This window comes from Centropristis striata, chromosome 24, assembly GCF_030273125.1.
Source record: "Centropristis striata isolate RG_2023a ecotype Rhode Island chromosome 24, C.striata_1.0, whole genome shotgun sequence".
Classification (NCBI taxonomy): Eukaryota; Metazoa; Chordata; class Actinopteri; order Perciformes; family Serranidae; genus Centropristis; species Centropristis striata.
In genome coordinates this window covers 5,171,378-5,315,044 of record NC_081540.1, presented here as the reverse complement: position 1 = coordinate 5,315,044, position 143,667 = coordinate 5,171,378, and the positions used below count along the sequence as shown (strand labels likewise).

Below are 143,667 nucleotides of genomic sequence, written 5' to 3'. Positions count from 1 at the left end.
TTCTAATGTTTTATAAATTTATAATATTTTCAAAAAATGTATAAAATCAATAATATTACTATCAGATGTGTCCCAACCATAACTCTGTAGCTAAAAAACAACAAATTTATCAAATGATCATTTGGAGAGCTAAAGAAGAAAAAAAGCCACTTGATTTGGTTTTTATAATCAAAAAAACACAACATCTTGTTCACCAGTTTAGTAGCCAAAGACTTTGATTTTTAAAAATATATTTTTTCTAGCATAATTGAAGATAAGATACAATTATCCCTTGAAAGATAATAATATACTATATGTAGCACTCTGAAATAAAGGGCTACAAGTTTAAAGCAGCATGCACCTGTACCTGCTTACAGTGAATATAAATGTGTTAGTGTGTCTGTCTGTGTCCTTCAGCATCCTTTAAAACACACGATGCTGCAGCCCAGCCGAGAGGCCGAGAGGCTGAGAGGCTTTGTAATGTGCTGTCAAAACCTATTTACCTCCTTCATGTGGCTCGGTGGGGGTGGTGCTATCTGTCGCTGCCTCTCACTGCACCCTAATACACAACACCATCCTTTTTTTTTACTACATTGTTGTGATTTAAGATATCTGTTTTGGTGTGGTCTGTGTCAATGAGAAAGCAAATCAGACTAAATACAAAACCAACCAAAAGTATCAATTTCTCTCTGATTCGGACGAACCAAAAAGTGTAAAAGTGTGCAAACATTGAACGCACCATATGCCATTTTCATCAGTATTTAGTCAGTTATTTTGTGCACCATGAATCCAGCAATTAGTTGGCAGTTGTTGCAGTCAAAATGAAGTAATTATTTTAATATGTAAGATGTTATTTCACCACTCATTTAAACAAACTCAACCTTATCTCACACATTTATTCACAGCTGAGACTTTAACCTTTTCGTTGCTTTTCCTTCGATTATTTTTACATAAATTATATTCAGAAATATGGCAGAGGGTGCAAAGTGTACCAACCAACCCCGGACACAGCTCACAGGGAGGGCAAAGTTTTCCACACCGCTGACTTCAGTGGAGATTTTCCAGGTCTGTTGTTTCTGCATTATGTCTGGCAGTGGCCGTGACATGTGTTTTAGAAAAGTGCAGCTGCAGGCTTCGCTAGTTTTTGTCTTTGAAGTGCTGTTTTTTTTTTTCTTTGGACATGCAGTCAGGACTTGGGACACCGGGCTTAAAAGCAGAACAATCCCAGACACACATAGACGTCTGGTCTCCATATATGACGTGTTAACAGCCATATTAACTTATGTCAGTGTTGCATTATTACGGATCCCACTGCAGGTATGACCAAGACCCGAACAAGACCCAAAAAAGACCCAAACAAAACCCGAAAAAGACCCAAGCGATACCAGAAAAAGACCTGAAAAGACCCAAACAAGACTCGAACAAGACTCGAAATAGACCCAAACAAGATCTGAAAAAGACCCAAACAAGAACCGAACAAAACCCAAACGAGACCCAAATCAGACCAGAAAGAGACCCAGCCAAGACCCGAAAAAGACCCAAACAAGACCCGAAAAAGACCCAAACAAGATCTGAAAAAGACCCGAACAAGAGCCGAAAAAGACCTGAACAAGACCCAAACGAGACCTAAATAAGACCAGAAAGAGACCCGAACAAGACCTGAAAAAGACTCAAACAAGACCCGAAAAAGACCCAAACAAGACCCGAATAAGACCCGAACAAGATGTGAAAAAGACCCAAACAAGACCTGAAAAAGACCCTAACAAGACCTGAAAGAGACCCGAACAAGACCCAAACAAGACCCAAACAAGACCAGAAAGAGACCCAAATAAGACCCGAAAAAGACCCAAACAAGACCTGAAAAAGACCCGAACAAGACCCAAACAAGACCTGAAAAAGACCCCAACAAGACCCCAACAAGATCCGAAATAGACCTGAACAATACCCGCCCTGTGATGCTGTGACTGGTGGTGGTCGTGTCTTACGTCCTTCTGGATAAATAACATCCTTGTGGCTTGATATTGAGATTAAAAAGTGTATTGATGGATGTTTTTCCATCTAGCTGCTTAGCTCAGGGTTGGATATCATTGGGAAATCAAGCCGTGGACTGCGGGTTTTCTTTAATTCAATTTAGTATGGATTGGTGAGAAATTGGTAAAGGTTGTTGATTGGTTGGGGGTGACAATAACTTTAAGGTTAAGGTTAAAGGTTACCCGAGCTATCGTGTAGGTTTAATCGTGGTAAATATACAAAGTAATGTAATCACACAATCTAGTCTCAACAACCATAAATCCAACATTTATTGTCTTTTGTGTCCTTTTCCTCATAATTCAGTCAGGTCATTTAAACACAATATAGCCACTTCTATCCACCCCCAAACATCAACACCTCATTTCCATCTGGAGGACATTATCCTCAATAAACTGTTCAATAATCAACTTCTTACGAACGCTACAGTTTGGATTTTGCAATAGCACCCAATGCTGCGTCATTACAAGACATTACGTCAGTGTTTGTAGCTGCTTGTGCTGCCCCCTAGTGGCCAAAAAATGAACGCATTAAAGATTAATGCAGGTTAAACCTTTGCACTGTTGGCCACTGAAGGCTTTGTACCTCATCAGTATTAATTTATAAATGGGAAAGGATGCTTCACTCCCTTACTGTCCAGGGAATTAAAGGATGCTGCTATTGTCTTCATTCACTTCTCAGATTTTAATATTTGAGTGCCCCTTCTGCACTTTCTGTCCATCAGACTTCTCTAAAATAATGAATTCGATCTCTACCGTCAGTTTTCCACATCACCTCTGTGAGATTATGATCGTCCCACAGGAAGAGACTCTTCACACTGAATCCATCACGTCTTCTCTCTCTCACCGTATTGATTTGTAACCTCTTCCTGGACCAAATTGGGCTCCGTTATGAGTTTTTGCTGCTGGTGAGGATGAAGAGCCATATTGAGGGTAGACGCTGGGTTACTCAGAGAGAGAGAGAGAGGTTGGGGGGCTGTGGGAAGATTAAAGCAGGTAGCGCTATTGATTGGCCGATAGGCGCTGGTAAGGTAGCCATTGATTGGGCAAACAGCCAATTTTTGACCTGGAGGTGCACTGAGTGAATCAATGTCCTTAATCCAGTGGGAGAGGGAGAGAATAAGGTCCCAAAATGACTCCTAGTTCAGTCTTATATAGCAGATATTTTCATATTTTTGATGGGAAATGTGTAAGTAATAATGGATATGCCTTATATTTAGAATAAACATTTCTGTCTTTAGTTAATTTAATCTGCTGCTGTTATTTCTAAGATGATTTTCATTGGCTAAGATAATCATATTTTTCTCTGTGCCGTCTTTTGGTCACACAAATAACCCTGAATGCATACATTTTCCTATTTAATCAACTTCATTCAGTGTTCTCCTGCGCCAGATGGATTATTTTGACCTTTTTAAATGACTGCTCAGTCAATACAGTAATAGAATCAGTTCATCCCTTTTTATATTCATGAGGGGCCCAAAGAGCCCGCATGATATTACTGTATATTAGCCTAATGTAGTCATACCACCGTATATGTTAAACTCCATGAAATGGCTTTAGGGTGTTCAGCTGAAATCAGAGGTGTGAAGGATTCTGTGACAAGAAATCTAATAAGTCGTCATGTAAAAACAGGGATGGCGCCAGGATTTTTTACTTTAAGTTCAGTTTTTGGAGAACTTAATGTCGATAACTAATTATTACTATTTCAGCACCATGGATAGTGCCATTGATTAATCATTAAACATTAAACCTGCTGGTACGTCTGTGTGCATATTTTCCCAATAATTTGCAATTAAAAAAGTAAACTATCACGTCGGGAAATCAAAGTTAGAAGGATATTAAAACCCCAGTTTGACTTTCAGTGATGTTGGATCAAACGACAACAAACTACAATATGTGGCCTGCAGGTCACGATAACAAGCAGACACGAACAAAAGGTCCGTATGTATGACCAGCGTCTTCACAAATAATGATGAAACATTACCTATGATGTTTATTTTGTTTTTACATTTTTTTGGTTACAAAAACAGCGAGGGGAAACAGAACTAAAGCAGATAGATGGCTCGGCTTTTAAAAGCTCCCGGCAGTGGTGGGGGCCCAGTAAAGGGGGTGCTAAGGGGTGGAATCAACGACAATACAAACAGGTTTTCCTGCATGAGACGAGAACCCCCTCGGCAGTGATGGAGGCCCCTCTCTGCTCTGGTCTGAGCCATTCTGTTGTTGTGATGGCTGTATTTGTATTTAATTGTTTATGATAACTGTCTTTTAATGCTGTAACTTGTCTCTTTTTATGCTGCTTTCTTGGCCAGGTCTCTATATATATTCTGTTTTGCCACAATCAAGACACACAAACAAACTGTATTAGAAATATTTAACTAAAAACCTAAAACCCACCCACTCTGCTGCAGGTTACCAGTTAACACTAGTGCTAGATCGCAAGCCTGGTTTGCAACGTGCATCCATAATTAATGTCAATTGTGATTTAAATTGTGATGCTTTTTTTGCACGAGAACAAACTGCATTAAAATTAAGAAAAAGTTGGTTCTTTGGGTCTCTTATTGGTTAACTTATTTTAAAAAAGTAGAGCATCTTAACACCCTCTTTTTATTAAACCCTCCCGCCTGGAAATAATGTCAACAAAGTCAAACTCAAAATTGTTTACACACTTTCACACACACACACAGTTAATTTGTTCCTTCTTCACTTGACTTTTTACAACAAACAAAAAGTCTGTTGATTGAGATTTAATCCCCTAAAATGCCTCTCGAAGCAGCTGTTTGGTTTGGTTACTTATGCATATTTTAAAGGGGCTTTGTTTGCATTAAAGTCAGATAAATGCTCCTACACAGACCCGGCTCACCTCTCACACCACGCCGACCTCTCTCCACCTGTCACCACTAACAGCTGCAGGGAATTTAAGCGGCGCGCAGGTCTCTGAAGGTAACGTGACCGGATCAGAGATACCCTCACCAAATTAGGTCAGCGCTTGTCGGATCATTGCCCCTGTCTGATTGAGAGAGGTCAGCACTCTCACCTTGTCTACACACTCTGTAGTGCTCTGTACTGTACGGCGGCACCGAGCCAGGAGACAAATCCGGCAATATCCGAGCATTACGGTCACGCTTCAACGCTCAGCACCGTAACCCCGCCTGCAGACTGGAAAACACAAAACCTAGTGAAGTGTGGCGGAGTTCTGGTTTATAGTGTGTGAGTCATTAAAAGAGGAAAGGACATGTGCACACTCTGATATGTCACAAGGCTTTTATTTAATGATGCTGCAGAGCAAAAAGGTTAGCAGCACTACAGGGCAGCAAACAGGGACCATGTTTTTCTGCAGAGTTATAATGAGTTGAGGGGCTTAAAGCTGCTATTCTCAATATTCTTAAGGTGATAATGAAACATTAGATTCATATCACGCTTTGCAAAAAGAGGACCACAAAACTCTGCAGTACCCTTAAGTTTTATGGAGCCTTTGAGCATCTTTAACGATTTGATTGAACTATTATAAATAGGTTTGGTTTGATGAACATGCTGTGTGTTTGCAGATGTGTACAATGTGCATTATATATTCAGGGTTCGTACGGGTGTTTGAAATCCTTGAAAATGCTTGAATTTAAATGTTGTATTTTCAAGGTTTAAAAAGTGCTTGGATTTTGGATAAAGTGCTCGTAAATGCTTTAAATTCTTACTGTATTTCTCTTGCAATCTGACCATATCCATCTATAGACTATAGATAATCACATGTTCAATGTAAAAAATAATGAGTAGCCTATCTGAAATGAAGACCGTTCCTCCTAAAAGTGTAATACCATCGCTGTTGGTATGATTCAGTGAAATCTCCCCCTTTTAGTATGTAAGTACTCATCTAAAACATGCAATACAACTGGTACTGGTAAGATACTGGAAAAGCTTGAAAATTGACCTGGAAAGTCCTTGAAAAATGCTTGAATTTGACCACTGCTAAAGTGTACGAGTGTATGTATTTTCGTTTTGATTGTAGTTTATAAAAATGAGTGTATCTCAAAAAGTAAATTATTAACACACTCAAAATAAATTTCCTATGGTTTGAAAGGATTTTATGCAACTTTTTTCCATTTACATTTTTGAGGGTTACAGCTTTGATATTTCTGTATCTAGAAAAATATGTGTTAAAAAAAAACGATTTTACATTTTTTGGTGATTTTTTTTGCACTTTTAATCTATATATATTCTATAAAGTCTATATATATTATTAAAATATAGGATGTAAGGGTTGTATTGATGTATAGCACATGAAAATGCTCCAAAAATGGCACTACAGCATGTAAACATGTAAATATCTGCTCTGGCGGACTTGTTCTATGCTAGGTCTAAAAGAGTTAAACTCATTATTTGTGATTTTCCAGCTTGCAGCTTTACTGTTTTTGTTTAACAATTCTACATTAAGTCTTGCAGGCAGCTGTTTTCTAGAAAAAAAGAGCATTAACCCGCAGACAGATACTATAATGAGCATTTTATATTTAAAGAGCCAGATATTTCCCTCCAGGAGGTGGTGGAGACCAAAACAGAGCCAAAAACATTCTCCCACAAGTTGATTCCTAATGAATGATAATGTTGTTGCTTCTGGATGTGGAAAGTGTTTGGGACATCAATTACAGCTTATTGTGCTGCCCCCAAATGGCCAAATAAATAAATTATTGCAGGTTTAAAGAATCCAACATGCCGACATATTTATATAATCCAGGCAATTCTCAATTGATAATATATAGGTATTTATTGTCTCTGGAAGCTGTTCTGAGTGAATATTTAAGGCCTAATTTCTTTGCTTTTCTTCTTTCAAAATCTCATCTGTCTTTGTGATTGTTTCTGTCTCTGGTTTATCTTCACTCGCTCTGATTTATTTGTGTTCTGCTGATTAATACGAGCCGTGCTGGAAGAAACAAATAAATACAATGGTGCTTTTCCCACTGCAGCTAGCCAAACTTGCACTTCACATGATGCATCCATCTGTGAAAAAGCAGCTTTTTTTCTGTGTTATTAATCATAACTTTGAGTTCAGTCTATTAATTGATTGATCTTGTTATAGAGAATATGTAAAACCAGCTTGTAAGGACGTATAGACCATCTGCTCAATTAGTGAAAACTGCTCTGCTTCAGGAGTGACTTACTGGTTACTAAGTTGTTATTTTGCATGAGGTCTGTGTACTGGTGTGTGGGCCCATCAGTAACTGTGATGCCAGCTGTGACTGAGAGACCTTAGATGAATAATGTGTTGTGTAAATGCTTCATATATGTGTAGAGATCTCCCTATGTTTGCCTGAGCAGATGGTAGTGAGGCTGAGAATGTATAGTTAGAAGGTATAAGTTGTTTTTCTACTAATGTTCTGTAAAAAAAAGTGGGAATTGTCCACTAAATATATTACATTTGGGGATTCCTGTAGTAGCACCATGAGGTTTTTTTCTTGTGTGTAACACCTAGAATGGATCTATACTGAGGCCAATGGTTCATTTGTTTGGTTCATAATGTGGAAACAACACGGAAAAAATAAAGTTGTATTAATTTCAGAATAAACTCACAATATTTTTAGGATAAAGTCAGAATATCTTTAGAAAATGATGCATAAAATTGGTTGTTAAAAAGACTTTTTTAAAAAGCCATAATATTTTTAATTGCAATATTTTCAGAATAAGGTCAAAATATTTTCACAATAAAATCATTATATTTAAGAAATAAAATTGCAATATTTTCAAAATAAAGTTAAAGTATTTTCACAATAACATCATAATATTTTGCAAAAAAGTCGTTATATTTTAGATTTTTTTTTTTTAATGTGTGAATACCTTCTGAATATAGTCATGATATTTTTAGAAAAGCATTCATAATATTTAAGATTTTTTTTAAAAGTCTGAATATTTTTATAATCCATGCAATTCTCAATCAATAGGTGGCTGAGAATGTATACTTAGAAAGTATAAGTTGTTTTTCTACTAATGTTCTGTCAGAAAATTGGGAATTGTCCACTAAATATATTACATTTGGGGATTCCTGTAGTAGCACCATGAGGTTTTTTTCTTGTGTGTAACACCTAGAATGGATCTATACTGAGGCCAATGGTTCATTTGTTTGGTTCATAATGTGGAAACAACACGGAAAAAATAAAGTTGTATTAATTTCAGAATAAACTCACAATATTTTTAGGATAAAGTCAGAATATCTTTAGAAAATGATGCATAAAATTGGTTGTTAAAAAGACTTTTTTAAAAAGCCATAATATTTTTAATTGCAATATTTTCAGAATAAGGTCAAAATATTTTCACAATAAAATCATTATATTTAAGAAATAAAATTGCAATATTTTCAAAATAAAGTTAAAGTATTTTCACAATAACATCATAATATTTTGCAAAAAAGTCGTTATATTTTAGATTTTTTTTTTTAAATGTGTGAATACCTTCTGAATATAGTCATGATATTTTTAGAAAAGCATTCATAATATTTAAGATTTTTTTTAAAAGTCTGAATATTTTTATAATCCATGCAATTCTCAATCAATAGGTGGCTGAGAATGTATACTTAGAAAGTATAAGTTGTTTTTCTACTAATGTTCTGTCAGAAAATTGGGAATTGTCCACTAAATATATTACATTTGGGGATTCCTGTAGTAGCACCATGAGGTTTTTTTCTTGTGTGTAACACCTAGAATGGATCTATACTGAGGCCAAAGGTTCATTTGTTTGGTTCATAATGTGGAAACAACAAGGAAAAAATAAAGTTGTATTATTTTCAGAATAAACTCACAATATTTTTAGGATAAAGTCAGAATATCTTTAGAAAATGATGCATAAAATTGGTTGTTAAAAATACTTTTTTAAAAAGCCATAATATTTTTAATTGCAATATTTTCAGAATAAGGTCAAAATATTTTCACAATAACATCATAATATTTTGCAAAAAAAAGTTGTTATATTTTTGATTTTTTTTTTTAAATGTGTGAATACCTTCAGAATAAAATCATGATAATTTTAAAAAAGCATTCATAATATTTAAGATTTTTTTTAAAAGTCTGAATATTTTTATAATCCATGCAATTCTCAATCAATAGGTGGCTGAGAATGTATACTTAGAAAGTATAAGTTGTTTTTCTACTAATGTTCTCTCTACAAATGTTTGACAAATACACAAATCACGCTAAAAAAATAGCTAGAAAATAGATGAACACATAAATTAAATAAATAAACTGAAAATGGTTGAAAAGGGCAAGAAAATGAATGAATTTGTCCATGGAAACACAAGAAAGACTCTTTGTGTACAGGAGCTTGTATCCTCTTATACCTTTTTTTTGACCTGAAACATAAACACATGTAGAAAACGATTAGGTTCTTCCCGACCCTTGACCTTTGACAGATTCCTCTTACACTCATATGGTCACCAGTGTGTCTTAAAGGTGCCGTGCCCCGCGGCCCAGTATCATGCTGGTGTGTGTAATCCGACCATGAAGAGTTAAATCAGCCCTGAGGTGCCTGATGTGTGATGAACTGGTTGCTTCTCCTGCAGCCGTCCGCTAACATTATCCTCCTCCTGTTTTAATGATGCCGGGCAGCTTTCTGGAGGCCAATTCGCACTTTTAATTGTTTTAGCGCTACCTGGCTGGTGTGAGTGCAAATGTGTGTCACAGATACATTTAAAGGGAGAGTTTGGATTTTAACCAGTTAAACAAAGGCCCTAAAAAATAAGGTACTAATTCTATGATTTTTAAAAGTTGATATATTACAGAATAAAGTCACAATATTTTTAGGATAAAGTCACAATATTTAAAAAAAATTACACATAACCTTTTTGGTTGTTAAAAAAGACAATTAATTAAGTTGTAGTATTTACAGAATAGAGTTAAGATATTTTCACAATAACATTATAATATTTTGAAAAATAGACTCATATTTTTATTTTGAATATTTTCAGAATTAATTCATAATATTTTTCGCAAAATATATTTAATTTTTTTTATTAATTTTTAAAATATATTTTTCGTTGTGATGTTTTCAGAATAAGGTCAAAATATTTTCATAATAAAGTCATAATATTTAAGAAATAAAATTTGAATATTTTCAGAATAAAGTCTAAATATTTTCACAATAACATCATGATATTTTGAGAAAAAAGTCATTATATATTTAGTTTAAAAGTATTTTGTTTTAAGTCTGAATATTTTTAGAATAAAGTCGTAAAATTTTCAGAATATAGTCATAATATTTTCCGAATAAGGTCAAAAATATTTTCACAATCGAGTCATAATGTTTAAGAAATAAAATTGCAATATTTTCAGAATAAAGTCTTAATATTTTCATAATAATATAATATTTAGAGTTTAGAATTAAGTTGTAATATTTTTAGAATAAAGTAAAAAATATTTCCATAGTCATACTATTTTGGCAATAATGTCCTAATATTTTAAGAATATAGCTATGATATATTGAGAATAAAGGCCTAATGTTTTGGGAATAATGCCATTTTGACAATAATGCATGACCGTATTCTCCGTCTAGAATCTTTTTATAGCCTTTAATAGAGTGTTGCCTCTCCAGCTGCAGAAAACCCTCCTGAACTTCTATAGACTGATCTAATCAAACAAGGAGAAACCCGTAGACGAAGCTCCTCGTCCTCACACATCCTCCTATAGATCCTATAGACTCACTATTGTCTCCGAGCCCCATGTGGTGTGTAGGTGGCTCTCAGCGACCATCAGAGCGTGTGACGGAGCCGGAGAGACAGCTGACATGAACACATCAATACACATTAGGCTTCACTGGGAATTTGTTTAGCCTCCTGCTCTGATGTGTGTGCGTTCATAGTATGGCCTTTCTCCTGATATAATTATCTCAGGAAAACATGCTTCTGAGGCAAAAATCCATGTTTGTGTGAGGGATTGTTTCATCCTCCAGTGGGCTGACAAACAGCAGCATTGTACGCTGAGATTAGCTAATATATATTACTGCTGGGCACCAAGTGTGAAACCCGTCCCCTCTATCAAACTCTATCAGAGTCACAGGACCGTCGCCTCCCGCGCCTCCCACATCTGACAGGGACCATGATCCTCTGCTGTTTTGAATGGGAGCTGATAGCGCAGGTTAGCAGGGCATTATGAGCCCCGTCCGTCCACGCAGTCAGCTCCACGCCGCCTCATGTCCTTCAGCCTGGAGCTGTGGACCAGTTTCTCACATGGCACGGGGTGGAAGACAAGAATCACACTGAAACAAGTAGTGGTCGACAGATACTGGGTTTTTTAACATTCTTTTTATTGAACTTTTTCAGAAATATAACAGTCCAGCACAGTACACATACAGATAGTAAAAAATTTGTAGCAGATCTAAAACACGTCCACAGCAATGATCTCAAAAGTCCTTATTAGGTCTTTAATTTCAGGCAGTTGCACTCAGAGTTCCAAGATAGACCAACACTTTACTGTAAAGATATCCTTCTTATCATTAATACAAAATCTTAGTCTTTTCAAAGAAATATAGTCTGATAACAAAGACTATATTTAGACTATATCCAGAGATGTATTGAAGGAGGTTCATCTCCTACCCATTTGGTCATAACAGCCCAACATAAGCTAAAAAAAACTGAGCAATGTTCTTATGTGACCTTAATGATTCAGACATACATCCCAATAGACATGATAATGCATTGGGCTCCACTCTGCTTGACTATCACACTAACCTCCACACATATGAATTGCTAAAACTGTTGAATCTTATCGTATTCCCAGAGTAATCGTGCATTTTGGGCAGTTTGGAGAAGCCCCTGCAGTATATTTACTATAGATATATATATATTTTTGATTGATTGTCTTTATTTCGAACATGCAAGCAATAAAATAAAAAAACAAGTTTAAATATTAATAGATGAATAAATAAAAAACAAAACAAAAAAGCAAAAAAATTGAAAAAAAACAGACACTTTCTGCAAGCTTGAAAGGGGGTAGGAAGAAGTAAAAAAATGTATCTAGTCCTACCCCTTAATGGGTCAGTATATACATACATATATGCCGATACAGGTTTTTTAATGCCGATACCGATTATTTTGACATCAGTCTTAACCGATCCCCGATATGTGCTGCCCATTTTTTTGGCCGATTCTTGAAGCAGATATTGCCTTTTCTCCCTCCATTTACATGATAAAAACGACACAATGATAACAAATGTTACACAAGTCTCAATTTAAACAAAAAAAGAAACATTTATTAACAAAACAAAACAAACAAAACAAATTAACAGTTTTATAGTAAACAATGTGTATGTTGTTCTAGGCCTGGAGGTGGTGGCGCCTCAGATGATCCACATATTTGATGTGTTTTTATTTTTTTATCAGCAGCAGCTCACCAGAGAACAGCAGATGTTCAGATGCTCAGTGAAATGGGCTAATTGATCGGTGAACGCACGCGCGTATCGGCCGATGCCGATACAAGTAGAAAACGCAAATATTGGCCTGATATATCGGTCTACCTCTAGAAACAATGCTCTACTCTCCTTTAGAGCTGCAACAATTATTCGATTAATCGAACAATAATCGATTATTAAATCAATCGACAACTATTTTGACAATCGAATAATTGGTTTGAGCAGTTTTTAAAGACAATAAGTCCAAATTCTCCATCCATATCCGATTTTCCTTTCATACTTTATAAAGAAAAATAGTTTTTGTATTATTACATTAAGTTTACACACATGGGTCAATAATGACCTTGTGCATTAGAAGCGTAGTGATTCAAAAAAAAAGAAATTAAAAAAAAAATTAAGACGTATGATTATCAAAAACAAGTTAATTGAGGAAAACCTGGAATACTGAATGATGAAATGAATTTATTGCAAAGATATAAAATATAAAAACTTTAGACCATGTTGTGCATCAAAGGGTTAAACATGCATTTGAGCGTGAAATATGTTAAGTTACTGCACTGTAAACATAAAATTGCAATTTCATCATATCTGGTGAAGTGCATGGTCCTATATGTGGCCCTGTGGTCGTGTCCATGAAAAATTGTGGCCCCCTGCAGCATTTAAGTTGCCCATCCCTGTTCTAAAGGATCGCCTCAGATCCTGAAATCACAGCTGAGTGAGGAGAAAATAAGCCATAACTGTCAAATTGTATATAATCGCTGTATTAGTATTCAGGCTGTTTTCCTGCTTTTAGAGAGCAGATAATACATCCACAATTTACCATAAGCTGCTCCTCACCAGCCCTGTTTTAATGCGCTCTGAAGTCCTGTTGTCTGTTTTCATTCTGTGTTGCAGCAGACATGACACAAGTTGGATATTTTTACACACTTTCGGAGCGTTTTCCCCGTCGACACGGCACACACTGCTGCTGTAATCCGAACAGACAGTGCTGTGAGACAGTGGCAAGGTTTAACGTGCCTTCAGAAATGTCACCCTACCTCTGCTCTCTGGAAAGTGATGAGCGGCGACACACACACACACACACACACATATGCACAGATGCCATGGGAATCCAAGTTTTAGATATACAAACATTTCTTGCGGGCTTGGCTGGTAATCTGGTTGGTTAAATGTCAGGGCTGGAGTACAGTGGAGAATGTGAGACCGGGGCTGGTTAAAAGGCAGCAGATAAGAGACGAGGTAATGGAGGTCCACCACTGTTGCTTCAAACTGCAACTGTAATAATTTATCCTGCTTCTTTGCTTGGCTGACCTTCAAAGTTTCATATTATTGGAGCAGCTTTTTGTGACCAAAGGCTCCTGCTGACCTTCTGAGAGCCGGGATGCTACTCTCATTACCCAACGAGAAATCACGTCATAGTCTTTATGCTATACACTATTTATATTCACCACTTACATACGACATCTCTGACTTTTATTATGGAGTCTATCTTTAATATTTAGGTGTGGTTTTATGTTCAGTTCAGGTTTTAAGTGATATCATATGAGGTACCGATACCCAATATGTAAGGGAATAATATATTTCAAATTTACTTAAATTTATTTCAAAACAAAAGAGCTAAAGTATAGGCTAAAAGAAAGACAAAGGGGTAGTTTTGGTTGGAAGGGGGTAATATTTTTCAGACTGACGTTACATTGTTTTGATTTAAAAAGTCACAGAATTTTCAGAATAAAGTTGTTTTCCTTTTAGGATAATGTCACAGTATTTTCAGAATAAAGTTGTTTTCTTTTTAGAATAATGTCACAATATTTTCAGAATAATGTAATATTTTGAAAGTAAACTTTTGAGACTAAATTTGTAAAATGTATTAGAATTTGGTTGGTAATTTATAAGAATAAAGTCACAGTATTTTCAGAATAAAGTTTTTTTATTTTTAGGATATCTCACAATATTTTCAGAATAAAGTTGTTTTGCTTTTAGAATAAAGTCACAATATTTTCAGAATAAAGTCTTAATATTTTTTTTATTAAAAAGTCATCATATTTTTGAAAAAAGTCATAATTTCAGAATAAAATATAACATTTTCAGAATAAATTCAAAATATTTTCAGAATGAGGTCATATTTTGAAAATGAAAAATATCATGACTTTTAAGATTTAAGTTGTAAAATGCATCATACATGGTTGCAAATTTACAAGAAAAAGTAATAATATTTCCAGAAAATCTTATTTTCATTCCCTATCTATGGCCCTAATAGGTTGCTAGAAGAACAGATTAAAACGTATTTGAGTGCAGATATTTCTCCTAATTTCTCCTCCTCCTTCCCCAGATACCAACTAAGTGCCAACATCAGTGACCATAATGTGGCAAGCTGTCAAGTTCTTTTGCTTATGAAAATACTTTTCATTTTCAGTAATAAATATGCCACTGTTATGTGTCAAACCCAACTTTTCTCCGTCTGGATTTTTCTCCAACTGTATGTTTTTGTCGGCTTTACAGACTTCTTCATGTGGTCCGAGTCTCCAGATGCTGCCAGCCGTGACTCCGCCACGCTGAGCCGATCTGAGCCGCGGTGCACCGAGTCACAATCCTCAAACATGACGACAACCAGAGTGAGTCACTTCATGACAAAGTCCTGAAATGTGTTTTTAAGTGCAGACATCCCAGATTTATATACAGTCTATGTGACAGATACAGATACATGGTGCAGGTATCGGTTCTGCTTGTGGTTGCTGGTGGAAATCACACACACACACACACACACACACACACACACACACACACACCCACACACACGCACGCACACACAGAAGAACCTGGTGGAAAAGCAATTGAGGTTTTGCTTCAGAGTAAAAGCATGCAGCCGCCCTGAAAGTTTTTTAATCTCTTACCAGGATGGTCAGAAATATAACCATATTTCAATCATTTCAGAATAAAATGTAAATTTCAGAATAAATTCAAAATATTTTCAGAATAAAGCCATGATATTGTGACAATAACTATATAGTTTTGATATTTTGAGAATAAAGGCCTAATGTTTTTAGGAATAATGTCATGGCAAAATATTTTCAGAATAAAGTCTTAATAATTTTACATTTTTAATAAATTAAATTGCAATATTTCCAGGATACAGCTGTAATATTTTGAGAATAAAGTTTTCTTTTTCTTCTTAAGAATAAAGTCATAATATTTTTATTAAATTCTTAATATTTTTTTAAATTTAAATTTAAAAAGTCATAATATTTTGAGAAACAAAGTCAGAATAAAAATGTAATATTTTCAGAATAAATTCAAAAATATTTTCAGTATAAAGCCATAATGTTTTGACAAAAATAACATAATAATATTTTAAACTAGACTAGAGTTGTAAAATGCATCATAAATTGGTTGCAAATGTAAAAGAAGAAGTCATAACAGAGCACACACACACACACACACACACACACACACACACACACACAGAAGAACCTGGTGGAAAAGCAATTGAGGCAGCAGAGGTTTTGCTTCAGAGTAAAAGCATGCAGCCGCCCTGAAAGTTTTTTAATCTCTTACCAGGATGGTCAGAAATATAACCATATTTCAATCATTTCAGAATAAAATGTAAATTTCAGAATTAATTCAAAATATTTTCAGAATAAAGCCATAATGTTTTGACAAAAATAACATAATAATATTTTAAACTAGACTAGAGTTGTAAAATGCATCATAAATTGGTTGCAAATGTACAAGAAGAAGTCATAACAGAGCACGCACACACACACACACACACACACACACACACACACACACACACACACACACACACACACAAAAACAGAAGAACCTGGTGGAAAAGCAATTGAGGCAGCAGAGGTTTTGCTTCAGAGTAAAAGCATGCTGCCGCCCTGAAAGTTTTTTAATCTCTTACCAGGATGGTCAGAAATATAACTATGTAACCATATTCCTATTTATAGCAGCAGCTTCCATCTCTTTCAGGCAGACGAGAGAGAAGAAACAGTCTTTAAAATACTGTTTGAACCCGAATGCCATTAGAGCACTTTGCTCTGCAGGCTTACATTCATGATATGTAAAGATATGTAAAACGGCGTAAATGATTAGGGTGCCACATGCTTGAGTGGTCTCGTACGCAAACTGTGTAATTATCTTCCTCGTAATTACAACTTGGCTGCTTTTTAATGAACCCGCTGCTGCGTAAAGGTTTTCAGGTGTGACGTGCGTGTTACTGAACAAAGTAAGAGCGAGCAGACATGATGGTGGATCTCAGGGATTTAGCAGCCTATCACAATCTGCTTTAAACCACCAGCAGCCACTAGTGGAGCATCAGTCTGTGCTCGTGCTGCAGCTACGCCCCGAGGCCATCTATACATATACATAATTTTATGCGCACAGTGCAGCAGCAGACACACACCCACCACTACCTCATTAGTGCCTGCAGCCCCCAGGCTTACAACTGGGAAAAAGTCTAATTGCACAGTTCAGCAGCACTGACAGCGCTCAGAGCGTTTTGGAGCAGACTTTGACAAATGAGCATCAGGTGCGAGCACCTACAGTAATATTCTGTTATTCCTGACCCTTCCTGTCACAGCCAGAACTGCAGAGTTAAGCTCATAGTAATTCACCAGGACTTTTCTAGAGGGGCGACAGTTTATTCAGAGTGAACAAGTGCAGAAGTTGCACTGATTAGGTGTCAGTCAGGACCAGTTATATGTTTTTAAATTTGCTTTAAATAGGTCATTGTGACTACAGCCTGCAAGTTTGATTTAATGCACTTAATTGTTTGCATGTATAGGATCAGTGCAGCGCTTTGGTGTAAGCATGAATGTGATATTATATACAGTGATCTGACTGTGTGGCTGACCCACAGACTCTGGTTGTCATGGTACTAGAATTTCAAACCTGATACTGATACTGTTTTCAATGCCACAGGAGGAAAATTACATACAATTAAAGAAGCATCATTTTTTTTTTCTCCAAGTGCAAGATAAATGTAATGATAACTGTCTAACACTTGACACTTGACTAAAATTGACCTCTCGAAACCCATAAACAGCAGCTAGATGTCTGTCTGTCAGATGTTCAGCAGGTTGTTGTGCTACTTGACTTGGTTGCTGCTTTGTAGCATTTTTTAAAAACCGGTTTAACGACATCTTTCACCTTTCCTCTGCCTCATAACTGCACTTCTACTTTCTTCATTTTAGACCAAAAGTGATCAGGAAGGCTCTCCTTCACCGTGTTCAGTTTGTATTTTGAACCTCAGCAGTTCTGTTGGTAACTAATCTGATACTTATTTTTAGTATTGATGATTATCTGAGTATAAAATAATTGGACGTAGCCTCTGGGTCGCGACCACAGCAACTTTTCCATGTTTTTTTTTTACTTTCACAGTGTATTTTCAGTTCATGAAGGTAAATTATAACATTTTTTTTCCCTTTTTCAGCAGTTGGTTATTTTTAAAGACACTCTAAGGAGTCGAGTGTTCATATTTTTCAATGAATAAACTCTTTTTTTTTTTAAACTGTTTTAAACTTGTTTATCACAAGCCAAAGTTAGCATCTCAGTTAATATCACAGTTAACATGAATTATGGCTAACTAAGACCACAAATTATGGTCACTTATGGCTTTGTGGGGTCACTAAAGTTATAAGATTTATACATAAATAATAGCCTTACTGGTGCACTTTTTGTATGCATGAGAGAGAGAGGGAGAAGGTGGCATAATATTCTATAATGCAAGTTGCTATTCAGAGTATTAAGCTAGTGTTTGCTGATACACATGTAGAGGCTTCTTCTTGCAAATGGGTTTAAACATTCTGCAGCTGTGCTTTCAAAATGGCATGCAACATCCCACTGTGCACCATGAGAGAATATAGTGTGTAGATCTCTTTGAAAATTTGTTTCTTTTAGCCTGTTTGTGCCGTTAACTTAAGTAATATACATTGCATTTAAATAATGCATTAATTATTGTTTTATTGTGTGATTTTATTGCTTGAATCCCATGTAACCTGAGCTCTATTTGTGCTCCAAAAAGAGAAGAAAGCAAGAGCCAAAATGTCAAACTCAAGGCTTCAAAGTGGTCGACAACCAGTGATGATGCCTCGGCCCACTAGTCCATGCATTCTGTTCCCATCAAGACAATAAAAGCTGTCATATTAGCCTTGTACATGCTCAACTAGTGATCAACATTCAGAGCTGCTGGAGTGTTTTGACATTATTAATCAGCGTGCATGCTTATTAAAGCAGAAATCATCTCTGAGTGGTTTATTGTGGCCTGAGCCTCTGAGCTTCTTTCCTTCAGATAATATCACACCTGCACCTGGTGCTTATTTGTTAAAATGGATTCCAAAATGCTCCGAGCGTTGTCAGTAGTGCTGAACTCTTCAATTATTTTCCTGGTGCAGGCCTGTGGGTTTATAGTCACTAATGAGGTAGCTCTGAGTATGAGCTGGTTTTTATATTATAATGCTTATTCAGGAGGAGGCAGCTCAGGCCCACTGTGACTGTTCACAAAGTTAAAGTCAATCAAGGAAGACTGAAGAGAAATGGATGCTAATATTTAGAAGTTTAACCTCATCATTGACACCAGTTAATAGGGGAAGAACCTATAAATGGTCACTTTAAACATCCCACCCTGCAGAGCTGCAGCCGAACCAGCAAATATGTAACAAACACAGTTTTTTAAACGTCCTTGACGGAGAAAACGTAACGCGGTGAGGTCAGCGGATGATAATTGAGAGCTGGAGACCTGCAGAGATGAGAAATTAAAATGGTAATTGTGCTCCAGCTTAAAGCTTGTGAAGGTTACATCTACTTTATCACAACTGGAAAGTGTCGTACATAAATACTGTCACATTATTCTGTCAGTTTTGCAGCATTTTCATCGTGTTTCTGAAGCTGAAAATACATCAACTACATGACTTTATATACATGAAACATTGACATTAAGTGTTGTTTGATTTCTTGGGAGTTAAAAATTAAACTACAGCTTTTAGTTCAGCTTAAGTAAAGACACTACAGGTGGTTATGGTAATATTTTAACTCATAGATATCACTATGAAACTTCCCCATTTTTTTTTTTGCATGACAAGTTTCCTTAAATGTTATGTTTAGACATGCAAATGAGGGGTGGTCTCATTAAATATGCACCAATTTGCATATATTTCCAGGACATAAATCTGAACATTGGATAAAGAACATTTCAAAGTTTGTATTTTATTTAGTTGATATATTAGATTCAAAGTTTTTTTACAGAAGGAAATCTCTTTTTATCATTTCATAAATCAGAAAATACTGTCAGAAGCCATAAAAAAGAAATCATGTTTTTATGCAGAAAATGTTGCATAAATCAGGGTATGAATGATTGGATATATTTATGAATAAAACTGGTCAGTTTGGTGTCTGTAAGTGGAGCTTAAGTTGAGCTTTATGAGAAAAAACTAATTTTGATAAAACGGCCTTTAAAGGTTTTTATACTTTCTAAATGGAAATTACTATTTAATTCATATAAAACATGTAAAACCCTTCATATTGTGCAGGAGAATGGGATAAATTAAAAAGAAATCTTCTAAATATATTCAAATATACACCCAAATTTGTTTGAAAAACATGTTTTTGCCTGTAGAGTCTCACCTTAAAGTACAATCTGTAAATGATGCATGAACTCATTAAATATGCACAAATTTGCATATATTTCCAGGACATAATTCTGAGAAAAAAACTAATTTTGAGAAATCAGCCTTTAAAGATTTCATACATTCTTAATGGAAATGGACAAAATATTGAAAGTAATTCATATAGAACATGTAAAACACATAATATTGTGCAACAGAATGGGAAAAAATAGGAGAAATCTACTAAATATAGTCAAATATACACAGAAATATTTGTTTTGGATGCTTTCTTTACACTAAAGAGGACATGTTATGGGAGAAGAATAGCCCAAAACCTCAAAATAAGCAGGTAAATAACAAGTTTTTGGACTGTAAACGTCAGAGTTGTGGCGAAGAACAAAAGCTGGCACAGAGAACTCGACCTCAGCCTGGAGATAGGAGGGATTTAAAGCTTTACACATGAGTACAGGGTTTTAAATCTATCAGGAGTGAGTGGAGGGGGGGGGAGAGGGGAACCCCGACCCAAACCTGTAACTCTACATTCCTAATAGGTTTGTCATCCTCACACGGAGAGGAGATGTGAAATAGAGCTTTTAATGGCTCTCAGTATATCATTACTTAAAAAGTGTGCTGACACAGGCAGGTGGCACCCAACATGAGAGATGGAAAATGTGGGTTTTTTTTTTTTCGACAATAGATGAAATGGCAACAGAAAAAAGTGCTGATTCCAGACTAGATCGGAGCGGCCTGACAGCACAGCAATAAAACACAGACCTCCACTGACTCATGGCTTTTTGTCTGGAGGTCTCAAGGCTGCACTCAGGAAAAGTCACTGCTGTCCAGGGAAAACAGTTACAGGCTCAGACCGGACTGTCATTTCATACTAAATTCATGCTGCTATGCTGTAAGTTCCTCTCTGAAACACACAGTGAAATGTATCTATTAGAACCCGATCGATATGGGATTTTTGATGCTGATTCCAATACTGATTTTAGAGAGAAAATTCATTTTTTTTTACTTTATATAGGAGTTAATAGACATTTACATTTGTTTACATATCATATTCTTTATACTTGTAGCACTCCTGCAAAACATACCTGTTTTATAGTTAATAACTTATTGTAAAATTGAGTAAACAATAAGGCAAACAAGTTAAAATAATAATAATAACATTTGAAAGAGACGAATGAGAGGAGAGTGAAGAAGAAAATAAATAATAAAAATAAAATAAAATTTGTAATTTTTTTTTTACTTTTTTGAATGAAAATAGACATTTTGAGAAAATAAAGAATAAATAAAAAATAAGATAAATAGCTAAATAAACATTCAGTTTCATTCAATTGCTGACTATTTAAAAAAATAAAATAATTAAAAATTAATAACTAACATAATTTCCAAATCATGCCAAGCAGCATTTTCTGCATTATATATTACTTAATATACATATTTAAATATACATACATATATAGTTTGGTTATTATCAAGAAAACCATGGAAAATGGCTAGATATCAGCTCTTAAATTAAACTCTTATCAGCTATTTTTGTTGTTATGATTATATTTGTCCAAACAAATGTACCTTTAGTTGTACCAGGCATTAAATATTTAGAAATTAGAAAAAACAAGGGTAGTCTACTCATTTTTTTTCATGACTGCATAATATATGTTATATAATATATACAATTATTATACAATATTAACATTTTTCTAAATTAAATGTGGTTGGTTGGACAAAAAAAAGCAATTTATTTTTTGTTTATATATTTTTTTTATTGGAAATTAGCATTCATAAGCATCAGTACAAGACATAACTTATTCCACAGCTGTTTCCACATTTTTGTTTTTTAAAGGGTACATTAGAACAAAGAACCACAAAAGAAAAATAAATACCAAACAAAACAAAAAACATAGTATTATAATAATATATAATAATATATAGGGAGGCAAAAAAGCAGAGAAACAGAAACATTAACAATTATGCTAATAATACCAATACATAAATAAACACAGGATGCCAAGTATGCTCATTAAAAAAATAAAAAAAACATTTTAAATGCATCACATTGGGCTGTGGGAACATTTTAAGTTTAAGTTTTGCTATTTTCTGATATTTTACTGACAAACCCCATTATTTTAAACCCAGCAGACAGATTAATCAATACTAAGGTGCAGCTTTAATGTCAGTGGAGAATGTATTATATTATCGCACAACAAAACAGAGTATTGAATTTCCACCAAACTCATCTCGTCTTGATTCATTCAGTTCTTTTTTACCTCCAAACAACAATAACAACACTGTGGAGAGCGCCTGAGGAGAGGAATTCATTTGGTAGCAGTGTGTGTGTGTGGATAAGTGTGTGTGTGTGTGTGTGTGTGTGTGTGTGTGTGTGTGTGTGTGTGTGTGTGTGCATCCCACGGGGGCTCCATCTAGGGTGGATGCTGTGTTGCTGTTACAAATGATCCTGTGGGAGACTCGCTGACAGCCAAACTCTGTGCAGCTCCACATGCCTCATCACCACACACACACACACACACACACACACACACACACACGCACACACACACACTGCTGCAGCCCCCAGTGAGTGAAGCATGTTGTTCCCAGGGTAAAGTCCCTCCTGTATATCCCGTCGGTTCAGAGAAAGTGTCAATCAGCGTGTCCAAGTCAGCTAAAGCGATGTGTCCGCGTCAGCACAACGCACTTCACTAACTGTCCTCGTCCTTCACCACTTCTGACAGCACATAACCCCGTTCCCACTCAGGACAATTCCTCTATTCTCCTTTTTAAACTTTGTTGATCAAGGGAGGGGATTTTGCTGAGCATGTGTACTGTTTCTGCACAGGTCCCCACCTGGGAGCTGCCCACTACAAACACACACAGGCTTTGATTCTGGACTTTATTTAGAGGTTAGAGCTAAGGAGAATTTAAGGAAAGTGCTATGAATGCACTTTCCCTGCCCATTTATGTTGATATTTTAGCTGCTTTCCAACTTTTTCTTCTGAAGTAGAGTACATATTTTGTCTTAAAATAGTAATTTCCATTAAGAATGGATGAGACCTTTAAAGGCTGTTTTCTCAACATGAGTTTTTTCTCTTTCTTCAGCTCATTCATACCCTTATTTATACATTTTGTTTCTAAAAAACATGTTTTTATGGCTTCTGACAGTATTTTCTGATTTATGAAATGATAAAAGGACATATCCCAGTTTCCTTCTGTAAAAAAAACTTTGAATGTAATATATCAAAAAGATAAAATAATAACTTTGAAATTTGCTTTATGCAGTGTTCAGATTTATGTTCGTTCTGCAAACTAATGCATATTTAATGCCTCATTTGCATTTCTAAACATAACATTTCAGAAAAACTTGTTATGCAAAAACATATTGGGGAAGTTCCATGGTCATAAAACCTTCAGATGATGACCACAAGTCAGAAATAGCAGCTAATCCAAACAAGCCCTTGTTGTGTTAACTGTTAATATTTGCTGCCATCATGTGGTGTAAACACGGTATAGACTATATATTGCAGCTCTGGTTAGAGGAACAACAAATCTGTAGTATTGTTGAAGTTCTAATAATAATAATTAAACTTTCACAAAGACAGTGCCAAAAAAAATAAATAAAATTTGTTACACTGTTATTCATATTTGTACCTATATTTCCATATTCTATTTTATTCTATTGTGCATATCTTCATTTTATTTTACTCCAAATTATTCTACAATTTATATTTATTTGTGTACATACCTTTATTCACTTAAGACTGCTACTTATATTGTTGTAAATTTAAATTATTTAATTTATTTAAATTGTGTGTTTTTACTTTTTTTTTTTACCTGTATTTGTTTACATACTACCTCTTTGTTTATTCTTATACAGCAGTAACTGCAACAAACTTCTTTACAGTAGTAAAGTAAACTACTACTACTACTATAGTAACAATAATAATAATAATAATAGTAATAATAATATAATTATTATTATTAAAAAATAAAGTGATTCTGATTTCTACTATTATTATTACTACAACTACTACTATAACTACGACTACTACTATTATTATTATTACTACTACTATTATTACAACGACCCCTACTATTATTTTTATGAATAAAGTATTTCTGATTTCATAACAGTGACGTAACAGATTCGCGAATTGCGTACGACTATTTGACCCTCGTCGCTTGCCGTAGTTGTTTTGCGATAATCGAGGACGTGCGAGTAGTCAGGTAAGAACAACATGTACTTTTCATAAAGTAATCCACTTAACACAAGTATGATTGCCCGTTTTTTCATATAGACTGTGAACACGTTTATTGTCCACGTTGTCGGGTGTATAGTGTTGGCGGATTTTACGTTCAGAAGCTCAGAAAAAGTGTCTAAACAGGGAAGTATCAGCTGACCTTTTGAGCTAACGAGCTAACGTTAGCAGCTAGGTTTGTTTGTTTTGATCCTTGTGACTATTTATATATCTTTTTAAGTTGACTACTGTGGTGAATTTATTAAGATAGACTCCACTTTTGGTCATTTTCTTGCTCCGGGAAAGGTTCATGTAACTATTACATCATGTCAGCTAGCCTAGCATCTGCTATAGCTTGTTGTTTTTTAATTTAAAATACAATTTCCTGTTGTTTCAATTGATCTTATTGTTTTTTATCCACCAGGTTGACACTAAAAGCATCAGGAGACGAAGCCACAATGTCAAGTAGTGTAAGTTACTTTATAATTACTCCGTAGTTTACTTATTTTAGCTCACAGTAGGTGTGTCTGCCAGACTTCATTTAAATATCAGGCACTTTTCCATGTTTTTGCATACAAACAGAATACAAAATGTCTTGAAATATTTTTTTTTTAACTCTAATGTTAGCCCTTGACATGGTCTTTAACTCTGCATTCGTTTAGTGCACCGAGCATCATTTCGTCACCCTGTTAAAATAATCGCCTAACTAATTTTTGCAGGAAAAAATTAAGTTTTGCAGGAAACACAAAAAACTCATATGTTACCAAAAGTGTAACATATGAAATTTATTGATCATTTCACTCAAAAAGGATGTAACACAGGATGGCTATTGGCATAGTAATAACACTGTGTGTAAATTATGTAACTTAAGAGAAATAAATGACCTTTGTGACTTAAGCAAGATATGGTAACACTTTATTTTGAAGGGGTCTACATAAGAGTCACACAAGTCTGTCATAAACATGACATGACAAGTATCATGAGCATGATCATGATACTTGTCATGTCATGTTTCTGCCTAAAAATTTGTATTTGCCTAAGTCATTTATTTCTCTAAAGTTACATCATTTACACACAGTGCTATTACTATGCCAATAGCCATCCTTTGTTACATTCTTTTTGAGTGAAATGATCAATAAATGTTACACTTTTGGTGAAGTTTTTTGTGTTTCCTGCAAAACTTTAAAAAAATGAGTTAGGCGATTATTTTAACAGGGTGACGATGTGCTTTCTCTCTTTTTACTTATTGTTTTAAACATTTCTCGGATCTATTCTACGTGTAGTGAGCTGTGTGAATCAACCCTTGAATATTTTTGAATGCCTAAAATGCCAAATTAACCATAACATAGCAAGCAAGTCTTTAAAATTTGATTTTTGTGTGCATGTTAACTAAAAACATACTTAAGAGCGTGGTTTGTTTGTTTTTTAAGCTCTTGAAAATTTGCCTGTCTGTTAACTTGTGTTTTTCCTCCTCTGTAGGTGTTGTGTGGTCGAAGCAGGTTGATCCTATCTAAAACTGCCAGCCGTCAGGCTTTAGCTGCTCTCCGTGTGGGCAGAACCAGAACTTTCTCTGCTGCGAGCTCAGATGAGCCGTACATAGCTGCATCACCTGCAGACTCAGGTGAGTCGAGTAGTAAATTAATGTTTCTCACTTTTACTTTGTGGTTTCTTTGAACTAGCTCCAGTATGTTGAACTGTGTTTCCAAAACATGTAGCAGGAGATAAGATGGTGGTTCAGACTTTGTGTAGTGACACATTTCTGCTACTCAAAATCGACACCACCAGTACAATGAGAACCCGGTAAAATAATTTACATGCACATATGAAATGTCTTCAAGGTAATGCCATTAATATAGCTTCTCAAACAAAAGTGTACTTTCCTCATAAGATAAAATAACCCATTGAGACCTCAGTCCGCCTAAAAAAACTGTTCCAAAATGCGAAAAACTGCACAAAAAGTCATAAAAATGTATTTCTCAGCCTCTGTAGCAGATGGAGAAACGAAATTAAAATGTTTTAAAAGCTTAAACCCTTGGCTTTAAATAGATAATTGCCTTTGTCCTTAAATTAATTAAAAATCAATGATCAACATCATAAAAAAGTAGGAAAAATTATTGCATTTCTCAGCCTCTGTAGCACAGAAATATGGGGAAAAACAAACGGTTACGTGTCTTAAAAACAACCAGATCATCCAAAACATGCAGATGTTGCATCCAGGTTAAATGCGTTAAAGGTCTGATTTAAAATCTTGTGCACAAAAGAGACTTTACCGGGTTCTCAATGTACTACAAGAAGTTTAAAAAAAACTTTAACACTTGGCCACAGACAGTTTTACAGATTTGCTTTTCAGCTGCAAACTGAGGAATTTCTCAGTGAAGTATCTCTGTCCGGTCTCCTCCAGGTCCCAGGACCGTGTGGCCTGATGAGAGCATGGGACCATTCGGACCTCAGGACCAGCGCTTTCAGTTACCAGGCAACACAGGGTTTGACTCCCACCTGGAGGGCATGGGGAACCAGAAGAAGGCTCCGATCCACAAGACGATGCCCGATGTACTGATAGCACCGAGCTGCATAGAGAGACACCAGTTCATACTGGCCCAGTTTGTTAATGAGTTCCAGGTAAGTTTGTCTCTTTACTTTACTGTTTTTTTATTTATATCTGTTGCTTGATTGCCACACCACTTTGTAAACAGGATGTTCCAAAACATAATTGATCGCTTTATTAAAAAACACTTTGTATTCGGCATGTATCCAAATTCCCATCTTAGATATTATTTCCCAAAAAATTCATGCAAGCAGTCAGAATCAATACCTTTTTTTGCATAAATATATCAGCAGACATGCAGCTGTAGGTAACTTTACATTACCTAAAGCAAGATCTAATGCCATCAAGCGCACGTTTCTGTATAGAGGTATAAAAGAATGGAATTCACTGCCTAAAAATATCAAACTCACCACTAACATAAAGCAATTCAAAATATTAATAAAATAGTATTCATCAAAATAAGAAAACATGGTATATTTATATGTATGTAGTATATTTCTATAGATATATGATATGTGTTATTATAATGTATATGCTGTAGAAAGAAGGTGTATATACAACATATGTATTAGTATGTGTTAGTAGATTTTGTAATGATGTATACATATATGTAGAAATGTGTGTAATATGGATTAATATGTGAATAATTGTAATAATCTGTTTTAGTTTATTTATTTTTTTTATTATGTTTTGTGTTTTTAACTGTATATTTGATACTGTTGGACCCCAGGAAGAATAGCTGTGGCTTTGCTGCAGCTAATGGGGATCTTATTAATAAACTAATAATTTTGCAGGCCTTTAAAGCTGCTTTGTTCATATGCATTTGTGTGTTTTTGTCCTCCCAGGGCACGCTGGGTACTATAGAGTCCAGAGTCCACAAAGCTGAGCAGTATTTTAACCAGACAGACACAGACACAGACTGCGCCATTAACTCCTGCCCCGAGCTGCTACGGAAAGGTAAGAGACCGTTATCTGTACGGACCCTGTGTATGACATGAGTTTATGCCAAAGTCTTGAAAGTTTGGAAAATGCTCAATTTTATCTGTGGAAGGTTAAGGTTAGGTTTTTAAGGTTGGGATTATGCTTAAATTTGAATATAAGAGATAAGATATGACTTTATCCCCCAGTGGGGACATTTAGTAGCTCAAGATACAGACACATAGATATATAAGACAGAATATAAAAAATAAGATATATACATACATTCTATACACATTATATACATACATTTCTGCTATTTGGCATTTATTATTAATATATATTTTTTTTGTTTTTGTTTGTTTTCCTGAAAGTTCTTTGCATTTTTACAGATATTGCACATTGGAGAAAATATACAGCCATGGAAAAAATGATTAGACCACTCTTGTTTTCTCTACTATCCTGTTCATTTTAATGCCTGGTACATACAACATACAACTAAAGGTACATTTGTTTGGACAAATATAATGATAACAACAAAAATAGCTGATAAGAGTTTAATTTAAGAGCTGATATCTAGCCGTTTTCCATGTTTTTCTTGATAATAACCAAAATCCTTATCAAGAAAACCATGGAAAATGTCTAGATATCAGCTCTTAAATTAGTTGTATTTATTTTATTTAGTTGTATGTATAAGGTGTACCAGGCATTAAAATGAACAAGAAATTGAAGAAAACAAGGGTCTAGTCATTTTTTCCATGACTGCATGTTTAAATATATGCAGAGACATACACAGCAGAGTACAAGTGGTATATATAATATAGAAATGTGGTCGAATATAAACAGACATATAAAGTGCATATAAACCAGTAAAGTGACCTGGTGGAACATAGTGTTGAGAGTCTGCACGTTTTGGGTTTAGAAAATGCTTGTATTTTACTTTAAAAAAGAACCTGGTCTCACAGGAATCCGTGAAATAGCCACGGATTCGCTTAACTCAAAATCCGTGGAATAGCCACGGAATCACTCAAATTTCCGTGAAACTGACACGGATTTCGCTACAATGCAAGTTAATGTCAGTCATATCCCGTGGCTATTGGTGTTCCAAGTCACGTGACTTTCAAGGTCCCGGCGGTCAGAACAAAAAACATGGCGGACAGTTTTTTAGTGAAAAAAATCAATATTTTGACTTAGTTTCTGCATAAAAATGGATTTTGATCACATTTCTAGCGAGAAATGTATGTTTTATTTTCTAAATATTCATTCAGTGAATGTACATAATCACTTTGTATGTTGGAATAGCCACGGGATATGACTGTCATTAACTTGCATTGTAGCGAAATCCGTGTCAGTTTCACGGAAATTTGAGTGATTCTGTGGCTATTCCACGGATTTTGAGTTTAGCAAATCCGTGGACTTGGATATTTCACGGATTCCTGTGACACCATGTTGTTAAAAAAGGTGCACAAACCCTGTATATCTGACGACTCTTCATCAGCGTGTGTGTCTGTGTGTTTGTGTCAGATCTGGAGCTCATGTTCCCGTCAGCGCCCACAGCGTCCATCACAGTCGTGACGGTCACACAGAGCAACGGTCAGTGTGAGGACGCAGTGGAGCAGGACAAAGACCAGCTGCTGCTCAAAGTGAGTCCCGTGCTATTCAACAGTTGGTTCACTGTAAGTTTGAAGACAAACAGCTGCTGACTGACTTTTACCTCTAACTGCAGTTTGTCAGCGGAGCAAAAGAAATGTGCTTCGCTCTGTGGACCGCCGGTTACTGGGCAGACTTCATCGACCCGACAACAGGAGAAGCTGTGAGTTCACTACAATTCTGACTTACTTGTACTTTACTTTCTGTAACTTTAAAATTCTACTCCATTACATTTTAGAGGCCAATATTGTATTTTTTACTCCACTACATTTAGCTGACAGCTTTAGTTACTTCTCAGGTCGAGATTTAACATAAAACACATGATCAATTTAAAGTGATTTTTAAATTAAACCTCATAACAGCATATTAAGCGGTTAAAAGTAGCGGTACCTTGACAGGAATAAAATGCTGCTTACATGAATGCATCAGTCATAAAAATAATATTACAATAATATATTTAGAAAATATAAAACAGTCTGAGTGGGGCCAATCTAGGGACCACAATGGAAATGTAGGGACCACAATGGAAATATAGGGACCACAATGGAAATAAGCTTTAGGGCTTTTTTGTGTCATCCCTGACTATTTTTTATCTATTTATATTACGTATGACACAGGTTGCTGTTTCATATTTTTTATATCAAGAATGGTCAAATAAAATCAATCAATCAATCTGCATAACGAGTACTTTTTCTTTTGATGCAGATGCTTTTGTACTTTTTCTTAATTAAGTTTTGAATGCAAGACTTTTACTTTTAGTGGAGTAATTTTAGTAGTTTAACTTTACAGTGAACAGTGAATACCAGGGGATTTTACGCTTTTCTTATTATAGGATAGTGGGTGTAGATGAGGAGGAAATAAAAATAAACAATTTTGGCACAAGGCTGCAACATAAGTGATATAGGGCTGTCAAAGTTAAACGCAAAATCCAGAGTAACTGGGGATTTCCACTGGGCGCGTTACAGCAGCAGCACGGCTCCACCGCGGTTTTGATGCGTCTTCTGCCCGGCGACAATTCACACCGGGCGCGTTACAGCAGCGGCACGTCAGCTTAGCGAGCCAGTCGTATACACGCGAGATCACGAGATCACGCGATAATCCTGACCATACGGGAGACCGCGAGATCCCGTGATAAACTCTATTTATACAGTCTATGGATAAACTGTGTGTATAAAGTAAACAACAACAACAACCAACAGCTTACTTTGCTTCTCTGACGTGAAAGATCTGTTGATCTGACCATCTATCCTTATAAAAACAATATGTTATGTCATAAATGATTGTATGATGTTCCACTTCAACAATCAGTCTCTTGTCGTCCGTGTCGCCGATCCTAAGACCCTTTGATTGATTGATTGATTGATTGATTGATTGATTGATTGCTGATCTGGTGCCCCGGTCATAACATAATGTTGATGTGAAGTAGTTTTAGGCTGCATGAACTGCGTATTGTGTTTTATTTTGAAAGGGGGCGGAAGTGTTTTACGTTGATTCTGAGTCGGACTTCCTGTCTGGTGCGATCTGCTCTGTTGAGATTTACGCGGTTTGGCAGCGTCTCGCGGAGAAATAGAAGTCCTACCTATTGCTCGCGTAGAGACGCTGCTGAGACGCTGCTGTAACGTTACGCTACGCGCCCGGTGGAAATGCTCTCATTGATTAGAGTGTTACCTATTTGCAACGGCGAACGCGGCGCTGACGTGACGCTACTGTAACGCGCCCGGTGGAAATCAGGCGTAAGAGTATTAAAAACTTGGAAAATATCTATTTAAGGTACATTTAGAACAGATAAAATTGTGTTATTCATTTGCCCTGAAAAAATTTGACAAGAGTTGTAGAAATACTTTGAATGCTCTGTGTGTGTGTATATATATATATATGTGTATATGTGTGTGTGTGTGTGTGTGTGTGTGTGTGTGTATATATATTCACACATAGCCATGGAAAAAAAATATTAGACCCATTATTTTCTTCAAGTTCTTGTTCATTTAAAACTAAAGGTATATTTGTTTGGACAAATATGATAACAATAAAAATAGCTCATAAGAGATTAATTGAAGAGCTGATATCTAGACATTTTCCATGGTTTTCTTAATAAGAACAAAAATCCTTATCAAGAAAACCATGGTAAAAAAACGTCTAGATATCAGCTCTTCAATTAAACTCTTATGAGCTATTTTTATTGTTATCATTATATTTGTATTAGTGTCTGTTTTTGTCCACCCTATTTGCATGAATGAGGGGGTGAGAATAATATGAACACCTGTGAATATAATGTCATGTATGTCCCCCCAACAGTACTTTGCTTCCCCATCAAGCGACACCAAACTGCGGACAGAAGAGGAACTCAGAGACCTGGGCTTCCACATTGAGGTGTCGGGCTCCTGCACAGTTATTCGCCACATCCTGAGAGGGACACCTTTGTTTGTGGGGACTGTTTTCACCAATGCACCTGCTCACAGTGCTGCTATTGCAAGACTACAAGGACTTTCAAATGTACTTGCTGATGAGGAGTAGGGTTTTTAAAAATATATATATTGCACAGAACTAAAATCCAAACATGGCCTCTATTTATGGTTTGAAGAAGCTTGGAACTTGATGTAAGATTGTGTTGGTACATGATTTGTATCAGTGAAAGGTTGTGAAAAGTTTTTTTTCCCGTTGAAACGACTTGACTGAGACTCTAATGTAAACCTCACCTCAATGCTGTGCCTGCCTGGCGTGAGGTGGTCCCTGCTCAGCCTGCACCACATCCAGGGAGAAACACACTCAGTGCAGCAGGAGGGGCCCCGGCTGCAGATTAAAGGCATTTTAACATGTAACACATGCTGTTTCAACTTTGTAGAGGATGTGAACACGTTAGAGGGTGCCATCATGTGTGTTTTATGCTGTAAGAAATGTGAATATCAAAAGGAAATTCATATTTCCGCTAAATAACTTTTCATACCAACATGTACTGTGTTGTTTTATGTGTTGCACATAATAATATGGATACTGTTTCAGCTGTGACCATCAAAACTGCTCTGCTCTTTAGAAATTAACTTTAAAATTTTTAATTAAAAATGTCAAAATGACCCATTCTATGCAGCACAAACAGACTTTATCACTGTTAAATGAATGCTAAAAGTGTGGGTGACTACTAGATGCTGCAAGGCACATTTCATTTCTCTGGATTTTAAACCTGACACAAATGTGATGACTATATCCACAGAGCCTTTTGCCTTGCATTTGCAAAGCATGGCATTAAAACAATCAGCAAGCTAAAAGAACAAGCAGAAAACACTAAAAACCTTTTACGTGTGTATGGTTGTTTAAAAAAAATAAAATACAGACAGAATTGTGTTAAACAAATAAAAACTAAGTAGAATATTAGCATCTTTGATGCAACATTCACAAGAACTAATTTACTCAAAATAAAAAACCCAAATTTTAACCAAATTTCCCACATAATGATAATGACACAAGATGCTTAAATTACTAGCTAATTAAGTTTATTTTTATTTATAAATACACTAGCGCTCAAAAGTTTGGGGTCACCCAGAAAATGTCTGTGTTGTTTTCTATGAAAACAAACTGTTTTATTCATGAAATGAGTTACAAAATGAATCGAGAATATAGTGAAGACATTGACAAGGGTAGAAATAATTCTAACCTGTACAAATCTCCAAATTTATCTCGAGATCATTTTATTGCTTCTCAAATCAGCACAAAACAATAAAGACATTTCTAAGTGACCTCAAACTTTTGAGCAGTAGTGTAAGAAATATCAAATATTTATATATATTTCTAATAACATGCATAACTTGGTAAGTCGGGAGGAAACCGGAGCACCCGGAGAAAACCCGAAGTCTGTGGAAAGAACATGGAAACTCGACGTCCGTCACCTGGTCCTCTGCGTCCGTCTCCTGGTCCTCTGCGTCCGTCTCCTGGTCCTCTGCGTCCGTGTCCTGGTCCACTATGTCCGTCTCCTGGTCCTCTGCCTCCGTCTCCTGGTCCACTATGTCCGTCTCCTGGTCCTCTATGTCCGTCTCCTGGTCCTCTGCGTCCGTCTCCTGGTCCACTATGTCCGTCTCCTTGTCCTCTATGTCCGTCTCCTGGTCCTCTGCGTCCGTCTCCTGGTCCTCTATGTCCGTCTCCTGGTCCTCTGCGTGCGTCTCCTGGTCCTCTATGTCCGTCTCCTGGTCCTCTGCGTCCATCTCCTGGTCCTCTGCGTCCGTCTCCTGGTCCTCTATGTCCGTCTCCTGGTCGAAATTTTTTTTCTAATTACATGCATATCATGGGAAGTCGGGAGGAAACCGGAGCACCCGGAGAAAACCCGAAGTCAGTGTGGGAAGAACATGGAAACTTGACGTCCGTCTCCTGGTCCTCTATGTCTGTCTCCTGGTCGAAATTTTTTTTCTAATTACATACCTTGCGAAGTCGGGAGGAAACCGGAGTACCCGGAGAAAACCCGAAGTTCTGTGGGACTTGACAGACTATATAAACGTGGGTAAAATTGCAGACCACACATTTCTGTCTGTCTGTCTGAACTAATCCTCTGAACGTGAGCAACAGGGCAGACAGTTCTTCAGGCACTTGGCCATGGAAGACAACATCCTGGAGATAGCGGGCCCCTTCTGCAGACATGTATTCTCCTGGCTGACTTTGGCACAGGCTGGAGAGACTCTCTTGGACTTCCCACAAAAAAACCTCTTAATTTTGGCTCCAAATGAGAGGTTCTGCTTCTGCAACAGCAGTTGTGCTGTTAACGCCTCGCCAAGGGCTTCCTCAAAAACCTCACGATCATCCTCATTGGACATCATGGCGTCCCGCAGCCGAGTTCTTGACCCAAACTCCTGGTCAAGCTTTTCTATGATGGGGATGTGGATTTTTCCAGACGCCTTGGGGAGAGTGACCTTACCTACAATCTTCTTTCTCAGACGTTCAACCAGCTCACTAATGCCCTCATCAAACATACAATACCTGAAGGGGCAGGCGATGTGATTCATTAGCTTGAGTAGAAATTTGCAGAGAAAGGCCCTGTCACGCTGAATCAGTGCCTCTGCAGAACTGGCAGGATGATGGATATCCTGGTCTGGACTGGAGCCATTAGGACTCTCAGCGCGAATCTCCTCAATCTCCAACTCCAGGTGAGTACAACCCTCTGGATCCTCCAGGTATAACACCTCCAGCTCTTGGTCCAGGTCGTCCATCTTCTGGTCCTTGGTGCTGTTCTCCTGGGCCTTGGTGTCTGTCTCCTGGTCCTCGGCGTCCGTGTCCTCGGCGTCCGTGTCCTCGGCGTCCGTGTCCTGGTCCTCGGCGTCCGTGTCCTGGTCCTCGGGGTCCTGGTCCTCAGGGTCCGGGTCCTCGGCGTCCGTCTCCTGGTCCTCGGCGTCCATCTCCGGGTCCTCGGCGTCCATCTCCTGGTCCTCAGCGTCCATCTCCGGGTCCTCGGCGTCCATCTCCGGGTCCTCGGCGTCCATCTCCAGGCCCCCGTAGTCCATTTCCTGGTCCTCGTAGTCCGTGTCCTGTACCTTAATGCAATTCTCCTGATCTGGAGAAGACAGCTCGGAGAGTTCACTTACCTGGCTTTCTTGATCATCAGGAGTCTCAGGTGATGGCTCTTTTATGCCCATTATTTCTCTCAAGATACGGCTGACGCAATAAGCCATTTCTTCAATGGGAGATTCATAGGAAGATGGGGAGTCAACAGAAATCTGTGATTGCTGGGAAGGTTGGGGAGGGGATGATGGCCAGATTAAATATATTGCCTGGTTCACCCTCTTCGCCACCTGTGTCGCTAACAACTCCTGCAGTTTTTCAACGTGTTTGGACGGCGTTGGGGATTCTGCACCAAAACTCCTGTGAAATGAAGATCCAAGGCTGGCTAGGATGTCTTCTTCTGACACACTGAAATAGTTGCGCTCGCTTTGCAGTGTGTCGTTTATATCATCCTCCTCTTCCATCTTTGCGTCCATCCTGCTACGAATCTGAGGCACCACCTCGACAAAGACTTCATCAGTGATGAGCTCTAACAGCACTTGACACAGTTTGAACAACACACTGTTTTTGGTTGTTTCTGAGTCAAGTTTGCCTTCACTTATCAACTTCCAGCCGCTGCACAAACAAAAAAAAAGAAGAAGAAATGGTTAAGCAAAAAATGTAACCAGTGTTTACATATAGCCTGTGTTTACATATACCCTGCATACACTTGGTTTTAAAATGCATCTTAGATGATCGGATCACAAGCGGACAGATGACACATCATTGTTTGTATCATGCGTCTCCAAGGGTGTCCAGCTGACTATTGTGTTACTACCTACCATTTTTACACTTGTATATAGTGCTGACCACTTGGGCTCAGATTGCCCAAGATGCATTTTTAAAACCTGTGTAAACGGGGTAATGCATATATTACAAATATGTTCTAATGTCTGAGATTAATTTTAACTTGTGACTTACTGTTGTTGGATGGTCCGCACATAGCCACTGACCGTTCCTATAAACGTTTGGAACATAGGCACGTCTAAATCACTGCATCTCAGGTCTCCCAGTTCATCTTCAGGAATCTAGAGAGAAAAACACAGAAGAAAAGAAAAAATATGGTCAGGCATCAGTTTTACAAACACAAAAAAACAACAACTACATTTGCAAAATTGTTAATAGCACCAGGTGACACCAGGATTCCCAATAATGTAATAAGGTATTACATTATCTGTAAAAACGTTATTACAGCATCAGTCAAATAAAATCAATGACTTTATTTATCCCCGAAGGGAAATTCAAGTCAGGATACTTTATTACATTGTTGGTGAAGTTATTTCATTATTGGGTTTTATTACATTTTCGATCGAGTTAAGTGCACATTTTATTACATTTTCAGGCGTTATTACATTATCAGGAAATTATTACATTATAGGGTGCTCCAATTGTGCTGAAAGGATTAATACATTAATAAATATGATGAATAGAATATGATGGAAAAGTCCATTTTCAGTAGTTCAATTCAAATAGCCCAAACCAAGTATTGAGTCGAGAGCTGCAACAATTACTCAACTATTTGAACAATAATCAATTGTTAAATTAATCGTCAACTATTTTGATAATCGAATAATTGGTTTGAGTTGTTTTTTAAAAGACAATAAGTCCAAATTCTCTGATTTCAGCTTCTTCAATGTGAATATTTCTGATTTCTTTTATTTTTCAACATTTTATTGACCAAGCAACTAATTGATTGATTGTTCAAATAATCGACAGATTAATCGATAATAAAATAATAGCTGCCCTAATTGAGTCATATAGCATTTCCGTATTAAACATACTTTTTGAAATTGGTCTTCTGTAATATGACATTTTTTTGAGACCCTAAATTTGACGTCTTCATTAAATGTAAGCCATAATCATTATAATTAGAAGACATTAAATAAATGAAGACATGAAATGTTTCATTCTGTGTGCAATGGATCTATATAATGTGTTATTTCCAGTTTTTGAATTGAATTACTGACATAAATCAACTTTTCTATGATATTCTAATTTATTGAGATGCACCTATATATATCTGAGTGGATTTTCTTACCTTGTAGTCCATGTTGAGTGGTAGTTTGTCCATTTAAGCACTAAAAAATACTCTCACTGTGGAGCTGTGAGTGGATGTGACTGTCTGTTCTTCTGTCTTTCACTTTATTATAAACTCATAAACACTGTGTACAATAGAATGTATGATAATGAACAACTTACGTCACAGCGCAACGTCAGAGAGTCGCTTTGATCTTCGATGTTGACCTTTCCTCAAGATTCTATGCGCGCTCACGCACACACGTGTATGCTTGCGCGCACACGAGATTTCGAATCTCTCCGATTTCACAAATATGACTGTCAAGAAAATAAAAAATGAAATAATGCTTGCAAAATGCAGGACATTTAGGGAAAAATAAAATAACTATTTGTATGAATTTTGAGCAAATTATTTATTGTGAATGTTGCATTAGATATGTGGTTTTCTGTTACTTTCAGGGCTAATTTTATGTCTCTATTGTTTTATTTTTAACACAATTCTGTCGTTTTGTTAACACAATTCTCTGTATTTTTTTTAACAATCATAAATACAACAAAAGCATTTTAGACTTTTTATTTTTTTTTATTTTTACAATGTAAGTGTTTAATGCTTGCTTGCTGATAGTTTTAATGGTGATGTAGTTTCCTGTTACTTTTGGGGTTGGGATTCATACGAAAAGGCTCAGTAATATTAAAGTTTTTGTTTTCAGTGATATTAAAATGCATTTTTTTCTTTGCATTTTTTAAAGCTTCTTAAAGGAGCACTTGCTTCTTTTTTTGCCAAATCATTGTATGGATATAATATTTTGCTAGTTTATTAAGAGGAGAAACTAGTTTTTTTTAACTTATAGATATCAGCATGAAACTACCCCAGTTTTTTATTTACATTAAGACAAAAAATGTTTGCGTTGCAATTTTCTGAAGTTGGATGTTTAGATATGCAAATGAGACATGCGCTCATTAAATATGAACTTGCATATATTTCCGGAACATAAATCTCAAAATTGGATAAAGCAAATTTGAAAGTTATTATTTTATTTTGTTGATATATGTATGATAGTGTTTTACAAGAGGAAACTGTGATATCTCCTTTTATAATTTCATAAATCAGTGAGTGACTGTACACACAGACAGCAGTACATTAATGTAATCTTCAATTAAATATTTGAAGCTCAACCATAAATAGCATGATGTCATTGATTGAACATAATTCCTATAAAATTGAAGATTAGTATTTATATTTCAGAGTGAATGGAAGGAGTGTAATTTGCTGAAGGTCCAAATAGATCAAAATGTTAAATCTACTGTATTTTAACCTTGATTACATATTACAGGATTGGATTGTAAGCCATTCATGTTTCTGTCTTAAATCCATCAGTTTTTCTTCCATGTTGGATATTTATATAAGATAAGACATTGAGATAATTGTATTTACAAGCAATTTTAATATTGACAAAACCTTAGAAAATTACACACTGACATGGTTAAAAAAAACACGGTCACAATAATACTGATACAACTTCTACACTTAGCATAAATTAACAAAAAGAAACCTAATGTGAGGGAATATAGTGCAGCAGTGACGGGTCTTTTATTTGTTCAAACCTCAATTAAAAACACTGAAACAACCTCAGGATCACATAAAAATGAATCCCTGATGCTGCATTTACCAGGTTTGTTAAAAAAGGAAATACATTTTCACAAAAAGCATCCTTTATCAAGTCTGTTCTTATTTACACTAAGCCTCTCAAATATATCCACATGTAAATATGGCGATGATGATGATGTAGCTCAGCGTGGCGGGAGGAGAGCCTCTGCTGGAGCTGGTCAGCGGAGACGTGGAGGAGAAAACGGCGCTGCTTGCATTCCTCGGCACCAACACGTTGCAGATGTTGCCCTCGCAGCAGGACGAGCACATCTGGACAACGAGATTTAAACGTTTCAAGATAAGCAGAAAACAGGCGGTGGTTAGATGTGAAATAAGGTCTGTGGCTAACACGAGTTGAAGAGATGTTTGTGTTTTGTTTCACGACATAAAACACCTTTAACAAGTGGCTAACTTGTTCCCAGAACGAAATAAAATTATGGAAATAATTTCCACCTAAATAAATGCTTTAATTTAGCGAGAAAAAGTTTTGTTGAGTGGACAAAATGTAAATATGTTGGGTCAACATGATGTATTTGCGTTACTGTTACTTAATTACCAGGGGTCAGTCCAACTATATTTGTAAGGGTAATTGTAACATACTAATGTAATTTTCTTGGGCCATTTAAACGTGTATGACATTATTAAGAGTTACTTTATTTTATAGGTTAGTTACAACTACTTTTTAAAATAGTGAAGTACATGAATTAATTGTGCTGAGCCAACAAAAAACATATGAAAATGAACATAATAGTAATTATTCAGGAATTAAATATATTCAGCAATTGAATTAGGTTGTTTTAACAGAAAGTATTCTAGTAAATTTTAAATTGTTGCATTTTATGCTAAAACTACATGTTTTAAAACTGTTCAACTACAAAACATCATTTTATTTAGTAGAAGCTACATGTTAGACTAAGGATAAGGTAACAGACACCCAGTTTGCTTTTTTTGAGTGTGTTTCTCAGAGATCAGGTGTAGAAAATAAGTCCAGATAAGTAAAACCAGAGTAGACTGATCAAATCTGGACTAGATTATCTCAGAGAGGCTAGACACTCTTTGAAACACAGTTTCTGATTTGTGACTTTCACTCTTCATAAATAATTTTAAGCCAGATTGTATAGAGATTTGTGCTCTTCGCAGACATCCTACTCTGGAATCAGTCCGACGTACAGATTTTTCTCCGAGAGCCTGAATGTGACAGCAACTCAAACCAACTGTCCCATAGAGACCAATGAGAACCAGGAATTTATAGAAGAAAAATCAGTATTTTAACCTGCAATATTGCTCACAATTTTAAAAATACAGACATGAACATTACATTTACGTGTTCAGCAGAGCCTTTTCTTTCTGATGATCCTAATATTTTGTTGTTAGGACTCTGTTAGGCGCAGTTTGAGAGGTTCGATCTCCATCAAATGACCCCATGACAATGATAATTTTCAGGTTTGCCGACAAAAATACAGTCATGGAAAAAATGATTTGACCACCCTTATTTTCTTCAATTTCTGGTTCTTTTTTTTTTTACTAAAAGTACATTTGTTTGAACAAATATAATGATAACAACTAAAATAGCTGATAAGAGTTTAATTTAAGAGCTGATATCTAGACATTTTCCATGGTTTTCTTGATGATGATTTTGATTATTATCGAGAAAACCATATTGCCTTAGTTTTACCAGGCACTAAAATGAACAAGAAATTTAAGAAAACAAGGGTGATCTAATAATTTTTTCCACGACTGTATGTAGTTTAACTTCCTCTCTCTAGTACTCTGCAGCTTCTCTGTTTTTGACAGAACTTTAACGTACCTGATAGCCATTATCGGTGACATCAGCACAGCCGGTGTACAGACAGTCGTCCAGCGCCGCACAACGCTTTGTCACGGACACGCTTTCCCCGTGGTTGTCCATCATGTGTAGTGTGAGACAGTATTTGGCATCTGGAAGACATGGCACACTTTAATTTGTGCACCTTAGAAAGATAGTGGAGTTTAATGGCAGAAGTAAATGAACATGCTGACCTCTGGGACAGTAAACGTCCGGCGCCCAGCGGTTACACTCATAGTTATCTGCAGCGTCTTCACATGTGAAGCACTTGAAGCCACCGGGGTGAGGTGTCGCTGTGGAGGACACACACACACACAACATCCTGGAACCTGGCCTCACAGAAATCCGTGAAATAGCCACGGATTTCGCTTAACTCAAAATCCGTGGAATAGCCATGGAATCGCTCAAATTTCCGTGAAACTGACACGGATTTCGCTACAATGCAAGTTAATGACAGTCATATCCCGTGGCTATTCCAACATACAAAGTGATTATGTACATTCACTGAGTGAAGATTTAGAAAATAAAACATATATTTCTCGCTACAAATGTGATCAAAATCCATTTTTATGCAGAAACTAAGTCAAAATATTGATTTTTTCACTCAAAATGAGAGAACTGTCCGCCATGTTTTTTGTTCTGACCGCTGGCACCTTGAAAGTCACGTGACTTGGAACAAACCAATAGCCACGGGATATGACTGTCATTAACTTGCATTGTAGCGAAATCCGTGTCAGTTTCACGGAAATTTGAGCGATAACGTGGCTATTCCAAGGATTTTGAGTTAAGCGAAATCTGTGGCTATTTCACGGATTTCTGTGAGACCATGTTGCATCCTATCATACCTGGGGTTTGGCAAATTAATGTGGCGAGCAGCTTTCAGGGGCCCCTCGACAGGTGCACACAGGACCTGAGGCATGTTTATTAGTCTGCTTCCTCAATGGCACGATTATTGTTTCGGCTCTTTATTGATGTGATTGTTAATTAAGTCAGAAAAGCAATAACTCTGAGGCATGTGGTTTCTGTAGCTGTGTCTGTGCTCTGGGACAATAACACAACACTGTTTACTAGATCAGAAACGACCCCAGAGGTCTTTTGTACTGGCAGTAAAAAACAACCCGTATTTATCACAGTTTCCCTTTTGTTTCCACATGGGACACAAACCCTGTTCTGCTAGATGAAAATCTGTCCGACACATCCAGAACCCTTTTATACTAACCGTCACTGCCATTCATAATTGTACAGCCACTAGAGGGCGGTGTGGGACAGTCTAAAGCGTAAACATTGGTCGTTTTTTGCTGCCTGGTCAAACAAACTATAGGGTTGTTTTTGACGGGAGAACAGTCTAACTTTTTGCCTTAATTTATCTTGAAAAATGTTCTATCTATGTTGAAAAATGTTCTATCTATGTTGGAGATCTTGTTGGAAATTTTCCATTTTTTGCTTTAAAAATTGGATTAATTGCTTGTGTCATTATTAGTACTGCCGCTAGAGATCGATATGGTCATAAATATGGTTCATAATAACATATTCTCATGCTTTGGTTTCTGACTGGTAACAATCTATTCTGTCAATTATTATGTCAGTATCTCCGAATAATCGTCTCTTAACTAAACCTCTCAGATGAAGTGATACAATAATGACTTGTTTGTCGTTCCCATTGGTGAGAATCCCATCTGTTCTGGGTCTATCGGTCTCTGATCATGTTTCAGGCCAATTCTAATGGAATTCTTGCTATTTCATTCACATTTTTGTGATTTTAAAACACTTTAATGCCTCAAAACAATTCCTAGAAGGCCATAGTTTACCCATAAATGTAATTACACAGTATAATTTCTCTCTTACTTGAGGGATGCAGCAGGATAATGTCCGTCATGGAGAAGTCCCGTGACTGGACAGTTTTCTGCCAGTCAGCGATGCTGGTCATGAGCAGGACCCAGGCCACCGTTGGCCATGCCTCCATCGCTGGCCAAAAGGTTTCGTCATGCACTTTTCTGCTTGGACACGCGAACGCTGTGGGAGAGAAGGGAGAATTAGCTGCTTAAAATGTTGCTGCAAATAAATCCCAAGAAAGAGTTCTCTGAAAACTAGATTTTAAATGAATATCACGCATTCAAATGGAAAAGACGTGATTATTTTGTGGTTGTAGAGAAGCAGAGCCCACATCTAATAATAGAGTAAGAAGGTGATCAGCTGCTCACGCTGTGATCTTGCTTCATTATTTACACGTCAAAAGGAAACCCTGCCAGTCTGCAGACAAAGGACAGGAAGACATATTAGAACTATTACGTCTGACAAACATGAGTTATGTTTCAATTACAAGACCCCTTTCCCCCTCTGGGAGTTCAGCCATTAGTCCTCGCTCACCAGATGGGTTTCCTTTCTGTCATGCATTGGGTCATTTATTGGTAAAGCCAAGTCAGCATGTTATTGTCTTTGACTGCTTTAAACAGCAGCTCTGCTCACAGAGGAAACCCTCCTAACTGAATCAGCTTCTTGCCTAAATGACCAAAATGTCTTTGCCCATTGTTAGAGTGGGAATTTAAAGGGACAGTGCACCCCAAATTAAGTCCAAAAGTATCAAAATTCACTTAATAGTATCAAAAGTAAAAGTACTCGTTATGCAGAATTGACCCATTCATTGTTTCATATATATAAAAATATGTTATTTGACTATTTTTATTATTATTATTATTATTATTGATGCATTTATGTAGGCAGCACTTTTATTTCTCAGTCTAGGTGATGCGAGTTGCAGAGTGTTGGAGATATCAACAACAATTCTAAAAAATAATGATTTGCTAACCCTTTCTGACATGCATTAAATTGAAAACTACAGTTAATTTTTTGTTTTATTTTATAAATATGCACTGTCGCAATGTTTTTGGAATCGAAGGAACCACAGAAAGAAAATATTCCTACAGTTCCTCAACATATATTGATATGATAGCACTACAGATTGAAAGAAATGGGTAAAAATGTATTTTTGTTCTGAGGTGAACTGTCCCTTTAAGATCAGAAGCTTCTTGAATGAGCCACTTATACAAGTGCTCATGCATGTCTGACAGCTTTGGAAAAGAGTATTAATGTTGGCATGTAAAGTCTGTATTTATCTAAATAACTAAAGCCTGAGGTAACGGATACAGAGGGGTTACAGTGAGGAGTTTGTTGAGAGATTGAGGGACAAATCTGTTCATCATTTAGTGGCAGGAAATCATTTGTTTTCATTCCAAACTCCAAAGGAAGATCTGACAAGTCAGTGACAAACAGAAACTGTAACTCCCCAACACGAGCGTCGCCCTATAGCCTGAAGGACCAAAACCACGTTCAAAACATCCGACAGCTTATCGCTTCAAACGGAGCGTGATGACACAGTGACTCCACAGCGGCACATGAAACACACTTCAAAATAAGAGCATTCCTGTTAGTTGGACACCAAAGCTGAGTGGCCGTGGTTCATAAAGATTTAAAGATGAAATATTTCTTGTTCTGATGACAATTTAGAGAAGTTATTGGCAAAGTAGAGATGACAAAACAAGAATGTATACTGTTTGTAAAGAAGCCTTGCCAGTTCAGATAATGATCCATAATTATAACACTGCAAGAGTATATGAAAATAGATTTTTCAGAAACTCAGTTGGAAACCTCATGTAAAATGCATAAGTAGCAATCCTGCAAAGTACAAGACACACTTTGAATCCAAAAGCTTTTTATACATTAGATTGCTCACTTTTCTTATCGTACCTGACCTACTGTGCAGAGGTGAGAGGTCTAACATATAATACTACAATATATCCACTATACATATTATCAAAAAAGCCATATAATGAGCACACAAACATACTGTTTCTAGTAGAATTTCCGACCGTGCAAATAATCTTCAAAGCAAAAAAAACAACCATTTGTTCGTACCTCTCTGAAGGGTAGATGTGCATCAGTTTGTGGGGTAAAATTTATGGAATAATTTGGATTAATAAGTTGTTTTCCTTGGTGACATCTAACAGTATTCAGTTACAGTGGAGGCAGAACGCTCTCTATGAAATTCACTGAGACGTCCATCAATGAATTAAACACCACATGACCTGGTTTTGCTCCAGAATCGAGATCAGTGGTGAAAGATCAGAGATGGCTTCAGATGTTTTATCCCGGGGCACTGGGGCGGCTGTGTGGTTGTAAATGGTTGTTTTTTTAGCATTATGCATGCCCCAGTAACATCGATCCATGAGACAGAATAACCATACTGCACTATGGACGTCACTATCAGAGACTATTCAGTTAAAATATGGGTCTCAAACTGAAGATGTAGGCAATATACTATGAATAATTTTACTTAACATTTATGAGTAAAATCACTTTAAATGCTATGCAAGTATTTTAGATGACTAAAATTAACACAATAAATCACTGTATATTTATATTTGCATTGACTTTTTTTTGTTAGGTGGCTACCTCGAAAAGCAGAAAATGATGAATAAGTAAATGTTGTATAAAGAGCGATAAAGTCCGTATATAACCTGTATACTAACTTCCATACAGAAAATACTTAATATTGTGCCGTTTTCTACTGAAGTAGTTATTCTTTTTTTTTTGCTAAACTTAACCTCTGATTCACAATATTAACAGCGTGTTTAAAATACAGACTGTGCAACCATTTCATATCATAAGAACTGTACATTTTCATAAAATAGAAACTGGAGCATAAGAATAAGTTGACCTATTACGATGCATATTTGTGTCTATTTGTTAGACAGCTATCTCTAGTCTCTGTAATAATTGTTACACAAGAAATTAAACCAATTTATTGAGCAAAAATGGCAAATATTCCAACAATATCTCCAACCTGAACGACAGAATTTGTACACGTCATTATACATACACGTACAGTGCGCTGTCATTTTGTTCTTTCACAGGCTGCAGTTTGGTTGAATTTAGGCTAATTTATGCTACTGATCTAGGTATAGGGCAAATAGTTCCTGGTTCCATCCTGGTAAGACATTCTAAAAAACTGTTTAAACAGTACATAAATGCACGTAAATGCTGTGAAGTGCAGTAGTTACTAAAGGCCACTAGAGTGCAGTGTAGGACAGTGTAAATCGTAATCATTGGTCGTATTTTGCCTGCCTTTGTCTGCCTGTATCAACGACTTATAGGGCCGTTTTTGAAAGGAGAACAGTCTCAAATTTTCCTCAGTTCTCGCTTCTAAAATGTTAAAATCTGCTGCTTCCCTGGTGGTTTATTACATTAAACATATATCGTTGGGTTTTATGTGAATTTAGGGTTCAAAAACTTCCGATATCCATTTCATAGACCAAAAAAATAATCAATTGATGGAGAAAATAACCTGGGGCACGATAAAAAATGACTTAATTTGCTTATTGGAAGCTAAAGTACAGAGGCTGAGTTGTGGAAGCGCAGCCTGTATGATACGGTTTATTTGATGGGATTAGAAGTCTTTCAGTCCATGTCCTTGCATTCATTAAGCTTGTCGCTACTGTATAGCGCGTAATGATATTCTGTACGCTGAAAAGAAAACTTGAGATTAGCTCTCGGGCTCTGAGCTGTCTGAGAGATGCCGGGCCTGGCCGGGAATGAAACTTGGAGTGCGGGGGATTAGTACAATGGCTGGCTGTTACAGCTGGAGAGGATGGAGAGGGTTTATATCACTCAGGGTTCAATCAGCAGCGGCCCACTCCTTCAGGTCGCAGGCCCAAAGAATCTGGAGGAGAGCAGGTTTTAAATCTTCCTCTCACCCCAAACAACAGGGCATAAAGTCTGCAGATTGTGAGGGGAAAGTTTGCAGACTTTACTGTCATAGTGGCCAAAAATGATGTTTGTTATAGTCAGTTTGGCTCGGTGGGGATCAAGGTTATTATAGTTAACGAAAAATAACGAAATAATGAAAACTAGAATTGAAAAAACATTTTCGTTAACTGAAATAAAAAGAAAACGTTTTTAAAAAAACGATAACTAACTGAAGCTCTATTGTGTGGTTACAAAACTAACTAAAATTATAGTGAAAATGTCCTTCGTTTTCGTCTTTGTCAACTTTTTTCATACGTAAACCTTTTTGGTTGATATGAAATCTATTTCATCTATCTGGTTTTATGACTTAATAAACTTATTGGGGCTGAGATGGATCAGACAAAGGAAATAAAGGCAAAATTTATTGTGACCTTATTGAATCAGGCACCCAAGAAATACTTCATTACAAAAAACTAAAACTAATAAAAAACTAAACTAAAACTAAGCGTTTACAAAATTAAAAACTAATTAAAACTAGCAAACTCACTCTCAAAACTAATTAAAACTAACTGAATTTGAAAACAAAAATTGACAATGAAATTAAAACTAAAACTAATGAAAAATCCAAAACTATTATAACGTTGGACTAAAATAGGATTAAAATAGTGCCTGACTCGTGACCCTGCATGTGACCTCCTCATACCAGAGATAAGTCGGGTTTATCTGCAGAAATTCACAGGTTAAGCTGCCTTTATATTTCTTAAAATATACATAATTATATGTGTAAACAAGTAGCATGACAAGTTAATAAGAAAAAGATGAAGTTATTTCTGATTAAAGCCTGTTCAGGTAACATTCAGACAAACTGTGAGCTAATTACTTCACATCTTGTGTCTGCAGGCAGAGTTATGCTGCCTTCAAGTGCTGCCAGAGATTTCAGATTTACGACGGAAATTTACGACTAATGACCCAAAACATCGTAAATAACAAACTGGGAAAGTTATGAAACTTTCCCAGTTTGTCCCTGTTTCGTTTGCATTAGAAAGTTTTCTGAAATGTTATGTTTGTATATGCAAATGAGGCATTAAATATGCACTAATTTGCATCTGAACACTTGATAAAGTTATTATTTTATTTTGTTGATGTGTTAGATTTTAGAAATTTGGATATCTGCTTTTATCATTTCATAAATCAGAAAATACCATCAAAAGCCATTGTTAGGAACCAAAAAAAAAAAAGTCAAATATACATAGAAATGTTTGTTCTGGATGTTTTCTTTCCACTATTCTGAAAGAAGACATCTCAAAACTGACCAGTGCATGAAAATACATGTATTTGCCTGCAGAGTCTGACCTTAAATACAACTTTTTTTATTTAATTCATCATTTATGCATCACAGCAAGCTGCATTTTTGTTCCTTTTTAGCACTTTTATCAAGCTGCACGCCCCATCAGTTAAAAAAAATCCACTTTCACGCCATTAGCCATCGAGCAATGAGGCTAAATCTACTAAATATAGTGAAATATACAGCCAGATGTTTGTTTTGGGTGTTTTCTTACCACTGTTCTGAAAGAATGGTAGAAAAATAGTAAATAAAAGTTTTTGCCAAGTTTTTGACCTTAAACGTGCAGAAAAGCAGCTGTAGCAGCTATAAAGTTGATTATTTTATGAGTTTTATTGGAACACATGAAGGCCGGTCCACTGATGGACATCACAGAGAAACGGAGCGATGGCTCAAACACCCTGAGGGCCTCTGCACTTGTTCAAACCCATTCTGTCAACCCTGAATGCATCATATACTGAATGGTGAAGGAAAAAACACCTTCAGGAGAAACTCCAACAGATCTCCACCAACAGATCTAAAACAAAAAGATAAATATAAACTGTTTAACTCCTAGAATGGAGGATAATTGCTCCACGTTTGGTCATGCGCGTCAAAAGAATACAGCTTTCAGGCCACCAGGGTCGCCTTTGAAGTTCAGCCGATATCCAGCAGACACATATGGCAGCAGCTTAACTTGTGTTATACAACGGCTCATGTTTTTCACTTCTGCACCGAGGTCGGAGATGCATGACTGCACCGCAGAAATTATTACAGTAAGTGTTGCTGAATTCTCCCGTCTTAAGCTGCTTAACACTTCACTGTTGACTCAGAAACACCTCAGTGCTCCAGCTTTATCAGCACATGTAATGTACATGTGCTTATAAAGGGTCAATTAGTGAAGAAAACTCTTTCTTCCTCACTGGAAGTACATTTACTCAAGTATTACACAATTTAAAACTACTTTATACTTATATTTCACTACATCTTGGAGATAAATATTGTACTTTTACTCCAGTTGGCTACATGTCTTTGATAGCTTCAGTCAATAGTTACTTTTAAACATGATCAGATTATTAGAAAGTATAATTCATGATGTATTATTAGTAATATACTAATTAAAATTAGCTCCACCTTGACCAGATCCTATGTTAAGGAAATAAATGCATCGAAAAATATAATCAAATAATATATATTTTGTTCTGTAAAAGTCCACTAAGCATAGTAGATTTTAAATGCAGGACTTTTACTTGTAACAAAGTATTTTCTGTGATGTAGTATTAATAATTTTACTTCATAAAAGACCTGGATACTTTTTCCGCCTTTGGGAAAAATTAAATTCTGTTACAAGTTACAGTCCTGTATTTAAATAATTGTTACTAAGTAAAATAATCACAATTATTTTTTTAATTTTAATTTGATTTATTTAAAATGTTGTATTATTATTATTATTCATTTTTATTTTTTCATTTAGTATTTTTTTCATTTTTATTCTACTTTTTTCTATTATTATTTCTTATTTTACTTAATTATTTATTTTATTATTATAGGGTCGTTTTGCTTTGTCTCCTTTTCACTGGAATGGACAACCATTGTTCTTGTTTGTTGAAGAAAAACAATAAAAAATGTTGAATTAAATAAAAACAACGATGCATCAGTAGACTTAAAGTATCAATATTATGCAGCAAAATGTCCTTTAAGTGTTTTATTATTATAATATAAATAATCGGTGGAGATAATTAACTACATACTGTTTATTAGTTTAATTAATAACATTTTATAATATTCCATAAATCTTTTGCCGTTTGTTTTAAAGTAAATAGATATTTTTTTCCACTAAATTGAAGTCAACTACAGTACTTAGTTACATTTTATTTATAATAAATAAAGTCCTATACGACATAAATCACAGCAAATGCACTGTGTACATGTGTAATTCTATACATACAGTGAATATAAATGTGTGAACTACATTTAAATGGCATTAATTATAGAAAAAAAACACTCTTCTGTCAGCATACACGTGATTAAAGATCAAAGTGCGCTCCAAATCTGCACATAAATTACAACAGCGTGAATAATTAAAAAGAAGACTGCAGCGTTATGAATACTGGATCTGATATGTTGCTTTCATAACCATTATTAAACCTAATATTAATCCTTGGATATATGACCACAAACGGAATCCAACCATCAGTTCACAAGTGCGTTTCAAATATCATTTTATCTTTAATTAGCGCACTTAATTACTTCGCGTGCATGACGCTCACACACACATTAACGCTGATATTCACGCGCCCACTCAGACACTCTGATACTTTATATTAAAACTTACTCACCGGATTTATGTCCTCGGTAAACCGTCAGGAGACCCGCAGCAAAAAGAGGAAAATCACAAACTAACTGAGCTGCTCAGAGGAGCTGCGGGAGGAGGCGCTGCTACGTCACTGTGACGTCACTGCCACTCTGCAGCTGGATCACAGGGGGAATTAATCCATTCATCCATTATCGTTAACCGCTTATCCGCAATGATCATTTAAAACTCTAAAACTTGTAAATACTACAAAATAAAGTGATAAAATTGTGAAAATGTCAAGCGATCTTTTTGTACAGAGAAACAGTGATTTTTTTTCTTGTTATGTATTTATTATAATTTAATCATGTAATTTCTATTGTTATAAAATACATTTGCATTGATTTGTTTTCAATATCATTTTTTTATTTTCTAATACAACTATAATTCTGTCACAATTTTAACAATACAGTTGGAGAAAATAACTCCACTTTTCTAATATTTATTGGGAAAACAAAATGGCTTTTATGTAAAAAAATAAAATAAAATAATTAAGAAGTAAACATATATTTTATGAATGTCAGAAATATTCCTTAAAAAATGAAGAGTATTCACACTTTAATCAATCATTCAGTTAAGATGGAAAAATGTTATATTATGCTACATAAATAAAAGTTCAGCAGATTGTCAATTTATTAATTTTACTGGGAAAATGTTACATTTATTTATTTATCTATGTTTATACATGTTTAATTTACAAAATTCACAATTCTTCTTTTAAAAAAATCACACATCCCGATAAATGGTTAATTAGATTAATCGTGTACACAATTTTTAATGAAATAATTTCAATTTTGGAGATAACAAATTCATTAAAGCCTTGTTTTTTTCCACTAAATATTTGAAAAGTGGGATTTATTTTCATTTTTTGTTACTGTATTGTAACAATCATCACTACAGTCAATTAAGTACAATTAAGGCAAAAATATTTTGACATCAGATATACATTAGAAACAGTCAAATGTTGGAAAATAACTAAATACATTCATCCAAGAACTGTACTTAGATATGTATCTTTACTCTTCTACATTAATTTGAATGAAATTTTACACAAAAAAGCATATGATTAGTGTTTAAATTCTGATTTATTTTTAGATTAAAGTGTGTGAGAATTCAACCAACACATGTTTAACGAAGATCATTAAGATTAATGTCTTTCAGATATGTAAATGAAAGCTTGAGGGTTTTGCTCAGGATCAAAAAGTGAGTCTTCTCTGCAGTATAATGAGCATGCATCATCTCTGCAGGCGGATTACAAGGAGACCCCACAGACCTCTGGGTTCTCCACATTCCTGCAGTGAGACACATGGTGTACACGGAGTTATCAGGCGGAGGCAGCGGCCCTCTGACCCGCTGGATACGGGATCCCTGACAGGCAAGCATCAGGGACAATAACAGGCCTTCAGACCTTTGTCAAACACAGGAATTTAAGGAGCATATGCACACAGATAACTGGACAGATGGCCGGCACATCATGGAGGAGGCTTTCAGAGACTTTCACGCTGCTTGAGTTACAAAAACTGACAGAAAAAGAGAAAAAATATGCTGGAAATAAGGACAAACATGACAGCTGAATAGGATTTTTTTTTTTACTTATAGATATAACCATGAAACTTCCTCAGTTTGTTATTTACATTAAGACAATATTTTTTTGCATTGCAAGTTTTCTGAAATTTTATGTTTAGATATGAAAATGAGGCATGCACTAGTTACATTTGCATATATTTCCAGGACATAAATCTGAACATCTCATAAAGCAAACTTCAAAGTGACTATTTTATTTTGTTGATATATTAGATTCAAAGTTTTTTACAAAAGGAAATTAAAATATATATCTTTGATAGTTTCATAAATACTGTCAAAAGCCATGAAAAAAAAAATCATGTTTTAAGGAGCAAAATGTTGAGATTTATGTGAAAAAAACTCATTTTGAGTAGACGGCCTTTAAAGATGTCATACATTCTGAATGGAAATGACTATTTGAAGACAAAATATTGAATTCAATTCATTAGAACATGTAAAACACATCATATTTTGTAGGATTATGCTGCAACAGAATGCTAAATTTAGAAGAAATCTACAAGATATAGTAAAAAATATACACCCAAATGTTTGTTCTGTATGTTTTATTTCCACTAAATAATACATTTTATGGGACATAAATTTACCAGTGCATGGAAAAAAAACATGTTCTTGCCTGTAGAGTGTCACCTTAACTACACATACAAACATATTTCCAGTTTAATAATAAAGGTGGAGACAGCATGGCACGCCTTTAGGGCGATTTTACATGTATTTCCATGAACAAATCAGCCACAAAGCACTCCAGTTTCCAGTTTCCTGCAGTATATCACAGCTTTAAACACATTCAATATCCATCCTGTTTGATGAATATATACCACACTCATACATAAACAGTTTCCAGTGGAAAAAAACCCACATCTCTCAAGCTCAGTCTCTGAGAAAATAGATTTATTATTCAAATAAGCGACATATACACAGTGGCTTCATGGTTCTAATCATCAGAAAGCATATGAATATAGATGAGCTGCAATCATTTACAGAAAGTTTGTATTATTTTTAATGCACAGCTCGGTGATTCACATTCATATAGTCAGACATTATAATTTACTGTACAGACATAAAGAGCTGCAGGCAGAAGATCCACACTAAGGCACTAAAGAACACAACAGCTGTTTGTTTCTTGCACTAAAGGCTGATTTATCAAACTGAGACAAGAATCAATATGATACATAAACTGTGAGACTGTAAATAAGAAGTGGACGTGCATTCTTTTTAATGGCCAGCAGGGGGCGACAAATAGTTTAGGAGTCAATGAGAAATAAGCCTATTTCTCACTTGATTTATTACCTAAATTAACAGTTTCACAAAATGTCTCTTTGTGTCTCTTTCTATTCGTATTTTCCTAATAATTTTATGATCTTAATCAAGAGTTTCAAGTCTTTTAAAACAGCATGATGTTCATGTTGTAAATGATGGTCCCATTTAGAGTAAAATAGATGATATTCGGTTGCAAGAAAAGTATGTAAAAGCTTTGAAATCATCATTCAGTAGTTGAAATGAGCCCTAATTTACAAAATTGAAATGCTGCTTACATAAATGCATCAATATTAATTATCCAATAATACATTTAGAATATATAAAACAATCTAAATTAGTGCATTCTGCATAATGCATGGCCAACATCTGCAAAAAAATAAAATAATGCCATGCATATGCATTAATATCTATCCTCACAAACCGTGCATGGTAGAGTGGCAAGAAAAAGCATGTAAACCTATTGAAATTACCTAATTTTCTGCATTAATTTGTCATAAAATGAGATCTGATCTGCATCTAAATCCCAAGTATAGACAAACAATTATAATATGTCATAATTGAACACAAATCCATTAAACATTCATAGTGCTGGTGGAAAAAGTAAGTTAAAAGGAGTTTTTTTCCGGTTATTTAATCCAAGGATTCACTTCTTTTTTCCACCAGCACTATGAATATTTAATGCATTTGTGTTCAATAAAGACATGAAATATTATAATTGATTGTGTGGTATTAGGTTAAGTACTATGCTTGGGACTTTGATGCAGATCAGATCACATTTTAGGACAAATTAATGCAGAAAATTAGGTAATTTCAAAGGTTTTACATGCTTTTTCTTGCCACTTAATGCATATGCATAGCATTATTTATTTTTTTTGCAGAATTTAACCATGCATTATACAGAATGGACCCACTCAGATTGATTTATACATTCTAAATGTATTATTTGACTATTATTATTGATGCATTTATGTAAGCAGCTTTTTAATTTTGTACATTTGGGCTAATTTTAACTACTTAATATACAAATTAGTCATGTTTTTTATGTTAAATCTCGATCTGATCACATATGGTTGCTTCCGGCTCCAAAATATTGAGATATCTTTGGCCCAAATGACAAACTGGAGGCTCTGTCCACTTCTTTTATACAGTCGACGGGTGTGACGGTGTAGTTAATCATTCAATCGCTGCCTCTTTAAGATAAAAGGAGACTCCGTATCTCTGGAGCTGAAACTGCCCCAATAAAAGACTTTAATTACTTTGGCTGAAACACAATCTGAACAGTATTTCCTCACACTTTCTGCTCTATCAATTGATAACAAAGGGAAGAAAGAGGACATGTCAGATAAACAAATCCTGCTTTATGCTCCACATCACCATAAAAATAACTATAATAAGTTAAAATTAGCTTTTTTGACCGCTTATTAAGCCCCACCACCTTTAGTTAAAGCAGAAAAACACACTTTTCTTATTGGTTTTTGGGAGGAAATGATTAATCTGTTATGGTTTCCAAGTTATAATTTGACAATTATAGCTAGAAGAGGGGTTTTATGGTTGATTTAAGCTTTTTTCCGTCATAAAAATCACATTATTTGTTGAGAAATATCAGCAGTTAATCACAATTTCCGCCTCTTCCACTTGTTCATGTTCAGTATCATTACGGAGGCGTAAGACTTGAGATGCTACACTTTAAAAAATAATGAATCATGTGTCTTTTCTTTGAGACACCAAACAACCGTGTTACATCTCAGCACATCGGTGTTAAAGACGACTCATCCTTTGTGAATATGATTTAGTAGATGTTCTAAAAAAAAAGGAGAGAACAGAGAGTGCAGCTCACTTCCCCAACCTCTTAGCAACGTCCCTATAGGCCAGCTCGATCTCTGCGTCCGCCGCACATGTGTTGGTGAACTCTTCCCGGCTGTAGGCGTTGCCAAGGTAACGCCACAGCCCTTTGAACTCAGACGGGATGTCGTAGTTTCGGTATTTCTTTGCAACCACCTGCAGGAAACAAGTTGTTGTCATACGAGCTTCAAGACAGAGTTAAAGATCAAATATTCGACCATTTCTTTACCTTGACCACGTGGAGTTTGGGCAGCAGGTTGCAGTCAGCCAGCGTCAGCTCGTTTCCGTCCAGGTATTTACGCTTGGACTCTCGACCCGCGTGGTCCTCGTCAGGTAGTGGACTCATGAGGAACTCGTCCAGCTTGGCCAGAGACTTGTCCAGACTCTTCTCTAAAGCTGGGACACGTCAAACACACAGCAGGTCACAAAAAGAGTACAAGACAAACCAACAATGGGAAGATGTTTTAATGGTTTCGCCTCTTTTGCTGCTGTTCTGTGTCTCTTTGTAGTTGGTACTCATCTCTCTGTGGTTTTGTGTCTCTTTGTGGTCACTTTATGTCTCTTGTAGTTGTTTAATGTGGCTTTGGTTTGATCCTTTTTGTAGTTGTTTTGCATCTATTTGTAGTTGCTTTTTGTCTCTTTGTGGTCATGTTTTGTCTCCTTGTAGCTGTTCTGTGTCTCTTTGTAGTTTTCTTGCCCCTTTTCATAGTTGTTGTGGGTCTCTTTGTGGTTGCTTTGGTCATTTTGTGTCTCTTGTTGTTTTGTGTGACTAACTATGTAATTGTTGTCTGTGGTTTAATGTTCTTTGTAGTTGTTTTGCATCTATTTGTAGTTGTTTTATCTCTTTGTGGTCATGATGTGTCTGTTTGTAGTTGTTTTGTGTCTCTTTGTAGCTGTTTTGTGTTCCTTTGTAGTTTTTTTGCCCCTTTTCATAGTTGTTGTGAGTCTCTTTGTGGTTTATTTATGTCTCTTTGTAGTTGTTTTGTGTCTCTTTGTGGTCACACTGTGTCTGTTTGTAGCTGTTTTGTGTTTCTTTGTGGTTGTTTTGCCCCTTTTCATAGTTGTTGTGAGTCTCTTTGTGGTCTCTTTGTAGTTGTTTTGTCTGTTTGTGGTCATGTGTGTATCTATTTTGTGTCTCTTTGCAGCTGTTGTGGTCATTTTGAGTCTCTTCCTGGTTGCTATAAATCTTTTTGAATGATACTTTGGGCCCACAGAGTCCTGAAACTTAACAAACCGGTGCTTCTGTTTGGATTATAATATCTGAGCTTACCTCGATGTTTATCTGGTCTTGTGTTTTTCACGTAAGCGGAGAACTTGGCAAATATGTCGTTTCCTGCTGTGTTTGCTTCCCGATTCTTTGCTGCCAGTTTGGGATACCTGAGAAACAAGAACAATGTGCTGCTGAGTTTGCACTATTTCCTCTTCCTGTGTGTGTGTTTAAGTGTGTGAGGCTTACTTTGGTGGAGCCAGCATCTCCTCCAGGTACTCCTCCACCTTGTTGACGTCGGTGAGGACCTCCCCCTGGAAGGTGAGGAAGGGCGGGTGTGTCCCCGGGGCCAGGTCATGGAGGTCAGCCGGTTTCCTAATCAGAGCAGAATCAGTTTACAGCTTCGACTATAAAACTGTAATGAAACGCTGCTCTACTGTCACTTTCCAGGAAACAATTGATCCCCCCCAGAAAAACAATCACTCTTCTAAGTGAAGCGTTGTTAGATACGACCCTTTGAGATTTTGTTCATTACCTTCCTGTATGTCTCAGAGCAGCACATGGAGGCTGAGCGTGATTAAATTCACATCTTAAAGCTGCTCTGTTAGCTGCTTAATCTAACAGTGACATGTAGGATCCATGCAATATCTTAAGGGGGACATATTGTGCTTATTTTTTTTAGCTTTATACATGTATTTTAGGTTTTTAAGCGAAAAACACAATTTTTCTCGACGTGCATATTCCTGTATTCACTCTCTGTCTGAAACGCTCCGTTTTAGCGCCTGTATCTTTAAGAGCCCCTCCTAAAAAAAGCTCAGTCTGCTCTGATTGGTCAACATTTTTAACTTATAGATATCACCATGAAACTTCCAGAGTTTGTTATTTACATCCCAATATTTTATTTGCATTACAAGTTTTCTGACATTTTATGTTTAGATATGCAAATGAGCCGTGAACTCATTAAATATGCGCTATTTTGCATATTAAGTGGAACTGAAGTTGAGATTTATGAGAAAAACTCATTTTGAGAAAACGGCCTTTAAAGATTTCATACCTTCTTAATGGAAATGAATATTTGCAGACAAAATATTGAATTTAATTCATATAGAACATGTAAAACACATAATATTGTGCAGGATTATGCTGCAATAGAACGATCACTTTTATTCAATTAAGGAGAAATTTACAAAAATATAGTCAAATATATACGACCAAATGTTTGTTTTGGATGTTTTATTTCCACTAAAGAAGACGTTATGGGAGAAAAGTAGCCCCAAACCTTAAAATTGACCTGTGTAGTTCTTCCTTTACCCCTATCCAATTTAACAAACATACATTATAATATAATATTATCATTATTACCTCTTGAGGTCGACTGTGGTGACATTGAAGACGACACCTTTGAGCCAGAGGATCATAAACAGGCGCTGAGAGAAGGGACAGTTTCCGATGCTCTCGCCATCACTCCCAGCCTGCACACACACACACACACACACACACACACACACACACACACACACACACACACACGTAAACACACATGAAACCAGGGAAAACCACTTATACTGTGACAGACGTAAATACACACATAAACAGTTTCCATAGCGTCATACAGGCACACACACACACTGATTCACACACATCATACAGGAGGAGGAATCAGTGCCTTTTAGTTTGAAGAAGTGGGTTTGTGGTTGTGATCAAATAATAGTATGAATGTGTGTGTGTGTGTATGTGTGTGTGTGTGCACAGCTGCAACAGGACACTGTAACGAGACTCCGAGTCCAACATGAATAATCCACGCTGCTTCCATTAGCCGCTTCACTGCTTGAACGTGTGTGTGTGTGTGTGTGTGTGTGTGTGTGTGTGTGGTTCTCACTGTATATTACTGTATCAGCTGCAGACATCATATTGTCCTGTTAATCCAAATAGACCCACTAATCCTCAGACAAAACGCTGAAAAGTTACTAAAGCTGTCAGCTAAATGTAGTGGAGTAAAAAGTACAATATTTACCTCTAAAATGTAGTGGAGTAGAAGTATAAAGTTATGTAAAAGTACATCAAAATTGTACCGTACTTGAGTAAATGTACTTACTTACATTCCACCACTGCTTCCTTTCCATACAGCCATCATATTATTTATTTACTACAGTACAATGGTTGATTAGCAAATGAGTCAATGTTACATTATTGTTGTTATTTGCACTATACTTGAGCTGAAATTAGCTTCATGTAAAAAAAAACACTCAAATAAATTCTTGCTCTGTTTTGTCAAGTTGACTCTTTTTTTCCATATAAAATATTGTAATTGCGTCAAGTAATTAAACCAAAAGAGTACCTTTCATGTAATTAAATCAAATAAAACTGAAATGTATAGATTATAAGAAAATGATATAACTATAGCTAATAGAATTTACCTCATTTACATTGAAAGTTTATATAATTACTGGGAATAAATTATGTGTATTTATTTATTATTTTTTAAATATTTTATTTAATCTCTTTAACTTTATTTTGCTTGGACGCATACATAAACAGAATGCATTAAACAGTAAGTACATTAATTATATAAAAATAACAAAATTATATTAGCTATAGTTACATATTTTATATTATCTATTTATCCCAGTTTTATTTGATTTAATTAGATAAATTCTACTTTTTTGGTTAATGTTATGAAGTCAATTGGATGGATTTTTTTCAATTTAATTCAAATAAGTAAACCTGGTAATAATTTCTTGTGTATCAGATATGAGAGTATCAATCCTTTAATCTAACTCTGAAAAATGTTTTGAAAAAGGATTTATTTCAATATTTTGCAAGTCTTGCAAGTTCCCTTACAAGCAAGGAAACATGCAAACATACAGAATCTTAAACTAACACAATATGTACTGGAAATATGAATTAAATGACTATCAGGCAGCAGTATGTCTTGTCCAGCAGACAAAGGGACACACTGAAGTTTTTGCATGAATACACACTCTTGCATGCATACACACACGTATTGTATGATAACCTCGGAGCATTTAAAGCTGCTGCTCTCAGTTCTGAAAGGAGCCCAGTAATTATTCATTGGGGGAGAGAAAGAGAGAGATTGTCCCTGCACGTGGGTGTCAGGTTAACAAATGGAAAATCAGCACACAACAACAACAACATAGCATGCACATGCATAACGGAGCCAGCCCTAAAACACACACACATACACACACACATTACAGATTCTATAGTGTGGATATGCAGCTTCACACACAAAAACAACTTTTACAGGCAGAAGATAGGAAAGTTTGTGCAAAAATGTGATGTATAATATGACAATATACTGATCTAGTGCCAGTTTATGTGCACCAACATCAAAACACACACACACAGACACACACCTCCCCACCTTAACAAATAGCTCAATATCAGGGTCCTTGTCCTCCTCGGCTGCAGAATCCGTCATGGTCAAGAAAAAAAACACTCCTTGCTTGTTTGTTTTGTTCCCACGAGTGTGTAGACGTGTTGTTTTGTGTGTGTGTGTATGTATGTGTGTGTGTGTGTGTGTGAGCCGTGTCAGTTTACAGCAGATTCTACTCAAGGTCCATGTGGTGAAGTCCGCTTGGTCCCATAGCAGCTCTGTCAGTGTGTCAGCTGAGGACGAGCATGTGTGTGTGTGTGTGTGTGTGTGTGTGTGTGAGAGAGAGGTTCAGTTTGTACCCGAGGCCTCGGCTCTGGGGCGTGACACCGCCGGGCAAAAATAACCCCTTTGGGTGGGGTGGGGTGGGGAGCAGGGTGTCACTGAAAGCATTACTGTAGAGAGGTGGGGGGGCGGGAAAGGGCAGAGCAAGTCACCCAAGGGTGCCCCGTCCGTCCCTCCCTCCTCTGAGCTCTGATTGACAACACAAGCGGCTGACTTTGAGTCATGGAGAGTCATCTTCTCCTGTCAGACTCATCAGCACCCGTGGGTCCCATGCTGGGTCCACTGACGACTGACACGTACTGTGTGTTCATAGAATTTCATAGAAATAGAACGAGAGTAGAAGGGACATCCCCAACATGACAACACCTAAAGGGTTAACATATTCATTCTACCTATTATTCACTACAATTGAGGTGTTGCTGCATTTTATTGACTTTTTAAATTTGTTTTTATCTATTTATTTTACTTATTTTTTGTATTTCCCTTTCCTTTCCCCTTTTACATTTGCAGTTCAAACGGACGTAATTATAATTTAATTTTTATTCTTTTTTTTTTTTTTTTTTTTGTATTGTGCTGTATTTTTTCAATGTATTTATTCATTTTAATCATTTAAAAAAATATATTTATATTATATTATTTTATTTTTATTTATTTTCCATTCTCCCCCTTTTCCTTCTGTTGTGTAAAAAAACAAAGAGGCTTGTTGTAGGAACAATTGAGGTGCTTGCTGCTGATGTACCTATTATTTAATTATTTCATTTCTCTTTTAAATTATTTATTTGTATTTCCCAATTTATATTTGCAATTCAAATGGACATAAGATTATTTCTTCTGATATGCAGATGATATACATGCCTGTACATTGTACATTAGTTAATGTATTTATTTATGTTGTTATAATGTGTTTGGCAAAGTCTAATAGAAAAAATAAACTTTTTTTTATTCACATGAGATGATTTTAATAAACTGGATTTGTCTTTATTTCCACTAAGTATTTAAAGCCAGGCTCCAATGCTAACGAGATGCTAACACTTTGAACCATTTGAGTCAGTCAGCATTAAAATAGTTTGTGGCCGCCGGGACTTCAGTCACTCCTCCTGCTGCAATAACCTCAGTGTTATATTACTATCATTTATACTGTCAGGAGAGTCAAAGTGCCAGATTTATGATCGCTGGACCTATGTGCAGATTATGTAATAAACTCAGCGAATGTGTATCTGTGTGTGCGCGTGGGTGTGGAGGTACAATGTTCAGATCGATAGATAGATAGATAGATAGATAGATAGATGGATAGATGGATAGATGGATTGATAGATATTATTTAATTTTGGTAATTTTACATCTTTTTTTTGTCATTGTACGTATTTTTTTGGTCATTTTAAGTATTTTTAAAAATAATTTTATGTCTTTTTTTGGTCATTTTACATATTTTTTTGGTCATTTTACATATTTTTTTGGTCATTTTAAGTATTTTTTTTACCTGTGTCAAAGTCATATTCCTAGATAGATAGATAGATAGATAGATAGATAGATAGATAGATAGACACACGTGAGTTCACATGGCCGTGCAACAGGAACTGTCCCCAACTTTCCCACCACTGAGTCAGAACATTCCTGTCAGTTCAACTTATATTTAGCAGCAGAGCAACACACACATGCTCACACTCTCACACACACACACACATGCAGAAATGACTAAACATGACAACCTATAAATAGAAAGTATGTGTGTGGGGGAGAGGGTCCAAACAATAGGCACATGCAGTCCAACAAAATCAGACTCTGGATATCATAATTGTCATATACACGTACACACTTGAGGAGATACTGATTGACCTTACACACTCGTTCGTAAGCAACTGATATGAATAGGATTATGACTCGATTTATGAGGCCTACAATTTAGCTCAAAGAAAGAATGTTAGGGCTTTGTCTTTGTGTGTATGCACATAGTTTAAAATGTCAAAGAGATCTGCAATAAACTTTAAACTTTAAACTTTAAATCCTCCTCACCTTAGTAAAAAGTTGGATTTTAGGGCCGTCCTTATCAGGCTCAGGCTTCTTCTCTGGTTTCTCTTTCTCTGATTCGGATGAAGATGATGATGAAGATGATGAGGATGAGGATCTGCGTGAGGAGTTGCCCCCCTCAGCCTCTGGAGACCTCCTCTCCCAAGTTAAATCTTTGCTGCTCTGCTCCTCTATCTTCTCCTCTTCCTTCTCCGACTCAGACTCAGACTCTGACTCCTTTTCCGACTCCTTCTCAGACTCTTTATCCGACTCCTTCTCAGACTCCTTGTCCGACTCCTTCTCAGACTCCTTGTCCGACTCCTTTTTCAACTCCTCTGCCTCTTCTTTCTTTTCCTCTTCAGCATGTGAGGAAGAGGAGGAAGAGGAGGAGGATGAGGAGGAGGAGGATGAGGAAGCACTGCCTCTCCTCTCGTCTGATGGAAGCCGAGGTGGGGGGAGAGAAGGGGGATCTGGTATGGCCCGTCCGATGTTCTCGTACTCTGCTATCAGGTCGGGCTCGTCGTACGGCGCCTCGTAGGTCATGTCGTACACACCTGAAGACTGGTTCTCATAGGTGACCTCGGCCGTTTCGTACACGGGATCCATTCTGGGCGAAGAGGTCAAACAGAGGTTGTGCTGAGATGGTGCAGCGTGTCAGGGTGAACAGCAGAGTGATTGTGATGCCAACTCACCCTACCTTATCAAAAATCATCCCAGGACTTTGAACAGGGAAGGCAGAAAGGCAATGTCAAGGAAAGACAAGGAAGGGGATCCTTAAAGGAGAAGAAACTTCATAGACATGGCGTGTTTTACTGCTATTGTTGCTGCTTAAAAAAGTTAATTATTCAGTGGCTATAAACACACTGTCCATCTTTTTATAGACCACCTTCAACATTTTTAGCCTAGATTTGACTTCCAACTGATTTAGTTTGCATATGCAGAGCATGCTATGGACCTGAAGCCTGTTTTTGCTAACTTGCCTTTAAGATACATCACACATTATACTGCAGGGATGTCTATGCAAGCTTTAAGGTGATTTCAGGATAAAAAAGGAGCATTTGTGAGCTATGCATGTAAAATCAGACCTGTGAGAGAAACAATAAGCCCACAGAGACCTTTTGCCTGCTTGGCAAATTGCAATATAATGCTGCAATGTAATGCTGAGGGGTCATGCACTTCCAATTAAGACTAATTTACAAGAATATCTTCTCATGGAGCTATTTTAAAGCTATTTAACTAAATAATAAAGGCTTATTTTAATGGTTATTCAACTTGTATAACTTTTAAAGATTTGCTAATTTCATACATACGTAGAACAAGCTTTTGTTGTTTTGCATTTACCCAAATTGTGCAACCAAGAGGCAAATTACTTTGTTTGGTTGTCCCGCCCCCTTAAATCTGAACGCTGATTCGCTGCCGTAGCTGTCAGTTAAGTCAAAGCGTGCGTCAACTGTTACGTCGAGCTCGCCACAACAAGAGAAGCACTACTTATCTCCCACGTCAAAATAAAAGCCATATTCTTTTATTACTTGCGAATACAATAATTTGTGACTGTCATTGAGGTTGTGTTTGCCATAAATTACCAGTTAAAATATTATTTATATGAAAAACAACAATACAGATGACATAAATGTAATTATTTTATATTTCGGCACATGACGTTTCTAGGTAGGATTTATTTTGGAAGGCGTTGCCGGAAGTTTCTGTAAAAAATCTTAGCTAGCTCGACAACATATCGGCTTGTGTTGTGTGTGTAACGTTATACTGAGGAAGTCGAGCGGCGATGTTATTGCTAAAATAAACTAAAGTGAAACGTCTAATAGCGCTGCTGTGTGGAGGACACCTGCCTGTCAGCCTTAAAACAGGTAATGTCATTAAAAACCGCTGTTAGCTTTACGCCAGCGCTGTAGCAATAGCGAGCTAACAGATGCTAAAAGCTAAGGAGCGCTTCTGTTGACAGGGAATATAAAAATAATTTGTTTTCGTTTTGTACGTAACCATTTTTTTCGTTTGACTACTGCGCTGTCTTCAGCTGTTAATGATGTAATGTATTAGTGGTATTTATTTGGTATACTTCGTCAAAAAGGGGGGACTTCCTGGTTGTGGTTATTTATTTCACCTGTCCTCTGGAAACTAAATAATGTTTGACAGATAGTTTTTCAGCTGAAGAGACACAGTAGTAGTAATCATTCAGCTATTACACTCAAAACATAAGTATAAACAGCATATATAACAGCATTGGTGGAAAATGTCTACATATCAGCTCTTAAATTAAACTCCTATGAGATATTTTTGTTGTTATCATTGTATTTGTCCAAACAAATGTACCTTTATTTGTACCAGGCATTAAAATGAACAAGAAATTGAAGAAAACAAAGGTGGTCTAATATTTTCCAAGACTGTATATTGATCATTTTTTTGTGTTAAATCTCGACCTGACAGGTGACTTCAGCTGTCAGCTTAATGTAGTGGAGTAAAAAGTACAGTATTTGCCTCTAAAATAGAGTGAAGTAGAAGTAAAAAGTGGATAACTAAAGTGGAAATACTCAAAAGTACCTCAAAATTGTACTTAAGTACAGTGCTCGAGTAAATATACTTACTTAAATTCTACCACTGCAATATAAAACAATCTTTTACTTGTAATACTGCTGATACTTTTGTACCTTTACTTGCAGTAAGTTTTGAATGCAGGACTTTTACTTTTAGTGAGAGTAATTTCACAGTGTGGTATTAGTACTTTTCTTCAGTAAGGGATCTGAATACTTTTTCCACCACTGCAATCTAACATGCAATAAATATAAACATTCTAGATAGCATAAAATGGTTAATTAATGACTGAAAATGCACAGGTTTATATATGCCTGTCCTTCAGTCTTCAATTGAAGCTACCCTAAAAATAACGTAATAAAAATAAAGTAGAATAAGTAGTAGTAAAATAAGTAATTCATTGATATTTGTAACCTTTAAAAATATATTTTCGTGAGAAAGAAATGTCCCAGATTTTGCTCTTGAGTCGTGCAGAAAAAAACATGTTGACTGGGCAGTGTGGCTACAAACTATATTATAATATATTATTCATCAGTTTTCATCACTTAATTTCAGGCTTTTCCAAGTTGGAAGTGACAGACTTAAGTCGTTTAATCTAATTTATTTACATTTACTCCAGTGTAATGTGTCTTTGAAATCACAGCTTGACTGCTTTGCTTTCAGAATTACTTAACTCATTTTAGAAAGTAAATAAGAAAATTAGATTTATAGTCGTGAGTGGAAAAGGAAGCGTTGGGGGAATTACATTACAGGCCACATTGTGGGTGAGTGTGGGTAAAAAGCTGTTTGCAGACCAGTCATGTCTTATTTTCACTATTAGCTGTCTAGTTTTCTACCTTTTAGCTGCTCTTTGTAGCTGCCCACAGGATGTGTGTCTGAGTGGAAAGTTTCAGTTTTTACCTTGTTTGTATAGTCACAATAGTGAATGTTTGTCTTGTAATTTGATTAATATGAAACAGGATATTGTATGAGAAGAGTGGTAGAGGAGAGAAACATATACATATATAATAAAACACTGTTAAAAGTTAAATTTAAGCCCTGTACACACAGATTAACCTGACCACACAGGAGAGATTATGACATTCATCACCACAGGCATCTGTTATAACCAGTTCCTCCACTTCTCAGATGTACTCTATTATCAGATGACCTATTTTTTTTGTGCTTTTTGTCCTTGCTGGAAGTAAACAGACCAAACTTTAATCATGACAGAAAGGAAGTTGACGTGACATAGGCTAATCAGGGAACATCTGAACATTTTCATGTTGCCTTCTGGTGCAGCGTTAAGTAACCGCCACAAGTTTCACTTCCTACAAAGTAAAGCTGAAGAGAAAAAAAAAGGATATTTTGGCGGTCACTTTCTCTCTGTGTGATTCTGTGTGTGAGAATTGTTTGTCCAGTTCCTTTTTCAGTAGTTTTACCCCAAAAGCTTGACCAATTGTTTGGTATAATGCTAAGTCTTGTGACAGTTTAGAAATGTGAAATTGCAATTTCAACTGCTTGGGTTAGCCGTGTCATGGAAAAGCATGTGAAAGTGCCTTAAACCTGCAATTATTCTATGAGAAGGTGACCCTACTTCTCTCCTAATTTATTACCTCACAAAACATTTTCCTGATTATTTTATGGTCTCAATCGCTAGTTTTAAGTCTTCTTCAATGCAGCATGATGTTGCGAAATTCTAGAGTATAATAAATGGCAAAGCAGGGGATTTGTGATTACCCACAACATGTCTCATCACGATAACAACTTTCTCTAACACCTTTTCAGGATGTCTCTGAAAATACTGCTGGGTATCCTGTGTGGCATCAGAGCTTGGTCGGAAGCTTTGGCCGCGGAGACGAACCACACGGCTCAGCAGGATCCTCCGCCGCTGCTGCTGGTGTCTTTTGACGGTTTCCGAGCGGACTACCTGAAGAGGTTCCCCATGCCGAACCTGAAGCTCCTGTACAGCCAAGGGGTCCTGGTGGAGCAGCTGACGAACGTCTTCGTCACCAAGACGTTTCCCAACCACTACAGCCTGGTAATACTGCTGCTTTGGCCCTTTTTGGCCCTTTTACACTGTTAAACGGCACTGTTTATGTACCCCCTCATGTCAATATTGTACAGTATTTCTTCTTGTATATTATTTCCTTGTATTTATATATATATATATATATATATATTAGTGTCTCTTGCACTCTCTTTTTTGCACATTAATACTAGTTTTTAACTTAATTCTATTCTATTTTATTGTTTGGTGTTGTGCTGCTGCAGGAAGTGCAATTTCCTGAGGGAACCTTCCAGAGGGATTAATAAAGTTCATATCTATCTATCTATCAATCTATCTATCTAGGAATACAGATGGGACAAATAGACTTTGACACAGGAGAGAAAAATACTTAAAATGACCCCCAAAAAAGGCGTAAAATGACCTAAAAAGACTTAAAACGACTAAAAAAAGACATACAATGACCCAAAAGACATTCAATGACTAAAAAAAGTTGTAAAATGACAAAAAAAAGATTTACAATGACTAAAAAAAGATAAGATGTAAAATTATGAAAAATTAAATGTCTTTCTGTCTGTCTGTCTGTCTGAAAAATGATCTGTCAGATTAGAGTGATGCATGACTGAAAACACAAGTCATGTAAACATCAAATGCCGTTGTGCGAACTAGTCCAACTACATTTGAATCAAGTCTATTGAGTCAATAAAAGATGTTGCTTTTCCTCCCCAGGTGACAGGGCTGTACGCCGAGTCTCACGGCATCCTGGCCAGCAACATGTACGACCCCGTCAGCCACAAGTCCTTCCACGTCAATGACAGCGACCCGATGTGGTGGAGCGAGGCGCAGCCCCTCTGGATCACGGCGCTGGACTCAGGCTACAAGACGGCGGCCATGATGTGGCCCGGCTCCGACGTGCCCAATGGAAACCGCACACCGACACACTTCTCTCTCTACGACAGCCATGTGACCTTCCAGCAGCGGCTGGGGAACGTGACACAGTGGATGTTGGGAGACGAAAAGGTGGAAAAGTTACTTCAGTAAAGTCTCTGTCACAGATATTTATCACTGTATTTCAACTACTTTTTGTTTGCCCATTAATCACTCTACTAAGTCCGGAAGGTTTAGTTTCAAATATGTGACATTCTGTGCCATCATTCCCCTCAGGAGCAAGGGGTGAAGTTCGCAGCTCTCTACTGGGAGGAGCCGGACCGGTCGGGTCACATATTCGGCCCGGACAACGACACGGCCATGGCCAAAGTGCTGAAGGAGGTACTGTTATCTAATTATGCTTAAAATCTCAGAGAGGCACTGTTGGTCCTGAAATCTTCTGCTCTGGAGAAAAATATTCAGAAAGAGTATCTTTTCATCTCTAGTCATCAGTTGAGTTTCTGTCCATGTTTTTTGTAGACTTTTATTATTAAAATATGGTAATAATTCCTCCGATCCTGATTGGCCGACGTGTTTTCTGTGATGATGAAAGGCTCGGCACATTTTCGGGTTAATCAGGTTTGTACAGATCTCCTTTCAGTCCAGATTGTCTTGATGGAAGCAGCTGTCGATGTCTGTGTCTCTCCAGGTCGACGACAACATCGGCCTGCTGGTGTCGGAGCTGAAGCGGACCGGTCTGTGGGGTCGCGTCAACCTCCTGATCACCAGCGACCACGGCATGGCCGAGTGCTCGGCCGAGCGCCTCATCCGGCTGGACGACTGCCTCCACCCCGACAACTACACGCTGGTGGACCCCACGCCTGTCGCAGCACTCATCCCCAATAAAGGTGAGCAGGTCAGCTGAACATGTGAAGAAACAGCCTGAACACAGTGAGTCCACATGTCAGGCTTTCCCATTAATCACAGAGACTCTGGCGGCCCGCCAGACTCTCATGTGCTGCACTAATGTCACATTTCAAGCTACTGAAAGTATTTTTACACGAGTCATATATAAAGTTATGTCTGTAACCCGTCAGTCAGTCAAACCCTGACCCTCCTCTCTGTCCTCCTCCGAGACATGCGCGTGCATTTACACACTTAAATGCGCTCTGAATTTACCGAGCTGCCCACCCCACTTCTCTGCTTTAAAAACAATTTCAGCATGATAGAGAAACGTGCCTACCTATCAGTCCCGCCCCCACATGGTCTCTCCATGCACGAACTAAAAACTAGTAACCTGTCCGGGCTGGTCAGAGATCCAAACATTACACAACATTACATTACATTACATGTCATTTAGCTGACGCTTTTGTCCAAAGCGACTTACAATAAATGCATTCAACCTGATGGTACTAGACTTAGACCATAGGAACCAAGGAAGTACATAACTTTAAGAGCCAACTGTCAAGTGAAAACCAACTAAATAGAATAAAATAACTACAGCAACACCAGAGCAAGCAGAAAAGCAAATTTAAAGCATAAACTATACCAGAAACCAGAAGCCAAGTAGATCCTCAATAATTAAAAATGCACTGCTGAATATGCCGTTCGGTAGCCGCGAGCCAATATTAACTAACAATTAAAGTTGTTTTAATCAAACTAAACTGTGACTAACTGTTTTGAATTACTTCTTGTCGCTAAATGTTTTAAAATAATAGTATGCAATCATTAAGATCAGTGTATATGATAGAATAGTGGCATATGAATGTGTGAGATGCACCAAATTTGGGCTTTTATTGAAAAAAAATTCTACAGGACCCTCCTAGCCAGCTATTTTTCAACACTGTCTGGCTGCTGCATGTCCTCGTGGAAAGCATGTTGACAGCAATTAAAAATGATACAGTAGGATAACTATAGGATTCTATTATACGGTATCTCCTGACTGTGAAAAATGTTCTGTGAGCTGTTTGCTCTCATTTGGCCATCAAAGTGCACAAGATTGATGCATTTTACTTATAAATGTACAACATTTTGGTTAACACTGCATGTGTTTTGCAGACCAAGAAGCTGTCTTCGTGTTGCTGAAAAAGTGCCACCCCCATATGACTGCATATCTGAAATCAGACATCCCCGACAGGCTGCACTACCGGAACAACGAGCGCGTCCAGCCGATCATCCTCATCGCTGACGAGGGTTGGACCATCGTGCAGCGAGGCAACACGCTACCAAGACGTACGTCTCCTAATGGTTTTATATAGACGTTATAAAGTCATCCACTCCACCCACCAGCTCTCTCTCTCTCTCTCTCTCTCTCTCTCTCTCTCCCTCTCTCAGTGGGCGATCACGGCTACGATAACTCCATTCCCAGCATGCACCCCTTCATGGCCGCGGTGGGGCCCGGCTTCCGCCAGGGTTACCGCCGCAGCAGTCTAGAGAGCGTGGACATCTACCCGCTGATGTGCCGCCTGCTGTCGGTTCCCCCGCAGCCCAACAACGGCACCCTGACGCAGGCCCGCTGCCTGCTGGCTGCTGAGACCTGCTGGGACGTCCCGCTGATGGTCGGCCTGGTGGTGGGCGTCCTGCTGGCGCTCTCTACCATCACTGGTGAGTCTGTCAATCAAAACAGTGACACAAGACAGAGGTTAGAGAAGGAGCATGGGGTTGTAGGAGTTGTTGTCTTCATCACTATTGCTGTTTTTGCAGTCAGGTTAGGAATCCTTCAGTGTTCAGGAGGTTTTAACCAGGAGCCGGTAGAAAAAAAGGACGTCCCAGAGAGCTCCTATAACTCAAGATCCAGACGTTTATGAGGTTTTTACCATGAGAGGAATTATCTGCATTATCTCCTCCTCTATAAAACAAATGGACCTGGTGATAGACTTGGTTAAAGACCCTGAATCAAGCGGTGTCAAGTTTAAAATGAGTGTTTTTCCAATGCAGTTTGGTGGACATAAAAGCTGAGCTGCAGCTCATAAAATTCTTTGATAAAATCAGATTCAGACATCCTATCATCAAATCCTTCATTTGGTTGAATTATATAGTTAAAAACAACCATTTTTTAGATAGTGCATCCAAAGAATATGGTTATTCCACAAGAAAAATGTACTTTTTAAAATAGAAAATATGCAATTTCACATTATTTTTAATCATATCTGTGTACAAAAATGTGGAAATGCTAAATCAGATAATAAATAAATACAAAGTTACATATTGGACCTTTTTAATGTGTTATGTCATGAAAGAGAGGACTTTTAGAGCAGGAGAAGTATTAAACCACATAACTGATTTCAGACAGCTGATTTCTATTTATATATACAGTCATGGAAAAAATTACAAGACCACCCTTTTTCTTTAATTTCTTGTTCATTTTAATGTTTTCTTGATAATAACCAAAATCATGATCAAGAAAACCATGGAAAATGTCTAGATATCAGCTCTTAAATTAAACTCTTATCAGCTATTTTTGTTGTTATCATTATATTTGTCCAAACAAATGAACTTTTAGTTGTACCAGACATTAAAATGAACAAGAAATTGAAGAAAACAAGGGCGGTCTAATAATTTTTTCCATGACTGTAGTTAAAAACAACCAGGATTTTAAAAAGTGCATAAAAAAAGTGGCTTAAAACTGGATAAAAAGTCAATTTAGGGTATTTTCAAAAAAATGTGGAAGAATTGGGGAAATTGGGAGTTATTAACCAGTAAAAATGTACTTTTAAAAATAAAAAATATGCAATTTCACATTATTTTTTACCATATCCGTGTACAAAAAATGCGGAAAAGCTAGTGCAGATAATAAATAAACACAAATATATACATATTGAACATTATTTAATGTGTTTTGTGTGTTTTAGAGCAGGATAAGTATTAAACCACAGCAGAGATTTCAGACAGCTGATTTCTGTGTTTAGAGGTTGCTTAGCCAGATTTGTTAAAAAAATTTCAGGATTTGACGACTCGTCTTTTCTCAGTTCTGTTCAGGTTCCTGAGACACCGCGGCCCGTCCGGCCCGCGTCCCTTCCAGAGGCTGGAGGTGGATGATGACGATGACGACGACCCCCTGCTGGAGTAAAACCAGGTGGAGCCGCCCCCCCCCCCCTCACCTGTGTCACCTGTGTCACCTGTTCGTGCTCCCAGAGGTACTTTACATGTTGCACTTTACTCACTGAGGCCGCTGTCCGAGCTTTCACACAAGACCTGTCCTTTTATAAGTCATACACTGGTGTAAAAGACTTCTGTAGGAATATTTTTGTTGCCCTTGACTCTCCGTAATGTTACTGTTTTTAAACTATGACCAGAAAAAAAAGTGCTGATTTTGAGGAAACTTGACAATTTTTTTATTTTATTTTGAGGATGCACATTGAGATTAATAGTTAAATTCTGGGATATAAAGAGATTTATGTTATATTTTTCTGTGAGAATTGTACTCATAGAAACTTTATTTTGTGCACTGTTTGTTTTATTTTTTATTTGTAGTGCTACATTTTGTCAGCAGAGGGAGCCAGTTACGCATTTAACAGATCCTGTGTGTCTTGAAGAAGGAAAGCTTTTAGTTTTGAGTTTTCCTCTGGATTCTTTTCATGATGTTTCTGTGTGCACTGTTACCATTTCAGTTTGAGACAGAAATAGGCTAAATAACGCTTAAATTCTCATTTTATCCACATTTGCATGCTTCAAAACTGAAATTTGACACCTGAATTGATACATTTTTATGACTGAATTAGCGCAAGATGTAACGACTGCAGAGAGTGATATCTATGCAAATTATTCAGTAAGTGTCGGTGTGTTGGGTATCCATTCTGTGCTTTACAGTCTGTATATCACTGATGCCAAAGACTATTATTAAGATGCACAAAAGATGCTACAAGGAGATATCAAAGATACATTTTTACAGAGGGATTTGTACGATGAAATGAGAGCTATATATTGGTTATTATTAGCTGTAACTTACTGGATCAGCTCGATGTGGGGAAAAAAAAAGAGATATAATTCAAGTTATGAGATGAAAAAACATATTTATCTGATGTTTGCATGTTTTCTTATGTCATCAAATCCCATGAAAAGACCAAAAAACAAGCATTGTGTGTGTTTATTCTGACTCATTCCACCTTTACAACATCCTTCTGCCTCAAATATTCACTCCAGCAGATAATAGTCCCCAACAGATGCACTTTGTCTTCTTTTTTTAAATAAAAACAACAGCGTCCAGCTATTTCAGGATATTTTTCGCGCTTTTACGCCTTTTTACTGGCGACAGCTGTTTGCCTTTGCGTCCGTCCGCCTGCGATATCACGAGGGAATTTCTCCAAACATGAAGTCAGACGGAGGATGAACTGATTCATGTTGGTGGTTAAAAGGTCGAGGTCACTGTTACCTCCGTAAAATACATTTTTCTCTTTTTATGACAGAATTTCACACAAATATCTGTGAGGTCGAAATTATGAAGTGATGATGATTTATATATCCAAAAGGTGAAAGGTCACCTCCACTGTGACATCATAATGTTGCTGCAAAAACACTTTTCTGTCCATTATTTAAACGCCAGAAGGAGAGATGTCTTATATTGAGCCTTTATTAATATATACAGTCATAGAAAAAATATTAGACCATTGCTTTCTTCAATCTCTTGTTCATTTTAATGCCTGGTACAACTACAGGTCCATTTGTTTGGACAAATATTATGATAACAACAAAAATAGCTGATAATAGTTTAATTTAAGAGCTGATATCGAGACATTTAACATGGTTTTCTTGATATGGATTTTGGTTATTATCAAGAAAACCATGGAAAATGACTGGATATCAGCTTTTTTCCATGACTGTCTATATAAATATTATATTTGTCCACTCCTTATAGCTTTTATTAAACTGGCTGGTCATGTTTTTAGCCAAGAATGAATTCTCTAATCATGACAGAAATTCGCAGAAATGTCTGTTAGAATGAGATGATGATAATTTATATCCAAAAGGTCAAAAAACACTTTTCTGTCCATTATTTAACACTGAAACTCAGACATTTGGTCTGATACCGAACTGGTGACCTTTATCTTCGGTGCTCACCTTGAAGCTGTATTGATCTTCTCTGCTACCATGTTGAATGCATGTGAAGCATCTAGATTTTGCCCATTTATTAAACTCCTTTAAAGTATTCATAACATATTTTATTTGAGTGTAGATCAGGGGAAGGCAACCTGCAGCTGCAGAGACACATCTGGTCTTTTGGCTCCTCCTGTGGCTTAAAACTTGATAAAAGTTTAATGTTTTCTGAAAAATTGTGGAAGACTTTAGGGAATTTGGTGTTATTCCCCATGAAAAATGTACTTTTAAAAATGAAAAATATGCGATTGCACTTTTTTTTCTCCAATATCTGTGCACAAAAAAATGTGGAAAAGCTAGAGCAGATGATAAATAAACACAAAGTAACATATTGTACCTTTTTGTTTATTTGGTATGTCATAAAAAGACAGCAGGAGCCATAAAATGGCCTGGAAAAAAATACATTTTGTTAGATTTTAATTCTGATTCATCATTGTTGTCAGACTAGTTGGAAAAATATGTCCCCTGTAGACAGAAAAAAGGAAAATTTCAGTCAACTAAGGCAACTTAAATCATAGCCTTTGCACATCTGGTCCTCAAAGTTTTGACAAATCCAGCTATTTCAAAGGGAAATTGACTGATTTTGTCATTTCTTTCACTGCCAGTGATTCTACTTTAGCCGTATGCTTCATCTGCAGCAAGAAATTGGCAAATTGCTTTCTTTAAAAAGATCAAAATTGCAGCTCCAGGTGGAATTTTCTTCTTTTTTTCTGGACAAAAGTGACAGAAGAGGTTGCTGATTTCTGGTCCAGATGGACCTACATGTAACTGAGACCTGACTGGTTGTCAGCTGCGTACAAGGCGCTACTTCTTCTTTCAAAATAAAACCTGTTTTTAAGATTTATATCTGCAGGACAGGAAAGGGAGGGTCTTTTCTTGGGATTTCTTCACAATAACATATCTCCAGCTTCATCTTTTCATGCAGCGCTGCTCGCATGCTTCCAGCCATGTATGTAGTGATGTGTATATATTCAGAGTTCATGCATCTATTGATGTGTGTAAGTATGCCTTTTAAAACAAGTGAACTCCACGTCTTCACATATATATTTATGTTTGTGATGTTTAAATGCTTCATGAAAGCTGCTCTGTTTCTGTTGGATCCGTAGTTACTGTTTTCTAGTTTTGAGAGGTGTAAAAAATACAAAATATAAAAAAAAATGGCGCTATGCAAATCCTGCCAGGCCTGTCCAGAGATTCCTGTGGTTCAATGAGATTTTCAAAATAAAATAAAGCTGACTCAAAATGACTTCTTGTGTTGTGTTTGACAAAAAAAGAAAACAACAGGAAAAATGTGAAGGAGAAGCGACACACATTTGGAAAAATTACTTTATATTCCTTTATATTTTTTTTTCTCCATCGCAGTCACAACATTACAATGTAATAAAATGGTAAATATATAAAATCAAACTCAATACTGACGCATATACATTTCTGTATCGTGTTCAAAACCAAATGAACTGTACATGTTTTCATTTATATCTGTTTTACATCATTTAAAATCTGTCATAATTTCTATGTAGTCATCTGTATTTATTGTAAATCTTTGTCTCTTCACAGATAAATAGACTTTATTTTTCAGGAGGTATTGTAACAAAAATAACACATTTCCTAACGCTGGCTTGTAGAGCCATTGAAAATATCATTCAACTCTTCCCCAGAATGCTTGAACACTATCGCAGACACAGAATAACACAGACAAACAAGAGATACACAGCGTGTCTGTCTTGTTTCTCTCCCGTTTCTTTTTGTTTGTGGTTGGTCAGAAACATTCGCTGTGGATTCAGAAGATTCCTGAATGGTGTTTTTATGGGCTGACGCAGGAGTGGTTTGAACACGGTCGATGACAGCAGCCATCATTTCTAAAGAGAAGTCGGGAGGTTTTAGCCAGACAGCCACAGAGTTCATTAGAATAAACTTCTACTCTTGTTTCTCAACATGTGCTTATTTATTGAGCAGTTTGTTAAAAATGCTCCGAAATTGCTCTTTTACTTATTTTTTGCTAAAGGATTGGCCCCAAAAATCAAAATAAATCATATTTTTTAGCTTTTTATGTGCCGAGGTTTTGGGATATTCACTTTTACCACAATATAGCTTATGTTTTTGGTTTGTTTTGTGCTTAGAATTATACATTTTCACAATTTTTTTTCCCTTTCTGTTAACACTGTGAGGTAGGGGAATTGTGCTGCATTCACTTGTTGTCAGAATAATTGGAAAAATGTGTTCCCAATTCATGTAAATGCCACCTCAAGTCAGAATGTTAACATATTGTGCAGAATTAACAAAAATCCAATTTCAAAGACAAATTTTTAGAATATATACTATGATCTGTTTCCCTGCTGAGAGTTGATAACACTCAATAATATAGTCCAAAAGATATATCGTTTAACAGATATTATTGGCTAATATCGGCCCATTAAAGGACTATTAGTATAAGCATAGATGCTGTCTCATATGTGCTGTTATGAAAACATTTTTACACAATATATAATGCAGAAAATGTTGTTGGCGTGACTTAGAAATGGTGTTAGTAATTCATTTTTAATCTTTTTTTAAATTAGTCAGCAACTGATTGAGAATGAATAGTAATTATGTTTATTTAGCAATTAAATTTACTCCTGTTAATCCTTTATTTTCTCAGCTATATAATAATTTATATAATTATAATACAGTATATATTATATTATACATGTTAAATATAATAATATAATATATATTATATAATTTGCAGAGTGTTGCAAAATGTATATGTAATAATATAAGAATATATATCGTTATTATATGTAATACATATTCATTATAATATATATATATATATATATATATATATATATATAATATGTTATTAGATTTTTCACCACTCTGCAAATTATATTATATCATATTATTATATATAATAAGGCTGCTTTCTCCAGCTTTCTTAAATAAAATAATTAAAAATAAGAAAATAATATGAAATAAATAACTAAGTAAACATAACTGTTCAGTTTGTCAATTGTATATTTAAAATAAATAAATAACACTATTTGTAAACTACGCCAAGCAACATATTCTGCATTATATCAGACAGCACTGAAACTGATAAAGCTTTTTCATAATGCTCTTATTATTATTATTCTCTCCTTCCAGAGAAACTGAACCAAAGCTGGCTGTGGCTGTCTGTCGTATCACCTCCTTAAACTTCATCCTGCCTACAGATCTAATATCAGTGTGCTTATACTCAAGACGACACGATGGCACAGACTCCTACGAAAACACAGTTTCCAGTCAAGCCGTATTTTTCTCTTCTCGCCTTACATTCTGGATATTTATAAAGAACATTTACTATCGGTACATTTTGTAAAGAGCCATCTAAACCAACTCATCGAACATAGATCCAACCGAGGAGGATTACCAGAAAAAGGTATTTACAATCAAAATGCCCACCACGAGAAAGAAAAAGGTACTTTAGCACATCGAATTCTCTAGAGCTACTTATTTTTTTTTCTCAAGCTGAAGAACACAGTAAAAAAAAGCATGACCCCGACAAAATAAAAGCCCATGGTACATCTTATCGATACATCCACGTCCCTGTGCTTATAGTGTCCACACCTGAGTCTCAACCGCTGAAATCCACCTGTTTTTCTTACGATTGGTTTTGAGTATTTGTGCCAAAACAACCAACAGGATTTCTTTGTGGTTTCGGACTCAGATCTGGTAGAAAAAACTGGTCTGAGATCAGAACCAGCTTAACCTCCATCTCTACAAAACAATGATGAGTGATAATTTCACAGCTCTGGACCAAGCAAGTAAAACTTTGGCTAAAAAAAGCATATGAAGCATCATTGACACACATGCACGCACACACACACACACACTCACACACACGCTCACACACACATGCTCACACAAACACAGCCTAAACACAGGCCTCATATGCTTTGCAGACCCTGATAGTGGAACGTTTATCCAAAGAACAGAAAAAATAATAACTTTCTGGTTTCACAATCGGATGCACATTCCTCTGTCGGGAGGTTGCATCCATCCTGGTTATTCCCTTAAAGGTACATTACACTGTTTCTCCCCCCAACAGATAAACTTGTTGAGAAAAAATGTGAATAAAAGTCCATAAAAATGAATGCAAACTTCCCAAAATTCTCACAAATAAATGCAAAAAGTAAACAAATGGTATATTACATGTTGTTGCACATTAACACTGACTCCTTTATTTCCCTCTTATTTGCAAACTAAGAAAAAAAAGGCAAAATATTAAAGAAAAAGCAATCAGGGATGCACCGATAACGACAACATTGGTCGTTATTTGCGTGGCAAATGATGTTTTTTTTTGCATGTGTTGCATCAATTTTGCATCAAATCTAAATGTTGTGTTCTTTAAACTAAAGATTTCTCAACACAACAACAAAAATCTGCATCTTCCGTCGGCCGAATTGTTATTTTTAAAAGAATTTTCCAATCGGAGCATCCCTTAACAAGCAATACATGAGAACAGTGATGTGGTATTTTTTTTGTAAAGGTTAATCCAAGCCCAGAACCGTTCTGTTGTTTTTTTTTATAACCTTGCATAGCTGTGAATGTGGAGCCATACAACAATAACACTGATTTTTTCCTACAGAGTGGGCCTGGCTAAGGCTCTGGGGTTTTTGGGTGAGAGAAGTTTCATTTGCAGCGTGCAGACTCAGCTGTAGAATATATTTTTTTGAAGGGAATTAAAACAAAAATGGTTAGAAGAAGTTATGATACCTGCAGTTTGATTTATTATGAGGCTGCAGCCGAGTCTGAACGCCACACATGAAGACTTTTACTGTATTTTTTGGTTGTGTTAGACCTGATTTTGTGTTTAAACCTGATTGGCTGTGGGTGCAAAGGGGGCCATGGTTTTGGGTAAAAAGGTCAGAGGTGGGGGGGGGGGAAGCTAGTGGGACAGCTGCTCTGGAGCTCAACTTAAATCTCCCGTTAACCACATATTTAATCCTCAAATCTAAAACATTCATGCAAGAAATCCACGAGCACGATCTGAACGGGACAAACGCCCGACTGCGTTCTCTAAATGTCACGTTTTCTCAACACAGCCTCCCGTCCTCCTTCTGATCCCCGTGCTCTGACACACTGAACCCATGCTGAATGTACACTGCATCAGAGTTTACCAAAAAAGTAGCACCACCCTCCCAAAGTTCATCATCAACCGGATAATCTTAAAAAATTTCCCGCCTCCACTTCTAGTCGAGCGGATAAGGCATTGTTGCTTTTTATTTCTCGTGTCGTGTCGCTCTCGGAGACAGAGGGTGTTGCTGTTTTTACTCTCGACACGAGGAAAACCCCAGATTGATTGAACGACACGATTCAATCAATCTGAATGTGAAACACTCTTATTTGGCTAAATTCTTCACACCACTGTAATCACAACAATACAAAAAACCTTCCAGCTTTACTCGATAGCACCATATGAATATTGTTCCCAAATTATAAAGGGGTAAGGGATTATTGGACATTAGTGTGTGTGTGTGAGAGAGTGTGTGTGAGGTAGGGACACATCCCAATGTTAGACTATTTCCACTGTGTGTACTAAGCATATCTCCCTGCTGTGGAGGAAAACCCTGTGTATGTGTGTGTGTGTGATGTGAGTGTGTTGTGATGCACGAAGCACGTCTCCTTGCGTCGGAGACTTGCATAGCTTCTGCAGGACAGGAAGAGCAGTTGTCCGTTTGGACGGAGCCTTTGGCACAGCCTTGGCCGACAACTGAAGGCAGTACTCAAGTTGCACCATAGAATCTAAAGAGACAATCTGCCCTTATTGCACCATAAGTACGTGTGTGTTTCATATTTGCACCATATGAAGTGGGATTAGCAGCCAATTGACTCTGTAGCTCGAGTGTGTTGCACCATATGAACACCGATGCCGCTGCTTCTTTTTGCGCGTTCGCACCTACTGAAACTAGTTTGCAGCAAATAAACTGGATTTATCGTCTTCTTTTTTTTTAATCGGCTAGCACCACGGAAAAGTAATGTAAGCTCATTCTTTGTTAGGGATACCTCAACATTTCTGCAGCATTTAGCTGAAAAACAGCAGGAAAAAACACAATTCTGCCCTTAAAAATGACACTTTGATCAAATTTGAGCTTTTTCATCTTTAAATTTCTGAATATTATTATCTCTAAGGCTGTTCCCACCCTTTGTTTGTACCATAATTTATATAAAACCCACGTAATTGAAAGGGGACATGAAAGGCTGCCGAAAGAAGTCACGTGATGTGGTATTAAGAGCAACAAAGTCCGTAGAGTGACGAGGTCTCTCAACAATTCATCTTTTTTAGTAGCTTCTTTTGAAATGTATCTGCATTCATTTTCCATTTTTTTCTTGATAATAACCAAAATCATCATCAAGTAAACCATGTAAAATGTCTAGATATCAGCTCTTAAATGAAACTCTTATCAGCTATTTTTGTTGTTATCATTATATTTGTCCAAACAAATGGACCTTTGGCTGCCCCAGGCATTAAAATGAACAAGAAATTAAAGAAAAAGGGTGGTCTAATATTTTTTCCACGACTGTATTTTACTTTGGATTCATTCAAACTTCATTTTAGGTAAAGGTGACAGCCGTTCGTTGCACTTGCATTCTTGCTAAATCAATTTGTGCTCATTATTTAATCAGAAATGCTTCTTTTTAAGCATGCATTGAATGCCACTGCAATGTTGGTGAGGACAGAGACATTTGGGTCAGTGGCCCAACCCTGATCCAATTTATAATGATAGAAAACAGAGAAAAGCAGCAAATGTCCCATTTTGTCTGCAGCCCCATCCCTTTTCTCCCCAGACCTCCTTATTATTGCCATGTTGCATCCATCCACCAGGACTTTCTCTACTTCCCCCTCCTATCTCCACCTGTTCCTCCTCTCCTCATCAGCTCTGCAGGTTGTCTGGTTTTCCCTCCCACTGCTCACCTGCATCTCATCAACCTCTCTGTTCATGCACTGGCCCACTTTCATTTTAATTCCCTACGAGGCTGTCAAAGTTTTTTTTACAACTGCTTTCTCACCTGGATTTGGATTCTAGACTTCCTCCCTGCCCTTGTGGCTTTCAAATGTTTGCTTTTTTCTCTGTAAATTACTGTATATTATCATCTCTTAGGCTGTTTCCACCCTTTCTTTGTACTATAATTTATATTTAACTCAATTTATTGAGAGGGGACATGAAAGGCTACCTGAAGAAGTCAGGTGATGTATAAAGAGCAACAAAGTCCGTATAGTGAGGAGATCTCTCAACAATTAATTTTTTATTAGCTTCTTTTGAAATGTATCTGCATTCATATACAGATATCTGATTATAGAGATGTTGTCAGGACCCAAAACACCTAAAATAAGTATTGATAAGTTGATAATCAGACTGTAAAGAGAAGATGTAGGAGAAGATCTTGGGCCAGATATCTGTATCCAGAAGCTAAATCCTCTTCAGGCCGATAAATAGACAATGTCTCTGGTTATGCTGCATCAATTTTTAAGCTTTTTTGACAATTTTTGAGCTCTTTTAATTCCCTACAAGGTTGTCAAAGGTTTTTGCCAATTGCTTTCTCACCTGGATTTAGATTCTAGACTTCCTGACTGCCCTTGTGGATTTCTTTAAGCATACATGAGGCTAAAAACCCCCCAGAAACGTTGAAGTATCCCAGATTGTTTTTCTGTCTTCTTAGACAGCAGCTATAATAAGAAGCATGTGTGTGTTTGTGTTCGTCTTCTCTTAAACCGCACCATCTGAAATGGCTCATGGTCGGGTTTCACCTGCTCTGCCGCTGACATGGGACAGTAGAAAAAAGGTGTGGAAAACACTTTCACCGCCTTCCAAACACTCCCGCCGACCCCTCCGCGATTCCAGGAGCAAACGTTCCCGATGACTGATTTCTCGCCTCATTTGTTGTCGCCTGCCAATGTAACAGCTTGGATTACAGGGATAAACAAACCAAAAAATAAATAATGAGCCATACATCACAGCTCAGCCGTGGGTGGCTTTTGGAGGAGTTGATGTTGGACTCGTGACAGGAGGAGACAAGTCATTGAGAGGGTTGTGATGATTAAAGTCCAAAACTGTTTTATACCAGCTTCAGTGGCAGCACCCTGATAGTGTGGGACCAACATGATTAAGACATCACACGCTGGAGAATGTACTAGACATGGATCAGAAATATTTTTGCTCTTTCTGTTGGAGATTTGGAGACAATTTCTGTTATTTAATTTTATTTTTTTTCCATGTCTAGCAAGGTAAAGAAACAGGATTTTATGTTTATGATTTTATGATGTAACCATATGTTGGTGAAACTGAAAGCATCTGCAGGCTGTGTTACACTAAAAACATGAGCTTGTCTTTAAGATGATGGTGCCACTGGTGTCTGTTTGACTCAATAGGCGTGTTTCCACTGAGTACTTTTAGGAAATTGGTGAGTGTTTAGGCCTGTCACAATAATTACTATATCGACTTATCGTTCGATATATCAAAATGGACACACTAGTTTTTTTCTGGACTCAATATATTGACTTTTTTCTGCTTTTTCTGAGGGTAGACGATCATAGGCTTTTTGGCGTTTAAAGTAATGCTGCAAATGTTTGAAAGGTGTTTATTCTGGTGTTATTGGAGCCTTTTGGAGACTCCTTCCTACTCTTCTTAACAAGTAGCAAGCGTCGTCCCAAAGCACTCACAAGCGGCTCAGTCCTCCTGCAGCAGTCTCTCCCAGCTGCAGTCAGAGCAGGAGATGTTAACCCCTCAGCGTCCAGTCTGCAAATGAATCATGCACGCACAAAGTCATCGCCTCAACCGCTCAATCAGAGTCGACTAGTTAGTAGCGCTAACCGCTAACCGGTGAAATAGGGCTGATCCTCTCTCCCAAGCCACACCTATAGCGGCTCACTTCAGGGAAAAGTACCTAATGGAAACGCGCCTAATCTGACAGTTTTTTGGACTTTGTAAAAGAGATTGGCACATTGACGTGAAGCGTACGTGTTTAGCAATAAGAACTGTAGCGTTAAAAGTCCTCCGTCTCCTCAGTAGATCTTTAGCTCTGTGTTAACACCTGAGCATACCAGGAGACAACAGACAGGTAATAGAAGCATGATTTTTAAGCTTTAAAAACTTGTCATGCTGCAGACTGTCGCCTCACTCAGCGTATGCTCCAGTGTTAGCCTTCTTAAAGGATTACAGTAGTTTGGTAGTTTGGGAAATATTGAGAGTTGGATAATAAGATCTGTTCTTTCTTCAACTTAGAGAGACAAATCTTGTCATCTCACTCTAGATAATGTGTATTTCCCTAATTTGTTTGCATTAGAGGCCAATACTCCTTCTTTCCCATCATGCTCTGCAATATCCGACGCGTCCAACTGATTTATTTTTGCCCCAGTCGACCACAAACGTAACGGTACATTAAAAAAACATCCCTTCTGTACATAGAAAATATATACACTACCTTTAGACTAGACTAACGACAACATGTTCACGAACTCCTTTTTATTAAAAAGTGACGATTGTTTCTTTCTTTTTAATTCTACTGAAACCCGTGAGAGTGTGAGCGACGCAACGTAAACGGCATGCGGTGGTTTTTAAAGACTCCGGAAGTGAGACTGCGCTCATTTTTCTTTTGATCTTTTTTTCTCTTCACAGCGGAGAGCGAAAACGTGTGTGTGATGTTAAATCAATGAAGACAGAAGAAGGAGAAGAGGGATCAGAGGAGAGGGAGGATAGAGAGAGAAGGAGAGCAGGAGATGGACTCGCGCTGAAGCAGCTCGTTGAGTCATGGCCATGGGACTCACAGGTCGGAGGTGCCCGCAAGGAATGTGTGTGTGTGTGTGTGTGTGTGAGTGTGTGATTGCTTTTGTGTCTGTGTGCTTACATCGAGTGTGACTTTGTGTATTTCTCATCTCTAAATCTGAACATCATGTTAACGTTCATGTCTCTTCTGTGTGCTGATGTGTGTCAGAGTGAGGACTCGTACTGCAGCAGTTCGTACAGCAGGGGTCCGTCACGGTAACGGATGCCCACGGCGCCCGGCGTTATGTACTGCAGGATGTTAATAGTCCTCCGCAGGCGCCGGTCTACGTAGTGGGCATCCCAGGCCGGGTAGCGCTTCCTGGGCATGTCGATCTTAATCAGCGGGCCTTCGGGCTTGGAGGTGATGGGCGCCGACCTCACCTGGAAGACCGGGAGACACGTCTCGGCCACGTCCTCCTCCGTCTGCGACTTGGCCATGTGGGCCGGCGTGGGCGGGGCGGTGGGCGGGGCCGACGGCGGCAGGGGGAGGCCCCAGAGCAGCTGGGCGCAGCAGGAGGAGGCGGGGCTCGGCTGCATGTGGGCGGTGGCCGGGTGCAGGAAGCCGTAGTACAGCAGCATGACCAGGACGCCGCCGGCGAACGTCAGGTAGACGCCGCACAGCGCCGGCACGGCGTAGGAGTCGGTCAGCGCCGGGTCACGGTAGGCGTACCTGCAGCGGGGGAGACATCACGGTCACCACTCAACATGTAAAAGAGTCTGAGGTAATTAACCCTCTGGGGTCTGAGCCTATTTTGGCCGTTTTTGACTACTTTTGATTTTGCCCTTCACGTACCACATAAAAATGTTTACTATGCCCATATTTGGTATCCATTTTCTCCTCACCTATATGATCTGACAATTATTTTCTCACTTTAACCTACTTTATCAACGTATTGAGCCCAAAAATCATGAAATCTGAGTTGAAAAATTATATTATTTACAATTGACAATAAAAACCACAAATATGCTCAATGAACTGTTTTGGAAGTTGAATATGTAAACATAGGATACAAATATGAACATATAAAAAGATACAATTTAAATATAATAAAACTATATATATATAAGTCCCATAAAAACATCTGCAATTATGCTGAAATGAATGGGTAAACAGTTGTTATATTTAGCTAAATGTGCTGATGGAAAAGTTCTAGTAATTGGCTAAAAGTAAAGGATAAATAGTTTAAACTTTCAGCTTCACTTTAAATAGCTTGTTGGTCTCGTAGTGCAATTGCTGACTAAACCAACCTAAATATTGACAATTATACCACTTTTAAGTCATGCATGGAATCATTAATACACATTTGGAATAAACAGGTAATATGTGAGTTTATCTGAGTGATTCTTGCTGTTTTAATGAGCTTTAATGAACTTGACTGAACTGACCACAGGCCGGTGAGGAAGGTGTTCTCGGCCAGCACCACGGTGTAGTACGCCACCATCCTGTAGCGCGTCCGGCCCTCCTTCACGTTGAACCAGCAGAAGATGTAGACGATCCCCACCACCATGTTGAAGAGCACCTCCTCCCACTTGGACATGCAGAAGTCGGTGCCGCCGTGCACCACCCAGAAGGCCATGGCGCACCAGTGGATCACCACGAAGATGCCGAAGTAGATGTGGAAGAGGGAGGCGAAGAGGGCGAGCGAGAGGACGCGGGACGAGATGGTGAAGAGGCGCCAGAAGAGGTGCAGCAACGCCCCGCGGTAGCTCATGCTGCGCTGGTCGTCACGAGAATCACGCAGGAGTTTGTGGTAGGAGGCCAGGACCCAGGCGAGAGACAGGAGGGAGCCCAGGGACGAGATGCCTGCAGAGAGAGAGAGAGAGAGAGAGAGCAGAGGTGTGTGGTGATGAGTGAATCAGCACAAATCATGATGAGTCAATGTAAGTGTAATAATGTAGGCACGTCCTTAGATAAGGAGTAGTGTGTGACACGAGCACAACATTTGGTAATGACGCTTAATGGTGAAATTAGATGTGGAAGAGTTATTTTTAACGTCCCAGCTGCTGTGTGCTTCCACCCTCTGTGCTAGTCACATATTTGCATTAAGGTAGAATTTGTCCCAAAACTCCAGAGTGGTCGGGATGAATAACACCAGTGGGTGGCCGCCTAGATGATGCATTCATCCTGGATGAATAAGGAAGAGGAGGCTGATGGACTCTGGCTGGCACACTCCCCCGGACACCTGTGATTGTGCTTTTCTTTCTTTCTAGAACTACCTGAACAAAAAAACACACAGTGAAAAACCCAAACGCGGCACCATCTGCAGCCACAAATTACTGAGCATTATGTGGGCAAATTGCTAATTACTGTTTGTGCAGCTGTTGATTTGGATGTGCTTTGTGGGCTACATGAAAACATGGTGTTATGTTTGTTAATGTGGCAGGTAGTCGGTGGTTTCTCTGGCTGCAGTCGCTCCATCCACTCACACTGCAGCGTCTCGGCTCGGTTCTCCTGGATCATGATGCAGAGCTGCAGGACCAGCTGAGGCGCCGACTCCAGGAAGGTCTCCAGCAGCCGCAGCATGTTGACGTCGGCGTACTCGAACATCATGGCCCAGTACCAGCGCCGCTGGTGCTCCTTCTGCCGGCGGGACATGATGCCCAGGTACAGAGTCCTGATGTACCTGTTAGTGGAGACACCACAGGTCAATAGGGGCATTTTTTAAACGTATAGATATCACCGTGAAACTTCCCTTGTTTGTTATTCACATTAAGACAATATTTTTTTGCATCACAAGTTTTCTATAATTGTATGTTTAGATATGCAAATGAGGCGTTAACTCATTAAAAATGCACTAATTTGCATATATTTCCAGGACCAAAAAAATCTATTTTCATCATGTTTTTATGAACTAAATGTTGCATAAACCAGAGTCTGAATGATTGAATCTAGTTTGAATAAAACTGGTCAGTTTGGTGTCTGTAAGTGGAGCTGAAGTTAAGATTCATGAGAAAAAAATAATTTTGAGAAAACGGCCTTTAAAGGTTTTTATACATTTATAGTGGCAATGACTATTTGAATAGAAAATATTGAAATATTGAACATGTAAAACACATAATATTGTAGAAATTTAGGAGAAATCTACTAAATATAGTCCCAGATGTTTGTTCTGGATGTTTTGCATTACAACATTTCTGAGATATTATGTTTAGATATGCAAATGAGGTGTTCACTAATTCAATATGAGCTAATTTGCATTTATTTCCAGGACATAAATCTGCACATTGGATACGTTTGTGATATATTAGATTCAAAAACTCTGAAAATACTCATTTCAATAAAATTTCAGTTTGGTGTCTGTAAGTGGAGCTGAAGTCGAGATTTATGAGAAAAAACTCAACTTGAGAAAACAGCCTTTAAAGGTTTTCATGAGGTTTTCTTAATTGAAATTACTATTTGAAGACAAAATATTGAATGTAATTCATATAGAACATGTAAAACACATAATATTGTGAAGGAGAGTGGGAGCTTTAGGAGGAAAATATAGTAAAAAATATATACAGAAATGTTTGTTTTGGATGTTTTCTTTCCACTATTCTGAAAGAAAACATGTTATGGGAGGAAAAAATAGCTCAAAACCTCAAAATTGACCAGTGCATTAAAAAAAACAGCAATGCACATTAGAATTAAAACTATAAATCAATTCATCCACTAATACAAATGAAGTGGCTGCTACTTTGATGGTAAACAGGCTGCAAACATTTGCTTTACCTTATTGTATATAATGGCAACTTTCTATCTTTTGTTTGGTTTGTTGGTTGGGTATAAAAAAGTAATTTCTCTATGTTCACCTATAAATTATAGCAGCCATTTTCACTATAATCAGGAAAAGAATGAACAGATTGACCAACGATGAAAATAGTCAATATTTGTACTTGGAACCCAGATAATTATGACTTAACAAACATAAAAATAGCCTCAGTGAATTATTTTTAGCTTTTTTTCTGGTCTGGTTGTTGGTAGCAGCTCTTAATGAACGAACAGCTGTGACATAATTCTGATCCATACGTACTGAGTGGATTTGTGGATGTGAGAGAGTTCAGTACATGTGGGTGGGATGTAGGCAGTGATTCCAGTTACAATGCCTGAGGGCACTCAGTGTGTGTGCATGTGTGTACGTGTGTGTGGATGCATGTATGTGTATGTGAACATGTATGCAGATGTGCTGGGTGGGTGTCATCGCGTGTGCGTATATGTGTGTGTGCATGTGTGCATAATGCATGATTCTGCATATACAGCTATTACAGCCATCTGGTTTGAAAAATACCAGCTTAATTCACAAAACATAAATAATGCACCATGCATAGGAATGTGTCTGCGTGTGAAAGCACGCCAGTTGTATGTTAGACAGCCTCTCTCAGACTGTATGCAGATCCTGGGCATGCGCAGACACACAGGCAGTCAATTAATGGTTAGTAAATGATTCAGTGAGGAAAGAAGGACGTTTCTGCACGCTCAAAAACTCTTGGACAACCTACAATGTGCACTGGATTCTAGCCAAAGAACTTGTCCAACACCTGAAACTAAGATGATCTTGTGCTCCTGGAAAAACCTGGAGAGAGGAGCTCTCATAACCTGCTCATCCTGCAGCATTTTAGATGCATGTTCCCAGTGGAACGCCTCACAACATGCATATATGGAGCGGCCTATGCACAAACAGTGAAAAATAATTAGCTAAAAATACTGACTGAACAGTTAAAAGTACTCACTAAACAGTACTAAATAATAAGCTAAAAGTAAAGGATAAACAGTTAAATAAATGCCTAAATTATTAGGTAAATGTTGAAATATTTCGCTAAAAGTACTGACTGAACAGTCAAAATATTAGCTAAAAAATAATGGATAAATAGATAAAACAATAAGATAAAAAAGGGATAAAAAGTTAAAATTATAAGCTGAAAATAATGGATAAACAGTTACAATAATTAGCATTTTAGATGCATGTACCCCATGGAATGCCTCCCAACAAGCATATACGGAGTGGCCTATGCACAAACAGGCAAAAATAATTAGCTTAAAATTCACTGGACAGTGAAAATAATTAGCTTTAAGTAATAAAAAAATGTAGTTAAAAGTACTCACTAAACAGTACTAAATAATAAGCTAAAAGTAAAGGATAAACAGTTAAATAAATGCTTAAATTATTAGGTAAATGTTGAACTATTCAGCTAAAAGTACTGACTGAACAGTCAAAATATTAGCTAAAAAATAATGGATAAATAGTTAAAATAATTAGCTAAAAATAATGGATAAACAGTGAAAATAATTAGCATTTTAGATGCATGCACCCCATGGAACGCCTCCCAACAAGCATATATAGAGCGGTTTATGCACACAGAGGACTCTTATTGCAACATTTACCCTGCTCTCCTGATTGAAAGATCACCTTGAAGGCACCACTCAATGCTCGGGTTGAAGCTCTGCACAGCAGCTTGCAGAATTCTCTCAGTTTGCCCAGCTCACTGCTACAGAGCTTTTCAACAGCTCCAAGTTTGCTCAAGTCAGACTCTTGCAGGCGTAAACTCAGCTCGATCTTCTAGGACTGTTTCCACCCTGAACATGCTGAATCCCAGCTCCTTTCTGACCTCTAAGGGTCGAACAAAACACTCCAGAAATAGTTTAGTACCTGCAGCAACCATCCAAAAGCACCAAGATGAAGAGAACATCGGTTGGATTTTAATCACTTTAAGCTGGAGTACAAATGGGGGCTGTATTATGGCTGTATTTCCCTTTTTCATCTGGTTGTTTGAAGTGTTATAAAGATGCCTTTCTGTGACTGTTTGTTCTAACGTCCTCAGAAACTGTAAGGGTGTCCTGTTTTTTTTCTCTCTTGACCTTTTGGATTGCTGCATTCCCTGTTTGAAAAACAACAAGAAACCTTGAACCCTGAGCCTTGAACCTGGATTTCTGAGAGCCAGAAGCTGTTTATTCAGAGGGGAAACCCTGCCGACCTTCTGACACGTAGAAAGACTCCAGCTATCTGTCTATCAGCTGAGCTCAGTCCAGCTTAGCACCAGATATAGATCAGTTAGCCATCAGCTGCTCCATCACCCACTCCTTCATTGCTAAATCAAAGATTCAACACTTTGATGCTTTTCAGGTAATTTCCACATTGGACTGATAATGTTTGTCCCTCTGTCGATTCTTTAGATAGGACAGAATGTCCAGGTATTGCCTCATGTATGTGAAATTAGTGCATAAAGTTAATCTGAGTGTCTCTAAATTCAGTTTATTTCATAATTTCAAGGACAGTTCAGTCAGTTTCTGCTGCCTGAGAGCTCTTTATCCTTCCCTAACTTGGCACAAGACATGGGTTCATGGTTATATAGAAGGCAATTTCTAGAGTTTTTTCAGTGCATTGCTCTGTGTTTTCTCCATATTTCCCCTTATACAGATACCACACATGCTCTTAAATTTACACAAAAGAGTGAAAATAATCCACCTTGACATCCTTCTACATGTTCTGATTGATCCTATCTTTCCTATATTCTGCCCTACAAAGTCTAACTGCAGTTACTATGCAAAGGGTAAAACTGAGAAAAACTGCTTTAAAGTTATATCTAGTGTTTTTTAACTGGCCAGCCAAATTAGTTATAGGTAGGTAAGTGATATGACACTCAAATCATGGCAATTTATTTGACCTTTGACCCCAAAAATTTAGTTACTGCACTCAGTTACACACTGTTGTCTTCTTTCAGCTTTTATATTTTGTTTTCAGTGAATAAACACAGGTGTTTAAAAGTATTTAAAAACAACTCTCTTCGGAGATTTATCTATTTTAGACTTAATATTATAAGGTAATGTTATATTTTAATCTTAATATTTTAATTTTATCTCATCAAATAAATGTATCATTTCTTGTCTTCACTATTCAACACAATGAAGAAATACAAGACTATACTGTCTCACAGTCAAATAAAACTGCGGTTACTGCAATTTCATATGATTATTTCTCTGAAATAAAGCAAAATTGAAAACTTTGTCACAAGATAAAACAGACATCAAGGAGTTCATTTTTAGTTATGACTCAATTTCGTCCAAAAATGTAGTTAGTGCAGTGAGGCTTTGTAGGGCAGTACAGCCTGTCCATGCTTTTAAAACAAATCATTTAAAGCCAAACAAATGGCTTCAGCTTTAAAATAAGGCACAAAATGCTGTTTGTCCTTGACTCAAGAGCAATCAAGGATGACTAACCAGCATCGTCTGTTTGTCTATTTTAACATCTAGAACACAGGAAGTCCTGATTTTGTACGTTCAGGTTAAGGATCGGGGCTTTTCTGTGCAGCGTGGCGGCCAATTAATGTCTCAAACATGGAGGGAAGTGGTTTCAGAAACCATATGTGGCGAATACAGTAGATCTTCCTCTCCTCCACCCTACCCCCACCACTCTCACTCCTCCTTTTCCCACTCTGCTTTCGCGCTCTTCTACTCCCCTCCCCCCCGTTTACCCGTTGTGTATGTGCAACCTTTTCCTCCTCCTCCTCCTCCTTCTCCTGTTCCTTCCCCACCCCTCCTTCTCCCCATCTCTAAGCGATCTGTCTCAATCAGGCCGTACCATTTCCTCAGCCACAAACATCCCCACTCCCTTCTTCTTCTACTTCTTCGACTTCTTCTTCTTCCGCCTTCTCCTACCCCTCCACTTCCTCCGGGGGGAGAGTCCATTCTGCAGGCGGAGGGGGGGGGTGGTGAATTCTGGGTGGGGTGCATGGAGGTAGAGGAGGGATGTGTGTGTGCATTTGTGAGGGTTAATTTAACTCTACAACCTCACACAGAGAGAGGCTGAAGCAGAAGAGCACAGCAGGATGTAAACACACACACACACACACACTCTCTACTCTCCCTGCTAGCCGCCCAGAGGCAAATGGACACCATTAAGGAGTCTTCATGGAGAGAGTGAACGCTGTCCTTGCAGGCTAGGAGGCTAGCGCACCCCTGCTACTACTTCAGAGCTGCACACACAAGAAATAAGCACAGAGCAGAGCAAACAGTGGCAATAAAAAAGATGCATGTGTGTGTATAGGAGCAAAAGGAGTCCATGTGTGTTTCTGTTTTTCCCGCCAGTGCTTTTAGCACTACAATTAGCACCTACTCTTGTCCAACTGTGCAGTGTGCGCGCGCGCGCGTGTGTGTGTGTGTGTGTGTGAGAGAGAGAGATATAGAGATAGAGATAGAAAGAGAAATGTGTTGCCAGAAGCGCAGATGCTTTTCCTCTTTGTACTCTACATGCCTGCTGACACTCATGGGAAGGGCCGTGACACCGTTTTTCCACTGGTCTCACACACACACACACACACACACACACACACACACACACACACACACACACACACACACACACACACACAGTCAGTCCTGACTTCTCTGTAGTGGAACCCCAGCTGAAACGCTGTCCATGGTGCTGATTCTAGTTTCAGCACCATGGACAGCATTTCAGGCTCCAAAAACTCACTGTGGACGTGTCTTACATGTTACTTTAAATTAATCATTAAGCAGTATAGAGTGTGTGAAGACTTATTGTAGTAACACTGTAGTTAGTTTAGTAAATTTCCTCTTTTCAGCCATGATTTTGGCCTTTTCCAACAAGTATGAGTTGCAGAAAAGGTGACCCAAAAACTCAAAGTTACTCTAGTCTGAGACTGTCTCTGTGTCTGTCTCTCTGTGTCCCCCTCTCTGCCTTTCTGACTGTCTCTCTTAATATCTGTCTTTCAGTCCCAGATAGTAACTGAAGCGCTTGGGAGGTCACAGAGAGCCTTTCCCTGTCCTCCTCTTGTTCCTCCTCTCCTGCCTGTCAGAGTGAAGCAGCCTTCGCTTTCTTCTAGCTGCACTGAGTAGACACGCCACTCTCCCCATTAGTAACGCTAAGTGTGTGTGTGTGTGTGTGTGTGTGTGTGTGTGTGTGTGTGTGTGTGAGGAAAGAGGGAGATGGAGGGGAATGAGTTCAGGATCAGGTGTGTGTTGTTGTACCTCCACACTTGTCCCAGCTGCAGGATGTGTATGGTGGCCTGCCACAGCCAGATGGTGGCCAGCTGCAGGCGGTCCCTGCCGGGGTACAGGCACCCCAGAGCCACCGCGCCCTTCTTGGTCAGCCCCTCCACCTCCCCGAGCCCCCCGCCGGTGTAGTCCTGCACAAACCAGCGGAAACTCAGAATCTGCACCAGCACGGACGGCACCAGCACGAAGAAGAGAGTGAGGCCGAACCAAAGGTAGTCCTGCCTCTGGTAGTACTCCCTGGCCAGGCACAGGTCCGTGCCAACGTCCCAGAAGAAGACGAGGAGGGCGAGGATGATCCAGAGGCAGTCCAGCCACAGCTGCTCCCGGGGCGGGCAGTGGGTCTCCCGGATGCCGAGCCCTCCGGCGGGCTGGCCCCCGCCGAGCAGAGAGCCGAGGCAGGCTGAGCGGCAGCCCCAGTAGCAGGCGGAGGAGCGGCAGCACTGGCAGATGTGGATCGCGGCGGAGTCCAGCGGCTCCTCGGCGTCAACGTCGTACAGCTGCGCGAATCCGCCGCCGCCGCACCCGACCCCGGCTTTACCGCCGTCCGACTGCGCGGCCATGTTCCCCTTCCCGCTCCTGCCCTCCTGCGAAATGCACGACAAACGCACCGTTGTGCTTTCTCGCGGGGCGCGGATACCACGTCACTTCCCAGATACCTGCTGTCCCCGTGCCTCTCCGGAGCCATCAGAGCCAGCGGCCGCGCGACGGCGGCCCCCCTTCTTCTTCCTCTCTCTCCTCGTGCGGTCGGGACACCGCCACCGGGCGCTCGTGAGCAGCAGCGGAATCCGGTCCCGTCCTCGTCCAGCAGCCCTGCATCATCCCGTCCTGAGCGCGGTCATCTAGGGCGACAGGAGGCTATGACGTAATGCATCTCCCGCTGTTCTTAAGACGTGTGAGTGTGTATGAGTGTGTGTGTGTGGATGTGTGTGTGTGTGGGCGCGCACCGGACACTTTCTCTCACACCACGACTCGTGCAAATCTCCCAGTTCAGACCCCCGACTCCTGCCTCTCGTCCCACCCGCAGTCAGGCTGCAGGTACCCGGCATCCGCTGCAGCCCTGATCCGCTCCGCTCCGTTCCGCAGCTCCAGCCCTCTGCAGCTCCAGCTTCTTCACTTTCTCCCTCTCTCTCCCTCACTCTCTCTCACTCCGCCCTCTACCGGATGACAACCTCAACCCCTCGAAATTCACATCTGCACACGGGTACGCGCACACATGCACGCGCATCAAATGTTAGGGTTCTTGCTTGCTGTATATAGGAACAGGGGTGATTGTTTTCCAGCCTGTTTCCTAGAAGAGGGAGGAAAAATGAGATTACCGCCGTGTGACATTCATCTCTCCATCAATCATCATCATTTCCTCGACCCATCCCAACATTCCCCCTCCATCCATTGCTCTCTCTGCACTTCCCACGTCCCCCTTTTCCTCCCTCATCCATCCCTCCATCATTCCCTTCTCGGGCTGGCTGCCCTGTGGCTCCGCCAGCCTAATCAGCCATAACATATGTGGCTGTGTGTGTGTGTGTGTGATCCCTGCAAGGCAAGCATGGAGATATAGAGGCGAGGATTTAGGAATGTGAGAAACTGGGATGGACACTGTGCAAGTGTGTGTGTTTGTGTGTGTGTGAGAGAGAGGAGTGGAGAGCTGGAAAGCTGAGGGATGGATTTAGGAATTAGAGGAGGGATGAAAGGGAGTGTTTTGAAAGAGCGAAAGATGATTCAAAGGATGAAAAGAGTGACAGGGAGAATTCAGCAGAGAGGATGACTGGAAGATTTAGTGAAGAAAAGGGTGTGTCAGAAACAGAAGAGGGGGAAAAAAAGACACGTTTTTGAGGGATAAAGCCACAAAAAAGAAATGAAGAGAGAAGCAAAGATGATTTAGTGGAGGAGGCAGGGAAGGAAAGGGAGTAATAAGCAGTATTAAGTCTTTTAGAGGGACGATATAAGGATTTTTTTTTAGTATAATGGAGGTCAGGAGGAGGAAAACATTAAGGAAACCAATGATGGAAAGTGAGGGATGCAGCAGATAAATGTAAAAATTGTTTGCATTATAAAGGAATATTTTCTTCCTCAATCATGATTCCTCACAGGCTGCATCACAAACACGTGCATGCTCACCTGCCCTTTCAAAAGAATCTCTCTCTCTCTCTTAATCTCTCTCTCTCACACACACATAAACACACACATGCACGGCTCATTTATTTTTTTCCTTAATGCACACACACTCAGAAATATGCAAGCATGCACTGCATTATCTTCATCTCGCACATGCACTTGCTCCTCGTTCTCAGAAGCACGTTTCTCTGCAAGCACTTGCACTTTCTCTCTCTCTCTCTCTCTCTGTCTCTCTCTCTCTCTCTCCCTCTTTCTCTCTCTCTGTCCACTGGAGATTAGCCTCTCTGTTGTCATGACGACCACGGCTGTGCGGCTGAAGGACGGGGAGCGAGAGTCGATGGTTGTATGTGTGCATGTGTTGGAGACAATGAGACTGAGTGACAACAACGGTGGAGTTATTCAGTCAGTCTGGACTTTTTTTTTTTTTTTTTTACCTCTCTGGACTTCAGGATAATTACACTAAATCAATGCAGAGAAACATGTACCTGAGCAGCTGCAAAAGCATGTGTCAGCAACAAACTGGGGTAAATGCATGGTGCTTGAACTCTTGCTCAATTTCTGGACAATGGTTTTGCAAGGAAAACTTCTGAAATTATGAAAATAATGTTAAAAAATGACATGTGCAGAGATCTTCAAATCTGCAGCCGCAGTCTCCACGATGCAAAATGCTATTTTTTCCCCAAATTAATTAGCAAAAATGCCAGATGACTTGAGACCAAATGCTTCCTGTGTCAATAATGCAGAGAGATATGACCTCTACAGCTGCAGAATCATGTGTCAGCAACAAACTGGGGTAAATGCATGGAGCTATTGTCAATAAATTACTTCAGCTAGTCATAAAATAAAAAAAATAATCCTTTAAGTCAGGGTTGCACATTGTGTGACATCTACAATCCAAGGGAAACAAATTAAAATCATTTTTAAGCTCTTGCTCAATTTCTGGCGATGGTATTGCAAGGAGAACTTCTGAAATTATAAAAACTAGTGCAGTTCCCGTAGGAAGTATCTTTTCATATAGTGGGAGATTAAGTAGATTTTTTCAATTATGGCCAAATGAGGTTGTGTGTGAAAGCGGGATGTACAATGAGGTGTAATACTCTTGCGTAGTGTTAATATACAAAGTCTATATTGGGTAATACATGGATGTACATTAAGATATAAAGAGACATAGTTATGGGAAATAGTTATTTTAAGAAAATGAAACTTTGAACATTGATATTCACTGGAAACTATTTGAATATTATTGGAAAATCGAACCTTGTAGCCACTCTTCTCAAAATCTTCCCTGCACCTGCAGTCTCCACTATGCAAAAGGCTATTTTCCCCAAAATTAATTAGCAAAAATAACTTGAGATCGAAAGCGTCCTGTGTCAATAATGCAGAGAAATATGACCTCTGCAGCTGCAGAATCATGTGTCAGCAACAAATTAGGGTAAATGCATGGTGTGATTGTCAATAAATTACTTCAGCTTGTCATAAATCAATAAAACAAATCCTTTAAATCAGGGTGTCACATCTACAATCCAAGAGAAACATTAAAATCCCCCAAAATTACAATTTCTGGACAACAGCATTGGATAGGAAAACTTCTGAAATTATAAAAATAATGTAAAAAATGACATGTGCAGTGAAAATCTTCTCTGCACCTAGAGTCTACATTGTACAATAGGTTTTTTTCCCCCAAATTAATTAGCGAAAATGCCATTTAACTCAAGATCAGATTTTTCCTGTGTGCTGCTGATTTGGTTGTGTTGGTCCTCGATCAGCAGTAAACCTCAAAAGATCCAAACAATGATCTTTTTCTGGGTCGATTTGAATCAGAAAAGCACAAAATGAGAGTTTTATCTGAGGACAAAGTGATAAGAATGTGCACAAATGTGTCCAGAGCTTCAGTTTATTATCAAACTCTGCTGCATCATCGAGGAGCTTTTCACCAACACATGAACAAGAGCACAATGAAAACAAGGTTGGGGAAAATCTACAACCAAAAGAAAAGGTTAACTGGAGCTTTTTGTGGCTCTGAGCAGAGAAGCTACAGCTGAAGATAATGTGAACACAGTAGGGAGGAGACAGACTACATCAACCTCTAAACACAGTCTGACAGCAGGGAAACATGAGGACCCAGCAGCTAAAAAAGTTGAAAAATCATTGTTTCTTTTCTTCATTACGTTTAAATATTATAAATATACAGCTCCATGTTCTTCCTGAACCTTTGATACATATTTGTCTTCACAGTCAGGTCAGATTACTTTGAAATGTTGAGAAAATCTGGAAATTTTAATCTTTAATCTATCTTGCAGGAGAAAACAGTCATGGCAGCAGCAGCAGAGATGGGATTTGGAGTTGAATATATTTTTAAAAATATTTTTAATTTAGGTGATGGAATGATATTTATTGATTTTTATTAATGTATTATTCGTTTTTTATTTACTTATTTATTTATTCTTTTTTTGACATTATTATTATTATTTATTTACTGTAATTTTATTTTTTCAATTAGATGATTCTATCTAAAGAAAAAAAACACTCACATTAATACAAAATATAAGGGGGAAAAAGTCATGATCATTAAATCATCATCAAAAATAATAATAAAAAACCCCAGATAATTATAACTCCTGAGAGAAGAGATTTTATTTAAAATGTAAAGCGCCTTACAAATAAAAATTATTATTATTATTTTATTTTATTTTATTTATTTTTTTGTCTATTATTATTATTATTATTATTATTATTATTATTATTATTATTATTATTATTATTCAGCATTTAGAATTGGTCAAATAAATTACTATTATCTATAATTTAATAGCACATTTAAAAAAAAAAATCTAGATTAATTCCCCTACTAATTATTTTTTAATCTGATAATATAATTTACCTTCATCCCAGATGTATTATTACTGGGTAAATGTAACGCACTCACACAGACTGTGTTTATTGTTCAATTAGTGTTATGTTTGGGACTAATTAAACTTTATCATGCATCATCTGCTGATTGGAGTCTTTAAAAGAGTCGATATTTCATAAAGAGGGATTAAAAACATGTTGTGCAGCAGAATATGTGACTGTACACTAAAACTAATTATACAGCCATGTCATGTCACTGCATGTTCATTTTTATTCCACTCACAGAGACACATTTATAGCTTTTCTCAATGGAAATTGATGTGTGGCCATTTAAATGCATTGGCAGAATCTTTCATACTGTTCGAGCTTCTTTGAGCTGAATTTAAAACCAAGAGATGTTTGGGAACACCTTCACTGTCTGCTCTCTTCCAGGGTTTTCTGACTGATTAGGAGAAGAACCACTTAAGCGATGATGGCTTTCCTGCTCCTTTCGGGGGCAGATTTGTCAAGAATTAGGAGCAAAGCTGAGCGTGAAGCAAGCTCGCTGTGAATCGAAGGACATTTCATGGTTTGGTGCCAAGGTCGTTGTGCAGAGCAGCGCTGCAGCAGGCGGGACGCAAAGGGCCACGCAGGTCAGCTGGAATTTATTATTTATGGAGAGCTGCGATGAAAACAGGTTGAATTGGTTGTTTTTCAAAGGGAACACAGAAACTGAGATACAAAAAGGTTGTTAGATTTCTGCAGAAGTCCAAACAAGGGAAAGATGTCAGAAGGCTGTTTTTTTGTGTGGAAAAAAAGGTTTTTAGGCTGAAATTTGGTTTAGTTTTGGTTAAAAGGCTTGAAAAAAGCCTTTAATTTCAAAGGAAACACAAAAACTGAGATGCAAAAGGTTGTTAGATTTCTGCAGAAGTCCAAACAAGGGAAAAAAGTTCTTCAAGGCTGCAAATATTCATTGTCCCTACTTCTTCATCATCTCTTTTTTGTGGGAGTATTCTGGCTGAAAATTTGTTTAGTTTTGGTTTAAATGCATGAAAAAGAGACTTTAATTTGGTCTTATATCTACTGATATTGGCTGAGATTACCTTTTTATATTTAGAAGCTTTCCATTATGTCACTTCTCTGTTAAATTGGTTGTTCTTCAAAGGAAACACAGAAACTGAGATACAAAAAGGTTGTTAGATTTCTGCAGAAGTCCAAACAAGGGACAGAAGTTCTTCAAAGCTGTAAATATTCATTGTCTCTGCCCTTTCATCGTCTGTTTGTGTGGGGGAATAATGGCTTTTCTGGCTGAAAAGATTTAGTTTTGGTTTTAAAAGCTTGAAAAAAGGCTGATGATTACCTTTTTTATATTTAGAAGTTTTCCATTATGTCACTTCTCTGTTGAATTTGTTGTTTTTCAAAGGAAATTATCTGTTGGAAAAATTGGTTTTGTGGCAAAATACTGGTTTGGTTTTGGTTTAAATGCTTGAAAAATAGACTTTTTTTCTGTCTTATATTTACTGATATTGGCTGATGTTTACCTTTTTATATTTTAAAACTTTCCATTACATCACTTCTCTGTTGAATTGGTTGTTTTTCAAAGGAAACACAGAAACCGAGATGCAAAAGGTTGATAGATTTCTGCAGAAGTCCAAAAAAGTGAAAAAAGTTCTTCAAGGCTGCAAATATTCATTGTATCTGCTTCATCATCTCTTTTTTGTGGGAGTTTTCTGGCTGAAAACTGGTTTAGTTTTGGCTTAAATGCATGAAAAAGAGAATTTAATTTTCTCTTATATCTACTGATATTGGCTGATGATTACCTTTTTATATTTAGGAACTTTCCATTATGTCACTTCTCTGTTGAATTGGTTGTTTTTCAAAGGAAACACAGAAACTGAGACACAAAAAGGTTGTTAGATTTCTGCAGAAGTCCAAACAAGGGACAGAAGTTCTTCAAAGCAGCAAATATTCATTGTCTCTGCCCTTTCATCGTCTGTTTGTGTGGGGGAATAATGGCTTTTCTGGCTGAAAACTGATTTAGTTTTGGTTTTAAAAGCTTGAAAAAAAGGCTGATGATTACCTTTTTATATTTAGAAGTTTTCCGTCATGTCATTTCTCTGTTGAATTGGTTGTTTTTCAAAGGAAATTATCTGTTTGTGTGAGGAAAAAGTGGTATTCTGGCTGAAAACTGGTTTGGTTTAAGTTTAAATGCTTGAAAAATATACTTTTATTCTGTCTTATATTTACTGATATTGGCTGATGTTTACCTTTTTATATTTTAAAACTTTCCATTACATCACTTTTCTGTTGAATTGGTTGTTTTTCAAAGGAAACACAGAAACCGAGATGCAAAAGGTTGTTAGATTTCGGCAGAAGTCCAAAAAAGTGAAAAAAGTTCTTCAAGGCTGCAAATATTCATTGTCCCTACTTCTTCATCATCTCTTTTTTGTGGGAGTTTTCTGGCTGAAAACTGGTTTAGTTTTGGATTAAATGCATGAAAAAGAGACTTTAATTTTGTCTTATATCTACTGATATTGGCTGGTGATTACCTTTTTATATTTAGAAGCTTTCCATTATGTCACTTCTCTGTTGAATTGGTTGTTTTTTTCAAAGGAAACACAGAAACTGAGATGCAAAATGGTTGTTAGATTTCTGCAAAAGTCCAAACAAGAGAAAGATGTTGTTCAAGGCTGCAAATATTCATCGTCTCTGCCTCTTCATCGTCTGTTTCTCTGGAGAAAAAATGGTTTTATAGCTGAAAAATGCTTTGGTTTTGGTTTAAATGCTGGAAAATAAGGTCCCCGACACTTTAATTTGGCCTTCTATCTACCAATATTGGCTGACGATTACCTTTTTCATATTTAGAAACTTTCCACTTTCCAAACAAGGGAAAGAAGTTCTTCAAGGCTGCAAATATTCATTGTCTCTGCCTCTTCAACGTCTGTTTCTGTGGAGAAAAAAAATGGTTTTCTGGCTGGAAAAAAAGCCTGATGATTACCTTTTTGTATTTAGAATCTTTCCATTATGTCACTTCTCTGATGAATTGGTTGTTTTTCAAAGGAAATCATCTGTTTCTGTGGAGAAAAATTGAAAAAAAAAAAAAAAAAAGGTTTTCTGGCTGAAAACTGATGTAGTTTTGGTTTAAAAGTTTGAAAAAGCCGTCCCTGACACTTTAATTTGGTTATATATGGACTGATATTGGCTGATGAATAGCTCTTTTATATTTAGAAGCTTTCCATTATGTCACTTCTCCGATGAATTGGTTGTTTTTCAAAGGAAATCATCTGTTTCTGTGGAGAAAAAAATGGTTTTCTTGCTGAAAACTGATTTAGTTTTGGTTTAAAAGTTTGAAAAAGCCATCCCTTACACTTTAATTTGGTTATATATGGACTGATATTGGCTGATGATTAGCTCTTTTATATTTAGAAGCTTTCCATTATGTCACTTCTCTGATGAATTGGTTGTTTTTCAAAGGAAATCATCTGTTTCTGTGGAGAAAAAAATGGTTTTCTTGCTGAAAACTGATTTAGTTTTGGTTTAAAAGTTTGAAAAAGCCATCCCTTACACTTTAATTTGGTTATATATGGACTGATATTGGCTGATGATTAGCTCTTTTATATTTAGAAGCTTTCCATTATGTCACTTCTGTGCTGCTGCAGCCAACAAACTTTGTAGGCACTTCATCGTGGCTCTGACTTATCACTCAGCCCTACGCACAGCTCTGGTGTTGGACTGACTCAGAGAGGTTAGCACCACACTGTACTTCCAAAGTCTGATATAATTAATAATCAGTGTGAGCCGGTAATGAGTCGAACTCACGACGGAGGAAGGAGAGAGTCACCGCACATGAAAATCACTTTGTGTGAAAATAAAAAAGAGCCACCGGCAGCTATGGGGAATAATATTAGTCTTTTCTTTGTTGGTGGAACATAAAAAAAAGAAAAAAAACGAGTCTTCGGCGCTGTGTCACTGACAGCAATTAGCCGTCGGTGATGACAGACAGTAGTGGGAGTCTGGAGGAGTGAAGCACGCTGCAGCAAACAGTTTGACTCTGAGAGCGATGAAATGTATTAGACTCCACAATCTGCTGGGGTGTAAATATTTTCACACTGCTGAGAGAATCAGTGGGATCTTTTGTACACTGCAGGGCTGAAAAGCATGTTTGAGAATGATGGTCGAGCTTTTTTATTTATTTTATTTCAGCCAACGCTGAACTGTTGCACGCTGGGTTTTCAGTTTGATCTCTAAGATCGGAGCTCTTTATGAGACACTGGCCTCCCAAAAATGACCCAACACGTCCTTTCACAGCAGTCCAATATTTACGATTATTGTTAAACGCCCTCTAGTGGCCGTAGTCGGGATAATGGAAGGCAGAAGTGACGTACAGGGTAAATATAAAGAGCGATAAGGTCCGTTTAGGGAGGGTGTGCTTAAAAAAGACTGATGATTACCTTTTTATATTTAGAAGCTTTCCATTATGTCACTTCTCTGTTGAATCTGTTTGTGTGAGGAAAAAGTGTTTTTCTGGTTTTGGTTTTGGTTTAAATGCTTGGTTTTCTTGATTATGATTTTGTTTTTTTATCAAGAAAACCATGGAAAATGTCTAGATAACAGCTCTTTAATTAAACTCTTATGAGCTTTTTTTGTTCTTATCCTTATATTTGTCCAAACAAATGGACCTTTAGTTGTACCAGGCATTAAAATGAACAAGAAAATGAAGAAAACAATGGTCTAATAATTTTTTCCATGATTGTATAGAAGGTGGCGGGGGAAAAGAATCAAGAAGATCAAACAAATTCAGGACTTTGACCCAGGAGCCTGTTGAATTATTGTAACTTCCATTCATAAATTAAGCTCTGTAGCAGTTTTAATTTATGTCACATAAGTATTTACACACATATGTTAAGTTAGGTGGCAAACAAACTACTCTTTAACCCCAAACAATGATCTTTTCCTAAACCTAACTATGTAGTTTTTATTCCCTAAGCTGCAAATGTTTCCCAACTTGGGCGATCACCTATTAAATAAATGTCTCACATTTTATTTATTTCTTGTTTCCAATAATAATCCACACATATTCTGTGCGACAGAGAAATCCATACTTCCTCTCCCTCCTCAGTCTCAAAGGTCCTTCAGTGAACTTTGTCACTCCAGATCCAGCCGAGCGCTCTGTGGTTTTCACTTCCAACCGCCGGCGACACACACAGAGGGGCGGTTCTTGTGACAAACTGTTTCTGGCAGAAAAGGACAGACTGTCTCTCCACGATGCAGGAGTGGGAGGTAAGAGTCTAGCTTAAATATGAAGATCTTAGACTGCAAATAAAGGTCAAACTAGACGTTAATCAGTAACTCATGCTCGTCATAAAACAGATAAACTAGAATCCTTGGAGTGTTTGAATGCAGAAAATATGATGACTTATTCCTAAAAGTGATATTTTATGTTCCTCAGTCTCCAGATTATGAGCCCTCGCTGCCCGTCTCAGAGAAGTCCAACCCTCTGACGAGAGACGTGGACCGGGCTTCAGCTGGTCGTATCGTGAGGATGCTGCAGGCCTGTGACGCCCAGATGTTTAGAGAAGAATCAGGAGGATCCTATCAGGTAGTAAAAGGCTCCATTCTGCAGAAGATCTTGACTGTGTGCACAGCAGAAGGTGATCTTCTTCACATGTTTTGGAACCATTGTCGTAATATGTTATTGCACGAACCTCAAAGATAAGAGGACATACAACAGAGCAGGAGATATGAGCTCTATTAATATAATCAGTTGCAAGAAATATTTTTATTTTGCTGGATCGCACTGCAGGGAAAAACTGTATTTTTAGGACTCTCCATCACCAATTTATTTATCATTGGATAAATAAATTGGTCTGCACACCTGAGAAAAGCTGAAACCTCAAAAATAAAATTTGGGATCCCTTTTTTTTTTTTATATTTGAGCCATTTGGAGTAGTTGTCAATATGTGTGGGAGCAAGTAAATAAAAAAAATATTATGGAATTTTCAAAGGAAAATTTAACATTTTAATGCCACTTCTTATTATTACAAATAAAACATAATAAAAACAAAAGTAAAAGAATATATATAAGCATATACTAATAATAATAATAATAAAAACAACAATTTATTTTAAACAGACATTTTTGTCAGAAGAAATTATAATTTTAATGTTATTTTTTATGTTATTTTAGAGGCTTTTGAGTGAAGAAGTGGTGGAAACGTTGATGGAAGTTGCTCAGAAGGTGGAGCTCTTTCTGAAGGTCAGTGTGTATTTCATGGAATATTATTATTATTATTTGTATTTGATATGTATATGATTATATATATATATTTTTAACAGGATCCTCAGGACAGCCTGGTTGTTCTGAGTGGTTGTGGGACTTCTGGTCGACTGGCTTTCCTCATCACGGTAACAGCTCCTGAAGTGTGATTTATATGTTTTTAAAAGCCAGAAATGTAAGTCAAATACACTAAATGAATTGGAAATGGATGAAATGGATCTGGTCAAATCTCACTTGTTTCATGAAGAGAAAGAGAGAAAACGGCTTCCTGTGTTGTGTTTTTGTGTTGTTAGTCGTGTTTCAACAGAGCGCTGAGGGAGCTGAACCACAGTTCACTTTATTCTTACATCATCGCAGGAGGAGACAGGTGTGAAGGCTTTTATAACAACATGGAAAATACAAAACAAACTGTTTTTTGGATTATTAATTTAGTCTTAAAGTCAACTTCTGTCCTAATATCAATATCTAAGTGTAGTTACTTAATAAATTCTTCTAACTTTGACTTTTTAAAGTGAAATTACGTGACTTTTGAGAGAGGAAAAACACAGTCTTCCACTTTAAAATGAAAAGTTAAATTCACAAATAATAAGACTAATTTAGATTTAGCTTATGGTGGCTAATGTTGGTTAATATAGCAACAAAACACACACACACACATATATATATATATATGGAAATTGCTGTGGTTTTTGTTGTGCAACACTATATTTTAACATGTCCTGGGTAAAAATACATTTTAAAAAGTATAAGTATGATTTTTTTTAGACATTTTCCATGGTTTTCTTGATAATAACCAAAATCATGATCAAGAAAACCATGGAAAATGTCTAGATATCAGCTCTTAAATTAAAGTCTTATGAGCTATTTTTGTTGTTTTCATTATATTTGTCCAAACAAATGTACCTTTAGTTGTACCAGGCATTAAAATGAAAAAGATATTGAAGAAAACAATGGTGGTCTAATCTTTTTTTCCATGACTGTATGTGTTTAAATCAAATCTCTCTCAGAGCTCTGCTGTCCTCACAAGAAGCTCCTGAAGATGACCCCAAACTGGGCATGCTGAATTTAAAAAAGGTCAGAGAAATGTTGGTGTGTGTGAAAGAAGGAATTAAATTTTAATGCTTTTTTCCCAGCATTTGACCACTGCTGGTTTGTGCTGCCCTGCAGGTCTGTGAGGGGAAGAAGCGGGTCTTATTCATCGGCATTTCTTGTGGATTAGCTGTAAGTAAATGTAATCTGAATGGATGTTTTTGTGCAAACATACAGATAACAAACTAACTTGTTTCCATGTGATTTCTGGCCGTGCAGGCTCCGTTTGTTGCAGGTCAGCTGGACTTCTGCCTGCAGCACCCCGAGGTGTTCACTCCTGTGCTGCTCGGCTTCAATCCTGCACATCAGGCCAGGTGTGTGTCAAGGAAAACGGTTTAATTTATCCATTTTGATATGTTTTTAACACTCAAAATACTGTGTAGGGATGAGGCCATCTCCGGCTGCACGTTCACTTTTCGCAGTGTGGTGCAAAGGATGCAGGAGCTCGCCAAAAGCCGAAAAGCCTTCCTCATTAACCCAGCAGTCGGGGTAAGGATCTTTATTTTTACTCTGGTCTCACCTCAACAGAGCAGGGTGTCTATACTCTGGCCAGTAAAGGTGTGAACCAGCAGAGATACAATTTTATCCCCGATACTTGATTCACGAGACGATATTATTGCGATTTTAAGCTTTGTGAGATATATTTAACTGTTTAACTGCATTTTGTGTCACAAAATTAAATCAAATCAAGAATTGTTTTGTCAAATAAGAGAAAATTTTCAGTCTATTCATCTCACTTCAGTCTTTTTATTTGTCCACAATTTTATTTATTGTTATTTGCACTTTTTGGCCAACTCATTAAGATATCTCAAAAACAACAAGGGTCCTAGAATGGACCCTTGTGGGACACCACATTTTAGTGCGAGTCTTCTGTGATCGATTACCATTGAAAACAACAAATTGCTCTCTTCTATTTAAGTAATTTGCTACCCATTGTAAAACCAATTCTACAACATAACATTTTTGATTAAAAAATGTCACGTTCAGCCAGAAGCCATCAGCGGCTCGTCCAGGATGAAAGGAGGCAGCGCCACCAAGATCCTCCTGGAGGTCGTCCTGTCTGCCGCTCACGCTGCCGCCTTCACAAACACACCTGTCTCTCACACGTAAGTATCAGGAAAAACACAGAAAATTATTTTATTTCATAATAATAATCTATTCCTTAATTTAATCTACTTCTTGTACCTTTTCATGTATTCATTTTATATACTTTATTCTCATTATCCTATTTTATCTACTTATTTTCACTGCTTTTTTAATTTAATATATATATATATATATATATATATATATATGTATTTTTTTTTTCTGATTTATTTGTTCATCTATTCTCCCCTCATGTTTTGTGTGTTGATGGGAAATGTTTAAATGTTTAAAAATGTTTATGTTTGTAAAATGATTGTTAAAATGCTAAAGAAAAGTAAAAAAAGAAAAGAAGAGAAAGAAAAACACTAAAAATCTGCAACTGCAGTTACATGAATATATTGGTACTTATTCACACATTGTTTATGCACAATAGCAGGCTTAAAATGTGAATACATTGCCAAGCATTAAATAGGATTTATATGCCTAATTGGCAGATGGTGAGGTGGTGATTTGAAGCCAGATTGTAGAAATTAAATGTGAGAGGAATCATTATATGCAGCCTAAAATGATGCCTGTCACTCATTTTATTTCACCTCTAAATGTGAGTTATTGGTCTACTTTATCATAAATATTTAAACCAACAGAGTTATTTCTGCCTGTGAGCCATAAACTCTAGAAGAAAACGATAAAAATTCCTGCAGAATTTTTTTACAGTGTGCTGGAGTTTTACAATTCAGTCACATCATTAACTTCCTATTAAGATATATATGCTTCACTTTGCAACTAGGAAGTTACATTTGAGGCTTTTATTCTACTAATCTATTAGATAAAGTTACTTTTTGGGGTGTTTATTTTAGAAAAGCAGCTTTGTCCTTGTTTTAAATGTCTGGTTAGAACTGTCATTTAATGGAAAATCTCAAACTCATCTAGTTTTTTCACAAACTGTGAGTCCCAACAACAAAATATCAGTATCATCAGAAAGAAAAGTCTCTGCTGAACACGTTAATGTAGGATTCATGCCGTAGTAAAAAAAATGTGAGCAACATGAGCCGCCTTCTAGTTATAGTTTGCTTTTGATACAAAGATAGTGGCTGATTTTTTCTTTTTCTTCTGTTTTATTATTATTAGTTATTTAAATTTGATCCCTTTATTGTATGTTATTAAGTTATTTGTTATTGCTGAGAATATATGGGCACTTTAATGTTAATTTTTCCACAAAATCAACAGAAGTCTATGTATAAAAATAAGAAAATTGCTCACTAGCAGGCATACACGGTTCTATAATATAATATTTTTGCTGTACATACATGACCTTATTTCTACATCCAAACATGTGTGTATATGAGTTTTATAGATGAGGCCCCTGGTCAGTAGGCTCACTCTAAGATTATAACAAAACGCTTCGTCCTCCAGGCTCCGACTCTGCACCCAGAGGTGCAATGTGCAGCTTCCTAAGTGCTTCTCTGTGTTGTTGTGCAGCCACCTAAAAAAAACATGCTTTTCACATTAGTAGTGATACATTTAGGAATATCTGCCCATATTCTCGGATACATAGATGATACTAGTGTTGATATTAATAGATGCAGCTGCACAAAGTGAATTTGCATGCTCTGTGTGTGACAATAATTAGAATTAACACATATTGTTCTTTTCATTTCCTGCTAAGCTGCATGCTTTTCTCTTTTTTTCCACCTCTTTAGCTTGTGTTTCTTTTGTGCATAAAGGTTAAAGTAGCATGCATATTTTGTTATGGTGCAATAACAGGATTGAAGATGCTTGCACACCATTGTTGCATGCATATTTGTTGGTAAAAAACTTTTATTTTAAACACTTTCTTCACTTTCTTTCCATCAGGGGCATCCTGCAGCACATGAGAGCGTACGAGCAAACTGTGGATATTACTTACGCTCAGACGGAGGGGATCAGCGCTCTGTTGGAGGCGGCAGGAGAGAGGTGGAACATCCTGTTTTACACCTTTCACGGGCAACCTTGGATTTTTATTTAACAAGGCAAACAGACTCTTTCTGATTCACAGCAGCGTGCCGGCTCTTTAGCTGCCAGTGGCCGGCAAGCATTTCACAGAAACACTTGGAATAAGAAAAGACTGAAATTGGCTGAAAAAAACTGTGAATTTTATTTGTTGCACAGGGGAAAAGCATCTGAACGGCAGAAAAACAAATCTGCAATACTGGGAGACAGATGCATGAAACACACTGCAGACCATGTAAAATTATTCTAATAAGGAGGAAATTTCCTTTATTTTCTGCTGCACACTGAAAACATTTGGATTTGACATGAAAGAGATAAAAGATCAGTATTTCAGCCTCTAATTCCAGGTAGAAACTTAGAAGATAGCACCCAGTTTTCAAGTGAGCACAATAAATAAAACAGCTTTGGGTTTTGCTTGTAGGCGGGTGCATATATTAAAAAAAACACCTAACCCTAAAAATATTCTAACAAAAGGTTTCTCAGCTGTTTTTTGTAGTATTAGAGGTCCTTAAAAACATACTAAAATATTTGCAGCATTACTTTAAACACAACACAAAAAAGCACAAAAAGTCAATATATTGAGTCCAGAAGAAAACTATCATGTCCATTTTTATATATTGAAGATAAGTTGATATAGTAATTATCGTGAAAGTCCTAACTGTATGCAGATATAATACACATATATATAATATGAACTCCTCTGTGTTGCAGTCTGCGGTGCGGTCGGCGTGTGTGTTATCTGGGTTGGGGTTCCCTGGCGGTTCTCGGCCTCATCGACGCCAGCGAGTGTGTTCCCACGTTTGGAGCAGGTGAGACGAGTGTGATGCAGAAAAAACAACACGGCTTCATTTACACCTTTTTCTCTGGGTGTCGTGCAAGCTCACACATTAAAAAAAACAACCTGTGAATTAAATTCAACAGTCTGGTTGGTTAGAGATTAGAGATGCATATCGACATATTGACTTTTACACTTGCATGGTATGTTTTCTGTGTGTGTGTGTGTGTGTGTGTGTGTGTGTGTGTGTGTGTAACAGACTTTGAAGATATTCGGGGCTTCATCAGTGGAGGATACAGAGAGTTGCACAACAACGAGGGTCCACTGGTACGTCACATCTATTTTAACAAAATTATAATAGAATGAATTAAGTAATTATTGCACATTAGATAAGATAAAATATTCCTTTATTAGTCCCATGATTGGGAAATTTCCAGTCTTACAGCAGCAAAAATAGTAAGAAGCATCAATAAAATAACAATAAATAGAAACAAGCAATATTAACAAGAAATATAACATTTTAAATAGTAAGAAATATGAAATTAGGAACAATATAGACAGACTCAACAGTTGAAATTGCACCATAACACAGAGAAAAGTATTTATATTGCACAACTGCAAAAAACAAAGGGTCTAATGTCACTTTTGCATGGTTTTTAACAATGAAAAACTGCAGATGGATGGGAGATTTCACATATTTTTGAGCTACAAACGTGTGGATTTCTGTCCCGCCTTGTCTGTGGGTGTTAAACAACTCTGAGAAATCCTTACAAGGCCTTACAAAGTATTAAAATGTCGGAAAATCCAGTCAAATCCAATTAGAATAAAAGCCAGCTCTAATATTACACCGTGTAATGACACATCTGTCTCTGCTGTATCTGACTTGTAGATTAACCCGGAGCAGGATTAGAGTGAAATACACGCTGTACCTGCTCTATGAGACCCAGAACGACTCCAATTAATCTGCTTCAGACTTTTTATTATACTGCTGTGTGGTCTCTTTTCAGTCAAGGGTACTATTTGAATTTGGCTTATTGAAAGGACTATTTATAGGCACTTTTTGCATGGATTTTTTTTTTTTTACGTGGTATAATTAAAGGTGCAGTTTGCAGGATTTAGTGACATCTAGTGGTGAGGGCTGCAAACTGCAACTCACCTCCACTCACCCTCCTTTTCCAATGTGGTTTTCAGGTAATGTGATAATGCAAAAGACTCCCTAGAGCCAGTGTTTGGGTTTTATGTTCTTGGCTGCTGTAGAAACATGTCGGTGCAACATATCAATCACAATGTGAAGAGCTTATTCTAAGCTGACCAAACCAGTTTCAGGTGAACGGCCGCCTCCTGGCTGAAAGTTTTGGGTTTGTTTGACCCGATAATCCATCTAATCTACATATCTAAGGTCGCTTTTACATATAAAGTGAGGAGTTTTTCATCTGGTTTGGTTTCTTCACTTCTGAGCTTTATGTCAACAAATGTCCTTCGTCTGTTGGAGAGAATCTGTGAGGGAAAGAGCTGACACTTTTGACCCTTTAATGTATTGTTGGTGGAGTTTTTGATCCATTCTTTGGCTATATCATTGTTCAGACTTTGTGTTCTGTGATGATCTGACCATATTTAGATAAGAGCCTTTACTTCATCATCACACCACGTCTGTCCTGACTTTTCCTGTTGTCGATTCTCAAATTTCTGCCCAAATTCATCCCAGAATTCTCTGTGTTTTGGTTGGTTTGGACTGTGTTCTCACCTGCAGAGAACTGAACTCTGGTGCACCTGGAAGAGACCAAGACCCCAATTTTTTAGAGGACCAGAGCTCGGTTCTTTGGTGCATTTGAACGTTCACAGCAGCAAAAACCAACGGACTATCAGACAAAACTCACCAGAGAGGACCGAAAACTAAATTAATTCTAATGAACTCTGACATGTAACATGTGACAAGTGTAAAAATGACCCCTCTCTCACATGTACAAGACCTGGTTTCTCTTAGTCAAGGTTTGGACATCAGTCTTTCAAACTATTCCAGGAACCCTTCAGTATAAAAATTATTTGAAATATCAGACATATAGCAGTTTAAAAATGCATCACATATGATTTGACAAACACACAGAATTTGACCAACAGTCTCAGTCTCTCTGTGCAGTAAAAGCTGCTTAATTAAGATGAGAGCAGCTCTGATTTAGGAAACCCCACTGTGTCATTTGGGAACAAAACAGGAAATCATGAGACCGGACGCACGGACATCAGGTATACAGTATCAGGAATAAAAAAACTGTGCAGTTGCTGATCAGATCAAGGACCTCTTTGTGTATCTTGAGTATTGTATCTGTTTTTTGATACTTGTCATTAAATCCTGCACAGGGCTGTCTTTCTAAGAAACTTTTGTCGTCTGTTAAGATTTTCCACAACAAGATATGCAGAAAGCAAAACTGAACGCGTTGCCTTTTACTTCCCTGCTGACTGGACGACCCTGTCCTTCCCTCTTTTTCACACTGGATTCGAGAAATGATGTCCTGTATGAACCTAGAGAAAATTTGTCATACTATCTGGAGAACAGAGAGTAAATTTGACCAATTTTTTGTGATTTTTGAATGAAAAATGGATGTTTGTTCTCGGGTGTATTCTATGAGGAGGTGTTTTCTCCTGCAGGGTCCTGACTTCTGCATTGCACATGAGGATTTTTTGCATCTAATTCTGCCGTCTCTCAACGACCAGGACACTGTTCTTCTTATCTACACACACTCAGGTGAGACGACTTCTTTTTTTGTTATTCTGTGCAGACCGACATGTGTCTCAAAGCTTCTTTTCCCACAGACGACGTCAGTGACGTGGCCAAGTTGGCGTGCAGAGTGAGAGAGAAGACGTCCAGTCTCCACGCTGTTTACCATCAGGTTGATGGAGACGCTGCAGCTGCTGCACAACAAGTAAATAAATAAATATCTGTCTGTGTGTCTGTGCATCCTCCCATACATCTATACATTCATCCAACAGAGTCTGCATTGTTTTTTTCCTGCAGGAGGACATCAATAAACTGTGTTTATCCTCACTAAAAATCACTTGGCCGTCACCTGCTTCAGCGAGCCTGCTGCACATGGTAGCACACACACACACACACACGCACACACACACACTCTGATTCAGTGACTCATTGGAGCATGATAAACAACTGTTTTCCTCTCCTGCCTCAACAGAGCATTTTGCAGAGCTGTAAAAACTAATTTAGCCTTTTATTGATTTTCAGTTTTTCTTATTCTTTGTGCTCTATAGGTCTTATTTTAGATGACAGGGAATATTGTGTTTTATGTGTGCATTGTTTCCTTTCAGTCCAGCTTATGTAAATGCAGAGAAGAGAAAATCAATTCCGCCTCTCTCTCAGCAGTGGGAGCTGTCCACCAAGCTGCTGCTGAACGCCGTGAGCAGCGGCGCTCACGTCTTAAAGGGGAAGATTTACCACAACTACATGATCGACGTGCAGGTCACCAACAGCAAACTGTACTGCAGAGCCACACGCTTACTCCAGGTACAGAAACATACAACACTAACGAGACACAATAAAATGTATTTTGCAAATAGACATAGAAACCAATCAGCTCTCCATAGCCTTATATCGTTCTCTCCTTGAGTATTTTCCTAAATAAACTGTAATAATGCAGGTTTTTGGTTGCAGGACACATGTTTTACAATTAAATGTTGATAAAGAAAAGCTGTAAAAACCTGAGTTTATGAATAAAACTCATTTTGAGAATATGGCCTTTGAAAATTAAGATAAATTAGGTTAAGAATTTCATTTTATGCAACTTTATACTTCCACACACTTAGTCCAGGTACTCATACATACACCACTAATGGCACAGAATAAAATATATTTTGCAAACAGACATAGAAACCAATCAGCTCTCCATAGCTTTATATTGTTCTCTTATTGAGTATTTTCCTAAATAAACTGTATTTATGCAGGTTTTTGGTTGCCAGACACAAATTTTAGAATAAAATGTGAATAAATAAAGCTGTAAAAACCTTCAGAATGTAGATAGAAAGGAAACTGGACAGTTCGGTGTGTGTAAAAAGAGCCGAAGTGGAAATTTTTTGGCTCAGTTTATGAGAATAAAACTCATTTTGAGAATATGGCCTTTAAAAATTAAGATAAATTAGGTTAAGAATTTCATTTTATGTAACTTTATACTTCCACACACTTAGTCCAGGTACTCATACATACACCACTAATGGCACAGAATAAAATATATTTTGCAAACAGACGTAGAAATCAACCAGCTCTCCCTTGCTTTATATTGTTCTCTCATTGTGTATTCTCCTAAAAAAAGCTGTAATAATGCAGATTTTTGGCTGCCGGACACATTTTTTAGAATAAAATGTTAATAAATAAAGCTGTAACAACCTTCAGAATATAGTTAGGAATGAATCTGGACAGTTTGGTGTCTGTAAGTAGCACTGAAATGGAGATTTTTTTTGGCTCAGTTTATGAGAATAAAACTCATTTTGAGAATATGGCCTTTAAAAATGAAGATAAATTAGGTTACGAATTTTCATTTTATGCAACTTTATACTTCTACTTCATTACATTTTGAGGCATTTATAGTACTCCACTACATTTAGCTGCCAGCTTTATTTACTTTTCAGGTCGAGATTTAACATAAAAACATGATAAATATTTTAAAATTAAAGTTCATAACAGTATAAGTATGTCTGCTGCTGTTTTTGATGAATAATTTGAAAACCGTTGGCCGAAACCCTTAGAAAAGTCATAGCACACTTGTCATGGCTGAACCAAAACTCTGGGAGAAGTAGTCGACTGAAAGAAAAAACGGAAGAATAAGAATAAGTCTGGTGAATAGTACATAGTGTGCTCTTTCAAGCATACTCAACATGAAGTCATGTGCAATTTTTCAGAGAGATTTTAAGTTTGAAAATCCTACATAAAGATTAATTATAACGTAGGAACTTTGCAATAATCCCAGACAGAAGAATCAGTGCAGTTAGAGTAAACTCTGATGGATTTAAATTAAAAATGTCTCCATGCAGAAGCTGTCCGGTTGTCCCCTGTCCCAGTGTGAGGACGCTCTCCTAAAGGCCGTCTACCGAGTGGACGAGCTGACCGACGACATCACATCCTCTGACATCACCACACACACACACACCGCCAGAAACAGCAGCAAGGTGAGTGCACAGTGAGTGAATCTCTGCAGGAAGGTGTGAATCAGACTGGTGATGTGTTCTCTGTGTGCAGGTCGTCCCTCTGGCGCTGGTCTGTCTGCTGACTGGTTGCTCTCTCACGGAGGCGGAGACTCATTTGGAGCAGCAGCCAATCGTAAGAGAGGCTGTGGAGGCGTGCCTGTCAATCAACTGACATATCATGATGTCATCGTCAAGTCCCTGAACACACATTTAATCAATCGTCTATTTCCAGTCTGCAGAGAGGTGACAGGTCAGCTTTAATATAAGGTATACCTGCTGTAATTATTACAGCTGAGTCAAAGGTTGTCTTTTATTGCTTTGATTATGAGCTAATATCCCGCTGAGACATTTCTGTCTTTACGAGGCGTCAGCGGCTCATTTAATGCTGCAATCATAAGAAACTAGACAGAAACCTGCAGAGAGACACTGCAGGTGAATAGGGTCATTTTTTAAACTTAGAGATATCAACATGAAACTTCCCCAGTTTGTTATATAAAAGAAGGCAATATTTTTTTGAATTACAAGTTTTTTAAAATTGTATGTTTAGATATGCAAACGAGGTGTGCACTCATTAAATATGCACTAATTTGCATATACAGTCATGGAAAAAAATATTAGACCACCCTTTTTCTACAATTTCTTGTTCATTTTAATGCCTGGTACAACTAACTGTACATAAATATACACAAATATAATGATAACAACAAAAATAGCTCATAAGAGTTTAATTGAAGAGCTGATATCTAGACATTTTCCATCGTTTTCTTGATAATAAATAAAATAATTATCAAGAAAACCATGGAGAATGGCTAATAACTCAGTTAGTTGTAACTCAGTTATTATTAGCTATAATGTTGAATTTTATGTTGTATGTATATTAGATTCCAAGTCTTTTACAGAAGGAAATTGGGGTATTTCCTTTTATAATCTCATAAATCATACTGTCAAAAGCCATAAAAAAGAATCAGGGTTTTACTCAATTAAAGGACCTAAATACTTCTTCTAACACTGCTCCTCTTGCCCCTCTCAAAATAAGACAAAAAATGTGCCTTTTGGGATCTCTTATAATAACAAAAAGTCAGAAAAAGTCAGACTGAAAGTCTACTGAGCTCTTGACTGCAGTACCATGTTTCAACACTAGGGGGAAGACTTGACACTATTATCTGCAAATGTGCTGCAATTTATTTCCTTCTTAGAAATTAAATGAAATGAAATTTTAAAAAAAATTAAATATTTCGATACATATGAGAATACAGTGTGCACAATACAATCAACAAAATGCTGTAAAGAAATTTAATTCAATGCACTTTTTTAGTGCTTGCAGAGGAAAATAATAAATAAATAGAGTTTATTACAGTTTAAAAGTTACTTGAGTGATGTTTGACGTCTCACTGATATTTCCACCTTGTGTGCTGTAACAGTTTTCTGCAGGTACAAGCTCTGCTGCTGATGTAAGTCAACCTCAATCCCTCTGTGGCTCAACACACACACACACACACACACACACACACACACTCAGGTAGTGGATTAGCGTGACGTGTGTGTATCTTGAGAGCAGCTGAGCAGCTTTAGGAACCTTTTGGAGCCGAGCCAAGCAACAAGTGCAACATCAGAAAGCATGTTAGTGCTGCAAAAAAGACACAAGAATCTTCCTCCCTGTGCTTTTATTTTATTAATTATATTCATTTGCTCTGGGTACATGATGTTCACTTGGTGATGTCACAGACAAACAGACCAATAACAGCATAGGCACACACACACATATACACCCTCTCGGCACGACAAAACAGGAGGATTTTTTTTGTCAAACTAAGCAATAAGAGATATGTGTTTTTGCCTCGTTCACACACAGAATATCTAAAAAGTATAGAGAAAAAATACTCCTTAGGGGCTCTTAAAAAGTAGATTTTCCAGCATTTTTTTTAAAGAGCAGCTTTGATCCATTCCCGCCTCCTTAACAGCTTCTGTGATGCAGCCGGAGAGCCACTTAAGCGTGATATCTCCCCCTCTGAGTCTGTCCATCTCCCTCCACATAACCATGGATACAGTAAGGCATCAGTAACACGCTTCACGCTGCCGGTTCTGCAAAAACCCCACCTGAATCTACAGCATGTAACGTTAGAACACCGACAGATATTAAAGCAGCAGAGAAACCTGAAAGTTTGCCTCGGATATGTTCAGCGTGCTCTGTCGTGGACGTTTTTTTGCAAATGGGAAAGGAAAAAAATGCACATTTAGTAAATGATCACAGTAGCAGTACATGAATATAATACAGTTTACATAGTAGCATGTTTGCATGATTTAAATTAAAATATAATACGTTATAGCTACTAAAATACAGTGTTCGATTCTGTCAGAACTCCCTGCAAGAAACAAAACGTTTCCCCACAAATGTCAGACTTTTAGCCGGAGCTAAGACCTGTCAGACCCCTGAGAATACAGATTTAATGAGTCCCGATAAATTAAACTGAAACATGAACCGAGTCTTAATAAATCGGTTCTGCAAAACACTATTTAAACAGGCAGTTAATGTCTAACACACAGTACTAGTCAGACGTTTGGATGCACTTTCATTCAATGTTTTTTCTTTATTTCTTATCAGAAATAGTTAAGATTATACCAAAAGTGTGCAAAGGTGGCCATGAAATATTTTTGCACACTTGTTTTTTACAGATTGTGTCAGAGAAGACGTCTTCTGCATTGAAAAATTAAAGATTTATAATAATTACGTCATCAAAAATGTGATTGCAAGTGCAGAAAACAGTGCAAGCTCTTTATATTTTAGATTCTGAAATAGTAAAAACTTGCCTGATTCCATAGTTTTACAGTTTTATATATCAGACAGGGTATTTTTGATGTCTATGTTATTAATCTGCAGCGTGCAAAAACATCAGAAATAAAGAAAAAACACCTTGAATGAGAAGAAGTGTCCAAACTTTCCTCTTGTACTGTATCTCTGAGGTATATTAATGGCTATATGATTCAATAAATCATTAAACCTGTGTTCACATAAAACACCCTTAAGGTGTCAATTTCTTGTTGTTTCAAAAATAATTCACATTCAACACATAAATAGACATAAAAAATATACAAATATAGTTTATATTAGGATAAGGTGGTGGCTTCAAGTTTCGAGATTCTACGTCGGATCTGGAGTCATAAAGTGCTTCAAGTGTTGCAGTTTTTTTTGTTTTTTTTAACCTACGTAACTGTGACGGAGCAAAGGTTCATCTCATGGGAGTTAGTCCAGCTCCACGTCACTCTCTTTGGGTTTGCGGCGTTTGACCCGGCCCGTCCCCGGTGAGCGGCTCCTCCTCTGGCCGGCGCCGCCGCCAGCAGCCACTTTGGGCACTTGGATGGAGTTGACGGCGTTCTGGGGTGAATCTGTGGTGGCGTCCTCCAGAGAGCCGGGCTGAGACTCCACAGAGGTCCTGGTGATCTGGTGGAGGAGAGCCCCATCCTCTCTTTTCTCCTCCTCCACCTCCTCCTCTTCCTCCTCAGGCTTGAACTCCTCCACAGCATCTCCTCCGTTCTCCTCCTCTCGTCCCGACTCCTCCGTGCTCTGGTGTTTGCCGTCAGTGTCGGAGTCTTCGGCGTCCGCCTCCTCTCCCTCGGTCCCGGTCACCGCCTGGCTCTGAGGGTCACAACAAGACAACAGTGAATTATCTCACAGCCGTAATTAACTGAACTGAAGCAACTAATTACAGACACACGTTAGTTCCATGGCAACAGTCACAGCTATTACAATTAGCGTTGCTTAATCAGGGCAGAGAGGCTGCAGTGAAAAGGACAAAGTAATTGTATTTATTTTATTTAATTATATATATTTATATTTTATAGAAACTGTATATATTTTTCAATACTTATTTAGACATATTTCTTTTATTTTCTATTTCGTAGATAACGTATATATATTTAAGATATATTTAGACTTATTTAATTTTTTTCTATTATATAGATACTGTATATATATTTAATATTTATTTAGACATATTTAATTTATTTTCTATTTTATATATATAAATATATATTTTTAAAATATTTTTTGACTAGCATGTCGTTGTAATTAGCTACAAATAAAATAAATGTAATAAAATAATAAATATATTTATAATTAAATATATAATTAATTATATATAATAATGTATGATTAAAATATAAAAAAACATTTAAACTATTTATTTAATTACACATACACAAAAATCTGTTTTTGCAATTTAAATGTGTTTATAATTATATTACTAATATGTTGTATTTAAAAACAAATGCTTAAAATGTAAAATAAATATGTTACTGTAATAAGCTTCGTATATAACTAAATATATAATTAATTATATATAATATATAATTAAAATAGAAAAAAAAATGTAATAACACATACAAAAAATGTTTTTGTCTTTTATTGCAATGTAAATGTGTTTATTATTATATTACTAATATTTAAAAAACAAATAAATAAAATGTGGAAAAATATTTTTTTAAATTGAACTAATGTGTAGCTGTTATTAACTACATACCATGAATATAAAAATAATTCTATAACATAATATATAATAAAAAGTGATCAGAAAGAGTTGTCAGCTGACAGAAACAGCAGACGTCCCTCAGCTGCAGCAGCGTGTTGCTGCCAAACAAAACAGATTTGTTCAGTCGCTCTAATTGGATGGTGAGATTATCTTTTCCCACAGGATTAGAATTAGTGTCGCAGTAGGTCAGATTCTTCTTTAAGGTGCGGTAACTCAGCGGTCATGTTCAGGATCTCGCTGCTCATTTAAAAATAGGTGTTGTTCAAAACCAGAATACAGCTCGTTATTCTGCTGCAGCAGCATTATGTCATCGCACTGACGCCGCTCACATTATATCACAGCTTTACATTATATAAATATAAATCATTTCTTTAATTTAATTTTCTTTATTTGTAACTTTGACATTTTATTTAATAATTTATGGTGTTTATAATTTTATCTTTTTATTTTATGTTTTGTGTCTCCTGATTTTTTTTTTATCACATTGAACTTCACACATTGATCCAACTGCATCTATAACTATCGTATTGTATTTTATTTTTAAATGAAAAACAAAAAAAACAACTGATCAATCAATCGATGAGAGACTTTTTGTAGTTGTTTTAAGTCTCTTTGTGGTCATTTTGCCCCTATTTAAAGTTGTTGGGAGCCTTTTTGTGGCCTATTTGAAGCTGTTTTGTATCATATTGTAGCTGTTTTAAGTTTCTTTGTAGCCTTTTTGTATCTCTTTGTATCTGTTTTTGACTCTTTGTAGCACTTTTATATCTGTTTGTAGCTGTTTTAAGTCTCTTTGTGGTTATTTTGCCCTTTTCATAATAGTTGAGAGAGTTTTTGTGGCCTATTTGTTGCCTTTTTGTATTCCTTTGTCGTTGTTTTGACCTATTTGTAGCACTTTTGTTTTTCTTTCTCGTAGTTTCATGCTTCTTTGTGGTCATTTAGTCTCTTACTAGCTGGTACCTGTGTCTTCAGTAATCTAACCATGATAATAATGCCTGACAAACCATTTATTAAGAGTATTTAAACGTGTGAATGCTAAACTACGGTAACTTCAGAGGGTCAAAGTTGAGCCAGAAAGTCTGTAAATGATCAGATATTTGAGTATTGATCCTACCTTTGAAGAGACTCGTTCCTCCTCCGACGCCTCCCCTCCCTGCTCCTCACTCTCTCCTCCCTGCTCTCCCTCTGCAGCGGCCTCCTCTCCGTCATCTTCATCCTCAGCATCGGCCGAGGCGCTGGCGTTCCCCTCCTCCGTGAGCTCCTCCACCGGCGTGGACTCCTCGTTTTCTGCAGCAGCCTCCTCCTCCTCCTCCTCCTCCTCCTCCTCCTGCGTGTCCCCAGATGGCTCTTCTCCTCCTCCACTCTCCCCACCTGCTGCTTCTTCCTCCTCTTTAAACTCACACACCTCACACTCTGCTGCCTCCTCCTCCTCCTCTTCCTCACCCTCCTCTCCATTTTCTGTCGTCTCTCCTTCACCTGCTGTTGTCTCTTCTGCCACCTCCTTGTCACTCTCCTCCTTCTCCTCTTCCCCAGTTCCTGTCTCTTCCTCGTCTCCTCCTGTTCCCTCCTCCTCCTCCTCTGCTGCTGCTCCCTCTTCCTCCTCTCCTGTCTCACCCTCACCTGTGTTGTCGCTGGTTTCCTCTCCCTCCTCTCCTTCTGCTGCTACCTCCTCTCCCTCCTCCTCCTCTTCCTCCTTCTCCTCCTCCTCCTCATCTCCAGCAGCATGGCACGTGCATTCTTCCTCCTCCTCTTCCTCTACATCCTCTAACTTCTCCTCCTCCCCAGCTTCCTCACCACCTCCCTCTTCTCCCTCCTCCTCTTCTTTCTCCTCATCTTCCTCTTGGATCGTCTCCTCTAACACCACATCAGCTTTGATGTCCTCCTTAGTCTCATCCTCCTCCTCCTCCTCCTGCACCACCTCTAAGTTCCCCACCACCTCCTCTGTGACCTCGCTGTCTCCTTCGTCCTCTACAGGTTTTGGCGCCAACATACACGTGGGCGACGGGCTTTTCTTGCACTGCAGGATCTTGAGGAGGTCGAACTCCATCATGACGGGAGCTTCGGCCGCCAGCGGGTTGGTTTTAAAAGGCCGAGCGGCCAGTTTCTTACGGACGCAAGCGTCACAGGGGCAATATTCATCCTCGCTGCGCTGGTCGCTGAACTCTGCCGTCATCTCGTCGTCGCTCAGGGACTCAGCTGTTTTTACTGACTGGTTCTTCATGACCTGAAAATTAGATCAAACGTTATCTTTCAAGCCTTTAAAGCAGGTATATTCATATTTCTGATATTGTGTATTTAAAACCAAATAAATAAATAATAATAATAATAATAATAAATAAATGTGGAAAAACACTTAAAAAATGGAAGATGTTATTTTATATATATATGTGTGTGTGTGTGTATGTGTGTGTGTGTGTGTGTGTGTGTGTGGCTAATTACATCTTCCATTTTTATCTTCTAATAATATTAATAAAAATATGTATTTTGTATTATATTACTGATATTGGAACAAACATGCAGATGTAATTAGCTATATATAATTTATTATATAATATAAAATATTATTAAAATAGAAAAAAATACATAATATTAATAATAAAAATATATCTTTATTATATTACTGATATTGTGTATTTAAAACTAAATAAATAAAATGTGGAAAAACATTTTAAAAAGTGGAACAAACACGCAGCTGTAATTAGCTACATATCTAATTAAATATATAATTAATTATAAAACTTTATATATAATTTAAATGGAAAAAAATACATTTAACTTAAAGAAATGTAAAGAATAATATTTTATATATTTTTTATTTATTTTTTATTATATTAGTGATATTGTGTATTTAAATCAAATAAATAAAATGTTGAAAACATTAAAAAAAGGAACATGTAGGTACGTAGATAATTAAATAAATATACATTTAACTTGAAGAATAATATCAATATAATGGAAAATATCATTCCTTATACCCTGTATGATATAAAGAGGATTAGTTACCTTCAGGATGCGTCTCCTCCTCTCCGTCATGGTGGACTCTCTGGACAGGTTCCCTCTCTGCGGCGGGCGCGGCGACCTCCCTCCTCGGCCGGCGCGGCCCTGGATCTTCTTCACCTCGCGCTCGATGCTGCTCTGGATGCGGCGGCTCACCTCGTCCTTCAGCTCTCCGATCATGGTGTCCAGGATGAGGCTGTCGTCCAGGTCCCAGCGCACCTTGAACTCGGCCATGGCGTTGATGTAGTGGTTCATGAACTGCTTCTCCAGCTTCTTGAGGAGGTGCAGCACCCACACCGGATCGGGGTCCTGGGAGAGTTTCTTGGACAGAGGAGCTCTGAGGACGGTGGGCGGCGTGCCGGAGCTGGTGTCATCCAGCGTCTCGTTGTCTGTGGGAGACTTGGAGCTGTTGTCTGGGGAGCCTTTGTCAGAAGACGAGGGGTTGTCCGTGTCTTTGGGGCTGTCCAGACTAGGAGGGACCGTGTCTTGTTCTTCACTCTGACCCGGCTCCTCCTCTTGTTCTGCCTCTGCTCCCTCCTCCTCCTCTTCTTCAGCCTTCTCTGCTCCCTCTAAAGACGCCTCTACTGTTATGTTCTGTTTTGCCTCATCTCCACCTTGATTCTCCTTCCCCGACCCCCCCGAGCCGCTGCTCATCCCCACGCCGGACGAGGACCTGGGAGGAGTCACCTGCTCCGGGCCGACCTCCTTCCCCCCGTCAGTGTAGGTGGGCTCAGTGAGCCACAGGGACTGCAGGATGACCATGATGTCCTGGTACTGCTGGTTGTGGCCCTTCTCTTGGTGGAGGGCCGGGCTCCCTGCAGGCTCGATGAGCTGCAGCTGGGCCAGACAGTCCAGCAGGCCCCGGGCTGACGTGCTCAGCCTGCGACCGTAAACTGGAGACACCTGCAGAGGAAACACAAATCTGAAAATCTGGCATTTTTTGCAAAGCTTCACAAGATTATGTTAATTTTTCTGGCATTTCTTGAACAAAGCCTATTCCCTTTCTTAATTGCACGACAGTTTTACCTCTTTAGACAGAGAAAACACATAACGTTAAGTCTAGGCCTGTCACAATAAAACATTTTTTAGGACGATATATTTTCCCAGAAACTATCATGATAAACGATAGTATCGTTGTACCGATGTTGTTTTAGTTTTATAATGATATTAGAGCATTATAAGTTCATCCTTTTCCACAGCAATGCATTTTTAAATCTCTAGAATATTAAACATTGATATTGGAATGTGGAAAATAAATATTAAAATATCCTAGATAAATAAAACCTGAATAAATGAAATACAACCAAAACAAATAAAATAGTCCCTTTTTAAAAAAAATCTTCTATTGTGTCCATTTTTATATATCGAACAATAAGTCGAAATAAGTAATTATCATGACAGGCCTATTTACGTCCATTCTATATCCTCGTAAATCTGGCATTTTTTGCAAAGCTTCACAAGAATCTTAAAAAATGCAGCCTATTTTGTTGATCTAATCACAATCTACAGCCTTGTGCAACCTGTGATGAGGTTAAAGTTTTACCTCCGGCATGCTGCGGCATCGACCCAGCGAGGAGCTCAGCAGGACCTTCATCACTGCAGACTGCAGGTTTCTGGGCAGAGAGTCGCTGCTCACCAGTTTGGGCAGAGCTGCAACATCTGGAGCTGGATCTGAACTCTTCTCCTCCTCTGCTGCTTCCTCCTCTTTCTCTCCTTCCTCTTCAGCCTCAGCTTTCTCCTCTGCGTCTCCTGCCTCAGGACTCTCCTCCTCCTTTGCTGCCTCCTCCTCCTCTGCAGGTTTCTCCTCCTCCACATTCTCCTGCTCCTCCTCGTCGCCCAGTGCCAGCATGCTGCTGTTAGCGGGGATGCTACGCAGCCAGTCGCTGACCACCTCGTTGGGGGAGGCGTTGGGCAGGTAGGCGGGGGACAGATCCACCTCCTCCTGCTCCACCTGCTTCCTGCTCCTCTGAGACTTTTTACTCCTGGCCTCGCTGGTTCTGCTGGCCTTGGACTGGCGGCTGTGTGGACGTGCAGCAGCCCTGCTCTCCTTCAGCAGGTCAGCAGCAGACAGAGAGTGAGACAGCGTGCTGTCGCTGCACGTCTCCACTTTGCTGCTCCGCTTGGGGCTCTGCAGCAAACAGGGGCTTAAAGGTTTCACTTCTTTCTTTTGAGAAGTGCACGTTTTGGCGCTGCAGGTGGATTTCGCCTTGTGATCTTTGACTGACTCCCCTCCTTTACTCTCCTTTGAGGCTTTTGAAGCTGCAGACTCAGGCCTGAGGCTGCAGGGACTCTTGGAGTGCACGCTCGCCGCCTTTTCCTCTGCAACATCTTCTTCTTCCTCTTTGGCTGCACTGGCTGGTCGACTGCTGGTCTGATTTTCAGCCTCGTTATCTCCTGCATCTCCGGCTTCGTTTGCATTTTTAGCGCTGGTGCTTGCAGACGACTTGCTCCGAACTTTAGCGCTTGCTGAGGACATTGCAGAAGATGTCCTGTTGTCTGGCGCCTCCACATTGCTCTCTTTTGAAGCAGACTTCACGCTCTCTGTTTTAACGTTGATTCCTGCTTCAGCTGGGCTGGCACTAGTTTCTTTCGGCTTCTGAGCTTTGCCACAACATTTACAGGAAGACTTGCGCGACCTGCTGCTTTTAGCTGACAAAGCACTGGCTCCTCGTTCTGGTTTTTGCTCTACAGCTTCTTCACCTTTATCCTCGCTCTGTCCCGGCGTTTCAATAGTTGGAATATCGACCGCTGGACGCTCCTGAGTGCTCTTACTGTTGGACTTTTGGGAGATAGTGGACTCTGTTTCCTCTTTCTCTTCTTGCTCAGCTGCCACAGCTGGAGTTGCCGTCTTTACTCTGCTCTTTCTCTCAGAGTTTGCATTAAAAGAAACATTGGACTTGCCGCTGTCTGAGTCGGCAGTTTCTTGGTCTTCCGGCAGCCCGAGAGACACCGAGCCTGATGAGTTTCTGCTCAGCGGCTGCTCCGTGCCTCCTGATTCTCTCCTCTGTCTTTTGCTGGAGGACGACAGGACGCTGGCAGCTCGCTCAGGAGCCTCCTCACTTTTCGGCTCCTCCTTTTCTTTCTGTGTCTTCTCGTGTGCTGAAGCAGCTGCACAGCTACATTTGGACTTGCTGGATTTTGCAGAGTGAACCGACAAAGCGCTCGGGCCTCTTGACTCTCCAGCCAGTTGGGATTTGGGTTTCCTCCCGGGTGAGAGCATCTGGCTTTGAGATTTACTTCTTGTTGCATTGTCCTCCACATCAGCTGTTCCCTTATGATTGGATTTATGCGATAAAGCAGCTGAAACATTAGATTTCCCAGATTTAGCAGAAGCAGCGCTCGGGGCTCTCTCCCCATCAACATCCTCTGGTGTTTTTATGGTGACATTTGGACTTGGTGACACTGATTTGACGTTTTTACCAGACCTGTTGGAAGTGGTGGACCTCACTGAGACTTTGGACTTCACAGACAGGACACTGGCTGCCCGCTCTTCAGTTTGCTCCTCTTCTGCAGGAGGAGGAGCATCATCTTCATTTGGACTTGGAGACGCTGTCTTTTGGTTTGATTTCTGGGACTTGCAGGACTTTGCAGAGAGGTGTGACTTCCCGGACATGGCGCTTGGCGTCCTGTCCTCTCCCGTCTTCGCCGGAGAAGCCACTCTGGAACTTTGAGACTTTGCAGATTTAGCAGAGATCACACTCTCTGTCCTCTGCTCTTCCTCTTCTACCATCTCGTTTTCCTTCTCCGCCACTTCCTCAACATTATTGTTCGACTTGCATGACTTTGAAGATTTCACAGACGTGTTAGATTTAGCTGATCTGTAGGACACTTGACTCGCTGCCCTCTCCTCTCCATCTCCTCCAGGAGAGCATGACCTTTCCGGAGCTTTGCCGGACTTATGGGATTTATGTGACTTGGCAGAAAGATTGGATTTGGCCGACATGGCACTTGTTGCTCTCGCTTCTGCCTCAATTCCCTCCTCCTGTTCTGTTTCTTCGGGTTTGTCGGCCTCCTTCGCCACTGGAGACGCTGCTTTTGCACAGTGACTGCAGGTGGACCTGTGAGACGTGCCGGACTTCGCTGACACGTTTGATTTTGTAGATTTAGCTGATTTAACAGACAGGATGCTGGCAGGTCTGTCTGACTTGCAGGACTTAACAGAGAGGACGCTGGGAGTTCTTCTGTTCTGTGTATCATCCTCCTCCAGAGCTGCGTCGTCTGTTGGGGATGCAGGTTTAGTCGTTATCTTGACTGAAGCGCTGGTCTTTGCTGAAGCTCCAGATTTAACAGATAAAGAGCTGTGAGCTCTCTCTACAGGGTTCTCTCCCTCTGCTTCCTCTCTGGTCTTCGTGTCGCTGCAGTTTGACTTGTGAGACTTGGCGGACGTGGCACTGGGGCTTCTCTCCTCACCGTCCTCTGCTGCCTCGCCATTGCTGCCCTCACAGCCAGACTTGTGAGACCTGTGGCTTGTGGCCGAGGTGGCACTTGGCGCCCTCTCTTCCCCTTTCTCTTCCTCTTTCTCTTCCTCTTCCTCCTCCTCTTCTGCCTCATGGTTGGACGTTACACTACACGCTCTGTCCTCCTCCTGGATGTTGGATATGGCAGAGCAGCGTCCATAGTTGGTGAGGTTGGTCTTATTGGATTGCGTGGACTCAGCTGAACCACCTGAACCGTCTGAGCCGTCGTTGTCGCTGCCGTTACTAGATTTCTCGTGGTTGGAGAGGGGCGTCGGAGGCTTGGGAGAGGTGTGGTTGGACCTCTGTGATGCTCGACTGTTAGAACCAGAGTTTGCATGCTTGCAGCCACCACAGTTAAGACAAACGCTCCCTGACTGCCGAGAAGGTCCCGTCCCATTGGACAAGCCACTAACAACCCTCTTTATCTCTTCGTCCTCATCGTCTGCAGCCCCCTCCTCTTCCTCTGAGATTGGGAGCTTGGTTTTGCTGGACCTGCAGGAGGTGCTGCTCATTTTAGACTTGGAGCTCGGAGCTCGATCCATTTCCTCTGCTTCGGCGGCTAAATGTGGCGTGTCTGCTCCACAGTGACAGGAGGAGGCTGCAGACGGCGCTCTGCTCGCTGGTTTGTCACTCAGGTGAGTGTGGGAGGCTGCGGATGGCGACAGGTCATTTCTGTGGCTGCACTGTGAGGCGCTGGGGGGCAGCTCATCATCCTGGTCTTCTTTGAGCGACTGCAGGACGTGTGAGGAGATGCTGATTGCAGACAGCGGACGCTCTGTCTCTTCCTCGATCATTTCCTCGTCCTGTACTGACTTCCGGCTCAGTGGCCGCAGGCTGCTGTCCGTGGCGACCACTTCGCTCTGGCTGCAGCACCGACTCACCTTGCACACCTCCAGGTGCGTATCTCCGTCCTGATCCGACACAACTCTGCTCTCAACCTGCTCCGACACAAACATCTCCTCCTGCACCAGCTGGCTCTGATCCGACCCTCCTCCTCCTCCACAGTTGGAGACTCTTGCCCGACAACGCAGCACCCTCCTGGAGTTACAGGACGAGGAGGAGCTGGAGGAGTGTGTGTGTCTCATGACGGCGTGGCTGGCTGCGTGTGGCGGAGGGACGGGAGCCGGTTTGTGGCTGTGTGCCGGGTTCTCCCACAAGTCGTACTGCTGCTCCGGTCTGTGGTAGCAGCAGGGGCATCGGTTCACCCCCAGCATGTGCTGCAGAGGCCGGCTGGAGTACTCCACGCCCTCAGGGTCGTACGATGCAGAATCAGGGTCGGAGCAGCTCTCTGATTGGACCTGCTGCAGGTAGCAGGGCGCGGCCTGGCTCAGGGGGCAGCACTCGTTAGTCAGAGACGGGGATTTTTTAACTTGTGTCGACCACTGCAGCGTCTCGTCGTTGTGCAGGCGGAAGCGAACCCTCATCTCCACCGAGAGGCTGCCGTCTTTATTGACCAGCACGCGCTTCTCAATGTCGTCGTTCATGATGCTTGGTCGGTTCTGGGAGTAGGTGCTGACGCCGTTCCCGTACGACTTCTCTGACGATAAGGAGAAACGAGTGGAGCGGTTTGAGGAGTCAGAGCGAGGGTGGATGATGCTTTTCTTGGTTTCCAGACCAAAGTTAACTAAACAGAGACAGAAAGAGAGAAAAGGGAATGTAAATTAAACGGCTCCTCTCTCTCTGTTGCAGGATGAAGAGATTCAAAAGATCCTTCTCTCCTACAGCCATCAGGCTGTCTCATTCTAACACAGTTACCAGACCCACTGAATTTCCCCTCAGGGATAAATAAAGTAATTCAGATTTTTTTTAAATTAGATTTTGATTCTCTTACCGTTTTTCTTGCTCTCGTGCCCCTCGCTGTAATTGCTGGCTCTGGACTGAGCTCCGTGCGGCGGGGATCTTGCTCCTTGAGTTGCAGGAGACCGGGCCCCGTTTCCAGGCGTCCTGGGGCCGAGGCCGGGGAGCTTCTCCTCCGAGCTCTTCCTGATGAAGTTCACCAGCATCGGGCTGAAGGCTTCCCGGCCGACACACACCAGCACGCCGGGACACGTCATGAGGCTCTGCACGCTGTCGATCTGGAAACAAACTCAGCGTCACTTCACGATACGATACAAAATCATGGCTGCACATTATAAAAATGAGACACTTCTTACCCTGCGTCCCTCTGCAGTGTAAAGCTTCCGGACATGAAACTGCATCACCTCAGACACTTCGTCTAGAAACGCCCTGAGGCTGCGGGTCGACCTCCGGCCCAGCACCACGCTCCTCCTCATCCCCGGCTCGCTGTTCTTCACCAGCAGGATCCTCCGCTGCCTGTAGGAGAAGTGGCCCGGCGGCGTGGCGGATGAGGACTCGGGCCTCTGGGGCCGGCGGCTCTGATGGTACCAGATGGTTGGCCGTTTGCTGGCCAGCTCCATGTTGACGGGCTTAGCCTGGCGCCGGTCGGAGCAGAGGTAGCAGCCGCCGTCCTGCAGCTGCTCCAGGTGCTTGATGGAGTGGGTGCCGCGGGGCGTGGTCACGGTCCGCACGCCGAACGGCAGTGGCACCTGGATGTGGAAACACACATGCACATGTTCTGTTTCGTCTTGTCTACTGTCTTATACTTTGAGAGACTCTCTCTGCACTGCTCTCCAAAACTAAAAATCATGGATTTCTCAGCGCAATTGACACCATCTTCTCGACGAGAAGCCTGGGTTTGGGGGCCTGGCGGCTCTTTCCGTGGAGGACATTGAAGACATCTACCTATTCGGAGCCATGATTACAGGTCTTTTGCTGATCGGATTAGACATTGCCTTAGACATAGTTTATCAAGGAATACAGAAAACGGTGACTATAAACCGCAATATGGATAACATCTTGCAGAACCTGATGATTTTGCAAAGGCATATAAATAGTTTTGGAGACCAGAATGGACAAGAAGAGCAGTCGTGTAAATTGAATGCGGCCACTCGCCCTAAGCCCAAACAATCCCAATCTTATCTGCTTTCGGCCCCTCAACCAGCTCTGGCCTCGAGGCCGTTGCTGAAACAACAACTCCCCTGGAAGAACACTGCAGTGAAACTTGCCCGACCTCCCCCACTTCCCACAGACACCTGCTGATTGTTGACTCTGTCTGGAACCTGACCAAGGCTGTCTCCATGGCAACTTGCTGTGTTATCGCTATGACATTTCTGCGAACTGAGGCACTGACTGCACCCACTGCCCTCCCCTGTTGCTAGTCAAGAGTTTTCATGTTGTAAAGTGTGTTGAGTATGTGCTTATGTTGCTCCTCCCCTCTCCTCATGTTATGCTGTATCTCTTTCTCGGATGTGAGAGGACGATAGCACTGTTTGTTCACCGCTTCTCCATCCGAAGTTTATTATATGTATGTTTATGTTTATGTATATGTACGGACGGGTTGATGGCTAATTCTTCCATCCCTGTCTTCCTGTCCTGTCCACCTCTATTGCCTGTTAGGTGTCTTTGACTGTCTAGAAAAGCGCGATATAAATTAAATGTATTATTAATATTATTATTAGACATCTGTGTGTGCAGCTTCAAAAGAGAACTCGCCACCACAACTGTGGTCCCACTAACCTTTTGGGAAAGGTCGTCCAGCAGGGCGTCGAAGCATTTGAAGCTGCGCTTGTGAATGGCCATCCGGACGCCCCCGAACTGGCTGTCGCCGCTTTTGTAGAAGGTGATCCGCTTGGCCGGGGTGGTTACATGGGCGGGGCGCGAGTTGGAGGGGGGTCGCGGGGGGAGGGGCGAGGCATGTTTAGACGGGGGCCGGGGGTCCCACATCCCTGCCTGGACCGAATGCATGCTGCGAGCTCACACACACCTGCAGGACACACAGACGCAGGATGTGAAGAAGTTGTTGAATATAAAAACAGTGCATCTATAAACCAAAACAGTCACCAAACAATACTTCAAATGCAAAAGTTTTATTCTATTATTAACACACTTTCTAATCAGAGTCACGAGGTCGCAACACCTAATCAGGATCCTGGACGGAACATCTCTTCAGGGTGTTACATGTGTCATTTGGCTTCAGCCTTATGTACAAAGTCATCCAGATCAAACCTGTAAGCTGCCAGGAAAAAGCTTTGTTACTCAATAAAAGTTTTGTTGTCCCGCAATATTTCCTGCATCCAGTAAATAATATGCATAAAAATTCACTTAAGATTCCCAGTGATTCTCAAAATAATTTGGAGCAAAAATGCTTGGATTGGCACAGAAAACAGTCACAAATTGTAAAGTCAGAACTACCTACAGGTGCATCTCAATACATTAGAATATGATGTAAAAGTCAATCTCTAGTAGTCCAAGTCAAACAGCGCCAACCAAGTATTGAGACATACTTTTCAAAGGCCAACATTTCCATATTAAACATACTTTTTAAATTTGCTTTTTGTAATATTCAAATTTTTTGAGACACTGAATTTGAGGTCTTCAATAAATGTAAGCCATAATCATTATAATTAGAAGAAATTAAATAAATGAAGACATGAAATGTTTCATTCTGTGTGTAATGGATCTATATAATGTGTTATTTCACCTTTTTTTTGAATTACTGACATAACTAAACTTTTCTATGAGATTCTGATTTATTGAGATGCACCCGTACATGCATATCTACATACATGTTGAAGAGCGAGTCTTACAGCTGCTATATTTAGTGGATCAGCCCGGCACACATATGGAAATCCTATTTAGAAAAGACGTAAACTTTCTGTCCTGTTACTGAACAGCTTGCACAATGTGCTACATAATGATTCTAACCTGATCTGCTCTCACAGCCACCAGATGAACTGCTGCTAACTCTGCAGTGAAGCTGAATCTGTTTATTTGTTTTAGGACCAATAGACAAACTATTTCAGCTGTTCATCCATTTCTTTTATCTAACTATTTAATTATTTTATTCATCATTTGTATTGAATTATTTTAGCCCTTTATTCAATATTTGTAGCTGACTATTTCATTAATTTGTTTATTTTTTAGCAGAATAATTCAACTTTTTTTATCCGATGTCTTTTATCAAATTGTTTAATTAATTTCTCCATTTTTAGCTCACTATTTCAACATTTATTTAATTATTTGTACCTCATTATTTCAGCCCTTTATGCAGTATTTTTATCTTAATATTTCAACAGTTTTTTTCATTATTTTCAGCAAAATATTTCAACAGTTTGTCCCTTTCTATTATCTACCTATTTCATTAATTTATATATTTTTTTAGCTTACTAACTGTTTTTTCATTATTTTTAGTACAATTTTTCAGCTGTTAATATATTTATTTTTAAGTTACTATTTTATTAATTTATACATTGAATTAATTATTTTAGCCCTTAATTCAGTATTTTACCTAATTATTTTTAACCCTTTATCAATTAATTGTAGCTTATTATTTCAGCCTTTACTATTTCAATTTTCTTTTCATTATTTTTAGTACAATATTTCAACTGTTTATCCATTTCTTTCATATAACTATTTCATTAATATATCCATTATTTTTAGGTAATTATTTCAACATTTTTTTTCATTATTTTCTAGCAAAATAATTCAACTGTTTATCCATTCTTTTATCAGACTTTTTCAAAAGTTTATCCACTATTTTAGAAAAATATTCCAAATGTTTATTCCTTCCATTTGTCCATTTATCCTTCACTACCTGTTTGAACATCTGTGCTTGCTTACTAATAAGCTTTCATGCAATCTTACATTAATGCAAAATGTAGTATATGTAAGTCATATTGTTTCACTTTATTGTAAAAGCTAGAGTATTTTCCCTCTCTATTTGCCTTAAAAAACAAACATAAATCCTGATACGAGCAGCATAAAAACGAGTGCATCCTGCCCACAGTGACCCCTTATTGTTTCTTATATTCAACAGATGATAACAACATTAATGGTGACAGTCAGCGGTGATGACTTTCTGTCACCTGTGAAAAAAGGTGAATGTCATCAGCAGGCTTAAAGCAGCTTTAAAGCCCCATGAGGCGAGACTGCAGGCCAGAGCTCTGCTTTTAGCTGCAGACACTCAACGTGACGCTCGGCCTCCTAATCCCTCTGCAGCTCCAGCAACACGACGTCTAAACCAGCCGCCACGACAAATCATCACTTCTGAAAGTGATCCGATCTAAACATTATTATAGGCCAAAGGAAGCATGACGAGGGAGAATTCAGCTCCCACTCTCCTGCACAATATCATGTGTTTTACATGTTCGATATGAATTACAATCAATATTTAGTAATTTCCATTAAGGATGTATAAAAACCTTTAAAGGCCGTTTTCTCAACATGAGTTTTTCCTCATAAATCTCAACTTCAGCTCCACTTACAGACACCAAACTGACCAGTTTTATTCCTAACTAGATTCAATTATTCAGATCCTGATTTATACAACATTTTAATAAAGTTAATAAAAAACATATTTTTAATGACTTCCAACAGTATTTTCTGATTTATGAAATTATAAAAGGATATATCCCAATTTCCTTCTGCAAAAAACTTCAACAACCAAATAATATACTAACTTTGAAATTTACTTTATCCAGTGGTAAGATTTATGTCCTGGAAATATATGCAAATTAGCTCATATTTAATGCATAATTTTCATATCCAAACAAATAATTATTGTCTTAAAGTAAATAAAAAACTGGGGAAGTTTCTTGTTGATATATTTAATATAAATTAGTTTTAAGAGACAATAAATGGCACAACATAGCCTTCAGAAATATAACATTAAAGCTTTATCTTCATGCATGATTTACACAACATTTTATTACTAAAAACATGACCAAAACTGTTTTTTCTATGGCTTTATGAAATCATAAAAGGAGATATCCCAATTTCCTTCTGTAAAAAAACTTTGAATCCAATATATCGAAATTTGCTTTATCCATTGTTCAGATTTATGTCCTGGAAATATATCCAAATTAGTGCATATTTAACGCTTCAATTGCATATCTAAACATAACATTTCAGTAAACTTGTAATGCAAAAAAATACAGTTTTAAAGTTCATAACAAACTGGGGAAGTTTCTTAGTGATATATTTAATATACATTAGTTTTAAGAGACAATAAATGGCACAAAACAGCCCTAAATGCATTTAAAAACAACATTAAAGCTAAATATTCATACACTCACCCTTTGAGCATATTAGCAACAACTTTTCACCACTATATTTGAACTTTGGACCCATTTTAGCACATTATACAACCAAAGATTACTTCACCACAAAGCCATTGTCAACCAAAGAGCCGTTTTTCCACTTTAAGACTTTTAAACTGAATGCACTGAACCATCTATTAGTTTCTCTACTCACATATTCAGGAAACATGGTCCAAGGAGGTGAGAAAAGGCTGCAGGGGAATCAGTCGGAGCAGGGCCTGACCGCCAGAGTCAGAGCAGCAGATAAAAAGCTGGAGTCATACACTAAGACGCTCTCTGGGTAAAATGGCAGGCGGTATAATCAGGTGCAGGGAGAGGGGGAAGAGGGCGGATGGAGAGAGAGAGGAGAGAGGAGAAGACAGGAGGGGGAGGCTAAGGATAGAAAGAAAAGCCTGCTTAAGGAGCTGTGTGCAGGAGGATGAGGAGGAGGAGGGGGGGCTGTGGAGAGGCCAAGAGAGTGATGTTCTTATGCACGCCGCACTTGACCCGGAGAGGAGACCGGGGCTGATTTGCAATTTTGATGCTTTCTTTTATTCAGAACGTATCACAAGGAGGAAGGAAGGATGGCTGAAAGTCTTTATTTATTGATAATCTAGGAGAAATGTATGTTTTCTTTAAAAGAAAAGCTAAAATATGTTGTTTATCATAGAAATACACTGTAAAAACAGACATTATTGTTTAAATTTAAGCTTTCTGACAGTCCTTGAATGGATCACAGGTAAAAACAGACATTATCATTCACAGATCATAGCCTAAAAAAGTTATAAAAAATGAAGCTTAAAATTGTGATATTTCCGTCAGAATCACTTTATTCTACATGTGTCATTTAAAATGTTGCCAAAAATAAACAATTTTGGAATAACTAGGTCCAGTTAAAAACATTAAATTCTGCTGAGACGAACGTTCACGTGACAAATATTCACTGAAAATCGGTTTACACAGAGCCGAGAGGAGAGGACAGGAGAAGGGTTTTATTCATTAATAATTCAGGAGAGTGAGAGGTCTCTTTTCTGGAACCTTGAAACATATGTTTTCTTCAAAATATAGTCTAAAATACATTGTTTTTCGTAGAAAAAAACTGTAAAAACAGACATTATCGTCTAAATATGAGATTTCTGACAGTCCTCAAATGGGTCATAGTTAGAAAAAGTAGCCAAAGCAAAGCTTAAAATTGTGATTTTTCTGTCAAATTGACTTTATTCCTTTACTTTTTTACATGTTGGCAAAAAGGCCATGATTGATTCTGCTGAGATGGTCACGTGACAAATATTCACTCAAAAATCTGTTTACACAGAGCAGAGAGGAGAGGACAGGAGAGGCTGCGTAAAGTGTTTATTTATTCATAATTTAGGAGAGTGAAAAATCCCCACCGTTTGGTTTGTATTTGTGAGGGTAAAGGGTGAAAAAGAGAAATATTTCAAACTAAAATCACTTGCATATTGATCATTTTTAGGTATTTCATTCTCACAAATCCATCTGGACTTGCAGCAGAGTCTGGCCTCTAGCAGCGTGTTTGAACAGTCTGTACGTGTCAAATCAGAGATCTTTGTTTCTCAGCACATATTGTTCCTTCTTTCTCTCTTTCTCTTGTTCTCCGTCTCATTCTGTGTCTTTCTTAAACACACACATACGCACGGTGGCTGGAGCTGGAGAGGATTGTGATTACGGACAATCTGTCTGACAGCAGGACGCCTCCTGTTTAGAAATCACTGAAAAACACCAACTGCTCCTGTTGAACTGTGTTCAGGCAGGCTGGTTATTATTATAAGTATTATTATAATATTATTGGAGGAGCAGCTGAATACAAATGATGAGTAAATTGTGATCAGCTGGTCATCACAACAACAAAAAATCCTATTATTATTATCAGTCAGAGCCAATAAAATTCAACCTTACGTCATTCATTTATTCTATTTTTGCCTTGTCGTGACTTAGTTAAACCCCCTGACCACAACAAAGAGCTGTGTTTGGGTACAAAGTTTGAATTCTGGCAGTATAGATTAGAGTCCAACAGTATTGGTGTATATACTGTCTGATATGTGCCATTATAAAAACATTTTTTACACAATATGTAATGTAGAAAATGTTGATTGGCATGATTTAGAAGTGTTTTTATCATTGTTTTTGGACAGTAATTATGTTTATTTAGCTATCTATTCTTTATTTTCTTCTTTTGAATCCATTTCTTTATTCAATAATGTTTGAGAAAGCAGCTCTCTGAGTGCATTTGCAGAGAAGTGCACAAAAAAAATGGTGCGTTATCCACATAAAAAGGTCTATTTTAATTCCAGCTCAGAAAATGACTATAGAGTATATCTGGTATAGATGTTGTGTAATGTTACTTTAGGGAGATTGTACTTTTATTTCAAACTAGAAGTTCTTTAGCAGCTAAATTCTCCTCCATATTCACTAGTAAGTTGATGACTTGTGCTGTTTGATGCTGTGTATGTGGTGATTTTTGCAGGTAGTGAAGTAATTCTGCAGTGTGGTATTAGTACTTTTCCTCAGTAAGGGATCTGAATACTTTTATGCTGAATTGGTTGCAGAAAATGAGCTGAACAAAGTTGTCACTCGTCTGGTGATGACAGTTTGCTTTCCTACGCTGTGACTGTGAGTGTGAGGGTGAAACATTTAGTTCAATTTTACTCATTATCTGCTGATTCTTCATGCATCAGACCACTCAAAAAAAACTCTTTGTTAAAAAAACATTTGTTAGTCAAACTTGCTGCAAGTCAGTTTATACTGGAGGCTCTTTCTGTGACCATCCTGCTTTTTTGATTTGAATGGAAATGTTCTGTTGACTCTTATTCTATTTCTATGTGTAAAACCAAAACAACAATCTTAAAAAAGCTCAACAAGTGACCCTCTTTTATATACAAGTAGTCATTTGTCCCATCGTTAATATAAAATATTAATTTCAGCAACTTTTAAAGGGACAAGTGTGTAGGATTTAGGGGGATCTACTGGTAGAAATAGAAGACTATTTTTAATCATGTTTTTATTAGATAAGCCCCACATATTTATGTAAGGAGTATGTTTGTTTTCTTTAGAAGATTGCCAAAAATACACCGATTATTATTGAAAGAAGCTGTAAAAACAGGCATTTTCGTCAGAGTTTGAACTGTCTGACGGTCCTTGAACGGATCACAGGTTATAAAACTTTCCGTTATAAAAAGTGACCAAAACGAAGCTTAAAATGTTGATATTTGTGTCAGAATCTCTTTATTCAACATATGTCATTTAAAATAAAATGTTCGCACTAACCAGATCCTGTTAAAAACATTAAATTCTGCTCCTCAGAGACACTGTGAAGACATGATTGATTCTGCTGAGACCAACGGTCACGTGACAAATATTCACTGAGAATCTGTTTACACAGAGCAGAGAGGAGAGGACAGGAGAGGCTGGAAACATGACAATACTTCATTATGTAGAATAATATAGGTTTTTGTAATATTCATGACATTTGTGGGAACTTGGAAAAGTGTCCATGTATAAATTCCAATTTATTCCAATTTTAAAAAATCATTTTTCAGAGAAATTCAACTTGTGTATTTCTCTCTTTATGATTTCTGTCATTCTAACTGTGTTATTCACCACAAAGACATGTTTGAGTTGTTCCCACTTCTAGCCATGATTGTGCTGAGCTTCAGGACTTATAGATCTATAGAGACTTTATATATTTCAGTGAAATACAAGGACACAGATTGAAAGGGAAGAATGGAGGGGGATTCAGTATGTTGCAATGCGCAAACTCACCACCAGAGGCCACTAGATCCTGCATACTGGAGCTTTAAATACAGTGCATGAACTGTAGCTGCAATAATTAACTTTTTTTTTTTCAAAGTATAGCACATAGTTGTATGCTGAAAAGTGGATTATGCATGGATTTATTTTAAAGAGGTGTTTATTTTAAAAATGTTTATGGTTTTATTTCTGCAAAACTGAAGGTTTCGTCTCAAAGTAAATCTACAAAATGACACAATAAAACTTTCAAAGCATGACATTGAAAGTATTTCAATGGATTCTTGTGATGATAGAGTGACGTCTCCTGCAGCTGCTCAAGCACTCTTTGCAGAAAGCCAAGGCCAGTTTACACAGCAGTCTATTATTACAGCAGGACTTAAACAGCCTTGAGATGTTCTGATTTATATAACTCCTAATTTCACCAATCTGTGTGTCTGTTTCACAGCTTTAGTGAGAGGCCGAGGTGGGCTTCAGAGGATTGTGGGTAGACAGGTAGTCAGGGATGAAGTGAAGCATCAGGCAGCTGGAAAACTGCTGCTGCTAATGAGTAAATCAAGGGAATAATCACTGTTGAGATTACGTAACTGCTGACAGATCTCACTTTATTCTCCTTAAAATGTAAAAAAAAGAGTGACAAATTAGTTCAGCCAGCAGGGCAAAAAAACAAAACAAAGGAAGAAGAGACTATATGTGTTCTACTTTAGTTTCCTCTTCTTTCTACCTGATCAATCCCTAATTTTCTCTGTCTGTCATCCAGTAAGCAGGTGTGTGTGACTCACCACTGGCTCACACACACACACACACACACACACACACATAGTGTTAAAAACAATATAATGTGTGTTTATAAAGCCTATATGAGCACACATCCTTTCCTCAAAAATAAATTAGAGCACATTTAAATACCTTGCCCCCTCTGCAGATTAAAGGCCGGGTCAGGTGTTTAGGAGTTTAAAGTCGTTTCTTTAAGCAGCAGTTTGAGGGGAGAAATAGAGATTATTTACCTTTTATGGCCGCATTCCAACAGGAAGAATCGAAACTTATAGATCCAGAATGAAAAGATGTAGATGTTGAAGTGAGGTGCAGCAGCAGCAGCAGCTCCGTCAGCGTCACTTCAGCTCGCAGATCATCTGAGATATATGAGGCGCATGTTCAGACACGTGTAAAGGCAGCGTCTGTGAGGGCGGAAGCACGGTGGTGCACACTTTCAAATTAAAGCACTCAGTTTGTAACGAAACTGCTTAATTTAAAGGCATAATATTAAGAATAATAATCAAAAGTACATTGCAAATGTGGACAGTTTTTTTTCCTCCCCTTTTTTTATTTTAATTTATAATTAGTTTTACCAATGTGACAATGTTTATATAAAAACAAATAAAAATCGAAGTCTGAAATCAAATCAATGAAATATGAATTACATAACTGAATAAAAATGTTCTTCTCTATTTTTTCTTTACCAACGTGATGATGTTTGTATAAAAATAAATAAAATATTAATTACAAAATTGAAAAATGATTCACACAAACATGCAGTTATTTTAACTGAACATTATAATGCTGCATACTAATGTAGGCATATATATTTCATTTGTGATTTTTTTTACCAACGTGACAATGTAAATATATATTTAAAAAAAACAATTAAATATTAACTAGGGAAAAAAAGATAATTAACAGAACCATGAAGTAATATAGGCTATAGCTCCTCTCATTTAAAAATGAAACATTATCATAATAGTTAGTTTGTAAGTTGTCTTTTTTTTAATGTAGGCCGTAGACTTTTAAGGTTGTAAGGTTTTTATTTCTTTTAATTTAAAAATTTTTTTTTTGAATTTTGCTCTTGAAAGGTTCTACATAAACAAACTAAATAAAAAAAAATATTATTATGAATGTGGGAAACTCAAACTCTTTTCCCCTACTTTGCTAATTCAAAGAATAAAGCTTTTACTTTTTAATTCATTACCGGAAATGGTATAATGCTGACATGGCTACCTTGACGTAACTTCAATCCTTTATCTTAATTACATTAAAACAAACAACTACCCTAATTTTTTAATCAATTAATTAATTTAAGAGGACCAAAGGAAGAGAAGAGATGCATAAGAAAGGAGGAGGAGCAGGAGGAGGAGGAGGAGGAGGAGGAGGAGTGGGATTCATGTTAAAGAGGATTAACCCTGACTGAGCCATCTGTAGTTGATAAACCTAGTTACACGGAAGAGCAGTTAGTGTCTACACAAACAATAAAAATAACTGTCTGAGGTGCGCAATGTTTTATATATTCTAAATATAGTATAAGTTTATTATTGATGCATTTATGTAAGCAGCATTTTAATTTGTTAAGGTAGGGCTACTTTTTATCTAAATGAAGTGGAGTAAAAAGCACAATATTTCTCTCAAAATGTAGTTGTCGAAGATTAAAGTTACATAAAATGGAAACAATCAGGTAAAGTCCACAAGATTGTACTTAAACCTCTTAGGCAACTGGTGTCAACTGAACTTATTAGGATAATAACTATGTGAAAAATATTTAGGGGATTATTTTAATTTATATAAACCGTTAATTTCCTTTTAAATTAGTGGTCTCATATGACAGAAAAACTAAAAACACAACGTTTTTTCCAACAAATAATCTTGCTGGCTATGTAAACATTCCATCAGCCATACGTCATAATGTACGTACGTGCGTGTAACGTCATCACGTCAACATTGACGACGCGGGCACGTAGCCCGTCTCCAATGTAAACAAAGTGAAGTTTTGTCGCGTATCGAGGATGGATTCAGTGACAGAAAGTGAAATAACGCAGATAGTGAGACTGCAGGTAGGCAGACAGTGAATTAAAACCTTTAATTATTGTTTATGAACACAGAGAAAGTCGTATTATTACGGTGCTCTTAGGAATTTTACAACTAAGACCTAAACATGAAGTCTAATTGAGAGATAATGTTATCTAACTCATTAAAAAGCACATGCTTACACAAGTGTTTTGCACCTTAATCGTCTTATTTGCCCCTAAAACTGTCGATTTAAAAAAAATACCTGTGGTGGAATGTAACTAAGTAAATTTACTCACGTACTGTAACGTTACTTTTCCATTTATTTAACTTTATGCTTCTGCTTCACTACATGTTAGAGGTAAATATTGTACTTTTTACTCCACTACTTTTAACTGACAGCTTGAGTTACTTTTCAGGTAGAGATTTAACATAAAAAAAACTAAAATGATTAAAATGATTACAAATCGGTATAAGTAAAACCACATAACAGTATAATGTCGTTAAATTAGGACTTTCACACTGTAATATTGCAACTTTTACTCAATTAAAGAAATTAATAATTCTTTCTCAGTTCCCTCTGCTCCACTAGGTTTAAGAATAAAATATTATATCATGTCATCATCGTGTAATCTGATGACTGTATAAGGCAAGATAAACTTAAATAATAAATAATTGATAGACTGCTTTCCCTGAAGTGTCCAAATAAATAAAGCCGAATCATTATATACAAAAATAATATAATAAATTATATATATTTAAATAGTGTGATCTGCAAAAACAAGATGTGTGATGTGAGTGAATCATAATCCAAAGACACAAGCAGAACATTTGTGTGATTAATAAAAAATAGATTAAAATGCTTCCTATCCACCAGTGCATCAGTAATAATAATAATGTGTTGTTGTGTGTGTGCAGAGAGAGGCCGGCGTGCAGAGGCTCAGCTGTCACTTCTCGTGGTCTGAGTTCTGTGATGAACGCCGCTGCTTCCATCAGGAGTTTGTGTACGACGTGGCCATGTTTGCTGCGGCCCGTGGCTTCCCCTGGTCTAACGTGGTCCGGGCAGCTGTGATCGCCAAAAACATCTTCCCACAGCTGGACGGTGAGAGCAAACAGCAGTCATCTGCAAAACAAAACCAGTTTCTTTTGTTTCCAGGGCTAATAGAACTTGTTAAAAATGTGTTTGTGACTTTTAAGAATGTTTTAATGAGGCACAAAGGGAGTGAATCACTCAAAATGACTCAAACTTAGCCTATCAACACAACAATTCATGGGTTTTGTGTATTTCTAGTAGGGGTGGGCAATATGGCCCTAAAAGAATATCACGATATTTCAGGCTATTTTTGCGATAACGATATTCTTGACGATATTACGAAATACTTAAAAAGATATAGAAAATATGTGTTTTTTTAGTCTGTATAAATAAATAAAAATCTAAAATGTAGTGTGAAGTGCAAATCTCAACAGTTGCCAAATAAATAAAAAAAAATGTATGAGAAAATAATAAAATTAACCATTTAGGGGTTCCGGGGGCATATTTTAATGACATTTTGTAAAGGAGAATAAAGGTTCTTGTATGTTTTATTTAAGGCATCTTATTTTGACAGTCTTCTTGTAAGTTCTGTGGTGGATTCTGTTATCACACTGTGCTCTTATTTTTGAAAGCTGCATGTGTTTAACGACAGAGAGTAAGTAGCTTTTTGTGATTAAAACAACTTTAATTGTTAGCTAATGTTAACCTTATGACACTACATCAAGAAGTAGGAATGTTGCCAGTATCACGATATGCATTTTTTTTAACCATGAAAAAAATATACCGATATTATCGTGAACGATACGATATGGCACACCCCTAATTTCTAGTGTAGATAAGTGTGCTGCAATTCAAGCTTTTTCAAAACAGCGACTAGTTTGTTTTGATTCCATGCAGTTCTCTCACTAGATATTCCACTAGGACTGGCACAATACCACTTTTTCAGGTCTGATACAGATACTGGAGCACATTTTTGTATCTCATTTTGCTGTGATTTAGTTAAATAAACCTCTTCTCCATGCTTCTGTCTTCATCAGGTCTCAATGCACCCAGGCTGTTGTCTTCGCTGAGAGACGCCGTGTCTGAGCCGAACCTCACCTCGGTCCAACGACACCAGTTCACCCAGTTCCTCACAGACACCTGCATCAGCCGGCGGAGGCTCTTCCAGGCGGTGCTGGAAGGAGCTGCCATCACATCCGCCTCTCAGCTGCAGCTGGAGGTGCAGCTGCCGCCTACACCTCGTCCTCTCTCTCAGGTAATGAAGCCTTTTGTAACGAGTGTTCGGCAGCCACACAGCTGCAGGATCTGACCAGTGTGCATGTGGTGCAGCAGGGCACGGACCTGAAGGTGTGGGAGCAGCAGCAGCATCACGCTGAGCTCAGCTCTCTGCTGCGACAGAAGGAGGAGAAGCTGCAGAGTCTCAGAGCGGGGTCAAGGGTCACTCTGCAGGAGCTGGATGTTCCTGAGGAGGAGCAGCTGGACAAGGAGGTAAGATAAAGTGTGATGAAGTGAAATAAAATATATATTGAAGTAGAAGACATCCAGCAAGGCCAATGCTGCGTTCAAATGCTTCTCTGCTGCCATTTCCAGAGTCGTATGTTATTTTTATTTGTACCTTTATTGCTTTAAATAACGTGCTGCTTCCTGCATCAACGTGAGAAAAGGCCTGTCACGATAATTACTATATTGACTTATCGTTCGACATATAAAAATGGACACAATAGTTTTTTTCTGGACTCAATATGTTGAATTTTTGTGCTTTTTTTGTGTTGTGTTTAAAGGAATGCTGCAAATGTTTGACAGGCAATAGAATATCCAAAGAAACTCCTTCACTTCCCATCCAGCCATTCCAGCTGTGTATATGTTATTTCATTAATAAAAATATAATATAATACATAATGATTATCTCATTGCAATGTTTTGTTAACAGCCTAAAAGTCTATTTTATTTGTTTTGGATGTAGTTTTGTTTATCTAGGATTTTTTAGTATTTCTTTTCCACATTTCAATTCCAATCTTTAATATTCTCCAGATTTAAAAATCCATTGCTGTGGAAAGTGATGTACTTATTATGCTCAAATATTGTTATAAAACTAAAACAACATCGATACAATGATACTATTGTTTATCGTGATAGTTTCTGGGAAAATATATCGTCCTAAAAAATGTGTTATTGTGACAGGCCTAGGTGAGAATACTGATTTTATGACATTTTTATGCATTTTATGTATAAGTTTTACACTTTTACATGATAATGATTTCATTATGATTGTAAAATAAAGTTTAACTTGCAGTTGGTGTTATGCTGTGAGGGTCAGAGACAGTTTTATACTGTGACTTCACCAAGTTAGTCTAGTACGTGGAAAGACTCTCCGAGGTGAATTATTGTGGAATTAATTTCGATTAGACAAGACCAGTCAGTTAATTTGTTTTCACCGGGACAGTAACACTCATTGTCAGTGACTTCTGAGCAAAAAAAAAAAAAAAAAAGACTTCATAAGTTGCTGTGCTGCAGTTTTTATGATCTGTATTTTTACTTAAATTCTATGTCCGTTCAATGAAAAGAATGTTGCTGCATTTCATGTATGAAAGGTGCTATACAAATAAAGCATTAATATTGTAACAAAGAGCAAAGGAAACAGATCAGGTGAGCCTTTAACCCTCTGGAGTCCATTTATTTATTGAAAATACACATGTTTTATGTACAGTAATAACTTTATTTATATATGATATGTAGACAAGCTGAGAAAGCCAGTTAAAGTTCAATCATAGGAGCTTTCACAGTGTGACATTTATGTTTCTAGATCATTTTTTAAATGTGAATTTTCTTTCTAGAATGAAAATTATTACTATTTTTAAATTACATGAAAATAGACTGTTTTGTAGTTTTATTTTTCTGCTGTTTTTGTGTGTATAAATGGTAAAAAAAAAAAAAAAAGGTACATTTCCAAAGACACCTGTGCCTTTTGTTTGTATTTTGGGTTCCTGGCAGCTTTATACTTTGTTAATTAAAATAAAATTAAAAATCTGACCGATAGCCAAGTTTGTGTGGAGAAAAAGGAGCCATGCATGTGATGTAAGGACAGACTGAAAGATGCTAAACAGAGACAGAAACTAATGCATAGCAAGTTGACAAATTTGAACCAAAATCTCCTGGACTTCAGAGGTTTAAACATGATGGGGATTTTTCTGATTATGAAGACAGCACATGAACGCAGCGTAAATATTTGCAGCGTTAATAGAAGTGAAATGAATCCATGTTTCTGCCCTGTGAGTCAGAGCTGCTTCAAAATGTAATGGCTTCTTCTTTGGATTATGGAAATCCTTCTGACCTCCTTGTTGTGTACCGTCCCTCCTCTGCAGGCTCTGGTGCAGTGTGTCCGTGCAGCAGTGAGGTCTACAGAGGACCAGATCCTGGAGAGTCTGGACCAGGAGGCGTCTCTGCTCCGAGACATCCAGCAGCTCAGACTGCAGCAGGCAGCGCCGGCCAGCGGACGCCTCCACAGACGGCCCCACAGAGGAGACGCAGCAGCAAAGACCAAGCTGCACTAACAGGACTCAGAGAGCCTGGAAACACTGTGAGGAAGGCTTATTATATTATTTAATCTCAAGTTTTAACTCTTGTAATATGTGATATATTTCATTTTCCAATATTGGATAATATCCCATCATCTGTGAATGATTTTCAACCTTAAGAGACAAAAAGGAAAAAAACAAAACAAAATAAACTCAACAAAAATTAATTATAATACTCAAATTGAAATATGGTCATGTTATATTAATGGCAGAAGGTAAACAGCAGAAAATAGGTTATTTAATACAAAAATAAATGAGAAAATAAAGATTTAAAATGAGTTACATCGCCCCTTTCTTCAGCCTTGTTTCTAATTATTTTCATTTTCTATAAAGTGAATTTAAGCCTCTCAAATAGAACCAAAGGCCTTCCTGTTACCTTGGAAAATTGGTGATTTTGAAAACATTTATTGTCATATTAATGATCAAATATGATGTGAATAGACTCATTGTGT

General features: G+C 38.0%; 9 protein-coding genes across 13 annotated transcripts; 4 read left to right on the top strand and 5 right to left on the bottom strand.

The window, feature by feature from the left end:
* Positions 1-24,155: 24,155 nt before the first annotated feature.
* On the top strand, positions 24,156-32,412 carry LOC131963152 (cobalamin trafficking protein CblD-like). 2 transcript variants are annotated; one of them, XM_059328306.1, is made up of 8 exons: positions 24,156-24,217; positions 24,653-24,698; positions 25,708-25,849; positions 26,630-26,847; positions 27,619-27,730; positions 29,216-29,334; positions 29,418-29,504; positions 31,637-32,412. In XM_059328306.1, exons 2-8 carry the CDS (start codon positions 24,687-24,689, stop codon positions 31,853-31,855), a joined length of 909 nt encoding a protein of 302 aa, XP_059184289.1. In that variant the 5' UTR covers positions 24,156-24,217; positions 24,653-24,686; the 3' UTR covers positions 31,856-32,412. The 2 variants fall into 2 exon arrangements, with proteins under 2 accessions (XP_059184289.1, XP_059184290.1); XM_059328307.1 differs by lacking the exon at positions 24,156-24,217 and adding an exon at positions 24,241-24,424.
* Positions 32,413-33,304: 892 nt separating this feature from the next.
* On the bottom strand, positions 33,305-36,996 carry LOC131963172 (uncharacterized). Its single transcript, XM_059328326.1, has 4 exons — positions 36,897-36,996; positions 35,780-35,886; positions 33,689-35,434; positions 33,305-33,318 (listed from the first exon to the last, which is right to left on the bottom strand). The coding sequence occupies exons 1-3, from the start codon at positions 36,927-36,929 to the stop codon at positions 33,868-33,870; spliced, it is 1,707 nt and encodes a 568-aa protein (XP_059184309.1). The 5' UTR covers positions 36,930-36,996; the 3' UTR covers positions 33,305-33,318; positions 33,689-33,867.
* Positions 36,997-38,031: 1,035 nt separating this feature from the next.
* LOC131963170 (ly6/PLAUR domain-containing protein 6-like) lies at positions 38,032-49,909 on the bottom strand. The gene is made up of 5 exons (XM_059328324.1): positions 49,750-49,909; positions 42,193-42,360; positions 40,542-40,640; positions 40,330-40,460; positions 38,032-38,792 (listed from the first exon to the last, which is right to left on the bottom strand). The coding sequence occupies exons 2-5, from the start codon at positions 42,308-42,310 to the stop codon at positions 38,622-38,624; spliced, it is 519 nt and encodes a 172-aa protein (XP_059184307.1). The 5' UTR covers positions 42,311-42,360; positions 49,750-49,909; the 3' UTR covers positions 38,032-38,621.
* A 4,528-nt stretch (positions 49,910-54,437) lies between these two features.
* On the bottom strand, positions 54,438-62,105 carry clic5a (chloride intracellular channel 5a). 3 transcript variants are annotated; one of them, XM_059328017.1, is made up of 8 exons: positions 62,037-62,105; positions 61,679-61,946; positions 61,346-61,615; positions 57,016-57,125; positions 55,903-56,028; positions 55,717-55,823; positions 54,676-54,842; positions 54,438-54,602 (listed from the first exon to the last, which is right to left on the bottom strand). In XM_059328017.1, the coding sequence occupies exons 2-8, from the start codon at positions 61,943-61,945 to the stop codon at positions 54,438-54,440; spliced, it is 1,212 nt and encodes a 403-aa protein (XP_059184000.1). In that variant the 5' UTR covers position 61,946; positions 62,037-62,105. The 3 variants fall into 3 exon arrangements, with proteins under 3 accessions (XP_059184000.1, XP_059184001.1, XP_059184002.1); XM_059328018.1 differs by lacking the exons at positions 61,346-61,615; positions 61,679-61,946; positions 62,037-62,105 and adding an exon at positions 59,039-59,095; XM_059328019.1 differs by lacking the exons at positions 61,346-61,615; positions 61,679-61,946; positions 62,037-62,105 and adding an exon at positions 59,039-59,095 and having other exon boundaries at positions 54,676-54,836.
* A 909-nt stretch (positions 62,106-63,014) lies between these two features.
* Positions 63,015-74,064, top strand: enpp4 (ectonucleotide pyrophosphatase/phosphodiesterase 4). The gene is made up of 8 exons (XM_059328258.1): positions 63,015-63,204; positions 65,654-65,906; positions 66,603-66,893; positions 67,038-67,142; positions 67,450-67,648; positions 68,799-68,972; positions 69,075-69,344; positions 70,709-74,064. The coding sequence occupies exons 2-8, from the start codon at positions 65,655-65,657 to the stop codon at positions 70,807-70,809; spliced, it is 1,392 nt and encodes a 463-aa protein (XP_059184241.1). The 5' UTR covers positions 63,015-63,204; position 65,654; the 3' UTR covers positions 70,810-74,064.
* Positions 74,065-82,114: 8,050 nt separating this feature from the next.
* xkr6a (XK, Kell blood group complex subunit-related family, member 6a) lies at positions 82,115-92,291 on the bottom strand. Its single transcript, XM_059327798.1, has 4 exons — positions 91,584-92,291; positions 85,046-85,242; positions 84,005-84,422; positions 82,115-83,288 (listed from the first exon to the last, which is right to left on the bottom strand). Exons 1-4 carry the CDS (start codon positions 92,168-92,170, stop codon positions 82,784-82,786), a joined length of 1,707 nt encoding a protein of 568 aa, XP_059183781.1. The 5' UTR covers positions 92,171-92,291; the 3' UTR covers positions 82,115-82,783.
* Positions 85,019-113,465, top strand: gckr (glucokinase (hexokinase 4) regulator). Of its 2 annotated transcripts, XM_059327796.1 has the most exons (21): positions 85,019-85,223; positions 97,005-97,204; positions 101,671-101,831; positions 102,001-102,150; positions 102,739-102,807; positions 102,888-102,956; positions 103,122-103,195; positions 103,836-103,902; positions 103,996-104,049; positions 104,137-104,231; positions 104,301-104,406; positions 104,905-105,023; positions 106,858-106,956; positions 107,704-107,801; positions 108,027-108,094; positions 110,411-110,507; positions 110,576-110,685; positions 110,778-110,855; positions 111,138-111,281; positions 112,802-112,936; positions 113,007-113,465. In XM_059327796.1, the coding sequence occupies exons 3-21, from the start codon at positions 101,817-101,819 to the stop codon at positions 113,124-113,126; spliced, it is 1,767 nt and encodes a 588-aa protein (XP_059183779.1). In that variant the 5' UTR covers positions 85,019-85,223; positions 97,005-97,204; positions 101,671-101,816; the 3' UTR covers positions 113,127-113,465. The 2 variants fall into 2 exon arrangements, with proteins under 2 accessions (XP_059183779.1, XP_059183780.1); XM_059327797.1 differs by lacking the exons at positions 85,019-85,223; positions 97,005-97,204; positions 101,671-101,831; positions 102,001-102,150 and adding an exon at positions 102,162-102,202 and having other exon boundaries at positions 102,741-102,807.
* Positions 113,466-116,195: 2,730 nt separating this feature from the next.
* On the bottom strand, positions 116,196-128,735 carry rp1l1a (rp1 like 1a). The gene is made up of 8 exons (XM_059328325.1): positions 128,508-128,735; positions 127,085-127,477; positions 126,763-127,006; positions 122,288-126,555; positions 120,481-121,377; positions 119,237-119,701; positions 118,592-118,861; positions 116,196-116,588 (listed from the first exon to the last, which is right to left on the bottom strand). Exons 1-8 carry the CDS (start codon positions 128,733-128,735, stop codon positions 116,196-116,198), a joined length of 7,158 nt encoding a protein of 2,385 aa, XP_059184308.1.
* A 9,841-nt stretch (positions 128,736-138,576) lies between these two features.
* Positions 138,577-143,493, top strand: c24h8orf74 (chromosome 24 C8orf74 homolog). Its single transcript, XM_059327800.1, has 5 exons — positions 138,577-138,654; positions 139,526-139,709; positions 140,678-140,895; positions 140,973-141,128; positions 143,003-143,493. The coding sequence occupies exons 1-5, from the start codon at positions 138,607-138,609 to the stop codon at positions 143,189-143,191; spliced, it is 795 nt and encodes a 264-aa protein (XP_059183783.1). The 5' UTR covers positions 138,577-138,606; the 3' UTR covers positions 143,192-143,493.
* Positions 143,494-143,667: the final 174 nt, after the last annotated feature.

Coding starts and splice junctions, on each gene's coding strand:
- LOC131963152 (XM_059328306.1), top strand. Junction 26,848..27,618: donor AGTTTGTTAATGAGTTCCAG/GTAAGTTTGTCT, acceptor TTGTCCTCCCAG/GGCACGCTGGGTACTATAGA. Junction 29,335..29,417: donor AAGACCAGCTGCTGCTCAAA/GTGAGTCCCGTG, acceptor CTCTAACTGCAG/TTTGTCAGCGGAGCAAAAGA.
- LOC131963172 (XM_059328326.1), bottom strand. CDS start 36,929: ATGGACAAACTACCACTCAACATGGACTACAAG. Junction 35,887..36,896: donor CACTCAACATGGACTACAAG/GTAAGAAAATCC, acceptor TTTTCTCTCTAG/ATTCCTGAAGATGAACTGGG. Junction 35,435..35,779: donor GTGCGGACCATCCAACAACA/GTAAGTCACAAG, acceptor TTGTTTGTGCAG/CGGCTGGAAGTTGATAAGTG.
- LOC131963170 (XM_059328324.1), bottom strand. CDS start 42,310: ATGGAGGCATGGCCAACGGTGGCCTGGGTCCTGCTCATGACCAGCATC. Junction 40,461..40,541: donor GGACGTTTACTGTCCCAGAG/GTCAGCATGTTC, acceptor CATGTCTTCCAG/ATGCCAAATACTGTCTCACA. Junction 38,793..40,329: donor TCACCGATAATGGCTATCAG/GTACGTTAAAGT, acceptor CTCGTTGTCCAG/ATGTGCTCGTCCTGCTGCGA.
- clic5a (XM_059328017.1), bottom strand. CDS start 61,945: ATGGATCCCGTGTACGAAACGGCCGAGGTCACCTATGAGAACCAGTCT. Junction 56,029..57,015: donor ACCACAGTCGACCTCAAGAG/GTAATAATGATA, acceptor TGCTCTGATTAG/GAAACCGGCTGACCTCCATG. Junction 54,603..54,675: donor CCAAACTCCACGTGGTCAAG/GTAAAGAAATGG, acceptor TGTTTCCTGCAG/GTGGTTGCAAAGAAATACCG.
- enpp4 (XM_059328258.1), top strand. CDS start 65,655: ATGTCTCTGAAAATACTGCTGGGTATCCTGTGTGGCATCAGAGCTTGG. Junction 67,143..67,449: donor TGGCCAAAGTGCTGAAGGAG/GTACTGTTATCT, acceptor GTGTCTCTCCAG/GTCGACGACAACATCGGCCT. Junction 68,973..69,074: donor AGGCAACACGCTACCAAGAC/GTACGTCTCCTA, acceptor TCCCTCTCTCAG/TGGGCGATCACGGCTACGAT.
- xkr6a (XM_059327798.1), bottom strand. CDS start 92,170: ATGGCCGCGCAGTCGGACGGCGGTAAAGCCGGGGTCGGGTGCGGCGGC. Junction 84,423..85,045: donor CCGAGCCGAGACGCTGCAGT/GTGAGTGGATGG, acceptor CTCTCTCTGCAG/GCATCTCGTCCCTGGGCTCC. Junction 83,289..84,004: donor ACCTTCCTCACCGGCCTGTG/GTCAGTTCAGTC, acceptor CCCCCGCTGCAG/GTACGCCTACCGTGACCCGG.
- gckr (XM_059327796.1), top strand. Junction 102,808..102,887: donor AGGTGGAGCTCTTTCTGAAG/GTCAGTGTGTAT, acceptor TATTTTTAACAG/GATCCTCAGGACAGCCTGGT. Junction 104,232..104,300: donor AATCCTGCACATCAGGCCAG/GTGTGTGTCAAG, acceptor AATACTGTGTAG/GGATGAGGCCATCTCCGGCT.
- rp1l1a (XM_059328325.1), bottom strand. CDS start 128,735: ATGCATTCGGTCCAGGCAGGGATGTGGGACCCCCGGCCCCCGTCTAAA. Junction 127,007..127,084: donor ACACTGCAGAGGGACGCAGG/GTAAGAAGTGTC, acceptor GTTTGTTTCCAG/ATCGACAGCGTGCAGAGCCT. Junction 116,589..118,591: donor AGGAACGAGTCTCTTCAAAG/GTAGGATCAATA, acceptor TGTGACCCTCAG/AGCCAGGCGGTGACCGGGAC.
- c24h8orf74 (XM_059327800.1), top strand. CDS start 138,607: ATGGATTCAGTGACAGAAAGTGAAATAACGCAGATAGTGAGACTGCAG. Junction 139,710..140,677: donor CATCTTCCCACAGCTGGACG/GTGAGAGCAAAC, acceptor TGTCTTCATCAG/GTCTCAATGCACCCAGGCTG. Junction 140,896..140,972: donor CACCTCGTCCTCTCTCTCAG/GTAATGAAGCCT, acceptor GTGGTGCAGCAG/GGCACGGACCTGAAGGTGTG.